The sequence below is a fragment of the Melospiza melodia genome, chromosome 28 (assembly GCF_035770615.1).
Source record: "Melospiza melodia melodia isolate bMelMel2 chromosome 28, bMelMel2.pri, whole genome shotgun sequence".
NCBI classification, from domain to species: Eukaryota; Metazoa; Chordata; class Aves; order Passeriformes; family Passerellidae; genus Melospiza; species Melospiza melodia.
This window is the reverse complement of record NC_086221.1, coordinates 8528693-8654679: the sequence shown is the minus strand read 5'-3', so window position 1 is coordinate 8654679 and position 125987 is coordinate 8528693. Positions and strand designations below refer to the sequence as shown.

Genomic DNA, 125987 nt, shown 5'->3' with positions numbered 1-125987 from the left:
AAGCCAAAGTAGTCCTAAAAGGGCTGTCCCTGTCCCATCTCACCCCTGTCCCCATCCCATCCCTGTCCCCATCTCTGTGCCATGCCATGCCATTATCCCATCCCATCCCATCCCATCCCATCCCATCCCATCCCATCCCATCCCATCCCATCCCATCCCATTATCCCGTTCCCACTCCCGTTATCCCACTATCCCATATTCCCGTTCCCTCTATCCCGTTCCTTTTCCCACTATCCCGTTCCCTCTATCCCGTTCCCGCCGTGTCCCGTCCCGCAGCGCCCCCTGCCGGCCCCGCCGGGAGCAGCGGGAACGCGCCGGGACCGGGACCCCGAACCCGAGAGAATCCCCCAAAAACCGAGAGAAACCCCAAAAACAGCCCCGGGATCCCGAACCCAACAGAACCCCCAAAACAGCCCCGGGACCCCAAACCCGAGGGACCCCCCCAAACTTGAGACACCTTCTAGGGTTCTGAGCTGAGTTTAACTTTGAAGAAATGAAAAAAGAGAAAGGAAAGGAAAGGAAAGGAAAGGAAAGGAAAGGAAAGGAAAGGAAAGGAAAGGAAAGGAAAGGAAAGGAAAGGAAAGGAAAGGAAAGGAAAGGAAAGGAAAGGAAAGGAAAGGAAAGGAAAGGAAAGGAAAGGAAAGGAAAGGAAAGAAAGGAAAGGAAAGGAAAGGAAAGGAAAGGAAAGGAAAGGAAAGGAAAGGAAAGGAAAGGAAAGGAAAGGAAAGGAAAGGAAAGGAAAGGAAAGGAAAGGAAAGGAAAGGAAAGGAAAGGAAAGGAAAGGAAAGGAAAGGAAAGGAAAGGAAAGGAAAGGAAAGGAAAGGAAAGGAAAGGAGGAACGGCAGGCAGGAAGGGAAGAAAGGAAGGAAGGAAAATAAAGGAGGAAAGAGAGGAAAAGAATGAAAGGGAGGAAAAGAAGGAAAGGGAGGAAAGAAAGGAAAGGAATTTTGCCATGGCACAGCTGGGCACAGGTGCTGTAACAAAACAGCTGTAAGGGACCACAGGCAATGCCTGCAGTGACCGGCACGGGGCTCAGGAGGTCACTCTGGCCTCGCTCAGGACATTTCCGAAGGGAACCTGCCCCAGGTGCTCCGGGAATGACCTGGGCACAAACCCGAGCCCGAGAGCCGCCCCTGCCCCAGGCTCTGCCCTGCACCCAGGGCAGGGATCCCCCTCCCCTCAGCCTCTCCCAGGGATGCTGTGCATCTCCCGGGCTGTTTCAGGGTGTGATTGACGCCTCCCTGGCTCCCGTTCCCCTTTCCCTTCCACCTCAGCCTCAGCTGCAGCTTCCCAGCCCGGTCACCGCTCCTCCAGTCCCGCCCGGCCGCAGGGCACGGAGCAGATGGCAGCCCAGAAACGTCAGGTGGCATTTGCCTTTTCCGAGCCCTCCTGCTGCCCCGTTTAGAGCAGAAAGAAATCCGATCGGATCAGCGCAATCCAATTGGGGCCGGCCCTAAGTCTGGCAATGGGATTATGCAAATTCTGACATCCACAGCCGGTTGAGCGCCGATGGGGCTGCGAGAGATCAGGGCCCTGTAGTCAGGGCTCTAAAATAGCGCCTTGCGTTCCTCGGCCAGAGATTACACAATTGATAAGAGGAACGATTTTCCATGGGCTGTGCCAGCCCTGAGAGCAGCGCAGCCCCTGCAGCTCCGTGCCCGGGCTCAGAACCAGCTCCAGGGCTGCAGGGTCACTCACATCCAACTGCAGCGCCCTGCTCTCTTTATTCTGAACACCCCTTCCCAGTTCCATTGAGAAACGTTGCGTTTTTAACCCTACTCTCACGATTTTGGCTGTCACCACACGAAGTTAAGCACAAGAGGCTCCTTCCCAACTCTGCACCAGCATCGTCATCTCTGCCTTATCTCCGTCTGACCCAGCTGCTCCTCCCCTAAATTCAATATATCACACTCACAGGCTGCAGTTTCACTCGGGTACTCACACAGCTCTTCACCTAATCAACAAACAGATACTGCAAAACAAAGGTTTTTAATAAATATTTCTTTATTCAAGTCGTGTTTTACAAAACTTCTACCAACATCTGTACAAGGGCTCACCAGGGAGGGTCCCCAAGCAGCCCCTGCAGAGCCTGGGCTGGCTAGGTGAGCAGAATTGCAGAATTTGAAGCATTTCAGTGAAGCAGCAAAATGCAATTCTATGAACTAAACAGCCTCTCTAAATCCATACAAGGGAGCAGGGGGGTTACCTGGGTTGAGATGCTGAAATGTAAGGAATTCTTAGAGATTTGTACCCTGCAATGAAAACATTTTTTCACAAGCTGGAAAATCAATAAATGTGAATGTTTTCATCCAGGCTCTCAAGCCAGAAGTCAGATTTTCCTCTCAGATCTTGAGCTGATGAACTATTGACCAGAGAGAGCTTTGAGCAGCTGCCTCGAGCAGCAGAAAGCACAAGTGGAATCAGCCCTGATAAGTCAGCACAGCACAAACTGCTCAGTATTTACACAGAACTCATAGAAAGGCTGTTTCAAAGTGGAAATGTGCACAATCTGAACTCCTGCACTGATTGTGTCTGATCCTGAGCACTTCCCCATGGAATTTAAACACTGGCTAAACTGACAAGACCACAAACCAGCACACTAATCAGCTAATGGCAGCTACTGCAGTCCTAATTAAAGGCCACAGAAAAGGGGTTGTAAATCTTTTCATTGGGATGACCCGGCCCACTGATCCCATAGGAAAATTCAGATGGAACAGACAAGCTCATGTTATTTTCCTGGGGGGTTTTCTTCTTTTGAATGAACCAGTAAATCCAATAAAGGTGAACCAAAATATTGATTCAACCCAAATCCTTTTCCCACATACATCTATGTAGAAACATGGGTTAGAGCAGCAGAGCTCAGCCTGCAATTTGGGTAAATTCTATATCTGTACTCTGGGGTTAAATTAAGTCCAGTGTAAAACCACTGTACTGGAATTTTGTCACTTTTCCCACTTTTCAAGGCCAGTTTGGACAGGGCTTGGAGCAATCTGATGTGGCATCCCTGCCCAGGGCAGGGGGCTTGGAAATCAGGGAGTTTTCAGGTTTTCCCCAACCCAAACCATCCCTGATTTCTGATTCTGTGGTCCTGCCAAAGGAGCAGCACAAATCCTCCCATTGCAGAGACACTGCCAAGCACAGCCCTGCTCTTCCCTCACCTCTGCTCCCACTCCGAACTGTTCCCAGAGCAGTGAAAACCCTGGGGCTCCCTGGGCTCATCCACCCTTCCCAGGGCAGGAGAAGCTGCTCCAGTGAGGATCCCCCAGAACCAGGGGCTGGCAGGAGCTGAGTCCCACCCGGGCTGTTCTGAGCTCTGAGTGGGGCTGGGAAATGCCAGAGTTTGGGGCCAGCATCCCTCAGCCCCTCGGCAGGCAGAAGGAGCAGCCTCTGGTCCCCAGGAGGGGCAGGAAGGAGCTGCTGCTGCTCCTGCCCAGCCCTGAGGTTGTTTCCCTCAGCTCTGTGTGCTGCCCTGGCCACTGCTCACACCCAAATCTCATTTCTGGTGGGGTTATGTTGGACATGAGCAGCAGTAAAGGCTGCAAATCACACACAGAGACCCCTGAGCATCCACAGAGCCCCCTGAGCATCCCACAGGGACCCCTGAGCATCCCACAGAGACCCCTGAGCATCCACAGAGCCCCCCGAGCATCCCACAGAGCCCCCTGAGCATCCCACAGAGACCCCTGAGCATCCACAGAGACCCCTGAGCATCCCACAGAGACCCCTGAGCATCCACAGAGCCCCCCGAGCATCCACAGAGACCCCTGAGCATCCACAGAGCCCCCCGAGCATCCCACAGGGATCCCTGAGCATCCCACAGAGACCCCTGAGCATCCACAGAGCCCCCCAAGCATCCCACAGAGACCCCCGAGCATCCCACAGAGACCCCTGAGCATCCACAGAGACCCTGAGCATCCCACAGAGACCCCTGAGCATCCACAGAGCCCCCCAAGCATCCCACAGAGACCCCTGAGCATCCACAGAGACCCCTGAGCATCCCACAGAGACCCCTGAGCATCCCACAGAGACCCCTGAGCATCCCACAGAAACCCCCTGAGCATCCACAGAGCCCCCTGAGCATCCCACAGGGATCCCTGAGCATCCCACAGAGACCCCTGAGCATCCCACAGAGGCCCCTGAGCATCCCACAGGGATCCCTGAGCATCCACAGAGACCCCTGAGCATCCCACAGAGCCCCCTGAGCATCCACAGAGCCCCCTGAGCATCCCACAGAGGCCCCTGAGCATCCACAGAGCCCCCTGAGCATCCACAGAGACCCCTGAGCATCCACAGAGCCCCCTGAGCATCCCACAGGGACCCCCGAGCATCCCACAGGGATCCCTGAGCATCCACAGAGCCCCCCGAGCATCCACAGAGCCCCCTGAGCATCCCACAGGGACGCCCGAGCATCCCATAGAGACCCCTGAGCATCCCACAGAGCCCCCTGAGCATCCCACAGAGACCCCTGAGCATCCACAGAGACCCCTGAGCATCCACAGAGACCCCTGAGCATCCACAGAGACCCCTGAGTATCCACAGAGACCCCTGAGCATCCCACAGAGCCCCCTGAGCATCCCACAGAGACCCCTCAGCATCCCATAGAGCCCCCTGAGCATCCACAGAGACCCCTGAGCATCCACAGAGCCCCCCGAGCATCCCACAGAGACCCCCGAGCATCCCACAGAGACCCCCGAGCATCCCACAGAGACCCCTGAGCATCCACAGAGACCCCTGAGCATCCCATAGAGACCCCTGAGCATCCACAGAGCCCCCCGAGCATCCCACAGAGCCCCCTGAGCATCCACAGAGCCCCCTGAGCATCCCACAGGGACCCCCGAGCATCCCACAGAGCCCCCTGAGCATCCCACAGAGGCCCCTGAGCATCCCACAGAGCCCCCTGAGCATCCCCAGAGCCCCCTGAGCATCCACAGGGATCCCTGAGCATCCCACAGAGCCCCCTGAGCATCCACAGAGACCCCTGAGCATCCACAGAGACCCCTGAGCATCCCACAGGGATCCCTGAGCATCCCCAGAGCCCCCCGAGCATCCCACAGAGACCCCTGAGCATCCCATAGAGCCCCCTGAGCATCCCACAGAGCCCCCTGAGCATCCCACTGAGACCCCTGAGCATCCCACAGAGCCCCCTGAGCATCCACAGATCCCCGAGCATCCCACAGAGACCCCTGAGCATCCCACAGAGCCCCCTGAGCATCCCACAGGGATCCCTGAGCATCCCCAGAGCCCCCCGAGCATCCCACAGAGACCCCTGAGCATCCCACAGAGACCCCTGAGCATCCCACAGAGCCCCCTGAGCATCCCACAGAGCCCCCTGAGCATCCCACAGGGACACCTGAGCATCCCACAGGGATCCCTGAGCATCCCCAGAGCCCCCCGAGCATCCCCAGCCGCCCGTGCTGCCCTGCAGGGCTGAGCCGTGCCCTGGCTGCTCTGGGACAGCACTCAGGCTCCATCCCCACTGCCAGCCCCAAGCCCTGCTCAGGATCTGCCTGCAGCGTTTGTTCCTTGGGGTGTAACCAAAGAGCAGAGCTGGCAAACACGGGACTGTGTACACGGCAAGGGTTATTCACGGGCCAGGAATAGTCCCTGGGTACCAGCAGTGCCCAGCACGTGGGGTTTGCAGCAGAGACGGCTCCTTGAAGCGCTCAGGTTTGCATCTGGATGCTGAGATGGAGTTAAGAGGAAAGTCGTTACCAGGCTAGAGGGAGGAAGGGTCACCGCTGGGACTCAGCATCGCCATCGCAGCCGCGCCAGAGCCAATTCTCTCAGAACAAAGCGCTCTTCCTCCTCTGCTCGGTGATCCAGCCGCCGGGGTTCACGTCCATTTGCAGCATCTTCATCACCCACTTGTCCTTCCTGGCGCCGTCAATGAACTCGTCCAGGGACAGCTGCCCTGTGGGCGGGAGCGGGACAGGCAGATGAGGGAGGAGGAGGAGGAGCAGGGTTCCACCCCGGGTCACATAAAACGCTCATCAGGGACGGTCTCAGGGGATCCCCCAGCTCTGAGGCTGAAGGACAAACCAGGGGCTGTGACCCAGCATTTCCCCCCTGTCCCACCCCAGCGGGACACTCTGGATGCTGCAGGGCTCACCCAGGCCCTGCCAGGACCCAGCCAGGTCCTGCAAGGCCCAGCCTGACTGGAACAGTGTCCTCACCCAGCTCCTGGTGCTGGGACCTGCCCTGGGGCTGCCAGAGCGGGGCATTTGAGTGGCACCAAAGCTGCCCCAGCAGGGACTCCTCCGTGTTTTACACTAAAATAACAATGAAAAGGAGCTTATCCTGCTCCACCAGGACACCTTCGGCTCTGGGGAACAGAGCAGAGCCAAGCCCAGCTGTGCATGGTGAGACCACAGCAGAACCGAGCCCAGCTGTGCATGGTGGGAACAGAGCAGAGCCAAGCCCAGCTGTGCATGGTGAGAACAGAGCAGAGCCCAGGGGTCTCTGGCCAGCCCAGCCCAGGTGAGCTCTCAGGAATGCTCCTGGGCATCACTCACCATCCCCGTTCTCATCCACCAGCTGGAATATCCTGTCCACCACCTCCTCCGGGGTCAGCAGCGGGGTCCTGTCCTCCACGTCCGACCAGCACACCTTCTTCAGCCTGTAGATGGACTGCAAGCAGCTCCCAAATCAGGGCATGAAGCACTGAGCTCTCTGTGCCCCCTGGCTGCGGGGCCTTTCCCAAAGGCTGGGTTTAACCCTTCTGGAAGGTTCTGCCCCTCAGCAGCTCAGACCTGGGATGGAGCCCCTGACCCCACATCAATGACCCTGTTTTTGCTCTGTGAGGCTGCTGCCCTCCTGCTCTGCTTATGTACACATGGGCAGAGCCCAGGGCTCCTTGGCAGAGAACAAAGTGGGACTTCCACAGGTGGGAAACATCACAGGCCTTGAATGGAAGTGTTTGCTGGCATCCCAAGCCAGGCACAGCTGGACAGAGCCAGCCCTGGGGCAGCAGTGCCCAGCCTGCAGATCCAGCCTGTTTCAGCTCACATTCTGACCCTCAGCTTCTGCCCCCCTTTGCCAGGGAAAGGCTCAGACTGCATCCACCCCTGCCATGGCACCACCTGTCTGTGGTTACCTTTGCTGCCCAGGTGGAAGGGTTTTGTGCCAAGTCTGCCCACAGAGAGGATTAGCAGTGGCCTCACAGTTCTGGGCACCTCTTGGCTGACCTCAAAACTGCAGTGGGAGGTGGCCCAGACAGGCTGCCCTGCTTTCCCAGCTGCTCACCCTCCTGGCCAGGGCCCTGCTGCCCACAGGAGGGGCCCTGCACATCCCTGGGATGCTCACACGGGGAGGAGCCGTGCTCAGATACGGGATGTGCTCCCCAGCCTCTCCCCAGCCTCAGGAGCACAGGTACCTGGGCACCTGCTCAGCCCCACAGCACCCTTGGAACCCCGCTACCCCAAACCCCACACAGCTGAGAGCGTTGCCACAGATTGCTGAAAGCAGGGATTGGGCAATGCCCACCTACCTCAACGATTTCCAGCAGCTCAGGTTTGTCTATGCAGCCGTTGCCATCCTTGTCGTACACTTTGAACGTCCACCTCAGCTTGTGCTCCAGCTTCCCCCTCAAAACCAGGTTCAAGGCAGCCACGTACTCCAGGAAATCAATGGTGTTGTCCTGTGCCAGCAGAGAATCAGCAGCTGGGTGACACTTGGCAGGGCAGAGAGCTGGTGGAAAAGCGCTTACAGCCCCCAGGAAGCCTGGTCAGAGCTGCCAGCAGGACAGGGCATGGAGCAGGGCTTGCCTGGCACTCTGAGAAGGTTCGTGGCAGTCCAGGACCTGCAGCCAGCCTGGGCTCCCCTCCCCATCCTGCATCTACCAGCGCCCCCAAAAACAGAGCCTCTGTCCTGCTAGGAAAACTCCTGTAAATTAGGAACGGGACTCCATCCTCTATGCACAGTTTGCTCTGCTGCCTTTCCCCACAGCTTCCACAACGGAATTTGGCATCCTGCAGGAATTTGGTTTTTCACAACTTGGAATTCTGAGACAAGCCTGACCTGCCAACATCTTCCACGGCCTTTTTAAATCCTTTCCCACAAAGTGACTTTTGCTGCCACTTCCGTGAGATTTTGACCCTATTTTCAAAGGGAGCTTAAGGGAGATGAGTTGATCAGGGATGAAGAGCCCGAGCCCCCTTTTCCTGTATTGATACGAGGAACAAACATTCATTGATACAAGGAACAAACATCCCCACAGCTGGAATATCATCAGGAGCTTCAGGAAAATAACAATTTCCCCATTTGGCAAGTGCTGCTCAGCCAGGGCAGCCAAGAACCCAAAGCAGGCCAGGCTGCCCTGCAGCAGGGCAGGGATGCAGGAGCTGTGGCTAAACCACAAATCCCAATTTCCCCAGGTGTTCCATGGCAAATATGGCACAGGGAATCAAACCCAGAATGTCTGAATTGTTCAGCATTCCTCTGCTTTTGGAAAGCAGAGCTAAAATCGATATTTTATTACAAACCACCTGCTGGTACCTGCTGCAGACACTTCCTCCAACACAGAACAAGCCTGGGTAGGATTTTCCTACACTGTGATTTCCCCTCTATCTCAACACAGAAATACTTCTGCCATGTGGGAGCCTTGGCTGTTTGAGGGCCTCAAAGTGTGACTGCCCAAGTCTCAACTTTTTAATCCACCCTTAGTCCCTCAAGGGGACATTCTGACCTTAATTTAGGCGGAGATTTGAGGAGATAAATCCAGGCCAGCCTGTGCTCCTTCTGCTGCCCTCACTGGTCCCCCGTTACATATATAATATACAGAAATAAATGACTGCAGAACCCTCTGAGCACTTACCCCATTCTTGTCAAAAGCCCTGAACATGTTCTCCACATACTCTGCTGCCTCCTGGTTGTCCTGGACCCCAAAGAACCTCTTGAACTCGTGCATGAAGAGGGTCCCACTGGGACATTCCACCACAAACTTCTTGTACCATTCCTGCAGCTCTGCAACATCAATCTCCCCTTGCTCCCCTTCAGCGTTGGTGAACTGCTGCCCCATTTTCCTCCAGCAAGCAGGATTAAAAACAGAAGGAAAAGAAGAAGAATCCTGCCAAAGTCCTTTGTTCTTTGTCTGCTCTCTGTCCCGTGCCTTCCTCTGATGTCAGTGCTGTGTCTTGCTGCGTCACCTTCCCTTTTCTGTGCTTTATTTTCTGTTCCTCCTCCCTGCCCAGGTGCTGGAGCTCCGTGCGCTGCCCAGGAGATCTCAGAGTGGCTCCTGTGCACTGAGCACTGAGCGCTGGGCACAGATAAAAATAACTAAAGATCATTAGGAGATTCCCACCCATGAGCCCCAGAGACCTTCAGATGTTCTGAGCTGTGCCCTATTTAGAAGCAAACTCCAGGGGCTCAGGGCCTTTCTGCACATTGATGCCTCCCTGTCAGAGAATTTGGGAGCAGGGGTTCCCTGTACACACAACACACAGCCCCACTCTCTGTCCTGTAGGGTTTTCTGGGGGAAAAAAGGGATTATAGGGGAAGGAACATTATTATTTGCAGTGCTGGCTTGTGTTACTGCCTGTGGGGGCTGCTCAGTGCTCCTGTGAGATGGGGCACAGGAAGAACAGCAGCTACAGAGAGGGGATCCTGAGAAAACAAACACTTCCACAGAAAAACCCGCCGGTGGATTAAATTAATTGAATGCCTGCAGTAGGCTGTGGGACAATTAGTGATACACACTAGATACACACACATTCCTCTACTGTCACATCTCCATCTTAAAGCTTTAAGCTAAAGAGAGCACGAGTTGTTTATTTCCATATTTTTAGAGCATTTTCTCCTTATTCCCTTCCCCCTTTGTGCCCATGGAAATTCTCCTGCTCACCCCTTCCCCTGAAGCTCATTTATGGCTCTGATGGTGGCAGACACAAAGTGCAGCTCTTCCCTGGGCTGGCTCCTCCTGTTCAGCACGCCCAGAGCCCCTTCCTCTTCCTCACAGCCCCTTCCTCTTCCTCACAGCCCCTTCCCCTTCCTCACAGCCCCACTGTTCTGAACCCCACCAGTATCTGTGTCAGTGGAAAGAATGACCTGAGCTATAAATGTGCCCAAGCCAGCCCAATATCTTCATTAAGAGGATTGGAGCAGCATTAATAGGAAACCATTGATTCTCTTATCCCACATGTCAAGGCCCAGATGGATTTAAGCTGCTCGTTTTTTGGAACTTTTTTTGGTGTCGGTTAGGTAAGAAGAGCCTCTCTCATGGAAGAATACTGGTTAAGAACCTGGCTGAAAATTGAATTTGATATTGCAGAACAGTGGAGCAATTCATGCTGCAGTGTCAGAGTGGGGTTTGGTCTGAAGCCACTCACACCTGCAAGTGACCCAGCAGAGGTACTGTATATATATATATTTATATATTTATATTTATATATTTATATATTTATATATTTATATATTTATATTTATATATTTATATATATTTATATATTTATATATTTATATATTTATATATTTATATATTTATATATTTATATATTTATATATTTATATATTTATATATTTATATATTTATATATTTATATTTATATATACACACAGAGATTTGCAGGAGTATAACACAACCTGACACCTTTACATGTAAGGACACCCAGGCAAGGTTTGGTTTCACTTAAAAGAGGAGCAAAGAGAGGACAGAGACAGCACAGCAGAGGCCTGGAGATGGATGGGAAGGGCCAGAGGAGTTGCCAGAAAATGTAAGACTGTTCTATTTCAGTTAAAGCATTTCTATCTAATGGTATTCTTGTCTATCCTCGTGCCTAGAAGAATGCAACACAACAATGAACTCAGCTGTTCCTTTTGGGAGTGCTTCAGCCCCTGACTCAGGGCTGCCTCATCACAGCAGGGCAGCTGTGGGGCTGCCCACCAGAAAAACAACAATAAATCCATCCCCCCATTTTCCTCCTCACTAGAGCTACTGGAAAGGAGTCTGTGGTAGCCACAGCCATGTTTATAAATGATTTAATGTAGTTTTTGGGATTATCCTGGCTGGTGAGGCCAGGAGCTCTCCCCGGTCCCAAAGAGCCCCAGGGCACAGAGGGGCTGCCAGGACAGGGAGGGAAGGATTTGTTCCTTTTCCTGCAGCACAGCTGGGCAGTCTGGGATGTGCTGGGTGAAGCCTCTCCACCATTTTGTGCTGCTCTCCTGCACGGAGCTGCCTGCTGGAATGTGAGTGCTGGGAGCACACAGCAAGACTCCACATGCCCAGGACATTGTCTTGACTCATTGCATAATTTTGTTTTGCCTTATGGGAACTTGGTGATCTGTTCCCAGGAGAGAAAATGGTTCCTTTTTGTTTTGATGACTGCAATCTTCTCCAGCTGGGAACAAAGGGCTGCAGCAGACCTGGAGTACAAAGCCCAGCTGCTGCTCTTGCAGGTATCATGACATACAATCGTGTTGATAAAATAGTGATATTAATTTGGCGCTGAAATAAAGTAAATCCCATAGCTCCTGGTATGGAGATTCCTCTGCACACCCTCTGTGTGCTCTGCAGACTGCTCTGGAAGAGCTGCTCTCAGGCAGCAGGATGTCACTGCGCAAGGTACAGTTTATCAGCCAACAGACCTCTTCATTTGATTAAAAAAATGATGTGGATAGAGTTAATATAGGCAGAGAGAAGTAAAAATAAAAATAATAATTTCTGGAAAACACCAGCGTGCAGAGGCTGGGGCAGTCTGTGTGCCTGAGGGAGCAGGATCAGTGCTCTGGTGTTGTGTCAGAGTGGTGCTCACTCTGTGGATGATCAGTTACGGACAGGTAACACCTGCCTGCACATCCTGCCTCATGAGCCAGCCTGCATTGTCACCTCTGCCGCTCCAGAGCCGCGCACTCACTTTCCCAGCCAAGAGCATGGAAAAAGATGTGCAGCTGCTTTCCCGTCAGCTGCCTACCCCAACGTGCTGCCACACGCCCCAGCACGGCCTGGGAGAAACTCAGCACGGAAAAACCACCAAACCTGCAGAGGGCTGGGCAGAGTCATTAGTGTGGCATCTGTGCCGGTGCTGGGAGGGCAGAGGGGCTGTGGCAGAGGCAGAGGCAGAGGGGCTGTGGCAGAGGCAGAGGCACGGCTGCCTGCCCCGAGGAGCTGCAGGGACACTGCAGGCAGCACTGGACCCTTCTCCCAAGCTCAGCAATCCTCACCCAGCTGCTTTGCCACACTGCTCCATTTTTAAAATCCCCCAGCCCTGACCTGCCCCAGGACCCTTCCTGCAGGTTGGGCATCTGAGCGTCCTTCCAGTGTGCCCGGGAAGGACAAACTGTGCCCAGGCACTGCCAGGGCAGCAGCAGAGTGAGCAGCATCCCTGGTGTCCCCCTGCGCAGCCAGCCCAGAGCATCCTGCCCTTTCCCTGTGGGACACAGGTGTGCACAGCAGGAATGCAGGAGCTTTTGTGCTGCCCTGGCTGGGGAGAGATCAAAGATGCTGCAGAGCTTGCCCTGGAGCCCAGCCCAATATCTGCCCGTGTCTCTTCCTGGATGCTCCCAAAATTGTCCTGCCACCGCATGATTTACACAGCAGGGATAACAGGGGTGTTTTACTGCAGGAATTCCCTGATTTACACACCAGGAATGGTCAGGTACCACTAAGGGAACCATCTCACTCAGCACAGAGAGCTCTGAGTGTCACATCTGGTACTCTGCTTACTGCCAGGAAGATTTTCTTATGTGCTGACAAACTCCTGCATGTTTCCTCTGAGTGGAATTCCTGAATGAAGCCTGAAATATTTATCTTGCACTTGGTATCCAGCAAGGCAAACTTGCCCAGAAAAACAATAAATTGTTTTGTCTCTGTGAATATCTCCAAGATTTTGTCCAGTTCCAGCCTGTTGGCTCGGGTCTGAGCTGTGGGTGTAAGTCAGCCTTCCCAAAGCCAGGGCTCAGTATTTTCCACAGTGCTCATGGTGAGAAGGAGAAGGGAAATTCCCATTTTTTTTCTGGTTCATTGAAACTGAAAGGTGAAGCACTGTACGATCCTTGAAACCAAGATTCACCGCTGAGTCATGGTTCTCCACCTACGAGGAAAATAAATAAGACGCGAGGCTGGAGGGCAGGAGCCTGCAGAGGGACCAGGGAGAAGCTGCTGAGCCCCTTCCCAGGGGTAGGTGTGACCCAGAGCGGGGACGGAGCCAGGGAAGAGGGATTTTTCAGAGAAAAATCTGTGTGGCTTTAATCAGAGCTGAGTTTATGGTTTGGCTTCATCCTGTTCTATCATTGCCTGGATATGGATTTACATGGATGGATGGATGGGGGACAAGAGCAAATGTACTTAGGTTGTGCTAGGGGATGTTTAGATTGGATATTTGGGAGAATTTCTTCACTGAAAGGGCGGACAAGCATTGGAGCAGGCTGCCTGGGGAAGCAGGGAGCCAGCGGCCCTGGAAGCGCTCAGAACCCTGCGGATGTGGTGCCGAGGGACACAGACTGGGGGTGGACCCGGCAGTGCTGGGTTAATGTTTGGACTTGATGATCTTCAGGTCTCTTCCAGCCTTAATCATGCCGTGATTCTATGACTCAGCTGAGTATGCCTTGAACTGAGAAAAAGCCCAGGAACTTAATGCTTTCTGCCCAAAATATTCCATATAAAAAGCAAAGACGTCCCGCTTAAAAGCCAACTTCCTTTCCTAAACACTCCATTTACCGGGGGGGAAAAAAATATCCCGTTCGGAAGTTTCCTAAAGACTCCGTTTGACAGGAGAAGGGCCGCGGCAGAAGAGCGGGGGTGCGGGGTGCTCCGCTTGCCCGGGATCTGCGGGAGCGGAGCGGGGCGGGGCGGGCGGCGCGGCTGCGCTGAGCGCACCTGGCCAGGTGAGGGGCGGGCCGGGCCAGGTGAGGGGAGGCCGGGCCGGGCCAGGTGAGGGGCGGGCCGGGCCAGGTGGGCCGGGCCAGGTGAGGCGGGGCGGGCGCTGGGCGAGCGCGGCCGCCGCTGCCCGAGCGCCGCTGCCCCACGCGCGGGCCCCGCGGGGCGGCCCCGAGCCCCCGCGGGACGGACCCGCCCCAGCCCCACGGACGGACGGACGGACGGACGCACAGACGGACGGGGTGAGCCGTGCGGGGCGCGGGGATCGGGCGGTGCCGGCCCCGGAGCCGCCCGGCCCGGGAGCTGCGGGGCGCGGCCCCGTCCCGCGTGGGGCTCCGGGCGCAGCGGGGCCGGTGCGGGCTCCGTGCGGGATTCGGGCACCTCGGGGCTCCGTGCGGGGCTCTGCGGGCTGCATTGCCCGGCCCCGGGGCAGGGGCGGCGGTGCGGGGGCGCCGTGCGGTCCGGGAGGGCAGAGCCCGCTGCAAACGCCGATCGAGCGCTCCTTGCCCCCGGCTCCCGGGCATGGGCTAGCCCCGGGCTACGCCTTCCTACCGGTGTAAAGCGAGGCCTAAAGTTAGAGCAAGGCTGCTGTGTTACCCCCACCCTCTGCTGCCTTCGGATCGCGGCTGTTACGCCCCAAATCCCCGCAGTTTGTGTAACAGCTCGTGCCCCTTCCAACTTCAGGGGCTGCCCGGCCGTGGTGGGGGCTGAGCTGACCAGATTGGGGTGTGCAAACTGGGAATTCGGAGTTCTGATCGTGTTCGGGTGTGCTGGGGACAGCAGGGGTGGTGGGAGGCAGGAGATGTACAGAGCTGTGAAATGTGGGAGCCCCAGGTTCCCGGTGCAGGGAGGTGATTCAGCGTCGGCAATTCAGCCTGTTTGGAAGGCTTGCCTTTGAAGAAATGAATACAGGTCCATGAAATCCAGGATAATACAGTCAAACGAAGGTAACAAGAAAGCAGAGGGGTTTGTGGGTTCGCAGCAGTGAACCTTGAGAAGACCCTTCCATCTTCAGAGGCTTCAATGGATGAGGTGGAGCAGGAACACCGAGTATATTTGGATCTGCAGGCGAGAAGCAAAAGCATCCGTGCAGCAAAGCTGAGCTGGGCCTCAGGATGGTTTTCCTGGTGCTCCGTGGGCTGTTGAACTGACTGGGACCTCACCAGGGCCCCGAGTGGCAGCACAGGGACCGGGGCTGTCCCTGACCTTGGTCACTCCTCTGCAGCCCTGCGGGGAGTGCATGCAGCCTGTCTGCTCCTTCCTGGCTCGGAGTGGCTCTTGTTGGGCCCAAGGAGAAATACCAGTAATTAGGGTACAGGCAGTAATTACATCACTGACCAGAGATGCATTAGCATCACAGGGATGTGCTAATTATCCCTACCCAGCACCCAGATTGAGTGGGAATAAAGGGAGATGGACAGTCCCTGGGTTTGTGCACTGAGGAGCCTCTGCCTTGGCAGAGCTGTGAGTGTGCCCAGGCATTCCCCAGGTGTCTGGCATTGGTGGAACCCACTGTGAGTGTGCCCAGCCATGCCCAGGTGTCTGGCATCCCACCGTGGATGTGCCCAGGCATTCATTCCCCACGTGTCTGTCTGGCATTGGTGGAACCCACTGTGGATGTACCAAGCTGTTCCCCAGGTGTCTGGCATCAGTGGAACCCACCGGATCGAAGTTGAAGGTTGTTGAGAGGCTGACTCACCGTCTGAGCCCAGCAATGGGATTCAAGTTGATTTGCTCTCAGTTATTGTGTCAACAAGTCATTGGTGATAAAAGGTCATAAAGCATTGTAGTGCTGAGTGCTGGCAGACGCTGTCTGTGGGCCAGGGACAATCCCTGCCAGCACCCACCTTGTCACCCGACTCCTCTGCTGGGACAGGGACACAAACCTCTGCTGTTCTGGGGGTTTGAATTTACTCTGTGCCTTGCAGAGGTGTGTGCACGGCACACGGTATTAGCAGGGACTGCTTGTAACGTTAAGTGAGATGTAATGTTAAAAGAAATGGTGGAAAGCAGCTGCGCTAAGGATTCTTCAAAACGTCACTTTTTTTTTTCCTTTTCAAGAGGAATCAGTACCTGATTTTGGTCTCAATTCCAAGTCCAGGATTAACCTGGGCTTTGTGTCTTTGTAAGCACACTTCTGAAGGTTAAATTCTGACAGCATTTTCAACATGGAGAACCGACACAGCAAAGTTTCAGGAACACTAAAATAATTTTGGTGATTGCTTCCTGATCCTTTGCAGCTCCTGGGAAACAGTCTGCTAATGTGCCCACACATTTTCAAACTATTATTTGAAAATGGTTTGCAGTTGAAGCCGAACATTTTCTTTGCAGAGAAGATAAACAGATAAACTGAGTTGTGTTTGGATTAATTTTGTGTGAGCGCTTGCCTCTGAATGGGATCTGCAGGTATTTGAACAAATAAAACCTGTTCCCAGACAAGTTCTTGGATAGGATTTTTTTTTAATCTTCTCCATCTCTGCTACCAGACACATTTTGCAATTCCTCCAGCAATATTCAGGGCTTATGGCAAAGGTTTTACTTGTCCTGTAACTGCTTTATTAATGGGAATATTTGTAATTTCTCACCTCTGTTTCAGGATTTACAAAGGAATATGGGAGATGCACCTTCTCAGCACACACGTAGTGCAGAAATCCCCTCCCAAAATCTAACGATTCTGAATGTTGCCTCTTCTTAGAGAGAGACACACGCTAATTCTGTTTGTTTGGCTTTGTTCTACACAAGGAAAATATTGTTGGCTGGCTGCAATTGTATGAGCAGCACAGGGCTGCTTAACAAAAACATTAAGTAAACAGCAGTCGATTTTTAGCAGCAGCGCAGGCAGACCTGCAGTTCATGTCCTTCTGGATAAACATCCTGGTTATTACAGGTCACTGCTGTTTGCCAGTGATCATGCTGCATTCAGGGCATTCATGGAAAAGCCATAAAATTACTTTCAGGGTCTGTGGCTGTGGTAGAGCCGCCCCTGTGCCTCAGTTAAACCCTCCCAGTCGGGGTGAGCCTTTCTCCTCCTTGCTGAGAGTCTGACAGGACTGCAGGAGCAGAGATCAGATCAGCCCCTTCTCAAGGTGTGTGTGGCGGCTTTGGAAACTCTGCTGCCTGTTCTTGCTGTGGCTTGTTTGGTGCCTTTATCTCCTGCTCGGGGTTTGCAGCCCAGCTCTGCCCAGGGCTGGCGCTCCCTGTGCTCGCTGAGCACAAATAACACCCTGGGACACTGAATGTGAGCTGCTGTCCCTGAAACAGCTCTGGGCCCCCTCAGGGAGGTGTGTGTGACTCTCCCTGGCAGAGGAGTCACCCAGCTGAACCTGAATTGGTGCTCTCAGGGTGCAGTACATAAAACCAGCAGCAGTTACACAGCACAGGGCCCTTTCCACTTGCGTGAATTCGGTCTCTTTGAAGCCAGCAAGGCTCGAGTAACCTCCAGCGTGGCTCTGCTGTCCCCCTTGCAGAGCATGGCCCTCCACCCGCGCAGGGTGCGGCTGAAGCCGTGGCTGGTGGCCCAGGTGGACAGTGGCATGTACCCCGGGCTGATCTGGCTGAACCGCGAGGCCAAGCGCTTCCAGATCCCCTGGAAGCACGCGACGCGGCACAGCCCCCAGCACGAGGAGGAGAACACCATCTTCAAGGTGAGCCAGGGGGGCTCGGGCATCCCAGGGCTCTGGAACACACACAAAGGGCTGGATTGTTGGCCCGGAGCTGGACAGGCGTCTCAGGAGCTGCTTGCAGGCACGTTTCATTTTTCTGACCTCAGAAAAGCCACTTTGTGCACCTGGATGCCAAGCTTGGCACTGCCTGGGGTGGTGTTGAGTTCTTTAACCCTTTCCCACCACCAAAGGCCGGGTGCTGTGTGATCCTTGGTTTCTGGGAGATGACTGCTGCTGGCTCCATCTGCCCAGGCTGGGCTGTGGTCACTGGCTTGTTCCTGGCAGCAAACCATGAAATGCTGTTACATAAGCCCTAAGAGGTCCACCACAAGCTCATCACAAGCACTCATCGCTGCTGTCCCTAATATTCTTATCCCAAGGGATTCGCTGTAACTCCCTGCGTTCCTTTGAGGAATTTCTGACCTTTGTCTTGGAGGCATCTTGGACCAATAATCAGATTTTGAGGTGAGAGAGGGAGAGGCCAGCCGGATGTCTGTGGCTGTGCTTCCACTCCATTTTAACCGAGTCCATTCCTCGTGCACAGGCTCCCTTTCAAAAATGTGTTGAATCTGAGACCCACAAAACCTCTAACCCAGAATTGTGAACATTCTTTTGGAATTTGGATTTACTTTTTTTTTTCCCTCCACTTACTTTTAATAGAAAAACTATTGAAGTGGGAATTTCCTTTTTTGTTATCACGAGAGCTCTACCTAGGACTTCTGCAAGAGAAGGATTTTACAGTGCATTTGTGTGGAGGTTGGGTTTCTGATAAAAGCTGCTCTGTGGGGAGGGCTGGACTGAGCTGGCTGTACTTTGTCCCCAGGCATGGGCTGTGGAAACAGGAAAGTACCAGGAAGGAGTGGACGAGCCGGACCCTGCAAAGTGGAAGGCCCAGCTGCGATGTGCGCTCAACAAGAGCCGGGAGTTTAATTTGATGTACGATGGCACCAAGGAGGTGCCCATGAACCCGATTAAAATTTATGAAGTGTGCGACATCCCGCAGTCGCAGGGATCAATCATTAATCCAGGTGAGGGCCTTGCTGGCTCCTGGGCTGGCTCCTGGGCAGGCACTGCTCCAAGGGAGCTCCTTCCCTCGGCATTAACTCTGCAGCTGCCCTTGCGCAGCAGGAGCAGCTCCCAGGTGAAGCCTGTATTTAAACTGCAAGGCCTCTGAACCATCCTTTAGTCCTGAAATTAATAAAGCTGCACACAGCTGTGTGTTTTCCTGCTAAACAGTCTAATATTGGCAATACTGTGTTTTACTTCATCAACACTTTAACCTTTGCTTTCTAGAATTATATATTAAACTGAAATTAGCATGCTGTATGGATCAGATTTATAATTTTTTACTGAAATTTGAAAAATGCACAAATTAATATCCAACATGAAGATGATCTTTTGCCAGTGTTTCATGCTGATCATCCACCCACAAGAATGTGCTTGTTTGCAGGTTCCACTGGCTCAGCTCCGTGGGATGAAAAGGATAATGATCTTGATGATGAAGAGGAGGAAGAATTGAATCAATCTCAGCATGTCCCAATTCAAGAGACGTTTCCATTTCTTAACATCAATGGTTGGTGGCACAGACTGATGTATTAGTGAAGGTATTTGTAAGTTGCTGCATGCTTGAAGTAAAATCTTGATTTATTGAGGAGTTGTTGCCTTTTTGTAGATTCTCCGATGGCTCCAGCCAGTGCAGAAAACTGCAGCTCTGAAACTGTGTGGCCAAAGAATGAACCTCTGGACATGGAAATGCCCCCAACGGCGCTGCAGCACGACTTCTTCAGCAGCCCCGAGCTCTGGATCAGCTCCCTGCCAAGTACGTGTGTGGGCTTGTGACAGTGCTTCTGCTTTTGTGCTTTAAAACCCAACAGAAAAGAGTGTTTGGCCTTTTTTCCTGTGGCCGTTTGTGAGTGAGTGAGGAGAACTTGTGTCATTTAAATAGAATTGTGTGTGGTGTAAATATTCCCGTGAGGGCAGCAGGGCTTGTGTGGTGTCCCTGCTGCTGGTGCTCCAGGAAAAGCCACACTGATGGTTTCTCTCTCAGTGACAGACCTGGAAATCAAGTTTGAGTATCGAGGAAAGGAGACCGGGCCCACAACAACCGTGAGCAACCCGCAGGGCTGCAGACTTTTCTACGGGGAGCTGGGCCCTATGCCAGACCAGGAGGAGCTCTTTGGGCCCATCAGCTTGGAGCAAGTCAAGTTCCCAGGGACGGAGCAGATCACCAACGAGAGGCAGAAGATCTTCACGAGCCGGCTGCTGGATGTTATGGACAGGGGACTGATCCTGGAGGTCAGCGGCCACGCCATCTACGCCGTGCGCCTCTGCCAGTGCAAGGTGTACTGGTCTGGGCCCTGTGCCCCCTCCTCCACCACCCCAAACCTCATCGAGAGGCAAAAGAAGGTCAAGCTCTTCTGTCTGGAAACCTTCCTAAGCGGTAGGTGACTTCTGCTTCTGGAGAACAGCTCTGGACACCGGGCATGGCACTGTTGGAAAGGGTGGTCTGCACTGGGCTCTGCCTGGGTGCACCAGGTGTGGACAGCAGGTCAGGCCACTGCTCCCCTGACTTCAGGGGAGTTTGGAGTGAGTGTGGGGCAGGAGAATGGCACTGTACACTCATTTAATGCTCTGAGAGACACCAGAGGGCCTTGCTTTTAAAGAAAGCACTTCACGTGCAAGGGGTGAGCTGTAACTGTGTGAGAGGTGCCAGAGGACCGTGTGGGTAAGACCAGGGTGATGCAATGAGGTGGGATGTCATGGGTGTTTCCAGCCTAAAGAGGACAACCCTGCAGCTCTCTGCTTTTCCTCCTAGAGCTGATTGCCCATCAGAAGGGACAAATTGAGAAACAGCCACCATACGAGATCTACTTCTGCTTTGGAGAAGAGTGGCCCGATGGAAAACCCAGGGAGAGGAAGCTGATCGTGGTGCAGGTAGGGCACTGGGGCTCTGGGGTGACATGTGCCAGCCTTGTTTGGTTTGGGATCAATTCCCCTGGATACTGAGATCTGTTATTTTCTGCTGTGGCTTCTGACACCAGGGAAACTCCACTAAGACTGGTGGTTTGGGAGAGCAAACACAAATGTGACATGTGCTGAAAGGAATTGGTTTGTGTGTTTTAGGGTATTGTGGAAACCTTCTCTGCATCCAGGACAGGGGCTCCTGCAGAGAAACAGGGCCATTCCACATGCCTTTGGGCTAAAAAAGGGACTTTTTCACTAGGTGATCCCCGTTGTGGCGCGGATGATCTACGAGATGTTCTCCGGGGACTTCACGCGCTCCTTCGACAGCGGCAGCGTGCGGCTGCAGATCTCCACGCCCGACATCAAGGACAACATCGTGGCACACCTGAAGCAGCTCTACCGCCTGCTGCAGAACCACCAGGAGGGCTGGCCCATGCAGGCCCCGGCCATGCACATGGCACAGCCGCTCCCAGCACAGTGATAACCCTGCCTTCTGGCCGTGTACATATACAGGAGAGCTTCTTAACCTGTGCCTTGCCTCAGTCTGAATAAATAACATCTGTAAATCTCGTCATCTTCTACAATTCCAGCAATTCGTGGTGCTTTTGTTTTTGGAGGTGGCTCAAAACAGAGAGGATTACAGGAATGCTTCTAACTCCTTCACCCTTTTCAGCTGTTTGCTTAAACAACTCCTCTGTATACATCAGATTTCAATTCTGTAATATTTTAAAATCTGCTATAATACAATGTATATAAACACATGATCATTGGAAGGAGAGAAAGAAAATAATCTGTGCTCTATTAAATCTGCCTGGACAATATCACCTTGTCTCATTTTTTTCTCTTTAACGGGGCTGTAGCAGCAACGTCAAAGGCTGAACTCCTTTTAGTCAGGAGGGGGGAGGTTATAGGGATGCATATACACAGGCATTGTAAATGCATATATAACAGAAAGGGGTTGGAAACAATCTCTGGAGGATCTCTGGTCTGCTGGGGGCTGATTGTTCAGATCTGTACAACCCTGAGCAATCAGCGATGGTACAGAGCTGTCAGCGGCTTGCAGCACAGTTCAGTGCTGTCCCTGCATTGCCTGCTTTGTATCCAGGCTGCGGTCACAGTCTCTGTGCCCTACTTTGTACCCGGGCTGCAGGGGCTGCTCCTGTGCCCTGCTTTGTGCCCGGGCTGTGGGCACTGTCCCTGCGCTCTGCTTTTGCCCAGGCCTGCCCCAGCCCGGCTCCCAGCCCGGCCCCAGGCCCTTCCCCCGGCCATGGCACCACTCCAGCCCTTCTCCCGGTCCTTCCCCGGGCCGTGTGGAGGCGGTCCCGCCCCGCAGGAGGCGGCTCCGCCGGGGCCGGGCCGATCTCGGGCCCGCCCCGGAACCGCGGCGGGTTCCGCCGATGGCGCCGGGCCCCGCGGCGCTGCCGGTGCCGCTGCTGGTGGCGGCGGCCCGGGAGGCGCAGGGGCCCGGCCGGAGGCGGCGGCTGCCCGCGGCCCGGGCGCTGCAGGCGGCCGGGGAGGTGCTGGCGGTGGCGGCGGGGCTGAAGCCGGCGCTGCTGTGGGACTGCGGCCCCGCGGGCCCGGCCGAGCTGCGGCGCTACCTGGGCCGGCTGCGGGAGGCCGGGCTGGCCGCGGAGCGGCTGCACGTGCTGGCCATGGGCGGCTCGGCGCTGGTGCTGCGGCCGGGGCTGGCCCGGGACCGGCTCCGGGACCGGTCTCCGCCGCTCGTGGATGTGTCGGCGGCGCGGCGGGGCCCGGCGCTCTGCGGCCCTGACGAGGCCCGGGCCGTGCGCCGCCACCTCGCCGCCCTGCTGGGCCACCTGCGGGACGCCGAGGCCGCCGGAGCCGAGCCGGTGACCGCCAGCGAGGTGGAACCCAGCGGCTGGAACCTGTGCACCGTGGCCGGGGCGCTGCTGGGCTACCCCGCCGTGTACACCTTCGCCGAGGGCGCCGAGAACTGCCTGGCGCTGACCCCGCTGAGGGTGTTCACGGCCCGGGCCTGCTGCCCCCGCATCAAGGACGGGCTCCGGGTGCAGATCTGCTCCTTCAGCGTCCCCGAGAGCCTGTGCGCCGAGCTCCGGGACGTGCTGGATGCCTGGTGCCAGCAGCTCAGGGCGGCTTTCGGTGCTCAGAGCGACTTTGTAGATCTCTGCATTTCCAGCGAGGTCGTGTCTCTTCCAGCGGTCGCCTTGTAAAGCACGTGTGTTCTCAGACTTTTTAGCCTTCCTCACTGCATCAGGGACCAAGGCAGAAGATCCAGCTCCGTGTGTGTTGTCCCCTGCGTCTCTCTTGGTCCTTGAGCACTGAAGGCTGAATTGTGACAGTCACTGCAGGCCGGTGGCAAAACCAAATCTATTTTCTTTAAAAAAAAAGTGTGCTCCCAGATGCTCTGCTGCCTCAGTCCTGCCTGCCTGCACATCACACCCTGCAAAGTCAGTGTGTGTTTATTTGCAGTGGGCAGCTGAAGATTAATAAATTATTTGAACACCACAGTGCTTTGAATTAGTGAAGTTTATTGTAGGCTCCATGTGTGTTTACTACGTGTACATTACGTGTATATTTCAGGTATATTTACTTCCATGGGAGGTGATGTCATTGTATCTGAGCCTGCACATGAATGATGGGCACGTTCTGCTGTAAAACCTGCGCAGTGCAGCTGCAAAAGGGACTTTAAACCCCTGTCTCTGATGAATTCTTGTGGCTGTGGGGATGCTTGGCCACAAGGGAGGCTGGAGGAGTGGGATAGAGCAGTGGATGTGAGGGGACTGTGCTGAGGAACCCCCTGAGCTGGGTTCCTTTGTCAGGTGAAAGTAGAGACAGCCCAGGATCGAGTACCTCCCTTTTAGGGAGGCCATAAATACAGGAGGGGAACTCGGGGTATAAACCCCAGGCAGGCTGGATGGCACGGGCACAGGATGCCCTGTCCCTCTCGTCCTGACAGGGGCTTTGTCCCTCAGATCTTCAGGGCTGGGCAGGGCAGCCTTTGGCAGTAACAGAGCAACCACAGCAGCCAAGGGAAGGGGTGATGTCCCTGTGCTCACAGGAGCTGGCTGGAGTGACGCCAGCTCGGGGTACAAACCCAATGTGTGCACACAAAGCAGCAGAAGGTGAGGTCAGGTCAGGTCAGGTTGCTCTTGGTGAAGCAGAGGTCAGTTCCTGCAGTGAAGTCAGTCATCGGGGAGCTCCTTCACAGGCTGTACGTCGCCAGGAAGGCGGCGACGGCCACTGCTGCCACTACCACCAGGAGAGGGATCCAGGGGCCGTGCTGTCTCTGCCAGGAGAAGCTAGTGTTACTGGGAGTGTGCTGGGGGACGCCACTTCCATGGCAGCCCTAGCAAACGTGCTCTCTGCAGGGCTCAGAGGAGGGGACAGGGCACAGGGGAGGTGACGTGTCCCAGGCCGGTGTGCAGCACTGGGGTCAGGGCAGGAGCTCCCACCTGAGCCTGGCTGCCCTGGGAGCGGTTCAGCTCGTCGCGGCACTGCCGCAGCCGGGTCAGGCACCACTGGTACTCCTGGCTCAGCGCCTCCAGCTCCGAGCGCAGCTCCGAGCACTGCAGGCACAGCGAGGGGCCGTCGGCAGGAGGGGTCCCCTGGGCTCTGTGTGCCCCCAGGGCTGCTGGGCTGCTGCAGCGGCTGCAGCGCCTCACCCGCAGCTGGGCATGGCTCTGCTGAGCATCCTCGGGTACCTGCGGGGACAGGGCACAGCTCAGAGTTACTGCAGTGTGCTGCTGGGTACCTGCAGGGACAGGGCACAGCTCAGAGTCACTGCTGCTGGGTACCTGGGGTACCTGCAGGGACAGGGCACAGCTCAGAGTCACTGCTGCTGGGTACCTGGGGTACCTGCAGGGACAGGGCACAGCTCAGAGTTACTGCAATGTGCTGCTGGGTACCTGCAGGGACAGGGCACAGCTCAGTTACTGCAGTGTGCTGCTGGGTACCTGCAGGGACAGGGCACAGCTCAGGGTTACTGCTGGGGCACTGCCAGCTTCCCACACCTGCCTGCTTTGCTGCCAGCAGACACAGCACAAGCTCTTTTCCTATGTGCCTCTCAGCTCTGCGACACTAAATTATATTGGTTTTTTATAAGTCCTTTTTAATAGATCCTTGCTGGCTGAACACTGCTATAAGAATTGAGGGGCTGTTGGTTGGCAGAAGGCTGATTTGATGGCAAAGTGTGTGTAAAAGGCTTTGGCTTTTTGGGTTTTCTTGCAGCCCATTTGTACAGGCATTGCTTCTGTTAGCAGAGCCTTGCTGTTATATTTATTGTTGTTATTATTGCAAGCATTTTCCTTTCCTCCTCTCCTTCCTTTATGCTCAGGGGCTTGGTTCTGAAAGCGTGGCTTTGGCTTTTCCCTGTGGGGCTGCTGAGGCTCTCCTGTCTGTGGGAGCAGAGGGATTTGTACAGGGAGAGCTCTGCTACTGCAGCCCAGGCTGCTGCACCCTGCCCTTGTGTACAGGGCCTTCATTGGGGGTCCAGGATAAAACTTGGGGCAGGTAATCCTTACAGGAGCCAAACCCGGGCACCTGCAGGAGCTTTGGTGATTCTGCTGAGTGCCTTCCTCACCTCGTTCTCCTTTGCTGTGGGCCGGAGTGTCCTTTTCTGCATCTCATCCTTCAGACTTTCTGTTCCCTCCTCCTCCTCCTCGGGCTGCTCTGACAGAGCGTTTTGTTTCTCCTTGGCAGGAGTGAGAGGTGGGGTCTGTGTGGTGGAAACCTGGTCTAGAAAAGAGTCAGGCTTCTGATGAGAAACAGCTCCAGGCTCTGGGCTGGCTCTAGCTCTTGTTTACTCAGCACACTTTAGGGATAATATTGGTGTGCTATGCACCAAGCAGAAGACACAGGAGCTAAATTTGTTATCACTGTCTGCTGTAGCTACAAGTTCATCATCTTAAGAGCAATATTTCTAAGCAGTTGCCAGAAATGGAGGGGAGGGAGAGTTAAAATGCCTTTTTTATTGCTTTCTTTTTGTCAGGTACAGCTGTAATTGCAATTACAAACTGGAATGTGTTTTGTTTGGAAAAAATATGTTGGAGCCAGTGAGGTAGAATTTGCAGTGAAATCCATTTATTTTTTAAAGTGTTTGCCATCATAAATATGTTTATAGTTTTAATGTTAGCTAGCAAAACAATTCATTCTGTGTAGCTTTAAAATAACCTTTTATTCTAGAGCACTGCAGACTTTCCTAGGGTCAGGGCTAGTGTTCCTGTGTCCAGGGAGCGCTACGTGGGGGTTACAAAGTTTGCTGACCTGTCCTTTGCACTGTCACCTCCTGGCTCTTCTGTTGGTTGTTCTGGTTGTGGATCACACCTGGGAACACAAAAAGCACCGTTATTGTCTACAGCACTAAAGGAGACCTCTAACTTTGTGCATTTCTGTGTTACTTACTCTGCAAATGGCTGATTGTTGCCTCCAGTGTCACTTTCTGCTCTTGTTCTTTTTGCAATTTATCTGAAATAAGGATAGAAGATCAAGGTTGGTGTAAATCTGTGTATATTTATGCAAGGATGGTATTTTCTGTTCTCCACATGTGTAGAGTGGAGCAGATGTTTTTGGCTGCCCTGGACTTTCTTCTCTGAAGGGATGTGATTTTTAGCTGTTTATTCCCCTTTCTTTTTTGGCAGCTTTATCTCTTGTGCCTCTTGTTCAAGTCATTTATGGTTTATTTTAAAGCTGTTCATGCAAGACCCGTTATGAGATTAGAACTGCCACCTGCTTTCTCTTCCCTAATTATGTTTTAAAATAGCCGTGTGTGAGTTTAAAATAATGTGTGTGAGTTCAAAATAACGAGTGTGAGTTCAAAATAACGTGTGTGAGTTTAAAATAACGTGTGTGAGTTCCCTGGCTGTGTCTGAAGCGTGCTTTAGGACATTACCAGCTCCTCTGTCTGCCCTCACCAGCCAGCACCGGGGCTGATGCTCTGCCAAGGGTGGCAAGTCCTGCCTCAAGCTGAGGACGTATCTCAGGTTTTTATTTCTTTTCAGGTCTCCCATCACATCCTTTCCTCTGGCAAAACCACTTCTCTGAACTCTTTAGTCTGGCCCGGAACAGTTTTGGGGGGCTGTGGCAATCAGCAGCCTCGGTGGCGCGCTGAGACGCGCGGTGTGCTGGAATGAGCGTGGTGTGCACGCTGCTCCGAGCCCTGGGGAACGCTTCGGGAGCTCTGCCCGGGTCCCTGGCGGTTCCCGGAGGGCACAGGCGGCCCCGGTACCTCGGATGCGGCGGATGAGGCCGGCCTGGAGGTCGTTGTCGCTGCGCAGGGCGCTGGCTGTCTGCAGCAGCTCCGTGCGCTCGTCCCGCAGCGCCCGCAGCTCCCGGCTCTGCCGCTGGCTCTGCGCGTCCGCCCGCTGCGCCGGGACAGACAGACAGACAGACAGACAGGCAGACACACAGACAGACACACAGCGGGCCGGCTTGGCAGGGCTCACAGCTCTCCTCGTGCTGCCCCCGCGCCGCCTTCCACTGCCCCAGCCCCAGGGTCCAGCCCGGCCCGTGTGATTATCCCTCTGCATCTCTAGGTACTGATGTATGTTACTCTTCTAATATATTAATTACAGTCGACTTCCAATCCTTAGAATCTGGTTTGAACCCACAGAAGAGTAATAAGCACAATCCTATTCATACTGGCCCTATCACTGACCCTGCGCATCCTCCTAACTTCACTAAACTTTTGACTCGCCCAAATAACCCCCGACTCAGAAAAACTATCCCCAAATAACCCCCGACTCAGAAAAACTATCCCCAAATAACGCCCGACTCAGAAAAACTATCCCCACATGAATGCGGATTAACCCCCCTGGGATGCAGGGGCAGCCACGGCTGCTCTGGGCACCCAACAGCAGCAAAATCCCAGAGCAGGCTGCTCCTGCAGGGAGCCCACGTACCTGCAGCTCGCTCTGGAGAGCCTGGAAGCTGTTTCTGAGCTCGGTGTGTGCTGTGGTCTCCTTGGTCAGCTCGGCTCTGAGTGTGGCATTGTGCTCCTTCCAGAGGGCGAGGTCCTCTCGCATCTCTGCCAGGCTTCTCTGGGGAGCAGAGAGGGACCCAGGGGTGGCTGTAACCCAGGCCCCAGCGTGCCCCAGGCCCCGGAGGACGCTGCCAGCCTGCCCTGGTGCCACCAGCCGGGCTGTGCTGGGCAGCGCTGGCTCCCCCAGCAGCAGCAGCGCACAAACACCCGTGTGGGGCTGATGCCATCTGATGGACAGAGCCAAGCAGGGCAGCGCTCCCTCTGGAACACTTTCCTGTGCTGCCAGCAGGCTGGAGGAGCCCGGTGGTACTTGGGATAAAGCTCGCTTGTCTTTCTGCAGATATGTTATCCTGTGGGTCAAAGCAATTTGCTGCCTCTTGGGGAAATCCTATTTTCATATAAATAAGCAACTGCAGAAAAAAAACAGCTCTGGAGACCTCTGGCCCGGTGTCTGATGGTGTGAGCAGGACAGGAATGGCCCAGAGGGATGGTGGGAGGGAAGGGATTGCAATTGGAGCTGACAAACCCGAGTACACTTCCCCAGCTGTGAGCTGTCTGTAACCTGGTGTGCAGCTTTTGGAGTGAGTACAGGTTGCACTAAAGCTGCTTTGGGCTTTGCTGAGTAGCTAAAACTTCATATTTTTTATCTTTGCTGCTGATGGCAAGCCTGTCATCACCTTTCCCTGACATGTGGGTTTTCTTTGTCACAGCTGGGCTAAATTAAAGCCAAGCCAGGTGTAAGACATACTGCTCACCTGAGAGTTCTGCAGCTGCTGCTCTGTTAGGAGTTTTTCCTCCAGCATCTTCTGAAGAGCCTCTTTTGCCTTCTGCTCATAGGTCTGCTTCTGGTCCTCCATCTCGATCAGGATCTTCTTCACACACTCCTTTGAGTAACTCTTGAAACAAAGAAAGAGCTTGAGGTGCTTTATGTGTCAGATTCTCACCTTGCTAAATATGAGTGTTAGCAAAGAGTCTGTCAATGCTGCTGCTATTGTGCTGTGAAGCGTTGCTTCAGCAAAGAGTTAAAGTCCTTTTTGGATCGGTATCTCATCAGATTGATGTAGAAACTGAGGCCCGGCCCAGTGACAAGGCTTGGTTTTTGTTTTCCTGCCTTTCCTCAGCCGTGTTTGCCAGTGAATCAGGCATTACCTGGCTGCAGGCCTGCAGCTGATTTTCCAGCACCCGCAGTTTGCACCTCAGTTTGTCCTCGTTCAGCTGGCCCTGGGGAAAAGCAATTGAAGTGAGATGTGAAATCATGAACTGCACAATGTGCCCCCAATGTTTTGCTGGGTTGTGTTTTGGTTCATTTTCTCCCTTTATCTGTAATCAGATCAAAGTCTCTTCAGTGCTGAGAGCTCAAGGAAACCTTCCCAGCCTCAGAATAAATGGGATATGGGGGAAGTGACACTTTTATGGATTGAGAACCTGTCCTGAGGCGTTTCTCTGGTTACTGAGTGCAGGTGCTGGCAGTGACATGACAAGTTAGGAGCAAGGGGATTTTGGGCTGTTGTGGCTGGCTTTGGCAGAAATGCAGCTCTGCCTGTCCCCACTGTTCTCTGTCCCCTCCCTCCCTGCCTCGAGCTCCAGCTGCTGGAACGCTCTTGTCTGCTTGTTTTCCTTAGAAAGTGGGTTGGGTCTGTGTTGCAACATCTGCACTTGGGCAGGGGGATGGAGGGCAGGGGGATGATTCATTTTCCTCACTGTCATCGGCCTGTTTCGGTGTTAGTCAGGCTGCTCAGGCCCCGTGGAAGCAGACTGCATGCAAATTCACATAACATTGCTAGCAAAGAGTTCACGTGGGCTGGTTTCCACCACCAGTACTGAGAACACCAATATCTGTGCCCACTGCCGTCTGAAGTCACGACTCTGACAAGAAACTCCCCGGTGTTACAGGAATAGCTGACAGAGCCGAGCAAACCAGACTGCCGGTGTCTCAGCACTGGTTAAACTTGCACAGAAGCACATTTACAGTCCCAAAGACTCCATCTTCCCAGTTCAGCTGTTGGTGCAAAGAGCTGAAGGCTCCTAGTACGTAGGTGGAATTTTGAAAAGCAATTTTAGATGTGCAATGTTCTGCCTGGTTTTCCTCAGCTCTCCTCCTCCGCTGTCTGCACAGGCTCCAGCTGTGCACAGATGTGGCTGTGCCATCATCCATCCATCCATCCATCCATCCATCCATCCATCCATCCATCCATCCATCCATCATCCATCCATCCATCCATCCATCCATCCATCCATCCATCCATCCATCATCCATCCATCCATCCATCCATCCATCCATCCATCCATCCATCCATCCATCCATCCATCCATCATCCATCTCTCCATCCATCCATCCATCCATCCATCCATCCATCCATCCATCCATCCATCCATCATCCATCCATCCATCATCCATCCATCCATCCATCCATCCATCCATCCATCCATCCATCCATCCATCCATCCATCCCTCCCTCCCTCCCTCCCTCCCTTTGCCAGCCCCACCTGCCTCATGGAATCCCCTCCCAGCAGCAGCATCTCCCTGTTGGCTCCAGCACGAAGGGGATTATCAGGCTGATGAAAAGCTGATTTTTAGGCTGAGGTACATCTGATTTTTAGGCCAATAAAAAGCTGATTTTAGGCCAATGAAAAGCTGAGTTTTAGGCTGAGGAACAGCAGCATGCAAGAGGCAGCAGCAAAGTCTCTCCTGTCCTGCACAGGGCAGCGAGCAGCAAGGAGCACCCACCTGTTGGTATTCTGAGGTTTCATGGCCACTTCCTGCACCTGTGGCTGGCTGTTTTTTCCTGCTCACGTTATATTGGAGGGGCGAGCAAAGGCGGAAGTTTCTCACCACAGGATGTGTCTAACACAAGTTTTTGTCCCTCCTCACCCAATCACTCGCTTCTCTGCCCCAACAGAACTTTCAAACCACTTTTTTTTTTAATGACACAACAGCACGAATTGTTTGATTTAAGGATCCTATCAAAAAGCCTCATATATCACATAAAATGTATCATCTTAATTTTGCATCCTCATAGAAGACAAAAAGGGCCTTTTCTGCTGTTTGTCCCACCCATCCTGAGGAGAGAGGCAGGGGAGGTGATGGGGGGTCCTGCAGCTCTCTGGTACCTGCCAGGATTTCTCTGAAGCCTGCAGCAGGGTGGACAGGAGCTCCTGCAAAATCACCATCTTCTGCTTGAGCATCAGCTCACGGTGCAGGGCCTCCTGTGGGACAGGGACACGGTCAGTGGGGCCAGAGCTGGGGCACAGCCCAGAGCCCCCAGCCCAGAGCCCCCAGCCCAGGGCTGGCCCTGCCTGGGCTCCAGGTCTTTGGGGTCTGTTGGCTTTTTTGGCCACGTTAAAACTGGCCTTTTAACACCCCTTCATTTAGCAATATTAATAATTGTAATAAGTATTATTCTTGGTGAAAACCAGCTGTCCCAGTGGGTGCTGAGCACTGTTTGGTACCTACCTTCAGGTAGTTGGAGAGCTGCACCATTTCCTGAAAGGGAAAGGGCAGGTGTTTAATAATAGGATTGTTTCAGTTTATAAATATGGCATGAACTTGCTACAAAAAACGAAATATTTTTAAATAAAAGTGAATTAACAGCCTATATTTGGGTGGAGACGGAGAGCCTGCTGGGGCCCATTGGGTTAGTTTTTCCAGAGAAGTGGAAATATTCCCACAGCAGTTTACCTTTCAGGAGTTCCATCACCTGTGCTTTGCTTACCTTGTTTAAAACTGCTATTCCCCAGCTGCAACGACAAACAAAGAGCGTTACTGAGGGAGGGTCTCCGGCTGGACGCCCCTCCCCAGCTGTGTCTGTGCAGCCTTCGTGGGGCACGGCCAGGGAGGGCAGAGCTGCTCACTCTGTCTGCTGGCTGGAGTCCGTCACGGCCGAGCCGGGCAGGGTCTGTGTCCCTGCGGAGGCGAGGGGACAGCGTGGGCACGATGCCCCCCGGGAGGGGCTGTGGCCGTCCTCCTTGGGCGAGCGCGTCCGTCCCTGTCCCGGCAGGGCCCCCCCGGCCTCGGGGCCCAGGTTTCTCCTGCGGAGGAACTCGGCCTGCCGGGGGCTGGCGGCCGTGCCCCGGCCCGGGGTGACGGTGGCCCTGCAGCAGGTGGCATTGACCCTGCCCCGCAGCCGCTCCCGCGCCTCCTGCCGCCGCTCGCTCCTCTCCTCGTAGCTCTCTGCCCTCCTGGGCATGCTGGCCCCGTCCCCTGGGGGCTGCGCCCTGTGGAAGAGCCCAGAACACGGGGGATCAGGGAAATCCAGCCGCTTCTGGGGTTTGTGGGTGTGGGGCAGTGCTTCAGGAGTGCCAGTCACATCCAGGGTACTCCCATGATGATTAGTTTGTATAAAATATGCTCTGTAATTCTTCACGCTGTCCTGGTGGTAGCTGTGGGGTGCTCAGAGCTCATTCCTGGTGCTTTCTTTTACTGTAGGGGTCTCCTTTGAATGTGAGCAGCATTTTTGGGGTGGTGCCTGGCTGGGGAAGGTGCCCACAAGCCCCAGCCAGGACACTGCTCCAAAAGTTGAGCATTTTTCAACTTATTTTGCTCTGTTTTGTGTGTTCTGCTCAGCCTCCACTCGTCCATCTCTTCCCACCAGGAAAAGCTCACTCCTCTCCCACCTGTGCTGCCTCTGCCTTGCCCAGCCCGTCCCAGGGCTGTAAAAGCCTCAGCTCACCAAAAATGCACTGAAAAGCAGGATAAAGCTTAGAGAAACCCAGCCCATTACTCACCCGGGGCTGAGCAAACCCTGCAGGCTTTCTTGACAAGCCAATGCTCCATTTCCTCCTTCTGCTACCCCAAATTACCCTCTGTAATTAAACCTGTCCTCTACCTTTGCTTTCCGAGCTGTTACACCTCTTGCTCCAAGGAAAACCAGGAAAAACCCTCTGCTTCTTGCTGGTTCACATTACAGCTCCCCAGTGGAGGTTGTGTAGGCTGAAATTGGGGTGAAAAAGGAGGGAAAAGGTGCCTGGTGCTGCCCTCGGCCTCTGCCAGCCCCAGAACTGGCGCTGCGGGCGCCGCACACTCACCTGTGCCAGGCTCCTGTCCTGCCCCTCGGGTGCCGTGCCCAGGCGGGTGTCTCAGGGCGGGAGCACGCCCCAGCTGCCCTCCTCATGCCCAGCAGCTCCTGCTGTGCTCTCCTGCTCGCTCTGTGCAACAGGAAACGCTGCAGCTGCGGCCGAGCCCCGGTTCCTGTCTGTGCCCGCAGCCTGGCCCAGCGGGGTCGGGCTCATCTCGGGAGCCCCGAGGGTCCAGCCTGGCCCCGAGCAGAACCAGCAGCTCGGTTATCTCCTGGGCATCTCCCCGTGCTGCTCTGTGACACTCGGGGGAGCTGGAGCTGCCCGTGGCACTCGGGGACGGAGTTCCCCTGAGCGGCTTTGGGGAAGCACAGTAATGCTATTATTGGAAGGCTTCTTGCAGGTTGGAAAGGGGAATAAAACCCGTGTTTTGGCAGCTGAGGAGAGGTCAGGAATGGCAGAAATTCATTAAGGTCTTTAGAGAAGTGAAAGCTGCGTTAATGCAAATCGGGAGGAGGTTGGTTCAGCCAGCTGGGCGCTGATAAGGGCGCCCTGCCCTGATAAGGGCTCCCACGTGGAGAAAGAACACCCAGAACAGCAGAGATCTCAAAGCAACGTTGGATTTATTCCTACAAAGACTGGCATGGAAGGGATGTGTGACAGAAATCTCCAGATTCAGAGACTCTCTCGTGGCTTTGGGAGATCTGTGCTGCCTGGCCCAAAGTCTGGTCCTGGGCCAGGGCTCAGCTCAGCTGCCTCGGTGGCTCTCCAGGGGAACAGTGTCTGCAGGGTGAGCAGGAACCTGCTGCTGGGCAGCCCTTCTCTGAAGTGCCTCCTGGCTGCCAAAAGCCCTTTACAAGAGCTTATTGCTAAAAAGGACATTTTTGTGCTGCCTCACAGGCTCCTGGAGTGCCCTGCCCCAGGCTGCCAGGGCGTCAGCAGAGGGATGCCCCAGGGTGTGGAGAGGGCACCGAGCAGCTGGGCTCACAGCCAGACCCGTCCTGAGCAGCCGGGCTCACAGTCAGACCCATCCTGCTTGGCCCCAGGTGTGCCTGTACAGCCCCAGGTGTGCCAGGACAGCCCAAGTGCGCCAGGACAGACCAGGTATGCCAGCCCATCCCCAGGTGTCCTAGCACAGCCCAGGTGTCCCCGGAGTCCCAGCACTGCCCAGGTGTCCCAGCACATCCCCAGGTGTCCCCGGAGTCCCAGCACAACCCCAGGTGTCCCAGCACAGCCCCAGGTGTCCCAGCACATCCCAGGTCTCCCAGCACATCCCCAGGTGTCCCAGCCCATCCCCAGGTGTCCCAGCCCATGCCCAGGTGTCCCGGGTGTCCCCAAGTCCCAGGCTACGTTCTCCGCACGTTCTCCAGGCGGTAGCTGCCGCGGAGCAGCCCCTCCAGCAGCTCGGGGGCGAGGCCGTGCAGGAGCAGCGCGGTGCCGACGGCCGGCCCGGGGTAGCGCAGCTCCCGGCGGCGCAGGGCCCCGGCCCGGATGATCTCCAGGGCACACTCCTCCTTGGGGGCCGGCGTGTCGGGGATGACGTGGGACACGGCCCGTACGGCGCTCTCTGCAACGGGACGGGGAAGGCTCGGGGGGACGCAGCGGCTTTGGGGGGTCCGGGGCACCCCAGAGCCACAGAGCCGAACCCGCAGGCTCTGGGATCAGACTGCTTAACGAGGCTCAGAACAGTGACAGTGACAATTATAAATGTCCTTCCCCTCCCTTTGCTTTCCACCCCTGAGTTCACTGAGCCTGGCAGAGTCCAAGGCCTCAGGGCTCACTTTTGGAAGGGTTGGGGTCCCGTTCCCACAGCTGCAGAGGCAGGGAAGGCTCCAGCAGCTGTGGCAGAGCAGACTGGCACCAGGGACAGGGGCTGGGCTCAGCTGGAATGGGCTGGAACGGGTTCCTGGCGGGGCTGAGCTCACCTGTGTTGATGTAGCCCAGGATGCAGAGCGTGATGGAAACGTTGATCTTGTCTATGATGAGCTCCTGCCTCAAGGAGCTGAAAAATCCGTCTAGGGCAAACTTGGTTGCCGAATAGGGAGCAGTAAAAGGGCCGGCAATTTTACCTGGAGCAGAGACACAGGGCAGGCGTTCAGGTGCTGGGCAGGCACCAGGCTGCACAGCTTCCCTTCCACTTGCCCTGCCGGTAGCTCCAGTGCTTGGATTTAGGGTGTTGGGATAAACTGAGAGATAAAGCACACTCAGGAATGTTCAAATTGTGACGAATGGCACAAAGGGCCTTCCAGAGCAGCTTTTGCATCCCTGCAGAGATGCCCAGGTACTGCCAATGTGTGTTCAGTGTGAAATCACCTGCACTGCAGCATGGGAAGGTGATCAGAGGGCGCCAAGAGCCTGACAGGACAGGAGATAAATTTCCCAGAGGATTTGAGTTGTGCAGAGTTAATCACGTGCTGCCCCTGGGTGCCAGCCCTGCCTGTGGTCCCTCCTGTGCCTTTTGGAGCAGTCTGAGCAGGGACCGTGGCAGGAGAGGAAGGGCTGTGGCAGGAGCTCACCTGCTATGGATGAGACCACCACGATGCTGCCCTCGCTCTCCCTCAGCAGGGGCAGGGCAGCCGTGGCCAGCGCCACGTAGCTCACAAAGTTGGTCTCCATGAGGCTGCGGACGTGCTCCACGTCCCCGCTGAAGAAGGTGAAGCCGCTCTGGCCAATGTGGTTGAGGATGAGCATGTCCAGGCCCCCTGTGGGCAGAGCAGCCGTGCCACCAGCCACGGAGCCGGCACCTCCAGGGGCTGGGCTGCACGGGGCTGAGCAGGGAGCACCTACCCCAGGTGTTCTCAGCCTCCCTGAGCACCTCCTCGGGCAGGCTGGGGCTGGCCATGGAGCCGCTGATGTAGCGGGCGGAGGCAGCGCCGAGCTCCAGGCACCGCTCCACAACCTGGGGAGGGAAGGGGCTCTGAGGGACCCACCTGCATGGAGCCCCAGCCCGGGCTGCTCCTGTGCTGGGCCAGGCAGGGCTGCTGCTGGGGTAGCCCTGGATGAGTCTGCAGGGTACCAGGTGTGCCCTGGGGTGGGTCTGCAGGGTACCAGGTGTGCCCAGGGTGGATGTGCAGGTACCAGGTGTGCCCGTGTGCCCAGGCTGGGGTGAATATCACATCCAGCCCAGCACGCCCCCCTTGCCGTTTACTTTCTGCAGCTTGGCCTCTGTGCGTGCCGTGAGCAGCAGGTGTGCCTCCATCCGTGCCAGGTGATATGCCATCTGCTCCCCGATGCCGCTGCTGGCTCCCGTCACGATCACCCGCTTCCCCCGGAGCATCTCTGCCGAGGAGGGTGCAGAGCTCAGTGCTGGCTCAGCCCTGGCACAGCCCCGGCACAGCCCCGGCACAGTCCCAGCACAGCCCTGGCACAGCCCTGGCACAGCCCCGGCACAGCCCCGGCACAGTCCCAGCACAGCCCTGGCACAGCCCTGGCACAGCCCTGGCACAGCCCTCGCTGCCCCTCTGCTCCTCCCTGTCCCTGCGGCTCCCCCGTGCCCCTGGCAGCCCGGTCAGACCCTGCTGCAGTCTGACCCCAATCCCAGCGGGGTGGGGAGGCCTGAGCTCTGCACCCCTGCCCAGGGAGCAGGGGGAGCTGGCCAATAAAGGATTGAATGTTTAAAGGGAGAAGTGCTTGTTTCCCGGATAAGTCATTGGCAGGGGTCAGGCACTGTCCCATCAGAGCCGGTGTAGCCCTGCGAGTTTCCCCATGCCCTGACCCCTTGCCTGGGGCAGCCTGACCTCCCCTCAGCCCTCCCTGGCTGTGCCAGCCCCGTCCAGGTCCCTCTGGTGGTGCTTGTGGAGCCTGCTTCTCCCTGCTTGTCCCTGCTGGTCCCTGCTGGTCCCTGCTGGTCCCTGCTGGTCCCTGCTGGTCTCTGCTTGTCCCTGCTGGTCCCTGCTTGTCCCTGCTGGTCCCTGCTGGTCCCTGCTTCTCCCGGGACTCACCTTCATTGAAGTTCTCAGGTGCTGAGTAAAAATAAAAGGCCAGTGCTGCTCCCAGCAAAGGGATGAGAATCTTGAGCAGCAAGCCCATCCCTCTGCAGAGGAAAGGCAGGAACCAGACGAGCCCCACGGGGAGGTGAAGGTGGCTGGAGCTCGCGAATGGGGCAGGGCAGTTTTGAGCTGGCTCTTATCTCACACAAGTTTGCTGATGGACCTTTTCTTTGCCCTGCCGGTGATTTAGCAAACATTAACCTAATGAAGCGTGTGGCTTTGGACTTTAGGCTGTCCCTTTGCACCCTGGGCCTGCCGGGAGTGCCAGGTGTGCTTTTGGACAGAAGGGAAGGCACCGAGCAGTGGTCTGGGGGCTGCCCAGGGGCTGGGACAGCAGTGTCCCCTCGGAGCAGACATCCCTGGCACCACGGACATCCCTTTCTCCACCTCTAAACCAGGAGCAGCCCCTTCCTTTCCTTCCCTTCCCTTCCCTCCCTCGCTGGCTGCCTGAGGATTCACTGAGCAGTGCTCCTGTACACGTCCACAGCCAGAGCTGGGGAGAGCAGGGCGCAGGTTCCATTTCCCATCCACTGCCGATGATCCTGGGTTATCCTCTGGGATATCACCATGGGGGCAACACTGTCATTTTGCTGGGTGGCTCTTACCCCTAAAATGTATCCCTGTGGAGGAATCCATGGGCTGCAAAAGGCAGTAAAGGAGCCAAGTGGATGAATAGGAAAGATCTCCAGCTTTGCCAGGGTGGTGATTCTGCTCAGTGCCTGCTGGGCAGGTGGCAAATGGCTTTGACGGTGATTTTCTGGAAATTTAAAGCGCAGAACCCACTCGGTGTGTGCTGGTTTGTGTGGGTAAGGAGAAATTAGGAGCGAATTGTTCCCTGTGAGGGTGGCAGGCCCTGGCACAGGTGCCCAGAGCAGCAGTGCCCGCCCTTGGATCCCTGGCAGTGCCCATGAACAGCTGGGAAAGGCCATAAATCCCCGCCAGCACATGCAGCGCTGTCCGGCTAATACACTTTATTTAATAATTAGCTCAATAATTAGCGTTCCGCGGCCGGGCGGGGCCAGCAGGGCACGGAGGAGCCGCCAATGCGGGTCCCGCTCCGTCCCTGCGGGTGCCGCCAGCGCATCGCGAACCGGCCGGGAACGGAGGAACGGGGCTGGCCGGGACCCTGCCGTGACAGGGCACCCTCCCGGGGGCCGGGACCCTCCCAGGGCCGGGGCTCTGCCGGGGTACGGGACGCTCCCGGGGGCTGGGGACCCTCCCGGTGACCGGGACCCTGCGGTGACAGGGGACCCTCCCGGGGTACGGGACCCTGCCGGTGACAGGGGACCCTCCCGGGGTACGGGACCCTGCCGGTGACAGGGGACCCTCCCGGTGACCGGGACCCTGCGGTGACAGGGGACCCTCCCGGTGACCGGGACCCTGCCGGTGACAGGGGACCCTCCGGGGGTCCCGGGCCGGGGCTCAGCGCGGCGGGCGGGGCGCGGCGGGCAGGCGGTAGCGGCTCCGCACCAGGTAATCGAGCAGCTCCGCGGCGCAGTCCCGCAGCAGCAGCGGCAGCCGCGTGGAGCTGTAGCGGTAGTAGAGCTCCCTCCGGCGCAGCGCCGCGCCCTTGAGGATCTCCAGCGCGCACTCGTCCCGCGGCGCCGGCCGCTCCTGCAGCACCTCCGCGGCAGCGCGCACCGCGCGGTCTGCGCGCCCCCGCGTCAGCGCCGGGGACGGGGGACAGTGGGGATAACCGGGGATGGGGGGGAGAACGGGGACCCCCGGGGATGGGGGACAGTGGGGATGCCCGGGGATGGGGGAGAGTGGGGATGCCCGGGGATGGGGGGGAGAACGGGGACCCCCGGGGACGGGGGACAGTGGGGACCCCCGGGGATGGGGGACAGTGGGGACCCCCGGGGATGGGGGACAGTGGAGATCCCCAGGGGATGGGGGAGAGTGCAATCCCCAGGGGATGCCGAGAGAGTAGGGACCCCCGGGGATGGGGGACAGTGGGGATCTCTGGGGTATTGGGGGAGAGTGGGGATCTCTGGGGAATATGGGGAGAACGAGGACTCCCAGGGGATGCGGGAGAGTGGAAACCCCGGGCATGAGGGAGAGTGGGGACCCCCGGGGATGAAGGCACCCGAAGGGGTGTTGGGCTGTGCCAGCCTGTAAGCAGTGCCCAGATTTATGTGGCACAGGGAAGTAAAAGGCTTTTGAGGCTGTTTTTGGGGGCAGACAGGTGGGATCCCCCTGCAGCTGGGGGGACAGGCTGAGGGGGCAGGAGAAGGAGCCGGGGTGGGGATGCCCAGCCCTGGGCAGGGCTGGCACAGCTCTGCTCTCACCTGTATCGATGAAGCCGAGGATGCAGAGCGTGATGGAGACATTTATGTTCTGAATGGCGAACTCCTGCCTCAGGGAGCTGAAAAATCCATCCAGGGCAAACTTAGTCGCAGAGTAGGGGACGGTAAAGGGGAACCCGACTTTACCTGGGCACAGAGGGAAGTTCTGTGTTAGCACACGAGGCTGCTCTACCTGAGCTGCTCTTCTGCCCTCCCTCAGTGAGGATTTCACCTGGGAAGTGCCATCCTGCCACCTGAACAGCAGCCTTACAAATATTCCTGCTGGCTTCCAGCTCTTAAGGCCAAAGCTGTGGCTCACATCTCTGCTCAGGACATGGGCAGCCCACAGCAACCACAAAACCCTCAGAGAGGAGAGATGGAGCAAAGCTGGAACTTATCCCTGGCCTGAGCTGCTCACCAGAGCCCTGACCAATGCAGCACTGTGGGGTTTAATTGGTCAAAAACCAAAATGGGGAGATTGGGTTGAGCAGAAAACAAATTCCATCAAGAGAACCCCAAACCCATCTGGATTTGGGTGTTGGGGCTGGTTTTGGTGGGGTTTTGTGTTGGAGCTAGTTTTGGTGGGTTTTTGTGCTGGGGCTGGTTCTGTTGGGGTTTTGAGCCTGGTGTCCCTGTGTGCTGCTCTGGCACTCAGCCCAGGTGCATTTTGGGCAGTCCCATGTCCCCAGCCTGGTGGCACTGCCCGCTCACCTGCCATGGATGAAACCACCACGATGCTGCCCTCGCTCTCCTTCAGCATGGGCAGGGCTGACGTGGCCATGGCCACGTAGCTGAGGAAGTTGATTTCCAGCAGCTTCCGGACATGCTCAACGTCCCCATCAAAAAAGCCAAAGTAGGATGCACCAACGTGGTTCAGAATGAGCATGTCAAGGCCTCCTGCCAGCAGAAAAACAGGCATTAGTGCTGGGGGAGAGGGCTGCAAGCAGTAAAACAACGTTTCCTGGGAGCAGAGCAAGTGCAATCCAAGGAAATCAGGTTTTTGGGTCAGAGCTGTGGCCTGTTATCTCCAGAGCAGGGATACAGCCTGGATGGTGGCTGCCAGGAAATATTTTGCTGTGATATATTTTGTTAGTTCGAAACACAAATGCCACAGCCCAAGGGAAATCACCCTGAGCTGTCAGTGGGACAGGAGGGAGAGGAGAGGGGAGCTCCCTATAGGGCTGGAGCATTTCTGAGCTGTGACCCTTGGCTGCAATGGCCAGAGCTATGGATCCCCCAGACCCCGGCACTGGGCTGATGAAATCCAGGGCTGTGGCACTGCAGCAGGGTGCCAGGAGGCCACAGGGCTGCAGTCAGAGCGCAGTTCAGTGTGAGAGGCAGCAGTGCAGAGAGGAGCAGGGTCAGTGTGAGAGGCAGCAGTGCAGAGGAGCAGGGTCAGTGTGAGAGGCAGCAGTGCAGGGTCAGTGTGAGAGGCAGCAGTGCAGAGAGGAGCAGGGTCAGTGTGAGAGGCAGCAGTGCAGGGTCAGTGTGAGAGGCAGCAGCGCAGAGAGGAGCAGGGTCAGTGTGAGAGGCAGCAGTGCAGGGTCAGTGTGAGAGGCAGCAGTGCAGGCAGAGGAGCAGGGTCAGTGTGAGAGGCAGCAGTGCAGAGGAGCCGGGGTGCTGGCAGCGTGCAGAGCGGGCTCAGACGTACCCAGCGCTGTCTGTGCCTCCCTCACCACGCGCTGGGCCAAGGCCGTGTCCTCCATGGAGCCGCTGACGAAGCGCGCCGAGGCTGCGCCCAGCTCCAGGCAGCGCCGCACCACCTGCCAGGCCAGGAGCAGGGCTCAGCACCGGCCTGGCTCATCTGGAGCCCCATCCCTGCTCTGGGGACCTCATCCTGGCCTGGAGACCCCATCCCTGCTCTGGGAGCCCCATCCCTGCATGGGAACCCCATCCCTGCCCTGGGAGCCCCATCCCTGCTCTGGGAGCCCCATCCCTGCCCTGGGAACCCCATCCCTGCTCTGGGAGCCCCATCCCTGCCCTGGGAACCCCATCCCTGCCCTGGGAGCCCCATCCCTGCTCTGGGAGCCCCATCCCTGCCTGGGAACCCCATCCCTGCCCTGGGAACCCCATCCCTGCCTGGGGACCCCTCCCTGCCTGGGAACCCCATCCCTGCCCTGGGAACCCCATCCCTGCTCTGGGAGCCCCATCCCTGCCTGGGAACCCCATCCCTGCCTGGGAACTCCATCCCTGCTCTGGGGACCTCATCCTGGCCTGGAGACCCCATCCCTGCTCTGGGAGCCCCATCCCTGCATGGGAACCCCATCCCTGCCCTGGGAGCCCCATCCCTGCTCTGGGAGCCCCATCCCTGCCCTGGGAACCCCATCCCTGCTCTGGGAGCCCCATCCCTGCCCTGGGAACCCCATCCCTGCCCTGGGAGCCCCATCCCTGCTCTGGGAGCCCCATCCCTGCCTGGGAACCCCATCCCTGCCCTGGGAACCCCATCCCTGCCTGGGGACCCCTCCCTGCCTGGGAACCCCATCCCTGCCCTGGGAACCCCATCCCTGCTCTGGGAGCCCCATCCCTGCCTGGGAACCCCATCCCTGCCTGGGAACTCCATCCCTGCTCTGGGAGCCCCATCCCTGCCTGGGGACCCCTCCCTGCCCCGGAGCCCGCTGGCTCTCAGGTGTGGGTGTTGGAGCTCCCTGTGATGTGTCCCCACCTAAAACCAGTGGTTTGGGCTTTTGGGAGCGTGTTTGGAGCTTTGTGAGCTTCAAAGGGAGCCTGGAAAATGATTCCTTGGGTGAACGCGTTACCCGAGGCAGTCTGGCTGGAAATGCAGGAGCAGCAGCAGGGGCAGGAGCCTGCTGTGGAATGAGGGTGTGTGGGGATGTGTGTGCAGCTCAGACACTGCGGCGTGGGGAGATCTGTGTGCAGGGGGGACTGCCAGGTGTGCAGGAGGGAATGCCAGGAGTGCAGGAGGGAATGCCAGGTGTGTGTGTGTGTGTGTGCAGGAGGGAATGCCAGGTGTGCAGGGGGGACTGCCAGGAGTGCAGGAGGGAATGCCAGGTGTGTGTGTGTGTGTGTGCAGGAGGGAATGCCAGGTGTGCAGGAGCTCCCAGAGCACAGGGCTGTGTCACCATGACCTGTGACTATCACCATTGTCCATGTGTGACCTGTGCCCAGGTGGGACCTGTGACTGTCCCCATACCCAGCTGGGATCTGTCCCCATGCCCATGTGTGACCTGTGCTGTCCCCATGCCCAGGTGTGACCCATGCCTGTCCCCATGCCCATGTGTGACCCTGTGTGCCATGGCTGTTCCCATGGCCATGCTGGGAGCTCCCGTGCCCATGTCTGGGTGAGCCCTGCCGTGGTGCCCAGCCGTGCCCATTTACACTCTGCAGCCTGGGCTCTGTGCGTGCCGTGAGCAGGACGTGGGCGCCCATCCGTGCCAGGTGATATGCCATCTGCTCCCCGATGCCCGTGCTGGCTCCCGTCACGATCACCCGCTTGCCCCGGAGCATCTCTGTGACACAGGCACAGCCCTGCAGTCAGCCTTGTGCTATTAGAGAAACCTCAAAACTGAGAAATAACAACCCTGGGTGCCCTCCAGATCGGCAGGTAGTTGGAAGGTAAATGAGTGCAGAGCATCCAGCACTCCCATCCCATGGAAAAAGCTGTGGAGCTGCTGCAGCCCCCCGAGGAATGCAGGGACACAGGGACAGCTCTGGACTCTTCCAGCAGGTTTTCCCACAAACCAGGACAAAATTTATCAAAGCCCCAACTATTCTGTAACAAAAGCAACCCACTGAGTGTGTGCTCCAAACTTCAGCACTTACAAACCCCGTTTATAAACTCTTTTCCTGCACTCAGGAAAATGGAGCACCCAGTGCCCTCTCCCCCTGCCTCACCTGCTCCCTCAGGAGGTTTTTCTGCACAGTCCCTGCTCAGTTTGGTTTAAATCTTTGTTAAAGCCCCTTTCGGTATCCACCAGCCCACAAAGGCTCGGCCTTGCTCCGAGCTCTGACCGGTTTCCGTGCAAAACACCCAAACGTGGCTTTTTGTCGTTCTTTCCTTAAAGCCAGAGTCCCTTTGGATACTCACCCGGTTTGAAGGTGTCCCTCGCAGAATAGAACCAGAAGGCCAAAACCAGTCCCAGGAAGGGAATGAGAATCTTTTGCAACCGACCCATCCCACCGTGGAGCCAGGAAATGCAGCAGGAGAGAGAAGGAAGGAACAAAAACCCCTGTGCAGAGCTGCTCCTGAGGGAAGCAGCGCCGTGACCCTTTAAAAACCCATCAGCCGAGGAGCTGCGGCTTCCAAAGGCCTGGAAAACCACGGCTGGGGGGATGGAGAAGCCAAGCCAAGCTTTGCTTTGCTCCCTGCAGCTCGGCCTGGCCAGCGGGGCTGTTTGGGTCCTGCCCGGCTCTTTTCATATTTCCTGTCCTACATTAAAATGCAGAATTTTGCACAACACCCTGGAAGAGGTGTGTCTTTGCCGAGCAGCATCAAGTTTCACTTGGAGAGCATCAGAGGGAGCCCGGCGCAGGTGGTTCAGCGTCGTCCCTCGTTCCTGCAGGCCCTGGGCACGGATGGGGGACGGGGACAGCCCCAGACGGTGCTGGGCACCCCGGGCAGGGCTGCTCTGTGCCCCCGGGGCTGGCAGCAGGGACTGGGCAGCTCCTGCTCCCCAGACAGCCCCGGGAAAGGCTGGTGGAGGGGAAGGGGTTTGTGATCCTGGCTGCTGCCAGCCTTGGAGGGGCAGAGCCCAGAGCTGTGCCCGGAGCGGTGCCCAGGGCTGTGCCCAGGGCTGTGCCAGAGCCAAGAGCTGTGCCCGGAGCGGTGCCCAGATCTGTGCCCAGAGCTGTGCCCAGGGCTGTGCCAGAGCCAAGAGCTGTGCCCAGAGTTGTGCCCAGATCTGTGCCCGGAGCTGTGCCCAGAGCTGTGCCCAGGGCTGTGCCAGAGTCAAGAGCTGTGCCCAGAGTTGTGCCCGGAGCTGTGCCCAGAGCTGTGCCCAGACCTGGGGCTGCGCTCCCGGGGGATGCTCCTGCCCTGCTGCCTGCTCCGGGCAGGGATTTGTCCTGGCAGACCCCAGCAGAGGGGAGAGGGAGCTTGGGGAGCCCTGCAGGGAGCTCGTTCCAGGGCCCAGCTCAGGCAGGTTTGCACAGGCAGCTCCAAGGCTGAAAACACTTGGCAGGAATTTGGATTCTGCTTCTTTTTTTTTTTTTTTTTCCTTTTTTTGAGCGATATTTGGGTTTTTTCAAACCATTATCAAATGCAGAGGATTTTCCTTTTTATTTTTTCCTTTCCCTCTTGCTTTCTTTTATCTCATAGACGTTAAAGTATTATTTTTCCTCCCCGGCTGTCCCAGCCCCCTTTGCCATGAGCAGAGCCATGAAAGCTCTGTCTTTCTTTGCAGACAGAGCCCTCACAATATCAGGGTCTGCCCTCATTTTCTTTTCTCCTCGCACATCCTGCCAGCCTGCACCAGTGGAAGAGCACTCCCAGCCCCAAGGGAGATGAGAGGCTTGGAGAATGGCTTTGGTTTGGTTTGACATCACATTTCTGCCCACTGCTGGTTTACAGCAAACACTGTGATGTTCAAGTCGTTTCCAAGCCCTAAATTTGTGTTTTTTCCCCTGTGTGACCAAATTGGGAATTGCTGCCCTGGAGTTCCATTGTTGGACAGCGGCTGCTGGGAGCCCTGGCTGCTATCCACGTCCCCAGTGCCCTTGGGGCTGGTGCCTGGGGTGACATCCTTATCTGCACCCCTAAATTTAGCCTGGCAGCCCTGCAGTGTCCGTGTCCACTGCAAATAGCACTGAGGGCTCTCTGGACACATCCAGCCCTGCATTGGAGAGGCCTCAGCCCCTGGGACGAGGGGCTGGATGTCAGCTCCGGGCTGAAATCAGATCTGGGAGAGATGGCTGCACACAAAGACTCACCACATTCTGTGCCAGCTGCATTTTTCCTGGGAATTTAACGTACCAGGGAAGTGTCACGTTCGCAGGTTGGAATAAACCACATTCAGACAGGTCTCAGAACAACAGAAACCATCCTCATGGGAGCCCAGCAGTGTAACTCAGCCCGGGGGCAACGTGTGGCTGTGCCAGGAGTTTGTCCTGAGGGTCTGGGTTTAACTCAGCCTTAAATGCTCTCCCCAGCTGCTCGCTGGTCCCATCTGGTGTCTCTCTGCTCTGTCCCAGTGTTTGTAATGAAACAGTTTTGCAATTGGCACCTTGCAGGGGCTGTGGCCACGGCCCCGTGTGCTCCGGGGTGCTGTGGGATGCTGTGGGGTGATCCGGGATGCTGTGGGGTGCTGTGGGGTTCTGTGGGATGCTGTGGGGTGCTGTGGGGTTCTGTGGGGTGCTGTGGGGTAAAACCAGGGATCAATACTGGTCTCATTCCCCCTGTGCAGAGGGTCCCAGGTCCCTGCAGTGCCCAGGCTGGCCCCAGGCTGGCCCTGCAGGGTGAGCTGGGTGCAGTGCCCAGCCCAGGGCAGGGACAGGGGCAGGGCTGTGCTTTAGCTGTCTAATCCCTTTAGCTGCCTTAGGAGCGGCTATTTTGACTGCTCCCAACCCTCTTTGCTGTAAGCTCATCACCTCGGGGCGGCAGCCCTGGGCAGAGGAGGAGCAGCAGCAGGGCAGCAAACCTGGGGGCTCTGGGGGGGGCACCTGGCTGGGCTGGGACTGTCACCTGGGTGAGATTGATCCATGTGAGGTGATGGACACAGCTCTGGGCTGTCCAGGACTGTCCCCTGGCTGTGATCTGGCAGGACCTGTGATCTGCCATAGCCACAGCCCCCGTCTCCCTGCAGTGTCCTCACACCAGGTGTGCCCAGGAATTCCAGCCCAGCCTTCCCTGCTGGAAATGTGAAACCCCTCTAAAAGCTGGGATGGGCAGGGCAGTGGAGCTGGTGCATCCCTTCAGGCCTGAATTCTCCAGTTTTCCCATGAAACTTCCATCGGTATCAGTGAGGGGGGATTGTTCAGCCTTGCCAGAGAAGGGCAAGTTCAGCCTTGCCCAAGGGCATTTAGTTACAGACTAAATTCATTTAGTTACAGACTGAATCCATTTAGTTACAGACTAAATGAGGTAATTCTCAAACACTATTTTTTAAAAAGCACTATAATTTTAATGAGGAAAAAGTACTTTAAAAGCTTGAGCAGATTTTTGGGCAGATACTGGGTAGGATTCTTTCTCCGCTCTGTGCTGCTGGGTTTGTTTGGGTAACAGAAATAATCATCAACAAAATGAACTGTGGGTTGTGTATTATGAAAATGAAATAGTGAACTTCAGCCGTACTCTGGTATTTTCAGGTCCTGCTCTTATGTAGGAGCTGTGCCTTGGGCACTGAGGTCTGGCAGGGCTTTCCCATTTTCCATGATCCAGTGTTTGGCTCAATGCTTTGCTGTGAGCTGAGAGCGGCACGCTGCTGGTGCATCTCCAGTTTCCATGAGCTGTGTATCCTGCTGCTCCTCCTTGTCCTGAGGGTGTCTTTGAGCCGATAAGGAGATTTCCTGCCCTGGTCAGGACTGGCCGGGCCTGTGTGCTGCCCTCCCCTCTGTAATGTGGCCAGGATCACTCAGCCCTGGCTGCCTGCAGACTTTATTTGACTGACATGACACAGTCCCAAATGCAACAGATTCTTGCTAAGCCCCAGAACATTTTTTAAATAGGTGAAAGTCCTCTAATGGTCCTGGCAGGGCTCTGAGTGGAGCCTGGAACAGTTTCCACACCCTCCAGGCTGTGCCATCTCTGTGTTTTTCCATCTGTGGCTCTGGAATCCAGCATTACCCTGCACACTCAGGTGTCTGTGGCGGCTCTGTGAAAGATCCCAGAAAGGTGGAAGGGTTTTGGCTTTAGGGTCTGTGAAAGATCCCAGGAAGGTGGAAGGGTTTTGGCTTTAGGGTCTGTGAAAGATCCCAGAAAGGTGGAAGGATTTTGGCTTTAGGGTCTGTGAAAGATCCCAGAAAGGTGGAAGGGTTTTGGCTTTAGGGTTTGTGAAAGATCCCAGAAAGGTGGAAGGGTTTTGGCTTTAGGGTTTTTAGCTGAGCAGCAGCTGGAGCCTGCTGGAGGGCTGCCAGGGCAAGAGTGGGTTTTGGTTTATTTTAAACCAGTTCTGAGCACACGTGGCCATGGCAGGGACAGATCTGTGCCACTGAACCCAGGTAACCCCAGCTCCAGCTCGGGCCATGTGGCGCCCGTGTGACACAAATGTCACCTCCTGCCCAGCTGGGCCCTGGGGAGGGAGCGGAGGGACAGACAGACAGACAGACAGACGGAGCAGCCCCAGAGCCGCCTCTCAGGGTTTATCTCCTCCACTGTCCCCCACGTCCCCCCTGCCCCACAAAGGAGCCAGAGGTGGGAGCAAAACCTCAGCAAAGCAGCACGAGAGGGCTCTGACAATAACAGCAGCAAGAGAGAACACGGGTACCATAGAAAATATTTATTGATCTTGCAAAATGGTGTAAAACGCGTCCGTATGAAAAATAAGAAACCACGCTGTGCATGGCGCACAGGTTTATACCAACAAAAGGTATTTTTCCCCACTGCTGCACAGCAGCAAATAAAGCCCTTCTCTCGTGGCGGGTGTCAGACGTGCAGCCTCCTCGGGCCGAGCCTTCCCTGCGTGCTGGAACCCCCCTGGTGGAGTCTCTGTGCGGATCAGCCTAGGACGCGTGCTGCCGGGTCACCAGGGCCCTCTGCAGCGCCGGCTGTGCCTTGCCCTTGGCCAGCACCAAATCCTCCCTTTTCTGCTGCTCCCGGGCCGCCCCGGGCTTGTTCTTGTCCTCCTCGTCCTCCGGGCTGGGCTGGGAGCTGAAGGGGCTGCACACGGTCTCCACCAGGCCGATGACCACCCCGAAGAAGGCCAGCACGCTGCCCACCATGTACAGCTTGACCATCTTCCTGTTGGGCTTCTGGCTCAGCATCTCCTTGGCGAAGGGGATCAGCTCGTGCACGGTCTCCATCTCAGCTCGGCAGCAGCGGGGTCTGGTGTGGCTTCTGGGGGAGAAGGGACAGGGACGTGAGTTCGATCCAGCTGCTGTGGTGGCAGAGCTCCCTGAGCTCCCTGAGCTCCCTGAGCTCCCCGCAGCCGGCCTTAAATGGGGAGCGGGGATTTTGCCGAAGGTTTGCTTCAGGAAAACGCAGCCACCCTGTCCCTGCGGTGCCCCAGGACAGAGGCAGGGCCACCCTGCTCAGGGCACAGCCACAATCACCCTGCCCAGGACAGAGCCTGAACCACCCTGCCCAGGACAGAGGCACCCAGCCCAGGCTGCGGTGGGGGGCACACGCTGCTGGTCCCGCGCATTTCGTGCAGCGTCCTGACCCGTAGCATCCCATCCCCTCGCATCCCCATCCCCATCCCGTGGCATCCATCCCCTCGCAGCCCTTACCTGGTGTGTTCTGCGGGCTGTGCTGCGCAGCGAGCGGTGCGGTGTTCCTGCGGGCTGTGCTGAGCGGTGCAGTGAGCGGTGCAGTGAGCGATGCAGTGAGCGGTGCAGTCGCCGCGAGGCTCTGCTGCTGCTGTCGCCGCTGTCGCAGCCGCCGCGCTGCCGCCGCTGCCCGGAGCCGCCTCCGCCGCCTTTTATCGCCGCCGGGGCGGGCGGGGCGGGGGCCGGGCCGGGAGCGGGGCCCGGAGCTGGGGCCGGCCCGGCCCCCCCGCGCTGGCAGCTCCTGCCCTAATCCGGCCAGACCTTTTAATTATTTTTTTTTTTTTAAACCCTTTTCTCCCCCACTTTGTAATTATTTTATTCTTTCTTTTCCCCATTCCATTTCTTCCTCCTTCCATTTCTCCTTGCGTTTTCCCATCCCTCCTTCCATTTCTCCTTTTTCTCTTAAAAAAACGTATGTTTTTCCTTCCTCCAAAAAACCCCCCATGATTGTCTCAGTCTAATTCCTGAAACAGAGACGTGATGCCTGACTTGCTGTACCTGCTTCTGCAATAAATATTTCATCTATTCAATTTCATATATTCACAGTGGCTGTGGTGATTGCCTGGGAGGCAGGGAGAGGGTCTGTGTCCACAGCTCCCAAAACAGGGCAGGGTTTGGGTCAGGGCTTGGGGCTGTGCATGGCCAGTTCAGCAAAATGTCCCTGCCTGGCTGCCAGTGGCCAATTCACCAAAACGTCCCTGCCCTGCTGCCAGTGGCCAGTTCACCAAAACGTCCCTGCCCTGGCTGCCACACTGCAGGCAAGGGGGTGAGAAAATACCTCAGCAGGCTGGTGTCACAGGCCGAGGTGTGACAGTGTCACCCCAGCTGAAGTGCGATCATGTCATCAGACTGAGGTGTGACAGTGTCACCCGGGCTGGGCTGTGAGGTGCTTGTGGAAGGTTTGTCCAGGTGCCTCACCAGAGGGAACCATGAGCAGGTGATTCTGCAGGTGTGACAGCCCCTGACTTCCTGGGAGTGAGGGAACTTGGGGAAGCTCCAAAGATGGAGAAGTTACATCCAATCAGATCCACTCCTGACTTGTCCTGCGCTTGGTGCTGAATCTGTGTCACCCCCTTTGTGTCCCCCTTAGTGTCACTCTCTGTGTCACCTGCAGCACGGTGCTGCTCCCATCCTGGGCTGCAGCCAGGCTGTGTTGCACCAATAAACCCCGGCATTGCTGATGATGCAACAACGATTGCATCATCATCATCATCACCCCCATCATTGCTGCTGCTGCAGCTCCAGCAGAGCAGACACTGCAGGAACCCTCTGGGTTCCTGCACATCCCAGCTGAGCCCAGAGGGCTGCCACAGCCACGAGAAGTTGTTGATGATGGACTCTGGGTCAGACTTCTGGGCAGATCCATGTGGCTGAGGATGGGAATTGCTCTGCCAGGCAGTGTGTAGAAATTAAAATATCAGCTGATGTTGTAGCAGCAGTTTTAGGGAGAGGTTGGTGCATGAGGAAGGAGGTGAAGTTCATGTCCTTCCTGCCTTCGTCCCCTCCTCCTCCTCAGCTTTGATGCCCCCACACTGCCTGGTTCCCTGCCCACGAGGCTGGGCACCGCTGCACCACCCCAAAAAGGGGCCCAGCCCTTGAATCTGCGGGATTTCCCTGTCTCTGAGCTGTGCCGGGTGTGGGGCAGTGACTCAGCCCTGGCTCCTCACATCCCGCACGTCCCGAGGCTGCCCCGGCCCTGCAGCGCTCCAAGGAAACGCTCCTGCTGAAAACTTGGGGTTTTTTTGGGTTTTTTTTTTGCAAGTTTTGAGTGTGCTTAGGAAACTGTATTGCAAGACTGGCTGTAAAAGTTGCTAAAGACTCGTCTATCCCTCCTCAGCGTCTGGGGTTTTCTACTTTAAATAAAGGGTCCTTATCTTCCCTGCCAACTTGGCGGCCGAGCTTGCAGCTGATCGCTGACTTCGGGCTCTGTTTTTTCCCCTTCTGCAACACTCAAAAAAAAAAAAAAAAAAAAGGAAAAAAAAGGCTTTTGGAGAAAAGATAGCCGGAGGAGACAGCAGCCAGACAGGGGAGGTGAAGGTCACGGCTGGTCCCAATCCTGTGGCTCTTTGGGGTCACTGTGCTGCCCCTCCGGCCCTGCCCAGCCCCGGCAGCAGCAGCGGCTCAGCTGAGCCGGCCCCTGACACAAAGGGCACTGTCACTGTGACTTTTCACCTACAAAAACGATTTTTGGTTGTTTTCGGTTTTTTTCAGGCAGGGTTTTTATTGCCTGCTGGACCTGATGTTTGCAAGTCTTTCCTTGAGGGCTGGGGAGGGAATTTCTGTTCATAAAATACTGATGGAGATGTGCATGCATTCCCAAAGCTCTGAGAGCTGGAGCTTTTGGGCCAGCACAGAGCTCAGGATAATTTTGAGCATTAACCAATCAGCTGATAATCATCTCTGGCAAACACTTCTCATGGCAGCACTCAGATTGTGTTGATCTAATTTAACAACATTTAATTCGATTTTGGCTTAGATTTCAGTAACAAAGTCTATGCAAGCTCGTTGTGTGGACATTTAAATTGAATTAAGTGTGGCTAAAACGATTAATGATTAACACCAAATTAGACTAATTTTAGCCGTTCTAAATCTTATTTAGGAGCGTCTGCATGAGGATTCTGTCAGGTTTAATCGCAACTTTGATTAACCCGGGCTTTGTGGCCGGGGGAGCCGCGCGGGTTTAACGTCATCGGGGGGAAGAGCTGGGCCTGAACCTCGCCAGCAGCGTCAGCAGCCGGGGATTAACCTGGATGGGCTGGGAGGGGAGCCTGGGGTGGGCAGAGAGGGGATGGGGCTCCAGCAGCTCGGGGGATGCTGCTCTGGCAGTTCAGGGCATGCTGCACCGGGGCTGCTGCTGCCTCTGCCAGAGCTGAGCATCCTCCTGGCACCGCTGCCTGGGCACGGCTGAATTTGGTACCACGGGGTGCCCTCAGTGCTACGGAGTGACCTCGCTACCCCAGGGTGACCTTGGTATCATGAGGTGGCACCAGGGATTCCCTCAGTACCGAGGATGGCCTTGGTACCATGGGCTGACCTTGGTACCAGGGGTGCCCTTGGCCATGCTCTCGGGATGGCAGCGCTGCCCGGGCCGGGCTGGGCTGAGCTGGGCTCTGCTCCCAGCCCCGCGGAGCCTTCCAGGGGCTCAGGTTTCACACCCAGGGCTGGCACACTCCGGGCTGGCAGGGGCAGGGGCACAGCTCAGGTTTCACACCCCGGGCTGGCACACTCTGCGCTGGCAGGGGCAGGGGCTCGGCAGGCGCTGGCCATGCCCCGGGTGCGTGCTGGGGGCTCTGGGAGGAGCAGAGCTGCCCTGAAAGGGGCTGGGAGGGAAGGGGAGCTGCCCCTGCTGCCAGAACAGCCCCATAGCAGGGCACTGCCCCATAGCAGGGCACTCCCCCCACCCAGGACATTTCCAGGGTGCCCGATCTGCTCGGGCACAGCACGAGGCAGTGTCGCCCTGAAACACTCAAGGAATAAGGAGAGAAAAAGGAAAGGACACCCTAAAGCCCAGCAAGGTGTGTTAAGGACCCGTCCTATGGAAAATGAATAAAATAATGCAGGTGTGGTTCCACAGCCCAGCTGTGCCAGAGGAGCCTCCCCCAGGCCGTGATGGACACGGGCTGCAGACAGCTCTGGGCACGTGGCCGGGCCGTGGTGACCTGGTCGGTGTGCTGACCTGCTCTGCTGTGGGGGCTGAGGGGCCATCGCTGTCCTGGACGGGTCACAGGGACACGAGGGACCCTGCTGCTGTTGTGTGCCTCTGTGCCCTGTCCCTGCACCTGGTGCCAGCACTGCCCCGTGCCCCTGGTGCAGCTCCTTGGGCACCAGAACTGCACAGAGCTGTTGCCTCATCCCCCACGTGTCCATGAGTGGGCAAGGGTCGGGCACTGCTGGCTATTTTCTGCTCCGTGGGCTGTGCCCACCCCTCATTCCAGCCAGGGAGGGCAGCACAGGTGGGAGCAGCCTCTGTTCCACCTGGCAGCTCAAAGGAGGCAGGCAGGAGCAGCAAACAGCGTGTCCTTGGTGTCACACAGGGGGACTCTGTGCCTTAAAGGGGGTGCCCAAATGTCCCTAAATGCCAATTTAAACTTCTGCCCTGGATGTTGCAGGGAAGGCTTTTGGGGGGTTTGCTGGCTGGCACCAAATGGGTGCAGAGATCCCCCCATTCCAGTGCCTGGAACAGCCAAAACCCCCCAGAGGGGAGCTGGACGCTTTCCTAATGGAATATTTTCCTGTTTGGAAAATGGGGACGTGACAAAAATAACGCTGCTCCCCTGCAAGGGTAATTTTATCAAGGGCCCGGTGGGAAGGGAGCACAGAGCCAGCCTGTGTCCTGCCAGCCCTGCACCGTGTCCCTTGTGCCTGGGGGGTGTGCAGCCTGGGGACACTGGGGACACTGGGGACACTGGGGACACTGGGGACAAGGATACTGGGGACAGTGGGGACACTGGGGACACTGGGGACACTGGGGACACTGGGGACAGTGGGGACAAGGATACTAGGCACACTGGGGACACTGGGGACACTGGGCCATTCTGTGCCCACCCATCATGGGTCAGGTCACAGGGAACCCCATGGGGTGGGGAAAGGAGCAGGGGGGAAAAGGAAAACCCACTTTAATTTAAGGGTAAATCCTGAGCCTTTGCTTTGCTGCGCAGCTCTGTGGGAGGGATTTGGGAGCACTGCTGAGCTCCTGAGCCCTGTGCTGGCCACGGCTGTGCCCTCCATGCAGCACGACCCTGTGCCAGCTGTGCCCACAGCTGTGCCCACACAGGCTGGGCTCACAGGGCTGCTGCCCTTCGGAGCCAGCTCCCAGAGTTACTGGAATTTAAACCCAAAGTAGGTCAGTGGCGTTTTGGTTCAAAGTGTTATTTGCTTACAGAGCAGGTTTTCAGAACAGGAATTGGAATTTCGTCAGGAATTCCTGAAATGCTTTTAAAGGAGATCATGGTAATTAGCAAAGCCAGTGATTTAAATCATCTCTGCTGGAGTAAGAAGGTGGTTTGATTTGAATTAAAATTGAAAGATTAGGTGGAGGAAAACCTCTTTTATTACTGATATCATTAATCTTCCAACTGAGAGGGTTACCAGAAAGTCACAACGTGAGACACAACCTCTCACCCCTGACAAACCCTCCCGAGTTTTGCTCTTCCCAAGCAGCTTCAGTGCTTCCAGCTCCACGTCCCGTGGCCCTTGCAGGTGTTTCCCACAAAAAGGGAAGCAGCACCTGACAGGACTCAGGCTGTGATGGGAGATTTCATCCAGCTCTGGGCTGTCAGGGGCTGGGAGTCCAGACTCTGCCCTCTCTGTGCCAAGATCCTGCTCAGCAGAGGGAAATCATCCCTGTGCCTGGTATTTTCCATTGTAAAGCAGCTGCTCGTGTGCTTTCAGGAATTGTGCTTCAGACATTGTTAATCCTTCAATGAAAAATGGAACAGCAGCATCAAGTATTGTTCCATTTCTGTGTGCTTGAACTATAAAACCATCCTGGAGCAGCATCCTTTTCCTTAGCGCAGGTTTTGCATTTCAAGGGATTAAATGTTCTTTGTGCAGTGCTGCGCCGCTGATTTCGGTTCCTTTTGTATTTCTGCCGGCACGGGGAGCGGCGGGGATGCTGATCTGCCCCTGGAGGAGAGGTTTTCGGTGCTGATCTGCCCCTGGAGGAGCGGTTTTTGGTGCTGATCTGCCCCTGGAGGAGAGGTTTTCGGTGCTGATCTGCCCCTGGAGGAGGGGTTTTTGGTGCTGATCTGCCCCTGGAGGAGAGGTTTTCGGTTTTCCTGGGCAGTGTCCCGGGCAGGGGATGTCCTGTGACTCAGAACCGATTTCCTGCAGGAGTTCGTAATGCTGTTTGTTTTCCAGGGAATGTCTGGCCCAGCCCCTGTGGGCACAGCCTGGCACAGGTCAGCACAGGCTGGAGAGGAGCTCGGGCCCTGTGAGCGTCCCCCTGTCTGTCCCACCCTCCCCAGACTGCTCCAGCGCTCGCATTTGTTTGCTGTGGTGCATTTTCACCAGCAGTTTCAATCTCCACCTGTCACACATTTCCTCCCTACCACCCAGGACAGCACTGGAGCTGTTCCAGGTCTGGCAGCCACCAGAACCCGGACCTGCCACCGCCCTGTCACGGGGCTTTTGGGATCCCCCGTCCCTGAGCATCCCCCCATCCACAGCTGATTTTCCCTCTCCCATTTTCACTGGTTCGCAGTTGATACTCTATAAACGAGTCTCTCCCATTTTCACTGGTTCGCAGTTGATACTCGATAAACGATCCTTTCCCTCGGTTCGGATCCTGTTTGAGCTTGCGGACCCTGAGCTGCGGGCGATGTTTAGCCCTGCTGTGGCTCTCTGGGCACCCTGTACACCCCGAGGTGCCGCTGAGGGCTCGGCCGTGCCGAGGATGAGCCGGCAGCTCGGGGCACGTCCCATCCCTCCCTCCTCTCCCTCCCGACATTCCAGGGCTTGCTCTGCCTCCCTGCTGCCCCGGGCGGGGCTGGCGAGCAGGAATGCGGCGTTACCGCATTGCCGAGCACGCCCAGGTGTGCCCAGGTGTGCCCAGGTGTGCCCCGCCTCAGCCCAGCTCGCGCACTCCGTAGCCCGAGGGACGATACTTTTGTTTTTTATTAATTTTTTATTCCAGCTCTGTGTGCAGCCCTGCTGGGAGTTGCTGGCCCTCAGCCTGGCGTGCCTGTGTCCCTCGGGGTGCGGATGGGACCGGGTGACACCGACAGCAGCACAACAGGAGGGGCCTGGAGTCACCTGGAGGGTCCTGCTGAGCCCCCACCGGTGTGGGAGAGGAGCTTTGGGCTGTTTCACTGGAGAACATGGGAAGGGCTCCATTTTGCTGGGGATGGAAAGCAGTTTTAGCTGGAATTCAGCGTGCGGGCAGCGCCGGGGGTGGTGGCTGCGCTCTGAGCTGCCCTCACTCCAAACGGGGCTTTAGACGCTCCTGACTTTGCGGCAGCCGTATAACAATAATAAAGTTGTGTTTCCATTGGCACAACGGCCCTGCCCTGCCCTGGCAGCCGAGTGAGTGCAGCGAGCCAGCCCTGCCTGGAGGGAGCCCATTTGGGTTAAACTGAGCTCATTTGGGTTAAATAGAGCTCATTTGGGTTAAACTGAGCCCATTTGGGTTAAATAGAGCCCGTTTGGGTTAAATAGAGCTCATTTGGGTTAAACTGAGCCCATTTGGGTTAAACTGAGCTCATTTGGGTTAAATAGAGCTCATTTGGGTTAAACTGAGCCCATTTGGGTTAAACAGCCCCCATTTGGGTTAAACTGAGCCCCCATTCGTGTCCAACAGCCCCCATTCGTGTCCAACAGCCCCTATTTGGGTTAAACAGCCCCCATTTGGGTTACACAGCCCCCATTTGGGTTAAACAGCCCCCATTCGTGTTAAACAGCCCCCATTTGGGTTAAACAGCCCCCATCCGCCTTTCCCCGCCGTGCCCGTGCCAGTGCCCGCCCGGCGCTGCCGGAGCCGCGCTGCGCTCGCAGGGTGTGGATGTCTGGGGCTCACCCTGAATCACTCCTTTGTCATCGCTGCACCCACAGCACCTCTCTGCAGGTGAGGCAGGGCGCGTTTAAAGCCTGCGGGAGCGGCCGGCGCTCGGAGCTCTGCCGGGGACACGGACACAGCAGGGACACGGACACAGGGGACACCACAGGGGACACCACAGGGGACGGGCCAGGTGAGGTTTCTGCTCGCTGTGGGTGTGTGCTGGCAGCATTCCCTTCCTGGGCTGTCCCACGGGGCTCCTTTCCCTGCGGGAGGGTTTTATGGATTTCTGCTTCTCCTGGAATGTGAGCTGGGATTGGGGTTGGGGCACCCAGAGTGTGCCTGGGGGCTGCAGGGCTCTGTGTGTGCTCACTCCATCCCCTCCAGCCCCTTCCCGCCCGGCACCAGCAGGGCCAGGCCAGGGGCTCATTGCACTGCAGGCAAATTCAGTTTCAGCATCTGGTTTTCCTTTCATTATTCTTGATTTTTACCCCCCACGCTATTCTGTGTAGATTAATTAGAAGTACCTCCCTGTGAAGTAACAAAGGGAGGAGGACCCGGAGTGAGCTTTTGAACTGACATTTCTGCTCGTTTCAGATTCACTTCAAACCCTTCCCCAGCTGTGTCTGTGGCCGGATGGAGCCTCGCCGCCAGCTGTGGCCATGGGCAGTGCTCGTCCTGCTGGGTAAGGCTCACCCTGGGCTGCCAGAGAGCCGGGGAACGGCTCAATAAAGAGAAATGCTGGTGTTGGGAGCTGAGTGAAGAGAAACGCTGGTATTGGGAGCTGAGCGAATAGAAATGCTGCTGATGGGAGCTCAGTAAAGAGCAATGCTGCTGATGGGAGCTCAGTAAAGAGCAGTGCTGCTGATGGAGGCTGTGCAGCAGCTGCAGCAGCGCAGCCTGGGCTGCATAGCAGTGCTGGGGGTGGCAGGAGCCTGCTCTCCGTCCTGAGCGGCAGGACCAGGGGACACCAACCTGGGCTGGTTTTGGGGCCAGGGGACACCTCCAGGGCTGCTCAGCTCGATGGGCAAGGCACAGAGCATCCCTGCAGCCCGAAACCTGGGGCCGGGGCAAGGAGGTGCTTTGGAAGTAGCTCTTAGTACAAAGCACTGTTATTAAAAAAAAAATATTTCACCTCAGATTGAAACACCCTTCTTGTTCACACATGCCCTGGGGAGGCTGTCCCAGGCATGGCTGGTTTGGTGCAGCGAGCAGCTCCTGGTTCTGTGGGGCTGCTCGGTGTCTGTGCCCCCTGTCTGTCTGTCCGTGGGGCTGGTCGCTGTCTGTGCCCGTGTCTGTCTGTGGGGCTGGTTGCCATCTGTGCCCCTGTCTGTCTGTCTGTGCCCCCTGGCACCCCCTGAGCCCCGTTCCCGCTGTTGCAGGTGCCCTGCAGCCCCTGGCAGCACAGCGATCCTGCTCCCAGGGCGGTGCCTGCTACCCGGCCCCCGGGGACCTGCTGCTGGGCCGGGCCCCTCACCTGAGAGCCTCCTCCACCTGCGGCCTCAGCAAGCCCGAGACGTACTGCACCCCCCACGGACAGGTACGGCCCCTTCCCCTCACCCAGAGCTCCCCTGGGGCGGGAGAGCCTTCCTCCCCTCATCCTCCTCACCTCCAGGGGCATGGGAGAGCCTTCCTCCCCTCATCCTCCCTGCTTCCATCCTCCTCATCCTCCCCACCCCGTAGGGATGCTCCAGCCTGGAGGGATGAGCTCTAAGGTCCTTTCCAACCCAAATCTTTCTGTGATGCTGGGATTTGTCCCTGGAGCCCTTCCCTGCCATCCCCCTGGCTGAGCTGGCACCAAGGTTCTGGCACGGAGCACTGGGGACAAAACATCCCCAACCCTCCTGTCCCTGGGCGTTTCAGTTATGAACTGAACTCATATCTGCTTGTCATAAATGGGAGCGTTCCAGCTTGGAAAAGCTGCTGAAGTCGTTTCCAGTCCCTGGTTGTGTGGGGGCAGGAGATCCTGCTGGGGGATGATGCTGCATCCAGCTGCGGATTCCCACCCTGCTGCTGAGCCAGAGGGAGAATTTGGGGATAAATCTGCCCGAGCACAGGTCTGGGAGCTGCAGAGTGATGCGTCCCCGATGTGAGCACTTCCTGCAGCCTTCTGTGGCTGCTGTTAACCCTGAAAATGCCTTGGGAGGAGCCCCGAGGGTTCAGTGCAGGACAGGCAGTTTTGGAAGGGATGCTCCAGAGGAAAGGAGTGGCAGCTCCCCGGTGGGGCAGAGCTTTCTGCACTGGAGCCCAGCTCCTGTGAGTCAGCCTTGTGGTTTCCATCCTCTGCAAACTGCAGGCCAAGCTGTGGCTGTGGATTTGTGGTGGAGCCAGGGCTGTCCTGGCTGGGCTGCACACATTTCCACTCGTCCCTGGGCTCAGGAAGGGGCAGCTCCTGTCCCAGAGGGGTGTGAGCATCCAATCCTCCTGCATGCTGGGCTGGCTGCAGCATCTCCCCTCCCTCAGGTCCTTTTCCTGCTGACAGTCTCAGTCAGGCATTTCCTCCACTCCCTTTTTCTGGAGCTCTGCTGCTGCTCCCAGGGATCAGCGTTTGTGCTCACAAATAAACCCCAATTGCTTCCTGTGCCTTAATTAGCTCTTCCTTCCAAATTTCTGCTTGTAGATGAGGCTGCAGGAGCAGGGCTGTACTCGTCTCTTCCAGGCTACAAATCCCAAAACTCTTTGGTTTTCGTGTCCCTCGTCCCTTGCCTTACAAGCAGCAGGGTTAAAGGGGATGTGAGCTGTTAACATTGTGCTGAGCTGGGTTCTGCAGCTCTGGGAATGGGCTCTTCTCTTCCTGACATTTTGTTCCTTTATTGAAATGAGAGAGTCAGAGTTACTGAGAGCAAATCCCCTGATTTCTGTTCTGCAGCTGTAATTGCTGATGGAGGTATTTGATTATACCAGCTCTCAACTTGGGAGAAATCCCCACGGGTTCAGCATTTCCTAATCCTTCCCTCCCTTTCTCTACTTCCCTAATTTAAGCAAAAGTGAGCTCGATTTCCCTATTCCCACCCTATAAATTAAACGGGCTTGCTTTTTATAGACTCTAGGGCTCTTTTTGGTGACAAGCCCTGCTGCGGCTCAGTTGCCAAACGGGCACAGATCCGGGGGTGGTTTTGCAAGCTCAGCAGAGGGCAGGGGACCAGGGGTAGCTCCTGCCGGCCCCAGGGCCCAATTTTGCAACTCTGGTGGTCACTGATCAGCCGCAGCCTCTGCTCCATTGTCTGCCCGGCCCCGATCCCTGTAACCTTTATTCTTTGCTCTCCCGATTGCTCCATCCCTGGCCGGGGCTCGGCATTGCCCATTATAGCCCGGGCAGGGCAATGGCCCGGCTGGGAGCACTCGGGCTGGGGCTGCTGATGGAGCCTGCAGGGCAGGGAAACGGGAATGGACCGGGAAATGCAGCGAGGATGGGCTCGGGGATGCTCGGTGGGACGGGCTGGCGTGGACTGGGGGTGGGTCAGCCTCAGTTAGCACTTCATTTAACTATCGAACAGAATATATGTAAATGTATCTGGTATATATATATCAGAATATATGAAAAATATCCGAATATATGTAAATATATCTGAAATAAATCTCAGAATATATGAAAAATATCCGAATATATGTAAATATATCTGAAATAAATCTCAGAATATATGAAAAATATCCGAATATATGTAAATGTATCTGATATAAATCTCAGAATATATGAAAAAGATCAGAATATACGTAAATGTATCTGATATATATATATATATCAGAATATATGAAAAAGATCAGAATATATGTAAATGTATCTGATATATATATACCAGAATATATGAAAAATATCAGAATATATGTTAATGTATCTGATATATATATATATATATATATCAGAATATATGTATATGTTCTGCCTGTCTCACCTGAGCTTTGCGGGTGCCTGGATGAGGAGGGTGGGCAGCCCCTTTACCAGCTCTGGTGCCATGGAGCTGGTAAAGGGGGATGAGAGGAGAGTTCCAGAGGGAGATGTGAGCCCACCCCTGGCACAGCCCAGGCTCCCTGTGCTGATGGACGGGGGCAGCTGCCTGGCAGGGCTGCTCTGGAGCCTCAGCACCGGCTCCTCTTTGGCTTCTTCCAAAAATACCGGCCAATATCTGCTGGGAGGGACGTGCCAGACAGCTCTGGGGCTGTGCTGGGGCCGGGCCACCTGCCCAAATCCCTCAGGGAGCTGGGAGCCCACCCCGGGCTGGGGCAGGGAGAGCTGTGCCTCCCACTCAGCCTCCCTCACACCCAGCCAGCTCTGCACAGAGCCAGGGAATGGATCTGTGCACTCCAGCCAGGCTGGATGGACCACAGCGTGGCTCTGGTTTGGGTTTTCCTCTGTGCTGTCAGGGGTTTGCCCAGGCTGCTGCTCAGGGCTGATCTCACCAGGCATTCAGGCACTCCAGGGCTGTGCCCCCACCTGCCCAGCACAGCCCATTTCCCGTGGATGCTCCCTCCTCCCTCTCTGCAGCTCATTTTCCTGGCCTGGGGGCTGCAGATTGGCACATGCTGGGAGACGCCTCCTCCCTGCCTGGCACCGGCTGGGCTGTGGGATAAGCTGCTGCAGGCTGGGCTTTGCAGCCTGTCAGATCAGCCTGGCGCGTTTCAGATGAGGTTTTGCTGATGTGAGAACAGATGGGGTGAGGAAAGCGGCACCCATGAGCTTGCTTTTGAGTGAGGGAGAGGAACTGCATTTCCTAAACATCATCCCTGGGAGGTTTGTCCAACTCCTGCCTTCACCCACCTCAGCTTTTGAGGGAGAGGAACTGCATTTCCTTAAAGCTCATCCCTGGGAGGTTTGTCCAACTCCTGCCTTTGCCCACCTCAGCTTTTGAGTGAGGGAGAGGAACTGCATTTCCTTAAAGCTCATCCCTGGGAGGTTTGTCCAACTCCTGCCTTCACCCCACCTCTGCTGCCCCCCTGAAGCTGGGATAAATCCAAGCTGGGGGCAGAGACCTCTCTGTGTTTGAGCAAAACTCAGAGCTCATTTCCAGCATCATTTCCAAAGTGACACTGATGTCATGGCACAGAGAACCTCAGGCCCAGGCTGGGATTTTGGGGTGTCCTGTGTGGGGCTGGGAACTGCACTGTGATCCCTTTGAACTCCCTGGTTCTGTGCTGGATCTGTCCTCCCAGACTGAATCCCAGTCCAGTTTAGGGAATGCCAGTTGCTCACTGGGCAGTTTAACCATGATGGCAGAGCCTTGGCAGCTTTTGCTGCCTTTGCCATGGCCAAGGGATGGATTTGTGCCCTGCTCCAGGAGCCTGGCACAGCCATTGCTGCAGGTACCAGTGCTGGAATAGAGAGGTGTCCTGGGGCTGGAATGGGGAATGACATAACCTGGCTTTGCAGGGGCCTTGGCCCACCCCATTGTTAATAACCCCAAATCTGTGTGTGTGTGTGCAAATCCCCACTGCTTTCCAGAGTGCTCCCAGATAGAATCAGAATGGTGATTGGTGTCCCTGTGGAATATTGGTGTCCCTGTGGAATATTGGTGTGCAAGGGCTGAGTGCCAGGGGCTGCCTGGCACAGTGCTCTGTGCCCTGGGGCACAGCTGGGACCCCCAAAGCTTGGAGGGGTCTCTGCTCCACGCCTGCACAGCTCAGCCTCCCTCCCTGCTGATGAAAAGCGCAGTTTATTTTGCTGCTGTGCCAGGAGGGTTTCATTTCAAGGGCTCTCTGCTCACGTTAAAATGGCAGCAGGAGCTCCTGAAATACCCTTGGGCAGGGGCCATCAGTTGAACCGTGTGAGCTTTGCTGCCCTGCACGAGCAGGGAGCTGCTCAGGAGCTGGGTCACAAGGCCAGGGCAGGAGGAGAGCACACAGAGCTGCCGTGCTCAGCCACTTTCAGGTTGTTCTTTGTGGACTTTTCCCCCTTTCCATTCATTTCTGAGACATGACTCTATTTATTCCGAGCACAGGAGTTTTCCCTCTCACACAACTGTGCTGTGAATTATCTTTCAGAGGTCTGGGATGAATTTCCCTTCACCCCAGAGCCTCCACAACCCGGATTTGGGGTGACTGGAGCAGCCTGGAGGCACAGAGGGCGTGAAGAGATTCCCTTGCAGACCCAGAGCCCCTTTTAGGGCTGCCCTGCCTCTGCTCAGGCAGAGCTGCAGCCCCTGGAGCTCCCCGGCATCCCCCGAGCCCGGCCAGAAATGGAAATGGCAAAGGGCTGAAGCAGGGACGTGCTGCTGGAGCTCTCCTCACTCATTTTTGGTAATTCCCTCTGTCCCAAGGAACTTTGAGCCACATAGTCACAGCTGCTCGGGGCAAATCCTGCTGTTGTGCAATGCGGGGGTTTCACAACTCACTGCGAGGATGTGACATGGATTTGGTTTCCAGTGTTAATTTTAGTCTTAATTAAAAAAACTGAGGGGGGAAAAAATTAAAGGAGATTTTTGCAGCCAGCACAGCCCTGGGCTGCCTGGGAAGGGTTTGTCTCACGCCCTGAAGCTTCATTTTGATTTAGCACTGGGTCTGAGTGGGGCTGCAGCCACGCTGTCCCTGGCTGTGTGAATGAGCTCATAAGTATGCACGAGTCACTCCTAATGAATAATTTAGCCGAGATTAACCTTTCCCCTTGCAGGAAACCTTCCTTTCCCATTTGCTGAGCACAGTCAGGACTGGTGGGAAGTTTAATCACCGCTGGCAATTGTTCACTAGATTATTTCTGTGGATAATTCCTGCAGCTCCCTGACAATTTGCTGCTCGTGGCCATTCTCTGAAATGAGCTCTGCCTAGTCCTGATTAAATTATTTGTGATTCTCACTGGTAGAGCCAGGGAAATGGCATGATTATATATTTTCAGTGCTATGTTTGCGTACTTTGTGATATTGTTATAAATACTGCAGTTTGCCAACTCCTGTGTGGGGTATTTATAGGCAGAGAACATAAAGATTGTGGAAAATACGGAAACAGATGGGTTCCAAGTGAGGATCCCACTGTGCACCCAGCTGGGCGAGGTTCCCAGGCCTGGGACAGAGCAGACCCAGGTCTGGGCTGTGTGAGGAATGAGACCACAGATTGATTTTTGTGAACCACAAATTCATTCTTGAAGGGGAAGCCATTAATGGTGGTGTCACTGTGTCCCAGCGGCTGCCACCCTGCTGTCCCCTCCCCAGCCTATGAAGGGCCCTCTTTAGGGTTTGGGCAGGATTTGGCTCCTCTCTTTAAGCACCCTGAGGAAGGTTTCAGCACAGGGCGCCTGTGCAGTGCTGTTTGTCCCTTGTCACCCCCTGGCCCTGCCCAGACCCTGAAAGCTGATTCCCCTCTGGGCTCCCAGCACTCCCATGCCTCCAGAGTCACCCAGAGCCACTGCAGCCCCTGCCAGCCCTGCAGAGGGTGTCTCATTGCCCTCCCTGTGCCAGCTGTGCCCCTGCCAGGCCCAGACCCCCTCTGCAGCCAGGGTGGCATTTCTGAGCCTTCAGGGCTGGCTCTGCCACCCCTGGCATGCTCTGCTCCATCCTCCCTAATCCCTGTGGGATGTGACAGTGACAGACGTGTCCCACTGCTCCATTTGGGAGCCTCCTCTGCTGCCACTGACACCTCAGACTGCCAGGGGCTTTGGGCTGGAGGAGATGATGCAGCTCCAGTGCCGTGGCATGGACACCTCCAGTGGCCCAGGCTGCTCCAAGCCCATCCAGCCTGGCCTTGGGCACTGCCAGGGCTGGGGCCGCCTCAGTTTCTCTGGATAACCTGTTCCACCAGGCTGGAGGCGCTGAGCCCTTCATTCCACGGTCTGAGCAGCATCTTTCCCCTCCCAGTGGTCTCTGCAGTCCCTGGCTCCTCTCCAAGAGCTTCAGCTGGGACTTCCCTGTCCCCAGGGGTGCTGCTGTGGGCTCTGGCACCATCTCCCAAATTCCCCATCCCTCTAATTCACCATCTCCCTAATTCTTCATCTCCTAATTTCTGATTTCCCATCTCCCAATTCCCCATCTCCCCAGTTCCTGATCTCCTAATTCCCCATTTCCTAAAATTCCCCAATTCCCCACCTCCCTGTTCCCGATCTCCTAATTCCCGATCTTCTAATTCCCTAATTCCCCTTTTCCTAAAATTCCCCATCTGCCCCATTCCCCATCTCCTGAATTCCTGATCTCCTAATTCCCAATTCCCCATCTCCCAGTCCCCATCGCCCTGGCCCTGCCCTTCCCACCTGGGCCCCCCCTGGCTGTCTCCATCCCTGGTGGTTTCCTGGTGGTCCTCGCCCACCCCATCCTTGGCTGCTCTCCATCCCTTCCCTGTCCTGTCCCTTGCTCAATCTCTGCCGCTCCTGATCCAGCCCCTTGGTGGCCGCTGGTGCCTGCAGGGAGCGTTGCCTGGTTAGTGACAATTTGGGTATTGTTTGCTCCCGGGGGACGCCTTTCTCCCGCTGCCATGCTGGATCTCTGTTTACTCCCCGGGTCACTTGCTCAAGTGAAGGGCTGAACTTTGAGCCACTCGACTTCCACCCGCTGGCTTGTGACCCACTGCGAGCTCCCGCTCTGCTCCCGGGGGACAGCCCTGGGGGCTGAGCACAGCCTGAGCCCGGGATAGCAGAGACAGCCCTGGGCCGGGTGGAAAGGGCAAAGCAGCGCTGAAAGGCTGCAAAGGGCTTTCTAGCCAGTGTCGGTATTGCGGAAACCAGGGGGGTTGCTTAAAAAAACCACAGTTCTGATGGTTTGCCAAAAATCTGTGTTAGTCAAAGGCGTTTTGGGTTTAGTTTTTAGTCCATAAAGCCTTGAGCTGTGGCTTTCAAAAAGGTGTGCAGGCTGAGTGGCCTGAGTGTCATCAGTCTCACTGATCACGGTCCTTCAGCTCTCAGTGACCTGTGCTGATGCTCCTGGGTCCTCAATGCACCCAGCCTGCCTCTCCTCCTCAGCCCCGAAGCCTCTGCAGGGGCTGCAGGGGTGGTCACTGTCCTTTCTTTGCAGTGGAGCATGAAGTGCTGCAGGTGTGACTCGAGGCTGCCCCACAGCCACAGCGGGCACCGCGTGCAGAACGTGCTGTCCTCGGCCGGCCGCGCGCGCTGGTGGCAGTCCCAGAACGGTGAGGGCACGCACGGCTGCCAACAGCCCGCCCGAGGGGAGGGGGGCACGGTGCTGAGCTCTGGGGACGGGGAGCAAAGGAGGAAATGGCCGGTGCTGTCCCCATGTCCCCCTGTGACGGTGCCCTCTGTGCCCGCAGGTGTGGAGCGCGTGTCCCTGCAGCTGGACCTGGAGCAGATGTTCCAGCTGCACAGCGTGGTGCTGCACTTCAGGGTGGGTGTGTGGGGCAGCTCCTGTGCTCGTGAGCTGTCGCTGCACGGTGCCAGCCTGGTGCCAGCCTGGTGCCAGCCCGTGTGCCTGTCGCTGCCCGCAGGCGCCGCCCGCAGCGATGCTGATCGAGCGCTCCCTGGACGGTGGCAGGACGTGGCAGGTGCTGCAGTACCTGGCATCTGACTGTGCCACTGCCTTCCCCCACGTGCGCCCTGGCTCCCCCGAGGGCTGGCACGACCCCCGGTGCCAGGAGCTGCGGGGGCACCCCGGGCACGGGGGCACGGTGGGTACCGGAGACTTGGGGTAGTGCTGGGGTTGGGGTGGGCAGGGCTGCAGGGACAGGGGGTGGCCTGGGAGCCTGGCACACCTGCTGAGGGGCATGGAAGGCTGGTACACCTGGTGAGGGGTGGGAGCGGTGGAAGGCTGGTACACCTGGTGAGGGATGGGGTAGATGGAAACCTGGCACACCTGGTGAGGGATGGGGGAGATGGAAGGCTGGTACACCTGGTGAGGGATGGAAACCTGGCACACCTGGTGATGGGTGTGGCATGGAAGGCTGGCACACCTGGTGAGGGGTGGGGCCCGTGGCACCCAGCAGTGCTGAGGGCAGCCCTTGGGGAGATCCCTGCTCCTCTGCAGGACCACCTTTGCTGCTCTGTGCCAGCCAGGTGTTGTGTCCCCTGCAGCTCTAACTGTGTTTAGTGAATTTGAGCAGAGGCAAGTCCAGCACACACAGTGCCCAGAGCAGAGAGCAGCTCGAGTTTCCTGCTTTTTAACCTGTTTTCTCTCCCTCGAAGGTGAAATTCAGTGTCCAAGACCTGGGGTCTACAATCAGCTCCTCCTACAGCCAGGTCATCGGGAGTAAGTGGTGGGCTCCTGCAGGGCTGGGAAGGGAGAGGGCAATGAGGCTCCTCGTGGTTCTCCCTGCAGTGCTGGGAAGTGCTGAGCTGGGGTAACCCCTGGGGAACCCTGAGCTGCTCCTCTGGGCTGTCCCAGAGCAGCATTTGGTCTTTGCTGATGGCTCAGCTGCTGCTCCTTGTGCCACGTCCTCCTTCCCTTGCTCACCCGTCCCCTGTCCCCACCAGGGCTGGGGCCCTTCACCAACCTGCGCATCAACTTCACCGAGCTGCCCCACGTGCCCCGCCAGGGCTACCACTCGCCCAGCACCTTCTACGCTGTGACGGAGCTGCAGGTGCTGGGGAGCTGCTTCTGCCACGGCCACGCCGAGCACTGCAGCCCTGCGGGGGAGCAGCAGGGCACGGTGAGCTGGCCATGGGCTGCCGTGGGCATGGGCATCGCTGGGATGGCTCTGGCAGGGACCTGGGCACCGCTGGGATGGCTCTGCCATGGGCTGCCATGGGCATGGGCATCACTGGGATGGCTCTGGCAGGGACCTGGGCACCCTAGGATAGCTCTGTCATGGGCTGCCAGGGGCATGGGCACCCTAGGATAGCTCTGTCATGGACTGCCAGGGGCATGGGCACCACTGGGATGGCTGCACTGCCAGCCTGGGGTGCTCCTTGGCCACAGTGACCAGGAATGGGCTGTGGGAGGCTCATTGCTGGGCACAAATGGTGAGGCTCCGCGCTGAGCCGCTGCCCCAGGGTGGGTGTGTGACCCCTTGTCTGTGCAGCAGGTGCCCGGGCACTGCGTGTGCCAGCACAACACGGCGGGGCCGCACTGCGAGCGCTGCGCTGCCCTGTTCAACGCCCGGCCCTGGGCACCTGCCGAGGACAGCGACCCCCATGCCTGCCAGAGTACGGCCCCCGCCCCAAATCCCACCTGGCCCAAATCCCCCTGCCCCAAACCCCACCTGGCTGAAATCCCCTTGCCCTAAATCCCACGTGGCCCAAATGCCCCCGCCCCAAAGCCCACCTGACTGCAGCTCCCAGCCCCAAATCCCACCTGGCCCGAATCCCACCTGGGCCAATTCCCCCCACCCCAAATCCCACCTGGCTCAAATCCCCCAGCCCCAAATCTCCCCCAGCCGCAGCCCCCAGCCCTTCCTGGGGCTCTGCGGGACTGTGCTCACACGGTGTCACGGCACCTTTGCCTCTCACGGCTGCAGCAGCGCCCTGGTGCCACCACAGGGCTGTCACGGGTGTCACACGGGAGCCTTGGGCACCCTCTAGTGCCGCCGCCGCTGCAGCCGGGGGGATTTGCACGGTGCTGGCCCCATCAGAGCCGTTTGCTGGGGTTTTTCAGGATGTGACTGCAATGGCCACTCGTCCTCGTGCCACTTTGACCCCGAGCTGTACCGGGCCAGCGGCGGGGCCAGCGGGGGCGTGTGTGACAGCTGCCAGCACAACACCGAGGGCATCAACTGCGAGCGCTGCCAGAGCGGCTTCTTCCGCAACCCGCGGCGGGAGCTGAGCCACCCCGAGGCCTGTCTGCGTGAGTGCCCCCCAAATACCCCCCAACACCTGCCCCTAGAGCTGCCCCCTCAGCTGGGCCCTTTCCTGCCCCTTTGCAGCCTGTGAGTGTGACCCCGAGGGCACCGTGCCCGGCTCTGTGTGTGACCCGGGCACAGGGCGCTGTGTCTGCAAGGACAACGTGCAGGGCGACCGCTGCCACCTCTGCAAGCCAGGCTTTGCCCAACTGGCTGGTGCCAACCCTGCTGGGTGCCGCAGTGAGTACCCCTGGGACACCCCCTGCCCCTGGGGTGCCCCTTACAAAAGGGAGCTGTGTCCTGCCCAGCTGTGGTTTGGGATTCTCGAGCCAAGGGCCCATTTTGTAAAGGTTTATTAAAGCTGTGGGGGTGGTTTCAGGTGTCAGTTTAACAAAAAGCACAGGGCAGGTGGGGTTTGGGGGTGCAGCTGTGTCCTGAGTGCTCCTGGGGTGGTTTCAGGCGTCAGTTTAACAAAAAGCACAGGGCAGGTGGGGTTTGGGGGGTGCAGCTGTGTCCTGAGTGCTCCCAGGGTTCAGGGGGTGATGCAGGTGCAGCTCTCCTGTCTGGGGGATGCTGTCAGAGCCTGGTGTAGATCAGATCTCCTGAGCTCAGGCGGGCAGGGAGGGAGGCGAGCCCCCCTCGGGTGTCTGGGGGCTCCCCCCAAGGCTGCTCCTCACCCATGCCCTCCCTGTTTCAGGGTGCACCTGCAACGCCCTGGGCACACGGCAGGACACCGCGCCCTGCGATGGTGACACCGGCAGCTGCTCCTGCCTGCCCAACGTGGTGGGCACTGACTGCGGGCAGTGCGCGGCCGGGCACTGGGGCCTGGGCAGTGGGCAGGGCTGCCAGCCCTGTGCCTGCCACCCCCGCGGCTCCCGCAGCCCCCAGTGCAACCAGGTACCCCCAGCCCGCTGCAGCCTCCTCCTGGGGGCTCCCCTTCCCCTTCCCCTTCCCCTTCCCCTTCCCCTTCCCCTTCCCCTTCCTGCTGGGAGGGGCTCTCAGGGTTGAGCTGCCCAGACCAGGGTGGCACTGCCACGACTCTGTGTCCCCTCACTGTCACCTGTCAGAACACCAAACTCACCTGCTGGGTGGCTCCTTTGTCCTGCCCCATCCATAGGAACCTTCACAAAAAGTGCCGTGTGTTCCCCAGTGCATCCCACTCCTATTTTGCTTCTCCTGATTCTTAGAAAACACCACGACAGACTATTCAGGAAAATGAAAGGAAGTGGTAATTATTGAGGCAAGATTAAGTCACTTAACAAGCCTGATATTTATCAAGGAAGTCCTAATAAGACATCTTCATCCAGGCGAGGGAAGTTAATTACGCTCATTTGTCAATGAAAAGCATGTGTGCCACTTCAGGCTTAAGAGGCAACTGGGAAAATTAAAGTTAAATGCAAAAAACCCCAAACCATGACAAATTCTAAGAGCCTAAGATAGGTTCCAAATGAGCTCAGCGTGGGGAGGAGACCCGAGATGGCAAAGCAGCTGCTCGTGGGCGATTGCTTTGTTTTTGAAACAAGGCTGAGCCCCCTCCTGGTGGTGCTGGGGCTGTTTGGATCCTGTTTGCATCCTGTGCCAGAGCTGCAGCCTGGCAGGGGCACCTCGGGCACGGCCTGGGCACACACTGAGAGGGGAAATGGTCCATGGGTGGTTTTGGTGGTCAGAAGCAGCTGGGGCAGAGCTGTGCCAGGCGTCCCTGACGTGCTGCCCTCTCAGTTCACAGGGCAGTGCCCGTGCAGGGACGGCTTCACAGGACAGACGTGCTCGGCCGTGGGGCAGCGGCAGTGCCCAGCCCGGCACTACAGGGATGCTCGGGGAGGGTGCACAGGTACTGCTTGGCCTTGGTACTCCCTGGTGGGAGCGCAGATTTACCCACCAGTGCCCTCCCTTGGGCAGCCTTGGGCGAGTCCTGGGCCCCCTGGGCTGGCCCTGTAGGGTCAGGGGCTGTGCCAGCTCCAGGGCTGGGGGATCTGCCCATTCCTCTGCCTGCGCCAGCAGGAGAGGATGGACATCAGCTTGGGGTGGGACTCATTAACCCTAATTAAGGGGCTGATTTTACACAGCTATATGAAGTTATTCACGACCACCTTGTCTCTCCCTCCCCTCCCCTGCCCCAGAGTGTGACTGTGATTTCCAGGGCACGGAGGAGCGGGGCTGTGATCAGGCCACGGGCCGGTGCCTGTGCCGCGCCGGGGTCACCGGGCAGCGCTGCGACCGCTGCCAGCGCGGGCACTGCAGCTCCCAGCCCGGCTGCCAGCCCTGCCACCCCTGCTTCCACACCCTGGACGGGGACATCCAGCTCCTGCAGCGGCGCCAGGCCGGCCTGGCCAACGCCACGGCGCGGCTGCCCGCGGGCACGGGGGGCTCCCAGCTGGACCCCCGCCTCGCGCGGGCACAGGACAACCTGCAGCAGGCGCTGGGCATCCTGGGGCACCCCCCTGGCATGCAGCAGGGCCTGGCCCAGGCAGGCAGTGTGCTGACTGTCATCAGGTGAGGGATGGGAACTGCCTGTGGGGTGCAGCCCTGATCCACGGGGAAATGCTGGGGTTTCTCTGGGGGATGCTTGCACGGTTCTGCTTCATTTCTGTCCCTGCCGTGCCTGGCTTTGCTCACCAGGGAAGCAGCAGAGCAGCACTCCCACGTGTGCCTGTCCTGCTTTCACATCTGCCTGTCCCATGCACAATGTCCCCGATGCAGGAGGAGTGTGGGGAGCCTGCATGGTGGCACTCTCAGGGCTGCGTGGTGGCACTCAGGGCTGTGCGGTGGCACTCAGAACGGTGTGGTGGCACTCAGGGCTGCGCGGTGGCACTCCCAGGGCACATCCATCACTCCTGGTCCCTGCATGAGCATGGCCCTGCTGTGGAGGGGCTGCAGCCCAGCTCCTCTCTGCAAACCTGGCGTGTCCTCGGCTGTCTCTGGGCTCAGGAGTGACCCTTTGCCAGGTGCTGGCAGTGCCCCAGCACAGGTGGCCCCCTCAGCCCTGTTCTCTGTCTGTTTTGCTCTCTCTAATTCTCATTTTGTTCCTGTTCTCTGCCAGGGAGCAGCTCCGAGGCATAAATCCCGACCTTCATTTCCTGGATGACACTGCCTCTCTGTCGAGGGAGCTGGAAGCCCTCAACAGCAGCTTGTTTGTCACCAGCTCCCAGTACCAGAGCAAGAAGACCCAGTTTGAAAGCAGCCTCAGCACGGACCTGTCAGGTACGGCTCTGCAGCGGCAACATCTCTTCATTTGCACTCATTAATTTACCTCAGTGTCACTGCCTGGGGTTTCTGCCTGGCTGGTGGATGAGAGGGGGGTTTTACCCTGCTGTCAGTCTCAGAACAGCAAACACATCTATCTCCTCCCCAGGTGCTGCCCATGCAGCCTGGCCCATGGCTGGGGAAGGGAGCCAGGACTGCTCACTCTGCACCTCTCTGTCTGCCCAGAGCTCTGTGTCCTGGCCACCCTCCTTCCAGCCTGTGCTGGAGGGCAGTGATGGGGCTGGGCTGCTCAGGAGCTGGGCAAAGGCTCTGAAATGTGTCCTGCCCTGCCAAAGGCCAGCATCAGCAGGTGTGCCTGGGCTGGCTGCAGTTTAGTTTCAGCCCTGAGCTCAGTTTAGTTTCAGCCCTGAGCTCAGTTTACACTCCAGCCCTGAGTCCAGTCCTTCAGGAGCTCTCTGAGGGAATGGCTGGAAGGTGTTTATAACCAAAAGGAGTTTGGTGATGTCTCAGTGACTAACCCTGCACCCTCTCCTGTGCAGGAATGCGGTGCAGGGCAGGGGCCGTGCCTCCCCGAGGGGCTGTGCTGCATTTGTGACTCATCTGTGCCTTTTATCCCCTCGGTTCCCCAGGAGCCCTGCAGACCATCCGCTCTGCCCACCGCAGCTCCAGCAGCGCGGCCAGCCTGGCCGGGGGAGCCCCGGGGCTGCTGGCCCAGGCCAGGCAGAGCCGCCTCAGTGCCCAGGGGCTGCAGGGGGACCTGGCCGGGGACACGGCCCGGCTGCTGGCCCTGAAGGGAGAGCTGGCCTCGGGGCCCGACCTCACCCCTGTCATCAACCAGGTGAGGATGGAAAGCGGGTTTGTGACTTGTCCAGGGTGTGGCTGGTTCTCAAGGGGCCCTGCAGAGCTCAGGACCCCATCCTGCAGCCCTGCTCCTCTCCTCAGGCACGGCAGGACACAAAGCACTGTCCAGACAGACTCAGCTGGAGAGCTGGCTGAGCATCCCCTGCTTAGGGATCACAGATGCCGCAGCTCTGCCCTCCACCCCCTCCCAGCCTGCCCTCTTCGCTGCAGGGACTCTCTCACGTCACTTCTGTATCTCTGAGACCCCCTTAATTTCTGGCTGAGGTTTCTCTTATTTCTCCCTCGCCGCTCTGTTATTGCCATGGAGACCCATTTCGGTGTTGGTTGCTGTGGAGACCACCAGCCTCCCTCCCCTCTCTGCTGCTGGGGGCACCGGCACGTTCTGAGCCACCAGCCTGGCCTGGCTGGGCACGTGGAGGTGCCCTGCTGCACCGAGAGCCTGGGGCAGCTCTGACGGATGCCAGAGATAGAGCTGCTGCTCCCAGGGGCTGCTCTCAGGTGCAGCTCTCCCCCAAAGCAAGCTGGGCACAGGGGTGGTTCTGCATGGAGGCTTGCTCCACACAGATGTGCTGTTACTCATTGGGAGCCACTGGGGCTTGGCTCCTGTTTCTGCTGCAGCTCAGGCTGGTGATGCCATGCTGGCCACGTGCCGCTGGCTCAGGTGGGGGCATCCAGCTCTGCCTGCCCTTCTCTGACTGGCACGTCTCCAGTGTTTTGCGCTGTGCCACCTATGTCAGTGCCAGCCTGTTGGGCTCCCTCCCGTGCCCACACAGCTCCTGCAGCACGGGCTCAGCAGTCCCAGCTCCCCTGGCAGGGTGTGCCATCCCTGTGGGGCTGCGTTTGCCTCCCCGTGGGCACCGAGGCGCATCCAGCTGCGCACTGCCCAACCCCAGCTCTTCTCTCCCTGCCCAGGTGTGCGGAGGGGCCCGAGCGGAGCCCTGCACCCCTGCCCGCTGCCAGGGGCTGCTGTGCCCTCGGGACAACAGCTCTGCCTGTGGGGCTGGCCAGCCCTGCCACGGCCTCTTCCCGCTGGCCAGCGGCGCCCTGGCTGCGGCCGGCCGGGCGGCCAAGGAGTTCAGCAGCCTGAGCGGCCGGCTGCGGGACGCGGCACAGCTGGTGAGTGTGGGCACTGCCCGTGCACAGGTGGTGAGTGTGGGCACTGCCCATGCATGGCTATGAGTGTGGGCACTGCCCGTCCATAGCTGGTGAGTGTGGGCACTGCCCGTCCACAGGTGGTGAGTGTGGGCACTGCCCATGCATAGCTATGAGTGTGGGCACTGCCCGTCCATAGCTGGTGAGTGTGGGCACTGCCCGTCCACAGGTGGTGAGTGTGGGCACTGCCCATGCATAGCTATGAGTGTGGGCACTGCCCATCCATGCTTGGAGCTCTGCTTACCACAGCAGAGAGTGAGGAATACCCACCTCAGGGCTTAACCCCTTGGGCAGTTTCAGAAGCCCAGGGATTTTGGAGTGGATTTCTGTGTGTTTCCTGCCTCCCCAGCTGAAGGCACTGGGCACAGCACAAGGACACCTCTCTCCCTCCTGGGTTGGGATCAGTGTGGCAGGAGGGCTGGGAATATGGAAAACTCTCAGATTCTGCACGTTTGATGGAACCGGAAAGAGTTCATGGGTTAGGGCTCTTGCAGCTTCTTTCTGTGCCTTGCAAAGAGAAAGTGAGGTTCCAAAGTGATTCAAAATGCATTTCAAAGGTGTTTGTAAAAGCTGAATGGTGCTGTCCCTCTTTGAGAGCTTCCTTTGCAGACCCAACCCTCAGTCATAAACCTTTACAGCCCTTTGAAGCTCTGGCACAGTGAGAGCAGGGTATTGCTGCATCTTTATGGCATTATAGCATCCTGCCCGACCCAGGCCAGGGCTGTGAGCTCTGGAGGGAGCAGCGGCCCCAGCAGTGACTGATTTCTGTGTGCAGATCCAGAGGACAGAGCTGTCGGCCAGTGAGATCCAGAGCAGCACGCGGCGCCTGGCGGAGCAGCTGGGGCTCAGCAGGGCACAGCTCCAGGGGGACGTGAGGCGGGCACGGCAGCTCCTGCAGCGCCTGCGCGCCTTCCTGGCAGGTACCAGGGCTGGGCTGGGCAGGGCTGCAGCCTGCCTCCTGCATGGCACAGCTGCTGTTTCGAGTGGTCAGAGAATCACTGGTCTTGGGACAGACCTCCAAGGTCACAATCCCAGTTGTGCCCAATCCCCACCTTGTCACCAGCCCAGAGCATCTAGGTGTCCCTTGGATGCTCCAGGAATGAGGGTTTGCAGCCAGCAGTGACCTGATGCACTGAGGTTTTCTGGCCACGCTCACTGATGCAGACAGACAGACAGATGACCCTTCTCTGGAACAGGCTGTTAATCAGATGAGGATTCCTTATTGTCCTGTAAACTGATGGGATGACTTATTGTTCACAGACAGATTGTAATAACATAATGAGCCTCCTGAGCATTAGCTGAATAAGAAAATCAGGTCATTTGGTGCTGCCTGGTGTTAATGATGAGTGAAGATATTTCTGAGCTAATCGCGGGGCTAATGTCCCTTGGGCTCTGCCTGCTTCTGATTTATTAACTTGTATTTTGTGAAAAGAAAAAAGGCTTGTCTTGAAACACACCCTCATCTGCTCAGTGAGGGCTGCCTGGCTGCTGTGGGCTCAGCCATGCTGTTAGCATTGCCAAACTCCAGGCATCACTTCAGCTGTTTCCTGAAGGCTTTGCTGGTGTGAATGAGAAGTGCGTGGAACTCTAAGAGGTGGGTCCAGAAGGGATGCTGGAGGCTGCCTGGAATGAGGAGATGTGTGTGAGATGTGCATGGGTGTCTGTCCTCCTCCTCCCTTCCCTGACGCTGTCTGTCTGTCTGTCTGCAGACAAGGACACGGACCCTGCCTCCATCCAGGAGATCAGTGAGTCAGTCCTGTCCCTGCGCCTCCCCACGGATGCTGCCGCAGTCCGGAGGAGGATGAGCGAGATCCAGAAGCTGGCGGCAGAGCTGCAGTGCCCCGAGGACATCCTTGCCCAGACGGCCGAGGACGTGGCCAGGGCCAAGAGGCTGCAGCAGGAGGCAGAGCAGGCCAGGTGGGTGGGGGTTCAAGCCACGGCCAGCCGAGGGTCCCTTGGCTGGGCTGCAGCTGCTGGTTCTCAGCTGGGCTCCAATCTTGCTCTGCCCGAGCTCTCCTGACTTGCACAATCCCAAGTTTTAGGCCAGGATCTTCTGTGTCCATCCAGTGCCTAAAGGAACGAGTCTGCAATCTGCAGACACCTCCGGGGGCCCCAGTGCAGATAAATCTCCCCAGAATAGATCCTGTTATAGATTCCAGGACAAGAAGGGCTTTATGGAAAGCAGGGGAGGCTTTGCTCTTATCTTGAGTGCCTGTGCTGGGGGATGACAGCATTGCCCTGGTATTAGCTGATATTGGTGACCTACATCCTAATTGCACAAGAGAGCATGGCGAGAGTTAATGGGCTATTTGTTTTCTGGGTGAAAGTTGGGACAATTATTCCATGGTCCCTTAAAAAGTAATTACAGGGTGTCCTTGCCAATTTGGAGCATCTGCTTTGTCACAAGTTGACTTGCAGCAATACCCCAGCGAGGTCAGCAGGATAAATCTGTAAACTCCTTGGCAGTGTCTGACACCTGCTTAACCTGCTGGAAGTGATGAGGCAGGGGCACCTGGCTTTCTCCAGGGCTCTGTCACCCAGCCCGAGCAGTCCCACTGTGAGCAGCAAACTGTTCACTGGGGCTGCTTCCATGGTTATTGCTTTGCCTTTGCCACCTTGTCGTGCACCATGAAATAAATGTTTTGGACTAGTTTGGAGGAAGGCATTTATCTCCCCTTTTTAGTTTGTCTCCTCTGCTTGAGGCTGTGAAGTGGAACTGATGTTCCTCTCACAAGGAGACCTGCTGGAGTCCAGATGTGTGGGTTTTGGGGGTGGGACATTGTGACCTTGCCAGCAGCAATCCTCTCCTGTTTCCCAAGATTTTAAACCAAACCTCTGTGCCCTGGACTCCCATTCTTTGCCTTTTCCACCCTCACTCCTGGCTGCTTCCCACCTCTCCGCAGGAACCGGGCGAACGCGGTGGAGGGCAGCGTGGAGGAGGTGCTGGGGAACCTGCAGCGAGCCAACACCGTGCTGCTGGAGGCGCAGAGGGTCCTCAGGGGCTCGGGCCTCTCGCTGCGCTTCATCCAGGAGCGCGTGGAGGAGGTGAGGGACCCTGGCGGCCTCCCTATGCCCCGTGTGTGTCCTTCAGCCAGCAGGGCTGGCGCGGGGAGAGTCTGGCTGTGACTCTGATCCCTGTGCCCGCAGATCGAGGCCGTGCTCGGGCCAGCTGAGAAGAACGTGGTGGCCATGGGGGCCGGGCTGGCCGGGCTGGCCGAGCGGCTGTCACAGCTGCAGCGCAGCACGGAGCAGAACCGCCTGAGGGCCGGGGACACGCGGGACACGGCGGGCATGGCGGCACAGCAGGCCACCAGGGCCCAGCAGGTACCAAACCACAGCAGGGCCCAGCTCAGAGCAGGGCTGGGCATACGCAGGACACAGCAAGGACGGCTGCACAGCAGGCCACCAGGGCACAGCAGGTACCAAACCACAGCAGGTACCAACTCGGCATGTGCCCACTGCCAGCTGTGCCCTCGGTGATGCCATGGCACGTTCCTGTGCAGTCATGGCTGCTGAGCTGTCCCACCACAGCATCGTCCTGCTGCTGAGCCTTTCCAGAGCCATTCCCAATCCTAAGGCCCTTTGCTGGGGCCATTCCCAGCCCTAAGGCCCCTTGCTGGCCCCTCATTTCTGGTCTGTCCTGCCTGAGGCCTCCTGCCTCGTGGAGCTGTCTGTTGGTTGGTCTTTGGGTGCATCACAAACTGGCACACATTTGGTAACAGACAATGCTCTGTTTAACATTTATCATCCATTTAACATGCAAGCAGGATCCAGCACTGGCAATGCCCCGTGCCCAGGCTGCTGGGTGTTACCTGCAGTGTTTGTGCCCTTCCAGGCCCTGGCCCAGGTGAAGGAGCTGTACTCGGAGCTGCAGAGCCGGCTGGGGCAGGGCCCGGCGCTGGGCGAGCGGGGCGCGAGGGTGCAGAGCATCGGCCAGCAGGCACAGGCACTCTTCCAGGAGACCGTGGCCATCATGCTCAGGATGCAAAGTAAGGCTCTCAAAACTCCGTGCCATGATTGTGCCATGGGGAGGGGCTTGGATTGCTGTGGTGTGATGAGGGAGACTGACCGTGTTCACAGGGGTCTGAGGATGAGGGAAGAGACGAGGATCTGACTCCATGTTTCAGAAGGCTGATTTATTATTTTATTATATATATTATATTAAAGCTATACTAAAAGCATAGAAGAAAGGATTTCTTCAGAAGGCTGGCTAAGAATAGAATAAGAAAGAATCATAACAAAAGCTTCTGTCTTGGACAGAGAATCTGAGCCAGCTGATTGTGATTGGCTGTTAATTACAAACAACCACATGAGCCCAATCCCAGATGCACCTGTTGCATTCTACAGCAGCAGATAACCATTGTTTGCATTTTGTTCCTGAGGTCTCTCAGCTTCTCAGGAGGAAAACTCCTAAGGAAAGGATTTTCCATAAAAGATGTCTGTGACAGGAGACAGTGCACTTTGGGCAGTGAGAGGGTGGGATGTGGGCTGGAGCTGCTGCTGCTGTGCCAGGAAATGGAGAGTTTTCAAGGGTGCCACCATGAAGGGAAGCCCTGCCTGCAGTGCCACTGTGCTCCCATGTTCCTCCACACACTCATTTCCATTTTCTGGCATTCAGAACTAAAGAGAATGGTGTCTGGGTGCTGTTTAGAGGGAGTGCAGCATGTTGGTTTTCTTGCCCTGTCCGAGCTGTGCAGCAGCGAGGCGGAGGCTCAGCCCAGCCCCACCACGTAACCCTTCCCTTCCCTGCCCTCTCTCCTCAGCTCTGGAGTCAGAAATTCAGGAAGGCAACAAGGCTCTGGTGTCCAGGGTGTCGCGGCTGTCAGGGCTGGAGGAGAAGGTGGGCAGGATCCGGGACAGCATCAAGAGGAAAGTCGCCTACTACGAGAGGTGCTCCTGAGCAGCCCGGGGCATGGCTGCCTCCCCTGCACACCCCGGCTGCTGCGCTCATCCCACTTTCCAGCTGGAGCTCTCCTGCGCCCAGTTCCCTATTTTTAGCAAGTTAATTTTCCATACCTCTGGAAAATAGCTGCACTGAAGCGAAGGAGCACCCCCATGGAGGGGGCTGGACTGGCCAGAGCTGCCCAGTGGTTGGAGGAAAAAGGGGGAGAGACCTCAGGCTCCCATGGCAAATAAACACATCCCCAGGTTGTTATTTCCAGAGGGTTTTATAAACCAGGAAATTAATTTTTCTTCTTTTAGCCAATTCAAGCTCTGTAAGCTGAATTTCACTGTTCAAATTAAAGCCCTCCTGTGGGGTCTTCTAAAGCTTTTTATCTGTGCTGCAGTTAATTCTTCAAACATGCCACGGCTTCAGTACTTCCCTCTGAGATCTTCCTTCAAATAAGCAGATCAGAGAAGTGGAGAATTTTATCTCCCTCTGTACAACGTCCCTACATTTATGCAAATCAGACAAACACAGGCTCTCAGTCAAAGGTGAAGGCAGATGTCTTGTTTGATTTTCTGCCACAATCTGCTTATTTTCCACAGAACATTTTGCCAGAAAAACACCAGTGGGGGCAGGTCGGGGATGCACAGGGAAAGCTTTAGGAGGGACTTGACAGACCATTTCCATGTCAGATCTGTATGAATAACCAAGAGGCCCTTTACAAAACAAATCTCAGCTTTATTAAGCAAGTGTTCATTGTGCAATGACAGCCTCGGAGGGGGAGCTCAGACCTTGCTGTGGCATTGCCACACACAGGGAGGTTTCTAGCAGGTTCTGTCTCCTGTTGGGGCTGCACTGGGGGCTGGGCAGCTGAACTCCAGCGTGCCAGAGCCTGGGCCAACCAAGGCCAGGAGAGGAGAGGGTGAGGGCTGTAGAAACAAGGGAGCTGCCCCGGGAGTGAAGCTCTGCATGGCTTTGGTTTGTGGGGCTGATGCTGTGCGGGGCCTCGGTGCATTGACAGCTACACAGGGTGCAGGGAACACAAGCTGAGGATGCCCTATGAGAATGGACACTGGGGGTGGGAGCAGGAGCCTCAGACCTTCCCTCGCCTCCTCCGGACTGCAATGATCCAGAAGCAGCCCCAGCTGCCTGCAGGGATGGATCCTGGCACTGCTGTGCCCCTGGCCCAGCTGGTCACTGCCCTCCAGGGCTGCTGGCAGGGCACAGCCTCCTTTCTGCTCACACTGCCGGCTCCCAAGTGCAGAAAAGAGTCAAAGAGCCCTTCTGGTCCTGCAAGAGAGACAATTCCAGGTGAGGACGGGGCTTTGTTCCCCTGCTAATGAGCTGTGGTGGGGCAGGCACAGCTCGGGTCCCTTTGTGGCTCTCACAAAGGGCTGTCACAGCTCTGATTGCGGAATTGGCCTCTCTGGAGTCTGCAGTGGCTCTAACTGCGTTTGTCTGTGCTGTTAATCCACTGTGCTGATCAAACAGCCCCATCAGCAGAGACTGGCACAGGACATGAGAGCAGGGAGCTCCCTTGCTGTGGCTTTGGAGGAGAGCAGTGGCAGCAGGAGCTCACCTTTGGGACATTGCTCAGAGCAGGGCTGACAGCAGAGCTGCTCACTGCTCACACACAGAGCGTGCAGATGATGGCAGGGCTGAGCCAGGCTGTGCTCAAATGGGATCTAACTGCATTGTTTTACTCTGCTTTACAGAATGAGCCTCTCTTTTCAAAATGGGCTCTGCTCACAAAGACTTTCAAACCTGCCTGGGCCAAAGAGAGGAGCTGCCTGTGCTGAGCCCTTTGCTCATGGCCCCAGCTGAGACCTGGTGAACAGCCCAATCCCAGCTGAGGGACAGGTTTGCATCGGTGTTTTTCCCATTAATTAATAACATTAAAAGTTATTAAAAGCTTAGTAACATTTTCCTATTAGTCAGTGCAGAGTTTGGTGTGACAAACCCAAGCTTGGCTTCCTCTCTCAGGTTCCTGGGCAGCCTCGTTGGGATGTAAAAGCTGGATTGGCCTGGCCCTGGTGGAAGCTGAGAGCTGAGTCATGGCTGGAGAGGTGTTGGTGAAAGGATTTTTCTCTTGCAAAAACCCTGCATTTGTTTATTTCTGTACAGTCACTGTGCTATTTCTGCCTTTCCCTTTTGCCTGCCCTAATTGGATTAATTAGGAGCAGCTGAAGATTGGATTGCAGGGCACTCACCTCTGAGCATGTGGCTGCCTCCATCACATGATCAAACAAACTCCAGTTTGCCCAGTGCCACAGTGAGACGAGTGTTTACTGGTTTTCACTGGAACGAGAACCTCTGACTTGAAATGGCTGCTTGGGAATGGGTGAAAGAAAGAAGAGAAATTGCAATTATTGAGGATTGCTCTGTAGGGGAATTGTCTCCCGTTCCATCTGCTGGGAGTTCATGGAAGGACCTGGATACCTACTGGGATCTTGACGACTTTTTGAGCAGCACTGTCTCGGAGCAGGAGGACGCCTTGCTCTTCTCATGGCCCACACAGGAGGGGCTGCAGCCACAGGAGCTCCTGCCCGGGGGGCTGTGGCTGTCTGGCAGGGCCAGGCTGCTGTCCCTGGGCAGGGGTCCCTCCTCTGGGGGGCTGGGGGTGTCCCTGGGCAGGGGTCCCTCCTCCTCTGGGGGGCTGTGGCTGTCTGGCAGGACCAGTCTGGGGGTGTTTGGTAGGGCCAGGCTGCTGTCCCTGGGCAGGGGTCCCTCCTCTGAGGGGCTAGGGGTATCCAACAGGGCCAGGCTGCTGTCCCTGGGCAGGGGTCCCTCCTCTGGGGGGCTTGGCAGCTTTTCCTCCCCCAGTTCTGTCTCCTGAGGGGGTCTGGGTGGGTTTGAGCGCCCCTGAGAGGAGCCCTGAGCTGTGTCCTTGTCATCTCCTGGCGCTGCTGTTGGGGGGGTCCCCGAGGGGCTGCTGGGCCTGGGGGGCTCGGGGGTCTCTGGGGCAGGGACAGAGCCCTCGGCCGCCCCGTGGCCGCTCATGTGCAGCTTCTTCATGTGGTGCACGACGGCCGCGGCGTTGAAGGCTTGCTGGGGAGGGAGACAAAAGCCCAGTGAGCAGCTGGTGATGGCAGCACACGCTGTCCCCCCCCAGTGACACCAGTGCTGCCAGCACTGGCTGTCTGGGATGGGCACATTCTGCCACAAACACCACCTGCCATGGTTGCAGGCCGCTGCTGTGTTTGGAGCTCACAGCTGCTTCCAGCCCAGGGAGACAGGGAACAGCTGGGAACAGCTGGAAATGACCCCTCTGCTCCATGGCTGGGGTGAATCTCACTTTGGGAATATTGCTGCCATCACCCTGCAGACATGGACTGCAGGCAATCCCAGCTTTGGAGGATCCCAGGGTTTGGGTGCTCACCCCCCCCAGCTCAGTGCTGGCTGACAGCAACTGGTGTTTGCTGGTGAAATGGCTCTGGGCTCCAGCAGCAGCCACTTACCCTCCATTTGCTCTTTGCAAAGTTTTTCTGGATCTGAGCGCTGACAGATGGGTAGATGTCACGGTGAAGGGCTGTATTTCCATTAATCCTGCAGATGGAAGAGAAGAAAATGGGCTCGTAGGCAGATGGCATTTGTAAGGCATTCCACATTCTGCAGGCACCGAACTGCTTTGTACGTTCAATCAGCAATAATTAAACCCAAAGGAAAAACAGCAACAAAATGTAACACAAACACACACTTCAAAGCCTGGGAAAGCTCAGGGTGGGATTTCTCCTCTGCCTCTGTTTGTGGAGGCAAATATGCACAAATTGCATCCTTAATTATTCATGGTTTGCTTTCTGTGCACACAAGAAGGAGCCAGCCTGGAGATGCGGGGGAGGCGGTGACGGTAATGACGTTAATGATGTTAATGACGTTAATGACGGGGTGGGGGACACTCCTGTGCTGGGGACACTCCTGTTCCCTGCTCCCACAGAGCACAATGAGCACACTCAGTGACCCCTGGGACCCCCGGGCACCCCCAGCTCACCACGGGTGCCTCAGGGCCTCCTCGCAGGTGAACCTCGCGCTCGGGTTCTTCTCCAGGAGGTGCCGGATGAAGTCCTTGGCTGTTGGGAAAGGGGAAAAGAGAGAGGGATTATTGTCCCGTTACTGCCCCCTTATTCCAGAGCTGATCCCAGCAGAACATGGGCAATGCTGCTGGAGGAACAGCACAGAGGTCAGCCCCGAGGAGAGGGGTTTGTGTGGCTGCTCCAGGGGAGGTTCAGGGGCATTTGGGGAAAAATTCCTTCACTGAAGGAGTGGTCAGGCACTGGAAGGGGCTGGGCAGGGCAGTGGTGGAGTCACCGTCCCTGGAAACACTCAAAAAATGAGAGATGGCGCTTGGTGATGTGGTGTGGTGGGATTCACTCAAAGACTGGACTTGGAGATTTTTCCACCTTTAATAAGTCCATGATTACTCCAGTAAAGGAAGATTCTTATAGTGACAGGCTCCAGATGAAAAAACATCAACTCTGCATGCACCAAACTTCACTCTTAGAGTGTGTGAATTGGAATTGAATTATTCACCCAAAAAATAACTCTAGAAACCATGAAGTGAAAACTGAGCAGATTTAGAAGCTGCCCTGAAGAGCTCTTACATCTCTCCCCTTTTTTTCCCCCTCTGTTTTTCTTGCAGGAAGGATTGTGATGTTTGTTATTAAACCCCAGCACACCCCCTGCTAGGTTTGTTTGTTTGTATAAAAGATTGATGTTGAAATAAGCCGTGAGGATGCTGCCTGCAGTGAGCTCCAGGAGCAGCTCGGGCTGGTGAGATGGTGGCTGACAGGACAAAGGGAAAAAATGGGGGAGAAATGCAGAGTTTCCCTTCTTACAGAACCCCAGAATGGTCTGGGTTGGAAGGAGCCTCAAAGCTGATGCAGTGCCACCCCTTCATTACCTGACTCGGAGATATCGTCCCAAAACGGAGACTCGAACTCGTAGTAGCCTTCCTTGATCTTCTCAAAGAGTTTGGATTCGGTTTCCTCGTAGAAAGGAGGGTACCCACAGAGCCTGGGGCAGAGCAGAGACACAGGGGCCCTTCAGTGGCAGCCCAGAGTGGGCACAGAGGTGACAAGGTGTGACAAGGGTGCTCTGTCCCCTCCCTGTCCCTCCCTGCTCAGGGGATCAGCAAAGCTGCACAAAAGAGTTAAAAACTCCCCTGCAGCAGCAGCAGCAGTGAGAGGACAAAGCCACAGCTGGTACCGAGCTGAGAGTGTGGGAGGAAACGAAACAAAAAGTCCCCGGGAAGATGGAATGGTTTTTGTAGGGAGCTGGAGAAAAACAAAGCCGAGGATGAGGCACAGGCAGAGCAAATGGGATTCCTGTCATCTCCTCTGCTGTGCTCGATTCCCCTCATCCCTTTAATTTCTGGGTTTGGGAGGAATTCAGTGCTGTGCTCCACAGAGAAAGGGGAGGTCTGGGGGAGCTCCCAAACCCAGGGAAAAGGAAAAGGAGCCATTCCCAAACCCAGGACAAAGGAAAAGGAGCCATTCCCAAACCCAGGACAAAGGAAAAGGAGCAATTCCCAAACCCAGGACAAAGGAAAAGGAGGGAGTTCCCAAACCCAGAGCAAAGGAAAAGGAGCAATTCCCAAACCCAGAGCAAAGGAAAAGGAGTGAGTTCCCAAACCCAGGACAAAGGAAAAGGAGCAATTCCCAAACCCAGAGCAAAGGAAAAGGAGCAATTCCCAAACCCAGGACAAAGGAAAAGGAGCAATTCCCAAACCCAGGGAAAAGGAAAAGGAGCAATTCCCAAACCCAGGACAAAGGAAAAGGAGCAATTCCCAAACCCAGGACAAGGGAAAAGGAGCAGCTGCTGCTGCCCTGTGGCACTCACAGGATGTAGGTGATGACCCCGATGGACCAGCAATCCACGGCTTTGCTGTAGGGCTTCTGGGCCAGCACCTCGGGGGCTGCAGGACAGCAAAGCAAAGGCAGCCCTGAGCAATAATTCGTTATCCAGCACTGGGGGCAGCAGGAGTCACAGCCAGGCACAGCCCCATCTCCCAGCTGAGTTGTCTGCGGTTTTTGGCTCTTTTTAATGCCATTTTACAGAAAGAACCACAGACAGTCTCTGCCTGCATGCTGAGGTTTAACCACAGAGCTGATCCAGCCAGTGCAGTCTGGTGGGAATTAAATAAAATCCCATTGCATTAAAATAATTTTTATAATTTTTTCAATAGATACACTGCCCTTAAAAATTACCATCTTCTTTGCATTTTTAAAACATAGAGGTTTTTCAGTCCCTGCACTCATTTACAGGGTCTGTGCAGTGCCTCTGTGAGTCCCATGTTGTTACCCACACGCTGATGTATTTCTTTCCCCCTTCCAGGCATGTCCTGGATGTGCACAGCCCTTTCTCCAGGAACTCCACCAGCACAAACCCACTCCTGCCCCTGCTCACCCACGTATCCCGGGGTCCCACAGGCCGTGGACATGATCCCGTTCTGCTCCATTTTCGACAGGCCAAAATCCGTGATCATGATTTTGGAGTTCTCCTCGGGGGTGAGGTACAGCAGGTTCTCAGGCTGGGGACACATTTGGGGCAGGAAAATGGAAAAGAGGAGTGTGGTTACCAATTGTTGTGGTGCTGTTGTGAGGTCCCCAGGATGAGGTGAGAGATGAGAATTGACTCTGAGTTCTCAGCAGGCTGATTTATCATTTTATAATATTATATTAAAAGAAAATTATATACTAAAAAAAGAAGAAAAAAATCAGAAAGCTAAAAAAATTGTAATAAAAAACTTGCGACTGACCAGAGTCCCGACACAACTAAACAAGAATTAATCATTAATTAAAAACAATTCACATTGAACCAATCAAAAATACACCTGTTGGTAAGCAACCTCCAAACTACCATCAAATAATTATTGTTTACATTTCTTTTCTGAGGCTTCTCGGGAGAACAATCTTGGGAAAGGGAATTTTTATAAAATGTGGCAGTGACAGGGGGTGGAGCAGGGCAGGTGAGGGGCGGGGCAGAGCACAGGTGGGACAGGCAGGGCTCACCTTGAGGTCCCGGTGCACGATGCCATTCTCATGCAGGTATTTCACAGCTGTCAGCACCTGGTGGATCACCAGACTCGCGTCCTTCTCCGTGTACACTCCCCGCTCCAGGATCCTGTCAAACAGCTCTCCCCCAGACACCCTGTGCAGAGAAAAGGACTGGAATAAACACAAACAGGGCTTTTGTGTGAGCTCAGCTGAGTTCTGCTCCTCCCTCACCAGGTTTTGGGAGGCTGAGGCTGATGGGAGCTCCTGGGTGCAACGCCAGGCTGCCAGTGGGCATTGCTGGCACACCTGGGCACTCTGGGGAGCTTTGAGGCAAGTCCTGCTGGGGCTGCTGTCACAGACATCTTTTATGGAAAATCCTTTCCTTAGGATTTTTCCTCCTGAGAAGCTGGGAGGCCTCAGGAACAAAATGTAAGCAATTATTATCTGCTGCTGTGGAATGCAACAGGTGCATCTGTGATTGGGCCATGTTGGTCGTTTGTAATTAATGGCAAATCACAGTCAGCTGGCTTGGACACAGAGCCTGAGCCACAAGCCTTTGTTATCATTCCTTCTTATTCTATTCTTAGCCAGCCTTCTGAAGAAATCCTTTCTTCTGTTCTTTTAGTATAGTTTTAATGTAATATATTAGTTTTAATGTAATATATGTAATATAACTCCTTCTGCAACATGGAGTCAGATCCTGTCTCTCCCCTCACCCTCAGGCCCCTGTGAACACGGGCACAGTGCTGGTACCCAGCCCTGCCTCAGGCTTCCCCCACCAGTGGCCAAGGGTTTGCTCTGCACTGAACCTGCAGTCAGGCAGCAGCAGCAGCAGCAGGAGGGTGCTCAGAGCCGTTCCCTGCTGCTGACACGGTGCCCATTCCATTTCTAGAAACCCTGCGTGGCACAGCTTTAATTAGAAATACTTCTGGCTCTGCCCTGCTAAAGTGTCAGGAATTGATTTGCATAAATAGATCCAAATCGGGGTTCAGAAAGTCACTGTTGGCATGGGGATGGGCCAAGGGGGCACAAGGAATGCCCAGGTGGGTGCTGACATCCCACACATCCCCTGCCCCTCTGTGTGGCCCCAAAATGGCTCTGCTGGTACTCACAGCTGCATGACCAGGTAGAAGTGGGTTGTGCTCTCATAAATATCCTCCAGAGTCACAATGTTTTCATGCTTTATCCTGCAAAGGGAAATGTGTGTCAGAAACAAATCCTGGCAAGGGCAGAGGGGGGAAAAGCCAGCAGCCACCTTGCTTTAATCCCCAGGGAGAGTGCACTGGGGGCTCTGGGGCTGCTGTCCCTGCCCTGAATGGCACAGGGCCACTGCTGTCCATCCAATTCCTTTTGGGGCCCCATCAGTGGGGCCAGACCCTTTAAATACAGCCCCCAGCACATCAGGAACGCTCCTTGGGCTGTCACACTCACTTTTTCAGCACTGCTATTTCATTCTCCAGGCTGCTGTCCCTGTTGAGAGGAGACTTCTTGATGCATTTCAGAGCAAAGAGCTGGCCAGTGCTCTTCTGCTTCACCAGGAAAACTTCTGAGAAGGCACCTCTGCAGAGAGGGGAGAAACTGTATTTCAGGGGCATGGGATGGACTGACAGAGAGGGGAAACAGCACACAAAACAATGTGCTGGAACTTCACGTGGGTGCTGATTCTAAAGCTGGGGCTGTACTGGAGCAGCCCCAAACTCAGGGTGTTCAAGGCAAGGTTATGCAATGAGAATCAAACCCCACAATTTTTTCTGTACAGAAAATGTTCATTCTGCACAGCCCAGGAGGGAGCTGCAGTTTGGGCTGTGCCACCCAACGTTCTGCAGGTCCAGCATGCAAAGAAGCAGGAGAATTCCAGTTAATCTTTAATTCAGCCTTGTTCTGCTGCTGCTGTCCCCGTGTCCCCTTGGGGACAAAGTGACAGGGAGTGTCTGCCCCCCCCAGCAGCATCAGGTATTTATAACCTGCCTAAAACCCCAATCCAGCTTTGTCCTGGGGCTGAGCACGAGGCTGGGGCAGTGACAGTGACACTGGGCCAGTCCCCACTAATCCTCATCAAACCTTAATGATGCAGCTCCTTAATTGAGGCCTTAAATGAGGCTTGCTGGGAGGCTCAGGGCAAGGAAGGGCAGTGCTGCGGAGCCTGGGGGAAAGTGAAAACAACTTTGAGGTGGTTTTAAGTCCCAGATCTTCATTTTAATTCTTCAGAGAGCTGGAGCGATGCACGTGGGAAAAATCCCAATTTCTAATGTTAAATTCTCCTATTAAAGCAATAGTAGGAAATGAACAACCTACAAATCAGCTGCTGGGGCATCTGTTCTATATCTCTGTCCCAAACAGTTTATAATAATTATGCTCCTTATTAAAAATGATGAATCAACAAGTGGGCAAGGAGAGAACAAAGCTTTTTCTAACCTCATTCCCTCAGTGAAAGCTGCTGGGTAATTCAATTAATCTCTGAGGCTGACAAGGCTCAGAATTTGGAGGAGCTGCTTCTTTGGGAGCCTTTTCGTGGGCTCAGAAGTCACAGAGAATTTGTCCATGACAGAAGTTGCTGGTGGAGGTAATTCAATTCCTCCCCCACAACCTTGGGAATGTTTTGTTGTCTCATGCCCATGAATAGGCAAATGAAGCTGTTAACGCACAGGGAGGGATTGTACAACTCCAGCATCCTTGTTTTTGTTTCATTCCCCAACTGAGTCAGGGCTCCTGAGCTAAATATACAACTTGTTATTGTCGTGCTCTGCCGTGCCAGCCCTGACCTTGCAGCAGGAGTGGGCAAAAACCTGCCCTGCGAGAGAGGGTCCCTGGGGGCAGGGGGCTCTACAGGGAGGGCAGGGGGCTGCAGGGAGGGCAGGGGGATGCAGGGAGGGCAGGGGGATGCAGGGAGGGCAGGGGGATGCAGGGAGGGCAGGGGGCTCTACAGGGAGGGCAGGGGGCTCTACAGGGAGGGCAGGGGGATGCAGGGAGGGCAGGGGGATGCAGGGAGGGCAAGGGGCTCTGCGGGGAGGGCAGGGGGCTGCAGGGAGGGCAGAGGGCTCTACAGGGAGGACAGGGAGATACAGGGAGGGCAGGGGGCTCTACAGGGAGGGCAGGGAGATACAGGGAGGGCAGGGGGCTGCAGGGAGGGCAGGGGGCTCTACAGGGAGGGCAGGGGGATGCAGGGAGGGCAGGGAGATACAGGGAGGGCAGGGGGATGCAGGGAGGGCAGGGGGCTCTACAGGGAGGGCAGGGGGCTCTACAGGGAGGGCAGGGGGCTCTACAGGGAGGGCAGGGGGCTGCAGGGAGGGCAGGGGGCTGCAGGGAGGGCAGGGGGATGCAGGGAGGGCAGGGGGATGCGGGGAGGGCAGGGGGCTCTACAGGGAGGGCAGGGGGCTGCAGGGAGGGCAGGGAGATACAGGGAGGGCAGGGGGCTCTACAGGGAGGGCAGGGGGATGCAGGGAGGGCAGGGGGCTCTGCGGGGAGGGCAGGGGGCTGCAGGGAGGGCAGGGGGCTCTACAGGGAGGGCAGGGGGCTCTACAGGGAGGGCAGGGGGCTCTACAGGGAGGGCAGGGGGATGCAGGGAGGGCAGGGGGCTCTACAGGGAGGGCAGGGGGCTCTACAGGGAGGGCAGGGGGCTCTGCGGGGAGGGCAGGGAGATACAGGGAGGGCAGGGGGATGCAGGGAGGGCAGGGGGCTCTACAGGGAGGGCAGGGGGATGCAGGGAGGGCAGGGGGCTCTACAGGGAGGGCAGGGGGATACAGGGAGGGCAGGGAGATACAGGGAGGGCAGGGGGATGCAGGGAGGGCAGGGGGCTCTGCAGGGAGGGCAGGGGCACCTGGAGCTGTGCCTGGGGCTGGGGGCTCTGCTCCTCTTTGGGGAGGGTGAATCAGGAGCGGGAGCAGCAGCAGCAGCACCTTGGGCATCCCTCACCTGCTCCTGGCCTGGGACACTGAGGAGGGCTAGGAGGGACCCAGGGACACTGAGGAGGGACCCAGGACAGACCCAGGGACACTGAGCAGGACCAGGAGGGACCCAGGGACACTGAGCAGGGCCAGTTGGGCCTGGGGAACCAGGGCTGGGGCTGCTCGTGCCCAGGGACACAGGGACAGCAGCTCCTGTGGGTACTCACGAGCCCAGGGCCTCCATGAAGATGAAGGTTTTGCGGATGTTGCTCGTCTGCTTCTTCCAGGAGCCGCTGCCTTCCTCCTCCTTGCGCCCCATCTCCTCCAGAGTGGAAGCAGGAACGCTGTGAGGAAGAGGAGGAGGAGGAGGATGAGGAGGAGGGGTCACTGCCACAGTCTGTGTTTGCAGGGAGCCCAGGACCCCCCAGTCACAGCTGGGGTCAGAGCTTGGCCTGGGAGCTGTGAAATGTTCCCCAGACCCCAAATCCCATCACAGGATCTGGTCTGGGGACTGGAGTGACACTGGAACCTGAGACAGGGACCTGGAGATGGGGGAAAATCGATGTAAAAGTGACCCTGGGAATGGGGAGCATCCCTGGGAATGGGGAGCATCCCTGGGTGTGTGGAGCAGGAGGGGAGCCAAGGGCAGTGGGACACAGCTGAACCTTCAGAAGACAAAGCAAAATCTCTCCTGGATGTTTTTTACCCCATTTGGAAAATGCAGGAGTATTCAAGCAGAGAAGAAGCTCAAAGGTCATTTTCCATGAGAGGCTGCTTGGATATTGGATTCCTCCTGAACCTACTTTATCTCCCTAATTAGCACGTTTGCAGGGTGTTCGGCTCCTTGACACAATTTTTAAAGGTTAATTTAACATTATTGAAACCGAAATTGACTCAATTGTAAACAGCTGACGCTTTCAGTCCATGAAATCACCGAAGGCCTCGTGAACTTGACCTTTATTTACCTCTGGGTTTCCAATGCCTGTGGAACTCACAGAAACCAGCTCCTTCCAGAGCCCAGCCTGATCCTGCTGTCTGAAACCAGGGAAGGTCAAAAGTCCTTCACAAAAACGCTGATCAATCAGTAGAAATCTTTCTGCCAATTATTTTAAGTCCCTAATTAATGTTTTCTTTGCAGTCATCTGCCCATCCCAAACCTACAGATCTGGAATATCACAGAAAGAGAATTTGCAGGCAGAGACATTCACCTGGTGACGGCAGGTGAGTTTTATCCACTCTAAACAAATACCAGAGCTGGCAGGGTGGTGCTGAGTGACAGGGAAACTGAGAGGAGCTCCCCTTGCTCTCCCTGGCTGCTGCCAAACACAGAATGTGAGGTGAAAAAGGAGAATAAAATCCCCAAGTAGGTCAGGCTGGCCCTGGGGACCAGTGGCATTTTGGGCTCTGTGCTGGAGCCTGTCCTGGTTGGGAGCAGCTGATGGGACAGAGGGAACAGGGCAGGGAGACCCTGCTGGCCTGGCAGAGGTGACAGTGCCAGCCCTGGGACTGTGGACACTCACTGCTGAGATTTGGCCCATCAAACCCCGGGGTTCAATCCTGGCTCATTTCAGTTCCATTCCCGGAGTATTTTGATGTTTAATTCATTGTGAATTCAACAAGTTCCCTGTTTTAAAGGGACTTTGGGCCTGGGGACAGATCCCAGCCCTGGGATGCGCACAGAGGGCACCCAGGGGCACCCAGAATTCACATTATTTTAAAGGACTATTTAAATAATTCACATGATTTTAGCCCCTGATCCCACGAGGGGCTGGGGTGCCCTTGTGCCCGTTCACCTCCTGGCACTGCGAGCACTCCGGTGTGCCAGGGTTGCATAATGAGATTGAAAAGCTCATTAACCCATGCAGGTGAGACCTTGTGGGGCTGAGAGGGCAAAGCTCATTAACCCATGCAGGTGAGACCCTCTGGGGCTGAGGGTGAAGGGCAGAACTCAGCTTGGCTTTGTGGAGCCTCCCCTTGCCCGCCATAACAACCACAGCAACAGGCAGGGCTGCACCTGGGCTTGCAACCTGGACAGAGGATACAGACAAGTGTGATATCAGAAGATAATAACCAAGTGTGACATCAGAAGATAACAAACAAGTGTGACATCAGAAGATAATAACCAAGTGTGACATCAGAAGATAACAAACAAGTGTGACATCAGAAGATAACAAACAAGTGTGATATCAGAAGATAATAACCAAGTGTGATATCAGAAGATAATAAACAATTGTGATATCAGAGGATAATAACCAAGTGTGATATCAGAAGATAACAAACAAGTGTGATATCAGAAGGTAATAACCAAGTGTGATATCAGTGTCTGACCTCTGGGCTCCCCTCAGCCTGAGCCAAGCCCTGCTCTGCTCTGCCTGATCCAGCTCGACCCTGCTCAGGGTGCAAGGGCTGTTCCGATGACCTTGGTCAAATCATTCCCGAGGAAATCTGCTCTGCTCCCCCGTCCCACAAACGCATCTGCAGGCAGCCGCTGCCCCTGGATGATGCTCTGCATTAGCAGAACGATTGTAAGTCGTGATTAATGCTCTCGTGACAAACTTCCATGGGCAGGGGGAGCAGACATGCAGCTTGCGGGGCTTTGCCTTTGCAATTAGAAGTTTATGGGGAAAAAAAGGGGAATGCAAATTCAAAGGGCTTTGATTTTTAAAAGAAATACAGCAAAGCAAGCAAATCTGCATGTGAATGAACAAATGAATGAATGAGTGAATGAATGAAGTGCCAGGACAGCCGCCGTGTTCAGGGACAAAAGAACAAGAAATCGAAGCCACGAGCTCGCCATTAAAAACAAACCCACATCAGGGCTCTGGAAGCCCCTCCACAGCATCCATTCCAACTTGGGGAACACTGGAAAATGTCCATTTTCACGGGAAATATCCCAGATTCCCTACAGTACTCTGGATGGAAAATGTCAGAGACAGCTTTCTACGAAATCACCGAACACAACACGAGTGCTGGAAGATCCTACAGAGGAGCAGCCCTCTGGTGTTCTCCCTGCTACAAGATAAACCCAATTTCAATCAAAGCAGGCGAGCGGGGACCCCACCTGCTTCACCGAGAGAGCAGGGACGGCAAAGGGCTCGTAAGGAAAGGGAATTGCGCTTACCCAGGTCAGCACAGACAGAGCTGCTCCTGCCGGCGGCTCCGCTCGGCGCCGTCTGCGGGGATTAGAGCCGGGGAGGAGGAGGAGGAGGAGATGGAGCCGAGATGGTAACCAGGGAGCCACCAGGGAGCCACCAGGGGCACGGGGACAGCGCTGCAGGGCTGGGCTCCAGCGCCACCAGGCTCAGGGCTGGACCGGGATCTGTCCCCACCCAGTGCCACCAGGCTCAGGGCTGGGGCTGGGCATGCAGCAGCTGGCACTGCTGACATCCCCAATAGAAATCCAGGCTCCCTTCCTCACCCAAACAACTCCTCAGGGCTTGGAAACCACTCCCATTGCCCTGGCACGGGCTGGCACTCCTGTGGCACTGCCCTGGCACGGGCTGGCACTCCTATGGCACCGCCCTGGCACTCCTGTGGCACTGCCCTGGCTGTCCCAGCAGCAGCTCCAGCCTGAGCAGGGGATGCTCCTCACCGTCCCTGAATGGCACAAACCCCAGAGAGCAATCACTGGGCAGAGGTTAATCGCCATGCCCCCAGTTTGGGGCTGTTTTACCCCAAACAACGCCTCTATTCTGAATTTCAGATCCTCCCTGTGAGTGCCTGCCCAAGCACAGCGCGTATGAACAGAGGAAATATTAATAATTCTTTGGATCTTTTCAGTGCTGTGGGATTTTTAGAGCTGGCAATAACAACTTTACTGACTGCATCCTCAGTTGATTCACACTGCCATCTAGAATAATGCATGGGAAAAGTCCATATCATTGTGGAGTTTAGTTTTATGGCAGGGATAAATCAGCTCTGGGGCAATACTTGAAAATCCCATTCTTTTTCTGGGAATATTTTCCCTCAGGAGCTCGGTCCCAAGGCAGAGGCTCTGGGGTGTTGTTCCTTTGCTGCTCGGGCTCCATCCCAGGGATTTTGGTCAGGATTCCTGCAGGTGGCTCTGAACGTGCAGCTTCCCTTTAGGGCAAGGTTTGGGGGGAATTTCCATGGAATTTACCTGGAAAGGCACTTAAGGCCTCACCTGTGGAGTGAGGGGGAGACACCAGAGCCAGAGGCGTGGGAGAGGCTTTATTAGGGGGTTAATTTGGTTTATTAGGGGCGTTAATTTTGTTTATTAGGGGGGCTTATTTAAGGGATATTTTAAGGGAATTTATTTGGGTTTATTTAGGGGGATTTTTTAGGGGTGTCTATTTAAAGGGGTTTGTTTGCGGGGTTTATTAGAAGGGTTTATTAGGGTTTTTTCAGGGGGGTTACTAGGGGTGGTTTTGGGGGGTTTATTAGGGGATTTATTGGGGGGGTTTTGTCAGAGGAGTTTATTTAGGGGGGCTTATTAGGGGGGTTATTTGTTTGTTTTTTTTTTTTTCTGGGGGAGGTTTATTAGGGTTTTTTGGGGGGGTTATTAGGGCGTTCCCAGCCATCCTGGGATGGTTTGGAGGAGCTCGAGGCAGAGCTGAGGAGCACAAAGAGAAGCCCTGATGTGCCAGCCTCAGATGAAGCTGAGAGGCCTCAGGAACAAAATGCAAACAATGGTTATCTGCTGCTGTGGGATGCAACAGGTGCATCTGGGGTTGGTCTGGTGTGGTGTTTCTAATTAATGGCCAATCACAGCCAGCTGGCTTGGACAGAGAGCCTGAGCCACAAACCTTTGTTATCATTCTTTGCTATTCTAGTCTTAGCCAGCCTTCTGATGAAATCCTTTCTTTTAGTAGAGCTTTAATATAATATATATCGCAAAATAATAAATCAAGCCTTCCTAAACACGGAGCCAACGTTGTCCGTGTCTGTTCCCTCACCCTGGGAGCCCTGTAAGCATCCCCACACCGTCACAGCCCTGGAGCTGCGGGCCGGGCCAGCAGAGAGCACTGCAGCACAGCCCATGCAGCACAGCCCATGCAGCACAGCCCATGCAGCCGAGGAGAGGCGCAGGAACAGCCCTGGTTACAGCAAAGCTGTGAGAACACGAGCGGCGCCCCTGGGAGCCTGAGCAGGGCAGGTGACTGTGGCAGAGCTCCTTGAAATAAAGTGCATTTCAATAACGCGTTCCTCTCAGCCTGGGAGCACTGTTTGCTTTTCTCTTTGCCCTAAACCTGCTCTGTAAAGCAGGGAGGCTCCTTCACCCAGGGCGTGGTGGGGATGAGCTGAGCTGGGTCTGGATCCTTTGAGCCTCAATGGGAAGGAGCTGCTCTGTTCTCCAGCTTCGTTTTTAAACTTCAGTGGATACACTGGTGAATGAGTTACCCAAGGAGCTCAGCCTCAGGTTCTGCACGCCCTCCTTAACCTGGGAATTCTGGTCCTGGAGATTACATGGTACCCATTCCTTTAAAAATGGCAAAGAATTATGTAATTAGCCGCTGATTAGCATTACTGTTAATTACCCTGTTCAGTGGCACATTTACTGCCCAGCTCCATCATCTGTCCCTAAATAATTCTATCCATCTCTTGCATCTCCATCTTTTCCATACAAACCTGCTTTTTCTGGGACACATCCCACCCCCTGCTCAAATCCCCATCCCAAAACTGACCCCCGGCCAGGATTTGGGTTTTGGGGCTGCACATCTCCCCTGCCCAAATCCCCATCCCAAACTGACCCCCAGCCAGGCTTTGGGGCTGTGTTCATCCCCTGCCCAAAGCTCCATCCCCAAACTGACCCCCAGCCAGGCTTTGGGGCTGCATTTCTCCAACCTGAGTGATGTTTTCTCTGAGAGCCTCCCCGAGGAGAGGCTTTGGGGCACCCTCGGCCATCCTGGCTGGAATTGCAGCCTCGCAGCCCCTGCCAACAGAGCCCTCCCTGTGCTGCCAGCCCACACCCAGAGCTCACCAAGGGGAAGCCAATTAGGGCCCTAAAAGGGCCTCTCATTAGCCCATTGAAAAACCCAGTGCTAATTATGCAGTTTGAACGGATGTTTACTCCAGGGGTTAATGATGCGTCCCTGATGAGCAAAACTTCATTTGGTGCATCTTGGGATGCTCAGGGCGTGGAGAGGGCTCTGTGCTGCTCCCTCTGCTCAAACCCTTCAGGTTTTGGGGCTGCTCTGCCTCTCCCTGGGGGAATTGGGGTTCCCAGGGCTGAGTCCTGCTGCAGCCAGAGTGACCAGGAGAGCCCACAGACCTCAGAGTGGCTGCAAAATATTTCCTTCTTGAGCAGAGGATTGGGCACAGGATGGCTTTGGCAGTGGGAAGGCTTTCCTGGGACCTGTGGGGACACAGCAGGGTCTGGTCTGGCTCTGTGCTCACTCCCAGCCCCCTGTAGCCCATGAAATCCCATTTATCAGGGCTTTCCTGGGATCTGTGGGGACCCTGCTGGCTCTGTGCTCACCCCCAGCCCCCTGCAGCCCACCCTGCCCATGAAATCCTGTTTGCCAGCACAAGTTCATTGGAACATGAACAATCTCAGTGTTTGTTTGCTCCTCTGCTCGTGCGGCGCAAACCCACCCTCGCTGTTCCCCTCAGGAAAAACCAATTAAAAGAGGAGGAAGAGAAATCCAGACCGTTTTCCCGAGGCCACAGAATTTCTCAGATACCATTTCAAGGTGTTTATTGCAGCCTTTCATCCCCCTCCGGGCTGTTGGGGCTGCATTCCCTGCCTGGCAACAGATGGGATTCCAATTTATTTTTAGCAGTGTGTTTGCTTTGGTTGAACCCTCCAACACCACCCTGGTTTAAGGCCATGGTGGGAGTTGAGCAGAGCAGCTCCTGCGGTGGGACCAGCCCAGTTTTGGGTGTTTGTTCCCATCCTGGGCTGCTCAGAACCTGCACTGCCACTGAAATGTTAATTTAATTTCACTGCAGGGCCCTCAGTGAGGCTGCAGGAGGGTTCTCAGCCTGACTTCTCCATCAGTGCCACAGAAGTCACAGAAATGCCCCAGACAGCCCCAAAACAGGCACAATCACCCCTGAGTGCACAGTCCCTGCACAGGATCCAGCTCTTTGCTAAAATCACCCTCTCAGGCACAGGGAGCTGCTTTAGATCCCTCCTTCTGTGCCTCCCCACAAATGGATTTCAATAATTAAGTGTAATGGAGGAGCTCTGATTGGATTCCTCACTCAGAGGGTTAATTGAGTATTCCTAAATAAGTTACAAAATGTGTTCCTTTGGACCCAGCTCCTTTTGCTTTATCCAAACTAAAATACACTGCTCTCCAGAGAGTTCTTTTTTGAGAATTGACTGGAGATAATTATTTCAGATAATTAAGATCACTGAGCAAAGTAATTTAATTTTCTTCCCTGCCTGTCCCTCCCTCCAAGAAATGTAAATGTCTGTGGAGCAGCAGATCAATAAAAGAACCTTTCCAAAGGTTAACTTGGCCAAGGGTGTTCTTGAGCTGGGAGAGACCAGCGTGGAGTGAACCCCAGCAGAGATGTTTGGAAAAGCACTGAGATTTCCAATCAAATGATTCCCCCACCAAGAACTGGTTTCTGAGTTTGTTTTTGGATTTGTGTGTTTCAAGTTTTTGGGGTTTTTTTGTTTGTTTGTTTTTGGGGGGTTTTTGTTTGTTTTTTTTTATTTCAATTATTATTCATGTTGGCCAAGGGCAGAGCGGGGACAAGGAGCTGAAGCTCTGTGGCCCCAGGATTTTATCGAAATCTGCTCTGGGCAGACCCAGCAGGGGAGGGAGATGCAGGTGATGAGGAAAGGTGAATTGTGCTCAGATCAGGAATTCCCTGCAGCAAACCTCTGGCAAAGCTGTGCTGGGACAGCAGCACAGAAATGGAACTGGGGGCTTGTGGAGGACTGGACAAGCTGCGTGAGAAAATGGATTTCAGGCTTTACTTTCCTTTTCTGTCTGGTTTTCTGCCTTTTTACCTTCTCTGAAGCCTGGCACAGAGAGCAGGTGTGCTTAGGGGACCTGGCCCCCCAGTGCCCCAGGCGTTTGTGCAGGGAGCTGGTGACATTTGCACAAAAACATCTTTTCTGTGCCCTTGTCCTGTAACCGCGGCTCTCACTGCAAGGGGAGAAAGTGCCCAGCCTCTCACCCCAGAGGAACAAAACCAGCCCTGCTGAGCCTTAATCAGTCTGGGGATTTCAGCTTGAGCCAGGGCTGAGCCCTGGGCTGTGCCCTGAGCCCGGAGCTGCTCCCAGCTGGGCCAGGCCTGAGCTGGGGCTGCAGGGCAGGAACCGCAGGGCTGCAGGGACCCTGCTGGGGAGTGGGGCTGAGGGCTGGGTACAACGTCCTGGGTACTGGGTACTAAATGCTGGGTACTGGGTACTGGATAATAGAGACTAAATATTAAATACTAGATACTAAATGCTAAATACTGCATACTAAATACTGGATACTGGATACCAAATACTGGGTACTAGATACTGGGTACTGAATAATAGAGACTAAATATTAAATATTAGATACTAAATGCTAAATACTGCATACTAAATACTGGATACCAAATACTGGGTACTAGATACTAAATATCAAATACTGGATACTAAATACTGAATTCTAGATACTAAATATCAAATACTAGATACTAAATATTAAGTACTAGCTACAAAATGCTAAATACTGGATTCTAAAAACTACTAGATACTAAATATTAAATATGAGATACTAAATGCTAAATACTGGATACCAAATACTGAATACTAGATACCAAATGCTAGATAACAGATACTAAATATTAAATACTGGATATACTAGATACTAAACACTAGATACCAAATCCTGGATGGTAGATGCTAAATACTAGATACTAAATACTACATGCCAATTACTATATATAACAGATACTAAATACTAAATAGTGAATACCAAACCATGGGGCCAGTGTCCATGGGAAAGCCCCCCAAACCAATCCTCCTTTCAGCTCCAGGAGGGCAGCATCCCTGGGCAGCATCCCTGTCCCTGTGCTTTCCTGGCCCTCTCTGTGTGCCCACGCTCCCCTGGCAGTGCCCCCCAGGCCCCTGGCAGTGTCCCCAGGTTCCCCTGGCACCCTGAGGTTCTGGGGAGCAGCACTCAGGGTGAGTGGGGGGCTCTGGGGGAGGGCAGGGCTCCCTGAGTGCCTGCAGGGTGTGGGAGCCCTGCCTGCTCCCACAGCACACCTGGGAGCTGCCCTGAGCTGAACCTGGGGCTCTTCAGCCCAAACCCACTGGCTAATGGCTGCACACGCGTATGAAAGCTTCCCGTGGCGTGTTCATTATGGTTTGTGTTCTACAAGGGCCACTCACCCACAGCACAAACACTTCAGAGCCTGCCAGAGCTGCTTTGAAGCTGCTGGGGAGGTGAGCACCAGAGTTCTGCGGGCTTAATTAGAACAAGAGGCTACAGGGATGCTAATGCCTGATCTTGCAGGGCTGACAGGAGGGATTAAAGGTGCTGCAATCAGGTGCCTGTGAAGCGGAGGGTTCTGGATGCTGGGGGGTTTTTCTGAGCTCACATTCATGGATTGTGGCTCCCCTTTCTGGCTGAGGGAGCTCCTGGTGCTGGGCTGTGCCTGGGACAGGGCTGGGAACAGCCAGCAGGGTCTGGATCCCCAGGAGGGTCTGAATCCCCAGGAATTCAGATGCTCTGGATCCCCAGGAGGGTCTGGATCCCCAGGAATTCAGATGCTCTGGATCCCCAGGAATTCAGGTGCTCTGGATCCCCCAGGAATTCAGGTGCTCTGGATCCCCAGGAGGGTCTGGATCCCCGGGAATTCAGGTGCTCTGGATCTCCCAGGAATTCAGGTGCTTGCTCTGGATCCCCAGGAATTCAGGTGCTCTGGATCCCCCAGGAATTCAGGTGCTTGCTCTGGATCCCCAGGAATTTAGATGCTCTGGATCCCCGGGAATTCAGGTGCTCTGGATCCCCAGGAGGGTCTGGATCCCCCAGGAATTCAGGTGCTCTGGATCCCCGGGAATTCAGGTGCTCTGGATCCCCAGGAATTCAGGTGCTCTGGATCCCCCAGGAATTCAGATGCTCTGGATCCCCAGGAATTCAGGTGCTCTGGATCCCCCAGGAATTAGTGCTGGGCCTTCCAGGGTGTGACAAGTTACACTCCACCTGTCTCAAGGTGGTGAAAATCTTGCAGCAATTAATTAACTTATTGTATTCCTGATGTTGGCTGTGCCTCCCTGGCACCCAGAGGATCTCAGCTCTTTGATCTGGGGGTGATTTATTGCACGATTACACATCCCCACACCATCACTCATGCTGGGAAGAGGTGCTGTGATCTCATCAGGCTGGGCAAACGTGACATGGGAGGACTTTTATCAAGTGGAGGGGGGCTGATGGATGGAGGAGCCAGGGAAGTATTGATTGGAGCCAATATTTTATTTTCTACATTGATATTGTGCAGACAGTGGCAGACAGAGACCCTGCACGGCCCTGGTGCTCCCTCCATGATGAGGAATTACCCTCCTGAGCAGTTCTGTGCAGTGAGGGATGGTGCTCTGGGACCTTCAGTGACTTCCCAGGGAAATGTTTGTTCTTTAATTATGGAAAGAAAGAGGCAGAACGCGCCATTGTATTTCTTGTGCCATCAGAAACAGCGTGAGGGGAATGCTCTGGGGATGTGGGGCTCCCTGTGAATGCTGCTGGGCTTTGGGATGCCCAGGAGCTGCTCAGGTGTTCTTGGGGTGGCTGTGGGACTGTTGGGGTCCCTGGGGCTGGGGTGTCTCTCCAGGAACACCAAATCCCAGGAGCTGCTCTGGGCTCCTCCAGGGGCTCCAAAGGCAGCAGTGGCTGGGGCCAGCCTCGTGTGGATGAACGTCCCTGCAGCCCTGGGGCTGTGGAAGGTGGCATCAGGAGAGATTTTGGTCTTGGTTTAGTCCTGGTGTCCCTCCTGACTGGGATCCAGAGCACCATTCCAGGATTTGGGTTCTCCTCCCATGTCAGGGTGGTTCCTGTGAGTTCCCCTTGCTGGGTGTGCCTGATGTGCTCCCCTGCTCTCTGTTCTGCGGAGTTTAAATAAATCCTGCATTTATTACCCAGAGTTCTGCCCATATCCATCAGGGCCAGATGGTGATCGTGGTTTCCAAATTGCCATCCTCCTTTTCTCCCCACCAAAACCAGGAAGGGGGGGATTGAACTTGGACTAAAACTCTTTGGTTCTTGGTGGCTCAGAAAGCATCAGGAGACACCCAGGAATGAGACAGAGCCCCTGGCTGGTGCTGGTTCATGATAAGGTGAAGAACCTGCAAGATTTGGGGTTGGTTGGGCTTTGTGCAAGGTCCAAACAGGGAAGATTTTCACCGGAGTTTCTGCACCAGACGATGGGGGTGAGTTTGAACTGTTAAATAAAAATCGAGGGCGGTTTTCTCGCAGCCCTGGTCCGTCTGTCCGTCCTGCAGAAGCATCCTGTCCAGCCCAGGGGCGCTGTATTCTCGCCGCTCCCCACTGGAGGTCACTGGAACATTGGTTACCATTGTCCCCCGGAACAAAGGAGCTGCCAAAGTGACGTTGGGCGAAATTAATGTTTGAAATTTGCGGAGATTTTTATCAGTTTCACGTATGAGAATAAATCTCCAAATTGCTCATAATCCCTGTGCGTAATGGGTATTTTATAAACACTTCTTATGCCCCGAGGAGACATCAACAGAGGCTTTATTTTACACAAGTATGACTCAACTGCCAGGAATTTTGAGCAAAGCTCCTCTAATGGGTTCTCTGTGCCCCAGCTCTCTTTGTCATACCCTGATGGATGTGTCAGAAGTTCTAAAACACACCTGAAGCCACTCTGTGGTTACCAGCAGGAAACCTGAAAGCTGCCATCACCATCAGGGCATTCATCCTGTTTGTGGTGTTAGAAATGCTGGGGAGAGGAGGAGCAGCTCGAGCTTTGCAAAGCTTATTTATTATTATTTATATTATATATTATATAATATATATTATATATTATATAATATATATTATATATTATATATTATATATTATATATTATATATTATATAGTATATATTATATATTATATATTATATATTATATATTATATATTATATATTATATATTATATATTATATATTATATATTATATATTATTTTTCTTTCTCCCTCCTGCCCTGGTGCAGGCAGTGTCCCTGCCCACCCAGAATTTTGGGAATCCTGCTCAGATCCATCCCTGCTGTCTCAGAACCCTGGCAGGAGCAGCCTCGCTGCTGGAGCAGGAGCAGCTGATGAAGGAACAGGAGCTAATTATCAGCAATGAGAAAAGTTTGGCAACTCGTCACAGCCTCATCAGTGCAAACCAAAGCTGCTTCCCAACCCGTCTATCAAAGTGCAGTTGCTGTTAATGATAGACTGAATAATAATTAGTATTAACTGAAAGGATCCCTTTCTATTTCCCAGCGATATTTCAAGCCAAGCAGCAGACTCCTGGCTTTGGGTGGGATCCAGCTCCAATATAGCTCCGGGATTTACATCGCGGGCTGTGGATGGAAAGCGAATCTGTGGAATTTGTGTCAGCCTGTGGCAAACGCGGTGCCATGTGCTGGGAGTGATTCCTGGGGCTGCACCCGCAGCTCAGCCAGAGCCTGGGCCCGTGGGAGGAGCTGGGGAATCCCATGGCAGCTGTGGGTGATGCTGGGAATGGGCTCCCACAGCCTGGGTCCCCATGGAGCAGGGCTGAGATCATGTCCAGGGAGCAGGAGCGGGGCACAGACACATCCAGGGAGCAGGAACAGGGCTGAGACACATCCAGGGAGCAGGAGCAGGGCTCAGACACATCCATGGAGCAGGAGCAGGGCTCAGACACATCCATGGAGCAGGAACAGGGCTCAGACACATCCATGGAGCAGGAGCAGGGCTGAGATCATGTCCAGGGAGCAGGAGCAGGGCACAGACACATCCATGGAGCAGGATCCTGCAGGAGCAGGGCTCAGACACATCCATGGAGCAGAAACAGGGCTCAGACACATCCATGGAGCAGGAGCAGGGCTGAGATCATGTCCAGGGAGCAGGAGCAGGGCACAGACACATCCATGGAGCAGGAGCAGGGCTGAGACACATCCATGGAGCAGGATCCTGCAGGAGCAGGGCTCAGACACATCCATGGAGCAGAAACAGGGCTCAGACACATCCATGGAGCAGGAGCAGGGCTGAGATCATGTCCAGGGAGCAGGAGCAGGGCACAGACACATCCATGGAGCAGGAGCAGGGCTGAGACACATCCATGGAGCAGGATCCTGCAGGAGCAGGGCTCAGACACATCCATGGAGCAGGAGCAGGGCTCAGACACATCCATGGAGCAGGATCCTGCAGGAGCAGGGCTCAGACACATCCAGGGAGCAGGAGCAGGGCTCAGACACATCCATGGAGCAGGAACAGGGCTCAGACACATCCCCATGGAGCAGGATCCTGCAGGAACAGGGCTCAGACACATCCAGGGAGAAGGATCCTGCAGGAGCAGGGCTCAGACACATCCAGGGAGCAGGATCCTGCAGGAACAGGGCTCAGACACATCCAGGGAGCAGGATCCTGCAGCAGCAGGGCACTAAAGGGATGAGAACCTCCTTGGCTGGGAACTCTCCATGCTGGCGACATGCAGGATCTGTGTCAGCACTGAGGTTTGAGGGTTCCCACAGGGCAGGAGATGCTCTCTCTGTGCCCAACAGCTGCTCTCTCTGTGCTGTTCAGCCCTGCAGGTGACAGTGCTGCCCTCCCTGGAAGCTCTGGGGACAAGGGAGCTGGTTTGCTGTGAGCTGCCAATGTCAGGTTACCCCAAAACGTGCCCCAAACCAGCCCTGGGTTTGCAGGAGGTTTGAAACCCCTGGTGGGGTGTGCGGGTGTCTGGGGCAGCCTGCAGAGCAGCCTGGCCTGGCTCACAGCACAGCTCCTGCTCCGTTTCACAGCTCATCCTTAAATGTTTGCTCCAAAGCCCTGGAGCCCCAAGAAAAGAAGATGCAAATAACTTGACTCTTTTCCCATGGAAGCAATTAAGGAACTGTGTTAATAAGAAATGAAGTTGTTTGTAAATTTTAATGGTTTAAAAGATGCCCCAGGGAAATCACAGACAAATAGGAGCTGTTTGGTGCAGACCCTTTCCAGCCGAGCTCCACCTCCGTGGTGGATGTGATCAATTAAAAATTAGCAGGAGAAAATGACACATTCTTTTTCATTTCATGCCTCTGGCCAGGAGCATTTTCTAACACAATGATTTGGGCTAGGAGGGGAGTGTGGCTTTGTTTCCTCCCCAAAATAGCCCCAAAGGGGAAAAAAAAACAAACAAAAACCAACCAAAGAAGCAACAACTACCAAACCCCAAAGGCAGCCCCATGAAAATGTCTGAATATATGGGGGTTTTTAAATTCTGTGACTCAAAGCCCATCCCATCAGTCTGAGGCCCAAGCACAGCTCTCTGGGCTGGTGTTTGGGGCAGGAATTGCTGCCAGGGCTGGTTTGGGGCAATAAGAGCTGGCCAGGGCTGTTTTGGGGTTGTTTTGGGGCAATAACAGCTGACTGGGGCTGGTTTGGGGCAATAACAGCTGACTGGGGCTGGTTTGGGGCTGGTTTGGGGCAGGAATTGCTGCCCAGGGCTGGTTTGGGGCAGGGATTGGAGCAGGGATTGCTGCTTTGGGGCTGCTTTAGGGCAGGTATTTCTGCCCAAGGCTGTTTTGGGGCTGTTTAGGGGCTGTTTGGGGGCAATAAGAGCTGCCCAGGGCTGCTTTAGGCTGTTTTGGGGCTGCTTTAGAGCAGGAATTGCTGCCCAGGGCTGCTTTGGGGCAGTGACCCGGCGGCCCCCGGCACACCAGGGTGGCACTGAGGGGTGCCCAGGGGTGCCCAGGATCCCCTGGCTGCCCCAGGAGCCCGGGCTGAGCCGAGCCGAGCCGAGCCAAGCCGAGCATCCCCACTCTGCTGCGCAGCCCCTCCTGTGATCAGCAGGATTTGTTTCCCTGGAATCCCTGTCGGGGTGCCTGACCAGACACCGGAGTTGTGGGGAGCCCCACCAAGGCCTCCTTTGCACATTAAATACCCCGAGCTGTCGCTGGAGTGAATCTGGGGGTCACATCGGCGCTGGGAGTGTCATCAGGGCCGAGAGGGATCCCGGGCTCATCAGGGCTCTGTGAGTGAGCAGAGCGAGCACTGGAGGGGAGCTGAGCTCTCCCCGGCCCCGTCGAGGCTCATTCCCCTCTCTCCATCCCCAGCGCTCGCAATCCCTCGATAATAAATGCAGCTCACATAGGAACAACCCCCCGGACGGATTTCTCTCCACTGCAAGGAGTGATTTAAAAGAAGACGAAAAAAGACATTGAATGTGTTCATTATTGATAATCTTAAAGATTTACTGCAGGCTTTCAGAAAAGCTGCTGCCTTAAAGCAAACTGCTTTTATCTCCTTTTTGTTTGCTTAGTTGGCTTTTGTGGGTTTTGTGTCTTTTCCTTGGGTAGCTCGTGTAGGTAGGAGCTTGAATTATTCTCCCTTTTGCCGAGGGGGAGTTTGGCAGCCCCTGGAGCAGGGGAAGCTCTGTGGGAGCTGCAGGAGGGGTTCCAGATTTGGGGGCAGCCCCGTGCCCAGAGCCCTGCACAGAGCTGGGACCCCGCCCGTGGGCACTGCGGCTCTTTGGAGCAGTATGAAATAGAAATTAATGGGAAATATTTAGCAAACACGCAAAGAGGCCCCACTCGGAGCAGGTTTCTCCAGGATTTGCCAGCAATTGCAGCTGTTTCCAGCCTCTGCCTCCTGAGCCCGGGCTCTGCTCTGCTCTGCTCCCCTGGTTGGGGGCAAAGCGTTCTGCATCCCTGCTGGAGGAGCCAGGGAGCTGCACTGGGGAGGGACCAGGTCACAGGGCCCAGGTGGGGGCAAGGAGCTCATGGAGCATTTCAGAGCCATCAGGCCTGGCCTGGAGTCCCAGAGCCGCCTGGGCTGGGTGTGACAGATCCTTTCACCCCAGCCCTGCCATGGCAGGGACACCTTCCCTGCCCAAGGATACCATCACTGACCCATATATTATTATATTATATTATATTATATTATATTATATTATATTATATTATATTATATTATATTATATTATATTATATTATATTATATTATATTATATTATATTATATTATATTATATTATATTATATTATATTATATTATATTATATTATATTATATTATATTATATTATATTATATTATATTATATTATATTATATTATATTATATTATATTATATTATATTATATTATATTATATTACATTATATTCCCAGGTTCCCTGGACAGAAAGCACCAGGCCCCAGGGTGTTCTCTGATCACAGGTATCACAAACCCCTCCCCTGCCCACACAGCAAAGCCACGTGCCCCAGCCCCGATGGTTTAACAGCATCATCCTTCACCAATCAGAATAATTAAAATAACTAAAATTATTTTAAATATTCATCGAGTCCAGATTCCGTGTTTGGCTTTCTTGGTCAATTTGGTTCTTGCTAATCTGGGGGAAGGAAAGAATGTTCTCTAGTGCTTAATTTGCATTAAAAACACTATAATTTGTAAGTAAATTGGAAAGCTTTTAAGTGAAGAGGGAACATCAGTGACTTGACAGTCAAAGCTCCCCTTTGTTTTTCAAGCACAATGTTCCAGAAAGATGCTCTTCCTTTCTTGGAATTACATGGCAGCAGAATGAAGCCTTGTAATTGTTCATTAATCCACGGTCATTAGCAGACCCGGGCAAGGAGGCACCGGGACTGGAAACCAAAGCAGGCACTGCTGCACCAGGAATTCTGAATTTCTCCGGTTGCTGAGGGGGGGAATGGCCAGCAGAGCTGGGGCTGGGAGGGGCAGGGGGGCTGCTGCCTCTGCCCGAGGGGTTCCAAGCTCTCCCTGTGCTGAGCTGAGCCTTTCCCTGGGGGCTCTCCCTCCCCAGACTGAGCCTTCCCCTCCCCGGGGAGCTGAGGAGGGCCAGGGGGGCACTGAGAGCCCAGGGTGGGTGCAAAGGATGGAAAGGGGGCACTGAGAGCCCAGGGTGGGTGCAAAGGATGGAAAGGGGGCACTGAGAGCCCAGGGTGGGTGCAAAGGATGGAAAGGGGGCACTGAGAGCCCAGGGTGGCTGCAAAGGATGGAAAGGGGGCACTGAGAGCCCAGGGTGGCTGCAAAGGATGGAAAGGGGGCACTGAGAGCCCAGGCTGGCTCTAAAGGATGTAGAGAGGGCACTGAGAGTCCAGGGTGGCTATAAAGGATGGAAAGGGGGCACTGAGAGCCCAGGGTGGGTGCAAAGGATGGAAAGGGGGCACTGAGAGCCCAGGGTGGGTGCAAAGGATGGAAAGGGGGCACTGAGAGCCCAGGGTGGCTGCAAAGGATGGAAAGGGGGCACTGAGAGCCCAGGGTGGCTCTATAGGATGGAAAGGGGGCACTGAGAGCCCAGGGTGGGTGCAAAGGATGGAAAGGGGGCACTGAGAGCCCAGGCTGGCTCTAAAGGATGTAGAGAGGGCACTGAGAGTCCAGGGTGGCTATAAAGGATGGAAAGGGGGCACTGAGAGCCCAGGGTGGGTGCAAAGGATGGAAAGGGGGCACTGAGAGCCCAGGGTGGGTGCAAAGGATGGAAAGGGGGCACTGAGAGCCCAGGGTGGCTGCAAAGGATGGAAAGGGGGCACTGAGAGCCCAGGGTGGCTCTATAGGATGGAAAGGGGGCACTGAGAGCCCAGGGTGGGTGCAAAGGATGGAAAGGGGGCACTGAGAGCCCAGGGTGGGTGTAAAGGATGGAAAGGGGGCACTGAGAGCCCAGGGTGGCTCTATAGGATGGAAAGGGGGCACTGAGAGCCCAGGGTGGGTGTAAAGGATGGAAAGGGGGCACTGAGAGCCCAGGGTGGCTCTATAGGATGGAAAGGGGGCACTGAGAGCCCAGGGTGGCTCTATAGGATGGAAAGGGGGCACTGAGAGCCCAGGGTGGGTGCAAAGGATGGAAAGGGGGCACTGAGAGCCCAGGGTGGATGCACAGGATGGAAAGGGGGCACTGAGAGCCCAGGGTGGGTGCACAGGATGGAAAGGGGGCACTGAGAGCCCAGGGTGGGTGCACAGGATGGAAAGGGGGCACTGAGAGCCCAGGGTGGCTATAAAGGATGGAAAGGGGGCACTGAGAGCCCACGGTGGGTGTAAAGGATGGAAAGGGGGCACTGAGAGCCCAGGGTGGCTCTATAGGATGGAAAGGGGGCACTGAGAGCCCAGGGTGGCTCTATAGGATGGAAAGGGGGCACTGAGAGCCCAGGGTGGGTGCACAGGATGGAAAGGGGGCACTGAGAGCCCAGGGTGGCTCTAAAGGATGGAAAGGGGGCACTGAGAGCCCAGGGTGGGTGCAAAGGATGGAAAGGGGGCACTGAGAGCCCAGGGTGGGTGCAAAGGATGGAAAGGGGGCACTGAGAGCCCAGGCTGGCTATAAAGGATGGAAAGGGGGCACTGAGAGCCCAGGGTGGGTGTAAAGGATGGAAAGGGGGCACTGAGAGCCCAGGGTGGCTCTATAGGATGGAAAGGGGGCACTGAGAGCCCAGGGTGGCTCTATAGGATGGAAAGGGGGCACTGAGAGCCCAGGGTGGGTGCAAAGGATGGAAAGGGGGCACTGAGAGCCCAGGGTGGGTGTAAAGGATGGAAAGGGGGCACTGAGAGCCCAGGGTGGGTGTAAAGGATGGAAAGGGGGCACTGAGAGCCCAGGGTGGCTCTAAAGGATGGAAAGGGGGCACTGAGAGCCCAGGCTGGCTATAAAGGATGGAAAGGGGGCACTGAGAGCCCAGGGTGGGTGTAAAGGATGGAAAGGGGGCACTGAGAGCCCAGGGTGGGTGTAAAGGATGGAAAGGGGGCACTGAGAGCCCAGGGTGGCTCTAAAGGATGGAAAGGGGGCACTGAGAGCCCAGGCTGGCTATAAAGGATGGAAAGGGGGCACTGAGAGCCCAGGGTGGGTGCCAAGGATGGAAAGGGGGCACTGAGAGCCCAGGCTGGCTATAAAGGATGGAAAGGGGGCACTGAGAGCCCAGGGTGGGTGCAAAGGATGGAAAGGGGGCACTGAGAGCCCAGGGTGGCTCTATAGGATGGAAAGGGGGCACTGAGAGCCCAGGGTGGGTGCAAAGGATGGAAAGGGGGCACTGAGAGCCCAGGGTGGGTGCACAGGATGGAAAGGGGGCACTGAGAGCCCAGGGTGGGTGCAAAGGATGGAAAGGGGGCACTGAGAGCCCAGGGTGGGTGTAAAGGATGGAAAGGGGGCACTGAGAGCCCAGGGTGGGTGTAAAGGATGGAAAGGGGGCACTGAGAGCCCAGGGTGGCTCTATAGGATGGAAAGGGGGCACTGAGAGCCCAGGGTGGGTGCCAAGGATGGAAAGGGGGCACTGAGAGCCCAGGGTGGGTGCAAAGGATGGAAAGGGGGCACTGAGAGCCCAGGCTGGCTCTAAAGGATGCACAGAGGGCACTGAGAGCCCAGGGTGGCTCTGTAGGATGTAGAGAGGGCACTGAGAGCCCAGGGTGGGTGCCAAGGATGGAAAGGGGGCACTGAGAGCCCAGGGTGTCTCTATAGGATGTAGAGAGGGCACTGAGAGCCCAGGCTGGCTCTATAGGATGCACAGAGGGCACTGAGGCTCTAAAGGATGCAAAGATCTGTCCCCAACAGGGCCCTTTCCTCATCTGGCACAAGGAACCCAGCTGAACTGCTTTGGTTTTTCAAGAGATGCCCAAGGAGCTATGCTCCACTTCTCTCCCTTTTTTGGAGCATCTGATTGTGTGGATATTCCTTTAAACCCCCTTCTCCCTCTTGTATTTAAGATGTTGCTTTCTTTGTTGCTTCCACCTCTTTATTTAGGAGGAGGAGGAGGGGAGAGGAGGGAAAAAGGCAGCAGAGGAGCTGATTTCAATGCAAATCTATTGTTCATAATTGCAGTTTTAAAATCTTCTCAACCTTCAGCTGAACAATGATAAAAGAATAATGGCTGTGAATTATTAGCTGTTCCACTTACCTTCAAAATAGTTCTTACACTGTTGTGATACTTGGCTATATTTATTACTGTACTTCTTTTCCTTTTGTAATGAGCTTGTGCTTCCTGTGGCCTTAATTTTCTTTTTGGACCTCTGCTCATTCTGCATCTGTATTTTTGTTAGGGATGTACAGGGCTAAAATCAATTAAAATATCCCTTCCATGCTTCCAGAGTAATTAGATCATTTCCCCAGTACTCTGTTTCCAGGCCTGCCTGGTTGAGGTAACAAATACTGAGATAAAAATGGAGCAAGGCAGTGAAATTGGAGAGTTTTTATTGCTCTGCTGGAGGTGTCTGCACACACGTGGGCTCAGTCCTGAGCTGAGAAGTTCCTCGTGTCTGAAATCCAAATTCCTGCCAGCTGTGGCTGAACAGCGAGCACTGAGAGCAGCTGGGCTGGGGGCAAGGTTTTGTTTTATCCCCTTTGTGCAGCATTTCGCCCTCTTTGTGCAGCATTTCACCCCCTTCATTCCGCGTTTCCTGCACAGAAATGGCCTCAGGTATGGGATGAAGGGAATCCATCCCCAGATCCTCACCTTATGTATGCAAATGCCTGAGTCTGGAAAAACTCTCAATGCAGAGGGAATTCTTCATCTTTATTTGATTTCTTTCTTCTTTTTTTTTTTTTTTTTTTTTTTTTTTGGAAGCGTTTTGAGATTTAAAGGCAGCTATGAAAAGCTCTCAGGAGGAAAAGGAGAGATTTGAATTGCAGTAAATAATAAGAGAGGGAGCTGAGGCTCCTAAATCTGCTCAAAGCCCCCAGTTGCCAGGCTTGGCTGCCCCAGGCTGGGTGTTGGGGGTGCTGAACACCTTTCCCTGCAGCGATGGAAGGGATGGCTGTGTTGCTGTGCTGTGGGGATGGATCTGCCTGCCCCTGTCCAAAGGGACAATTGATCTCCCTGGTTCCTGGGGGTCCTGCAGAGGGTTTGGATGGGCAGGGGACAGGGCTGAGTGCTGGGGGATGGATGGTGCCAGCCAGGCCCCACATCCCATCCTGCTGATTCCCTGAGCTTGAGGGGCTGCTGGCTCTGAGCAGGGTCACTGGGATGGTTTATAAAATCCCTTGGCCAGGAGTTTTCTCCTGAGAAGCCGAGAAGCCTCAGAAAAGAAATATAAACAATAATGATCTGATTGCTTGGAATGTGCTCACCAACAGGTGCATCTTTGATTGGTTCCATGTGAATTGTTGTTAATTAATGACCAATCCCAGTCCAGCTGTGTCAGACTTTGGTCAGTCATGGGTTTTTACTATTCATTCCTTTCCAGCCTTCTGATGTCTCCTTTCTCTGTCTTTAGTATAGTTTTAATATAGAATAGAATAGAATAGAATAGAATAGAATAGAATAGAATAGAATAGAATAGAATAGAATAGAATAGAATAGAATAGAATAGAATATCTCAGCCTTCTGAGAACTTGGAGTCAATTCTCATCTCTCACCTCGTCCTGGGGACCCAACAACAGCACAACAAGCAGGGAGTGCCAGCCCTGGGTCCTGGTACAGAGACACCTGAGAGCAGAACAGGCACACTGAGAGAATTCAGTAACGTGGGGTGATTCTGGGAGAATTCAGTCACACAAGGTGATTCCCTCTGGGTGTGCTAAAGAAACCTGGAGCTGCTCCATGTAAACCGTGGAATTATGGCTCAGGATTTTCAGAAATGATCCCTTTCCTCCCCTAAAAAAGCCATTGTGGGTTTCCTTCTGGAAGTACAGCAGCAGGGGAGAGCAGAGGCTTCCCAACGTTCTTGAGAATGCCACTGAGGACAGAGCTATGTCATTAATGATCATTAGCGGCACTAATAACTCGAGAGGGGCATTAATTAAGGACAGAGTTAATGGCAGGCAGGTGGAAGAAGCTCTCTGAGCACTCCCAGCACTCCCAAAGGAGCAGGAGCAGTCTCATCCCCATCCCCAGGGCAGCACAGACTGCCCAGGGATGACCAGGGCTGCATTCACCCCTGGCTGCAGCAGGATCCTCTCCTGAGCCCCGTGCTCGGCTTTTCTCCTGACTGAACCCTAAATAAACCAGCCTGGGATGGGCTTGGCCTGGGCAGAGGAGGAAAATCCCAGCTCACCCCCCAGGAACCCCTGCTCCTCTGCTGGCACTGCTACCCACGAGCATCCCTGCGTCCTGAGGACAAACACGGACCTGTCGTGCTGTGATTGCTGTTCCTCGGCTCCTGAGCAGTGTTAGAACCTATTGCTTGTGACAATGCACCTCAATTAGCTCTGAAAATCAGCACTACACGCTCTGTGCAGCCCGAGGAGCGGGGTGGGTTCCTCGGAGGACTGAGCTGCTCGATTTCAGCTTAAGGATGATGTTTCTCCACCAGGGAGTCACCAGTCACAATAATTACATTGCTGTCTTCTCATAATATGATTTATTTAGATGTTGCCGTATGAATTAATTCTCTCTAATTGCTGCTCTTCTCACTGTAAATCAAGGTTTCTTGCTTTCTGGAGAGTAGTGAACATGATCCTACACTGAAGTAATTAGTCCAATTAGAAAGGAAAGCAGATGTGGAAAACCAATTACTTTCAGGAATATGTCTGCTCCTCTGTAGCCCAAACGCTGTTCAATCAAAATGGAACAGCAGTTTAATAAAACATTGTTTTATTCATAAACTCCATCCAGCGGTGAGACTCCACCTGCTCCTCTGGAGGAGCCACTTTGGAGCAGCTTTGAGGCTGGGGAGCTTCCTCAGAGCTGCTCCTGCTGCACGAGCTCCAGGGAGAGAGCAAAGTGGGCAGCACGGGATTGCACCCTGATCCAGGTAATGGGGAGCTGCTGTTACAGAGGGAAGGCAGAGGAGGAATTGTTGTGAGCACAGCAGGGACTGCTCCGATTACAGCAGCAGCAAGGTTCCCCCAGTCCCTGCTGCCCAGAGGAGCTGTTAAATCAGAGTTTGTGCCCAGCCTGCAGAGCTGTGAGCAGCTCCCTGTGTCCCACTGAGCAGGGGCAGCCTGCAGGGACGGGGCCAGGCAGCTCTGCAGAGCTTTGTTCTGGCAGATTTCACAGACCAGGAGAGGTTCTGTGCTCCCCTGTGCCTGTCCTGGTCTGGGGACACGGTTTGGTACCAGAGGATGCTCTGTGTCAGCAGAGAGACGGAATCAAACCCCGAGTGTGCTCTCTGTAATCAACTCTGCACTGATGATGATGATGGTGAGGGGTTTGGTACCTGAGGATGCTCTGTGTTAGCAGAGAGAGGGAATCCAGCCCCGAGTGTGCTCCCTGTAATTAACTCTGCACTGATGATGATGATGGTGAGGGGTTTGGTACCTGAGGATGCTCTCTGTCAGCAGAGAGAGGGAATCCAGCCCCGAGTGTGCTCTCTGTAATTACCTCTGCAGTGATGATGATGATGGTGAGGAGGCTGTGCCAGCCCCTGGGCACACACAGCTCCTGTGTCACCAAACCACGGCCCAGAGGCCTCCTGGGGTTTGTTTTCTGACTACTTCATTAAAATACCTGCAGAGGAGCTTTGCACTGGAGATTCACCCATCTATTTTCCTCTATCTGCTGCATGGAAGACAAGTGTTCTCATAATCGGGCCATTAAAGGAGGTGTTGAAATGTTACTAATTGTCAAAGGCAATTAAGTATGGCAACATGTCACAGGTAAATTAACGAGGCTCCAGGTGTTTCCAGCAAATTGCAGTTCTGTGGGTGCGAAACACTTCCAGTCTTCTCTGCTGCTTGTCTTGGAGTTTTGGTGGGCTCTGCTTCGGGGTTTGGCATTCACCAAAAGGCTCCTTTTGGCGTTGAAAAGTGAGGGAGAACACTCAGAGCTCCTGCAGCCACTTCTGACGGCGGGCAGGGATCCCCAGGGACACCTGCAGTGACCCCACAGTGCCACTGAGGATCTGAGGGCTTGAACCCCAAACTGAGCCCCGCGGGTTTGCTCCTTGTTCTGCTGCCATCCCCACCCACAGCTCCACATTTGGGGGGCCCCATCCCCACCCAGAGCTCCCACACTTGTTCTGCTCCCCATTGCCACCCACAGCTCCCCCGTTTGGGGTGCCCTGCAGCTGTGGCAGCGCCGCCACCCCGCTGGCACCGTGCCCTCCCTGCGTCCCTGCGGGATGCTCGCAGAGGGTGGCACTGTCACCAGGCTGTCATTACCCAGCCTTTGTTCCTGTTCTGCTCCCAGGCACGGCCTGGGATTGTGTGCATGTGCACAGCCTGGTGCAGGGAGGGTGGAGCCCTAATTGTATATTATTAAAATATTATGATTTCCCCCCCCCCCTTTCCAAGCTGTGGCACCTCCCCACGCCTGGTGCAGCTGGCTCCGACTGGCACTTGCAAGGTTGTCCTCCAGGTGCTGCATCAGAAATCTTTTGACACAGTGTCAGTAATTAAGTGTACAATTAGGAGAATGTCTGCAATTAAGTTCAATCAGTCAGTCAATCAAATCTACATTTGTAAAGGGTTTCTAAAGGGCCTCTCATCCAAACCTCCCCTCTGCTTCTGAGCTGGGCTAAGTTAACACCAGGCAAGGCAGCGTTTATGTGGAGCAGCTCGAGGGGCTGGGAGCTCTATAGTGAAATGCTGTTCGAGGCCTGGCTGGCTCCTCAATCAAAACTGCTTTAAGTGAGGCACTGAGGCACAACACGGAGATGTAACCATTAAAAAAGCTGAACACTCGTGCCTTTTCCAGCAGCGTGTCTCCCTGGGCTTAGCAGTGCCATTCCTCACCTTGTTTCCTCTGGGGAATACTCAGGAAGGACAGATTTTCTGCTGGAACCAGCCAGCCTGGTTCCGTGCTGTTTCAGGCATCCCTCAGCTCCTGACAGTTCAGGTTTTCCCAGGAGGCTGCAGAGGGTGAGCACTCGCTGATGTTGTGCTGCTGCTCCCAGCCAGTGAACCTGGAGTGGGAACTGCCCTGCTCGGGGTTATTTGGGTCATTGTTTGGGTTATTATTTGTGTTGTTCTTTGTGTTATTATCTATGTTATTATTTGTGTCATATGTGATTATTTGTGTGATTATTTGTGTGATTCTTTTCCTCCAACAGATCAGGGGTACCCGTGCCTGAGGGCTTTCATGCACCTCAGCACACACACACCCCAAGGAAAGGTGCCCCAAATCCAGCCCTGTCTGGGATTCTCCCTCACCGAGCTGCAGCGGCAGAAGCTGTTCAGGGTTTGGTGTCACCAAGTGCAGCAGGAGAGGGCCCTGGGGGTGAGGGTGATCCGTCCTGTGCTCAGCCTGAAACAGCTGAGTTCTCCCTCAACTTCCATCTTATTTACATTCCTTTTATTACTAAATAAACGGGTCTAAAATATTAATGGAGTTTTTACAGGTTCTGAGGGTGGTGTGGATTTGGAGAGAAGCAGGCACAGCTGGGGATTCCGTAGGGAGAGATTTTTGAGGGAATGCACTGGTGCAAGTGCACTGAGGCAGGAGAGGGCACTGGAGTGAGGTGCCCCAGGAGCAGCAGGAGATGGCGCTGGGGTGAGGTGCCCCAGGACAGGGCACTGAGGATGAGCTGCCCCAGGAGAGGGCACTGGGGTGAGGTGCCCCAGGAGCAGCAGGAGAGGGCACTGAGGATGAGGTGCCCAGGACAGGGCACTGGGGATGGACGAGGTGCCCCAGGAGCAGCAGGAGAGGGCACTGGGGTGAGGTGCCCCAGGAGCAGCAGGAGAGGGCACTGGGGATGAGATGCCCCAGGAGAGGGCACTGGGGATGGATGAGCTGCCCCAGGAGCAGCAGGAGATGGCACTGGGGTGAGGTGCCCCAGGAGCAGCAGGAGAGGGCACTGGGGATGGATGAGGTGCCCCAGGACAGGGCACTGGGGGTGGATGAGCTGCCCCAGGAGCTCCCCAGTGCTGGAGCAGACCCTGCTGCTGGCACTTGCTGGCTGCTGGGCCCTGCTGTCACTGCTGTCCCCTGAGAGGAGCCTTCCCCTGTCTCAAGTGCCAGATCTGTATCACCAGCTGCTCTCCAAGGCCTGGCAACGCTCAGTCTCAGACTGCAGACATTGCTCCAAAGAGTGACTGCAGGGTTTTTCCTGTCTCTGGTGCTACATCAGTGTGAGCAGCAAGCCGTGGCTGCTTTGATAACGAGCTTGCATTTACACAGCACCTGTCAGCTTGAAGGGAGCTCTGCTAAGTCAGCCCGAGCTGACAGAGCCCTGTCCAGGCTCTGCACGGCTCTGCCAGCCTGGCTGCTGCCTCATTACGTGCCTTGCCTCACTGGATGCAAACTGTTACCCAAAGTGTCCTTCACACAGGGAAAAAGAACAAATGGATGAGTAATATGTGCCTTGTGGTGCTGTGAATGTCCCCAGCACGTCTTTAATACCCAGATTTATTTGTGTCCTCGTGCCCTGGCCTCTCCTGCCCTGCAGAGGGAGGCTGGGGAGCTCAGGGGAGGAAGGAAGGCAAAAGTGCTCCAATGGATCTTCAGCAGAAGCACAGAACTCTGCCCTCCACACCTGGGGCAAGGCGGGACCCCTTGTTTTATTGATTTTAGTTGGTAAATACACAAAGCTGTGTGTTTGTCATCCACTTGTGCTTGACATGCGAGACTTACCCTGGTGCACTTGGACTCCTTGTTTTGCTGGAAAAACAAAGGAAAAAAACCTTCAAATTGTTCCCAGTGTCCTTGTCACCCACCACCAGAGCTGCAAAGAGTGGCCTGCTGAGCTCCCAGAGGTTCTGAGGGAAAGCCCTTCAGGAAAAGGAGGCGTTAAGGGCTGGGTTGGATTCTCTGAGCAGCCTGGGATGGTGGAACCTTGAAGATCCCTTCCAAACCAAACCATTCTATGGAAAGCTCCCAGGACTGGTTCTGGTGGTGATGAATTTCAAGAGAGGAAGGACGAGATGGACAAGAAAGCACAGAAAGCTGCACCAGGGCAGGGCTGGCCAGAGCCCCATCTGCAAACCTCCTGTGCTCTAGGCTGCAGCTGGAACGGTTTGGTTTGAGCTCGAGGGTGAGCTCAGCACTGAGCAGGACAACCTGGTTTGTGAGATGTTCAACCAGGAGTGGCTCTGGGAATAAACACCAGAGATTGGCACTGCTGAGAGGAGAGCTCAGCACCAGGGCAGGGGGAGATGGTGGCTGTGGCTTTGCTCTCTCCTGTGCTCTGTTCCTGTAGGAAAAACCATCAGCAAGAGGCTCCTGAATGCTTTTCCAAACAGAGAGAAGGGGCAGGCAGCTGAGAAATAATACAGGACAATAAATTCCTGAAATCTGCTACTAAATCTATCAAGGCGAATAATACATCCTGATGGGAGTGAGACGTTATTTGTTTTTTTGTTTTAAATTTGCCAGATCTCATTTCTTTTTGCATTTGTCTCAGGGAGGTGAGGACTTTGAAAAGGCAATTACAAGTGGTGAATGATTAGCGTTAGATGTGACACATTTATGCATCAAATATGTTTAACTGCATTAACCTTCAAGGAATTTACACTGACACCTTGAAAGATCTATCCTGTGCTCAGCCTGAAAAATCTGAGTTCTCCCTCAACTTCCATCTTATTTACATTCATTTTATTACTAAGTAAATGGGTCTAAAATATTAATGGAGTTTTTTACAGGTTCTGAGGGTGGTGTGGCAGGGGATTTGGAGGGAAGGAGGCGCGGCTGGGATTCTGTAGGGAGGGATTTTTGAGGGAATGCACTGGTGCAAGTGCACTGAAGCAAGGTTCGTTTCTGGTTTCTTCCCTGGCTGTCCCATCCTGACGGGAAGATGACTGAAGGGATGAGGTTACACAGCTCATTTATCCACTTTAGGGTTTAATTTCCTGCTAATAAGGTATTTAAACCTTCCAGAAAGCAGCTTGTGGTCTTTGTAGACTTTTAATCTTTACACATGATGAAGAAAGGAAGTACATGCTGGCAGAGGGTGCTTACTGCGGATTTTCAGGAGGTACTCGGGTCACTGCAGAGCTCCTCGTGCTGCTCCTCTCTGTTTGCAGTGTGGTCTCTGCTGGTGTACCCCATTTCCAGTGGTGCCCCCCTCTGCAGGGCAGCAGCTCCTCGGTGCTGGCTCAGCTCCATGCCTCTTGTGCTTCACTCCACTGAAATCTGGTTAGCTACGAGACAGACTCCGGTGGAATGAAGGACAACAGAACCCATGGATGTCCTTCCTCACTGCCCTGGAGACAGACTCCGGTGGGATGAAGGACAACAGAACCCATGGATGTCCTTCCTCACTGCCCTCCAGACAGACTCCAGTGGGATGAAGGCCAACAGAACCCATGGATGTCCTTCCTCACTGCCCTCCAGACAGATTCTGGTAGAATGAAGGACAACAGAACCCATGGGTGTCCTTCCTCACTGCCCTGGAGACAGACTCCGGTGGGATGAAGGCCAACAGAACCCATGGGTGTCCTTCCTCACTGCCCTCGGAGCACGGGCAGGGTTTGGGGTGCTTGGGGGTGTTAGGGAGGCCTGGCTGGTCAGGTGTGTGTGGAGGTGTGCACTCGGAGCTTGGAGGGGTTCTGTGGGCTGAAATCCTCCTTTTCCTTCCCCCCACACATCCCTGGTGCTCACCTCTGTAATTTAGCCTGGAGCACAGCAGCCACTTTGGCCACTTTGTCCTGTTCCTTGTGGGAGCAGCTGGCCCCGGGATGTGGCACATATTACTCACGTTCTGCATCTACTGAGGGCCCTCCAGCCACCAGGAGCTGGCAAATTAAAAACCAAAACCAGGAGCTCCTGCAAATTAACTGCTCAAGGCGGTGCTGTTGTCTTTCATGGTTTTACAAGGGAGGTGCGACCAGATGATGGCCAGGGTCCCTTCGCCTTAAACCCTGAATTTACAAACCCAAGGAATGCCTGGAGGCGATCTGCCTCAAGTGCTGGAGCTTTTTAAAGACCTCTGGCCATCCTGGGAGTGAGTTAAGGTACTGCTTCCCTTTAGCCCAGATAGGGGAGAGATAATCCCATTAATTTGGGAAGCCCGGACAGAGCAGGGAACTCAACCCTCTCCCAGCCAGGCTGCCCCTGTCTCTTCTGGGAGATGGGTCCTGGATTTCATGGGACTGCCCTGGGGCACCCTCAAGTTTTGAATAGTTAAAAACGCTCTAAAAGGTGTGCAGCCTCTTCCTGAGAGCTTCCCATCTGTGAAAGAGACAAAAATAATGAACATTAAGGCTATTAGGAATATTCCCTCATCAAAGTCCAACCCATCCCTTCATCTGTGCAGTGAAGATATTTCTGAGATTCCTGCAAAGGAATCTGATTATAGATTAAATATTTTACCTTATATAGACATAAAATTAATAAATAAGAATATAATGCATATCCTTAGCATTGCATTTTGCTTCTCCTCTAAAGAACCACAATCACCAAAACAAATCTACATCAAAACACACAAATTCCATGAATGAAATGGAAATTCTCCACATCCCAACAAGGAATTGCAAATGGTGTTTCCAGTTTGGGTGGCTTTGCCAAATGAAGCTCCCAGCTCCTCCCTCCTGGGAACCCCGGGGCTCTCAGGAGGGTCCAGCTCTCACTTTTGGCAAGTCTCCCACGCTCTTGGAGAACTTCAGATTTCCAATTTTAATTGGCTTACACTTCCCAGCTTGGGAAAAGAGAGGTTAGGGCGCAAAACTTGCCTTGAGGGCGAACTGCAACGTTTGCCTGCACTTGAATTTTAAAAAAACCAAAACCACCCAAAAGCCCAGCCCACAAACCCCAGCGCGGAGGTGCTGATGGACGATTTAGCAGAACAAATAGTTCGGGGTGTTTCTCTCTCGCTGTTAAAGGCAGAGCTCGGAGCCTCTCCCCGGCTGTGTCAGGACTTGTCGGGAGCTTTGGGTAAGCCCTGAGAAAGGGTGGCCTCGGCAGGAACCCATCAACCGAAATTCCTCCGTGCAATCCTGCCTGCTTTGAAACGCCTTTTATCGGGCAAGTTGGGACGGGCTCGCCCCTCAATGCCTCTGCCGAGCTGCGGGGCATTAACCCCTCGCAGCCCAGCTGCAGCCTCCTTCGGGAGCAGCTCACATCATTAAATCAAAGTGCTCATCAGCGGAATGGCACATCAAATCGATGCTAATAAAAACCCGAAATACCAGCCCCACCTCCAACGGCTCCCCTCACTCCTGAGCAGCCAATTTAAAGTGTGGGGAGTTGGGCTTTTTAAATTTTAATGAGATACCCCTTGATTTTTGCTTTTTGCTGGGGAGAAGTGTTGGGGGTCAGGCTGCAGCTTCACCTGAACAGCAGCAAAGGTCTGGTGCATCCTCACAAGGGCAAACCTTCAGCTAAAGGTCAGCTAAAATTGTGCTGGACTTGCCTGAACTTTAACGTGAGCAAGTGAGCAAACATTTCTGTGTTCCTTTGTCTGTGGGGGAGCCAAGGCAGATGCTCTGAGCATTGAAAGGGCTCTGCCTTCTCCCCAGGGATGGCAAACTCTGCAAACTCAGTGCCATGCCCTGCGTGCTCTGAGAAGTGCCAGGAGCTCCCCATCCTGAGAGAAAATACAAAATAAATTCTGTCCCTGGGTAGGGGCTCAGCTCTGACCCCCTGAATTCCAGAGTCAGCACTTCCACAGCCCCATCCAGGTGTGGTGCCCAGCAAGAGCCTTTGGGCTGCTCCTGCTCATTCAGAGGTTCCATTGTTATTTCCCTGCCTTTCTCGGACATTATCCTCTCACTTCTCCAAATGTTTTCCTTGCAATTGGCTACTATTTCTTTCAAAAGGGAAATTTCTCTTGGTTTTTGAGGAAGTTTTACCCCATAAGAATCAGTTACATTTGAAATTGGCTTTACCCCTTGCATTGCCCGTGGAGAGGAACCTGATTGCTCAGCAGCACTGAGGTCCAAGCTTCTGATTCTCTCTTGGAAAGTGAGAGAAGCCTTTGGACACTTTTGCTGGAACTCAGCAGCCAACACAAACAAGAGATCCACAGCAAGGGGCAGGGGCAGCCTGAGCCCCCGGTCCCTCTGATCCCAGAGACCAGGAGGGAGCTCACCCAAAGTAAGCGTCAGCATCCCATAGCACCACATCGCAATGACTTTGGACCTCAAAGACCTTGGCAAACTCAAACTAAAGCAGAATAAAATCATCTCCATAAGGCAAACTACCAAGTGTGACCATTTTCCAAATGTTTCACTTCTTAGGATACCACTGGATAAGGAACAATTTTAAGTGATTCACATAGAAAATCAAGAGAAGAGTCAACCGATTGAAAAGAAGTTAAATCCTTACAAATGGTGGCCTGGACAGCGGCTCAGGTCTGGTATTTGTCACACCAGTGCAAGTCCAGAGCAACTGCACAGTTGTGATTGAACCTGAGTGTTCTCAAACAGCAGCAGCCTCCACATTCCTGCTGCTTTGGGAACGTCTCCCCATGTACCATCAACTGCAGCTTTCAATACCTGTACCAGGACTTAAAACATCCCAGGAACTGCTTAGGAAGGTCTCACTTTTCCTTTCAGAAGCCACATCCTGGCCTCTGCTGCCCCGCAGCCAAGGGCAGCTCCTCGGTGTTTGTAGGGAACGAGCTGCACCCTGCCGCAGGAGCGGGTTAATTAGGGCAGCTCGTTAGCGCATCCTGCGCCCGTGTCCCCCAGGTGTCCCCATCCCTGCCCAGGTGTCCCCGGGCACGCCCTGCCCCAGGTGTCCCCGAGCCCTGCGGACACCGGAGGGTCGCTCACTCACCTGGCTCTGCTGGGCACGTCCCAGTCCCGTCCCGCGGCGCTGAACTCCAGCCAGAACAACAAAGCCAGGTTGGGGACACGAGGGACAGAGCTGGGGCTGGGGGCTGAGCTGGGGGCTCGGGCTGTGCTTGGAGCAGCCCCCGGGGGCGGGAGCCCGGCACAGCACGGTCCCGTCCCGGCCCCTCCCGGGCCCGCAGGTGCGGCTTTATCCCCGCGCTCACCTGCGGCCGCAGCCAATGGAGCTGCGGGCTCCTCCCTGCCCGGCCCGGCCCGCCCCGCGCTCCAAAAGCTCCCGAACGGCCCCAGAACTCGCCAGCCTGCCCTGCTGCTCCTCGTCCTGCGCTCCCGGGGCTTGGTATAAACCCAAAGTGTTAATCCAAAGTGTAGGAGAGCGTTTTCAATATGCCCACTTTCATTCTTGCCCCATCAGTTGCCTTTTTTAAACGCACCTCTCCATACAAGAAATATTTCATCTTACTTTTCCAAAGCTGTTAAAGAAATGGGAGATGTGTTGGCTCTTGAGTGCCCCGTGAGTGGTGAGATAGGGACTGTGATGTAACCCCTGTAAACTCATCATTCATGTGGCAGAACTGGCCTTTGGGGTATAAACCTGTACAGAATTCTGAGAGGAGAACTCTGGGAAATGCAGGGATGCTCTGTCCAAGGGCCTCCATGCTCTGGTTTTCATTTCCATTCTAAAGGAATCCCATTCATAGTGGGACTCTGTGTGTTCTGTGCCTCTCTGGAGCCTTCCTTTCCTTGCCCCTTTATCTCTGCCCTGCTTTGGCAGGGGGTGCCCACCCCTGGCTGGCACTGGGGCTGCCCTGCAGGGTGGGCACAGCAGGGTTTCCTGCCAGGCTCGAGGTGCCCATGCCTTGCATTTAGCCAAAACATCCTGGGAGGCAGAGCTCTGGGTCCTCTAGGTCTGCTCATCTGCACAAAGGGAAATATTCCAGCTGGTTTGCCCTTCCAGGGGAGGAGGGTGTAAATAACTAAATAACAAAAAAATAAACCTCACTGCTCTTTTGTTTTCTTTGTGTGCTAACAATGTACTCCTGTTCTTTCACACTGCTTTCAACTGCACACAAATTGTGATTTTCCTTTTGTTTATTGGGTAAATTGGAGTTTCCAAAGCCAGGCTGCTTTAGCAGTGACACAGGTCACAAGGTTTGCTGCTCTAAGTTGGGCTGTACTGACTTGCCCTGAGCAGCAGTTTCCAGCACAAGTGCCCACAGTCAGGAATGAAAATCTCTGATTTTTGCCCACATGTTTCAAGCACAGAGGTGAGCACATCACTCTATAAATGTGGCTCCTGCAGTACCTTCAGAGAAAAGGAAGTCAGTGTCTTTCATGTGACAAATAAGAACTGAAGGTTATCAGTGTTCATTGCCTGCTTTTATTTTCTCAGGGCTCTGTGAAACCAAGAGCCAAACCTGCCACAATTTTCACTCTGCACAGTTTGAAGCCGGCACTGTTGTTCTTTCAGATACAAATCGGTCCTTTTATTTGTTTTATCTCCTACTGGAAAATAACAAATACCTTTAAAGTTTACAGCTGCTGCTGTCAAGGACAGACAGGGAGGGACTGGCTGGGGCACAGGGAGCTGCAGGAATGTCCTGTTGTTCCATAATACCCAATTATGTCAACTACCCCTTCCTTTAAACTTTCAACACGTCCCCGTTAGGTGGGAAGAGCTGCCAGCACATCACGAAAGCGCTGCTGCACAGCCCAGCCCTGCTGATGGAAACGTGTCAGGGGATGGAGGCTCTGCCCCGCAGGCTCTGCAGGCACATTCCACCCCTCGGCTCCCGAGGAGCAAACCTGTGTGGTCTTGAAGCTTTGTCAGCTCTGACCTCTAAATTTGTCCCATAAATGGGATCAATTTACAGGGTCTGGAGGTCTGAGACATCAAACACGGCCCAGGGAAGCTCAGGGCCGCGTCTCCTGCAACTGCCCACTGTAAATCCACTCCACAAGCAGCTGGAGAAGAATCTCTCGGGGTTTTTCACTTTTGCCTCAGAAGTTTATGGCTGTGAAAATGTATTTATAAAGCAGCTGCTGCATGGGAGTGAGGGCTGGACAGAGTCCCAGAGTGTGCATTGCTGCTGTGCCCATGCCGGAGAGGGGCACCACGGAGCCCTGCTTTGATTGCCCTGCTCTCCCTGGCCGTGCTCAGCCCTTGCTGCCCCCTCCCTGGGCACTGCTCCCTCTCCCACGGGCACGACAGGCAGAGCAGCCCCTGGGGCCGCTCTGAATGGAGCCAGAGCTGCTGTTTGATCCTGGAGCAGCCCCTGCCTCCTGCCCTGCTCCTGGCCAGGGGGCTGTGGGAGCAGAGCAATTCCCAGCCAGTCCCTCCCCTCTGCTGCTCCTCTCTCTGCTCTCACCCAGCTTTTCTGGGAACAGCGAGAAACGCGTGCTCCAAAATTAACATTTCGAGCTTTGGAATCTTTTTGTCCAAGTGGTGGAGTCCCCATCTCTGGAATTGTTCTAAAGGTGTGGATGTGGCTCTCAAGGACATGGACTAGTGCTGGTGCTGGGCTGATGTTGGACTTGCTCTTAATGGTCTTTTTCAGCCTTAACAGTGCCATGATTCACTGTGTGATTCACCAGCCAAATCCCGAGGTGATAAACCAGGGAGGAGAAGGCAGCACAGCCTTTGAGTGTAGCTGAAATGGGCTCTTCTCATTCAGTGACTGGAAAAACAACAGCCCCCAAGCAGTGCTGGTGTGAGGCAGGTTTGTGGTGGAGATAAAATGATTATTTTTTCTTGGAACAACAGAAAAAGTGAATAAATTGGAGCGTTCAGGCCGTGCCAAGCCCGGGGCTGGTGCAGGTGGCGGGATGCAGTTGTGCTGCTCAAGTGAGCAAATCTGGAGCTGGAGCTCCTTGGGAAGACAATGAGGAGCCCCGGTGCCAACTCCTCCTCCCTGGGAGGATGGAGAATTCCTGTCCCAGCAGCGGGGCTGGGCAGGGCCCCCGCCCGGGCTCTGCAGGGCTCCCCAGGAGGAGGAGATTCAGCAGCTGCTGCCCCATCTCTGCTCAGCCCTTCCAGAGGGGCTGGCACGGGGGAAGGCCTTAAACAACCTTCAAAGGAAATAATTAGAGATTGATTTATACCTTAATTGTACAGCAGCATCCCAAGGCTCTGGAGGGAGCCAGGCCTGCTCTGCCTTTGAAGATCAGACAGAGTGGCTGTGTTTTAATTACTGGAGGGTTACCTGTGCTTTCTGTGTCTGCGAGAGGTCAAGAACTGAGATTTACAGTAAGTCCTGGATTTCTGCAGTGGAACAGAACTTTAGGAGACGATTTCCCCCACCACAGGGTCACTGATCAGACCAACAACCCTAACAGAGTGTTTGGCTGGGCAGCTCGTTGCTGTCAGGGAGTTTTACCTGTAAACTCTGTCTAAACCTGATTAACAAAGATATTTGTGCAGAGATGCATCCTCCAGACCCACCTGCTGCAGACATCGGGCACAATCAGCTCTGCAGCCCCAGTCAGGGCAGGATTAACCCCTCGCTGTGCCCACCCTCTGCTCTGGAGCTGCCTGTGGTGGTGAGGAGGCAGAATGAATCACCCTGCTGACAAAACTAATGCAGCAGTCATTTAAAAATAAACCTTTTAAGCTGATGTATGTGGTCTAAAGCCACCAGAGCATTGCTAAGGAGTGTATTTTTCAGTTTAATGTTTGCAAAAGGAAAAAAAAAAAAAGCAAGAAAAAAGTCTCAGCATCTGCTCTCACAGAGAATGAACTTTTAAGCAAAGGAGATGAAATTTCTGATTCCTCAGTGAATTTTAATGCCCTGAAAGAAACATTTTGCATTGCTTTAGCGTGCAGATCACTGGATGTCTCTGCCTCTGTGCACAGATGGGTTTTAGGAGCCCTGTTTGCCTTGTCCTGGGCTGGAATTTTGCCTCCCGTGCTCCCAAGCAAAGGAAAAACCTGATGGCAGAAGTTCAGGGCTGAGGAGGGAACACATAAGGCAGCTGATACAAGTGAGTCACAGGCACAGACAAACGTCTGCAGAGATCTCTGTTACTTATACTGCAGAAATGCACGGGGAAATTAAATTACACAGCAACTCTTTCCTGAAAATGTGGTGGTAACGTTCCTCCCTCTGCTCTGGAGTTCAAAACAATGCTAAAAAATTACATTCTGCAATTGCAGGCATTTTAAAGAGCCTGAAAACTCTGCAGGTGGTGGGATGACTTGTTTTCCAAGGAATTTGTGGGCCCCAGCCTTGGATCTTCTTCCTTGGTGAAACACAGACGTGGCGGAGGGCAAGCTTTGCTCTGCCCCCTGCACTGGGGGGTTTGCCAGCCTCTAGTGACAGATTCCCTGACTGGAGGGAAATGTTCCTCCCTCAGCCTTCAGGAAAGCAGCCCCGGACAGAGCAGGGTGGTTCTGTACTCACGCCAGCCTGGGCATTTTGGGAGAACTTGGGGTTCCTTGTGAAATGTTGAGTGTGGCTGCCCTGGGGTTGTGCAATCGCTGCTCCTGAGCTTGTGAGTGTGTGATCCCAAAAACACCAGAGAGCTCCTGGCTCCCTCTTCATAACTCTGCAAGTGCTGACAAAGCTGAGTTTCAAAATGTAGCAGTGCAAAACTTGGGCTTAATTTGTATCCTTGGTTTCTGGAGGCTTTTTCATCCCTTTCTGGCCTTTCTTGAATCCACTTCCTGATAAGCAGTGGGGATTTGTTTTTTCATGACATGATTTATCTTGTGATGAGTGAAGCTGAAAATACTGAGAGGTTCGTTTTCTGTTTGGGGGCTCTTTTTGTGTTTTTGCTGCCCAGAGACCTGGGACAGTGAAAGGTAAGGGGCTGGGATGAGATGCGATTTAAGGTGCTCCCACCCCAAACCACTCTGTGATTCCATAACCCAGGTTCTGGTCCAGCCCAGCCCCTCCCTGCCCCGTGCCCGTGGTGCCCATCCCGGGATGCCTGCCCTCCCTGCCCGTGCCCGTGCCCGCGGTGCCCATCCCGGGATGCCAGCCCTCCCTGCCCAGCCTGCGGGGATGCTCGGAGCCGTGCCGGGGCTCAGCGCCTTTCCCGCGGGCTGCGGAGCTGTTCCAGCACGCCCCGGGCTCCGCGGGGCTCTGTCGCCTCATTCCTGGCCTTTGTGCCGGGCTCGGAGCGCCGGGAGCAGCCCCAGCCCTTCCCTGCCCGGCAAGCAGCAACACGCCGGCTTATCTGAGCAGCAATTGCAGCCGGGGCCGGGCCCGCCTTTGGGAACGCTCCCTACCCCAGCTCCTGCCGCTCGGGGCTGCCTCGACTTGTCGGGGATGCTCTCGACGCTGGCAGAGCCTCCGTGAGCTCTCCTGCCCGCAGTGCCCGCTCACAGCCACAGAAAACAGCTTCGGCTGCGAGGGGAGCCTGCCTGGGCTCGGCCGGTGCCACCTTCCTGCAAAGCTGGGGCCGTCCAGGCTCTGCCCTGCGTGTCAAATATTTGTGTGCGTGCACCTTGGTTGTGGTGGGATGTGTTAAAGTAACACCCACGGCCTTTTAAATGGGGTTTAGAGAAACAATTTGTAATTTGAGGCTCCATTCCTCTGGCCAAGTGAGCACTGGCTGAGTTCAGGGATGTGCATGGGGCAGGGATGTGCATGTGTGACACAGTCTGGAATCTGAAGCTTTGAAGGGAACAACCCATAATTTCTGGTTCTGTGTCTGTAAGTGACACCTCCAAAGGCAAAATCCCCTTCTCTGGGGGGCCTTTGAAGCTGCAAAGTCAAAGAGAGGCCCCATGTGCTGCACCCCACCTGGAGAGGAGGAGGAGGTGAAGCCCAGCCTCTCCTCTCCTCTCCTCTCCTCTCCTCTCCTCTCCTCTCCTCTCCTCTCCTCTCCTCTCCTCTCCTCTCCTCTCCTCTCCTCTCCTCTCCTCTCCTCTCCTCTCCTCTCCTCTCCTCTCCTCTCCTCTCCTCTCCTCTCCTCTCCTCTCCTCTCCTCTCCTCTCCTCTCCTCTCCTCTCCAGGGCAGTGCCAACCTCAGGAGCTCAGGCCGCACCTTGGGGGTATGAAAATGCAGGGCTGTGAGTGCTGTGCAGATGCTGGGCTGCTCCCACCTGCCAGCAGCACCAGAGGCAGCTGCTGTGCTGGATGTTCTCCTGCATTATTCACTGTGCAGCATCACTCCCAGCCTCTCCTGGCTGAGGTGCCACCTCGGCTCGGATTTTTGATGATGACAACTGTAATGAGATGGAGGAGGAGGAGAGGCAGCTCAATTTTGATTTGGATCC

General features: G+C 55.3%; 9 protein-coding genes and 1 long non-coding RNA gene across 11 annotated transcripts; 3 read left to right on the top strand and 7 right to left on the bottom strand.

Annotated features, from left to right (window-relative positions):
• Positions 1-5415: 5415 nt before the first annotated feature.
• Positions 5416-9129, bottom strand: GUCA1B (guanylate cyclase activator 1B). Its single transcript, XM_063177868.1, has 4 exons — positions 8813-9129; positions 7487-7636; positions 6513-6627; positions 5416-5911 (listed from the first exon to the last, which is right to left on the bottom strand). Exons 1-4 carry the CDS (start codon positions 9014-9016, stop codon positions 5784-5786), a joined length of 597 nt encoding a protein of 198 aa, XP_063033938.1. The 5' UTR covers positions 9017-9129; the 3' UTR covers positions 5416-5783.
• A 4889-nt stretch (positions 9130-14018) lies between these two features.
• On the top strand, positions 14019-21254 carry IRF6 (interferon regulatory factor 6). The gene is made up of 8 exons (XM_063177985.1): positions 14019-14049; positions 17275-17451; positions 18293-18497; positions 18920-19042; positions 19142-19288; positions 19517-19909; positions 20285-20403; positions 20693-21254. The coding sequence occupies exons 2-8, from the start codon at positions 17278-17280 to the stop codon at positions 20912-20914; spliced, it is 1383 nt and encodes a 460-aa protein (XP_063034055.1). The 5' UTR covers positions 14019-14049; positions 17275-17277; the 3' UTR covers positions 20915-21254.
• A 576-nt stretch (positions 21255-21830) lies between these two features.
• C28H1orf74 (chromosome 28 C1orf74 homolog) lies at positions 21831-22922 on the top strand. Its single transcript, XM_063177986.1, has one exon. The coding sequence runs from the start codon at positions 21831-21833 to the stop codon at positions 22623-22625; it is 795 nt and encodes a 264-aa protein (XP_063034056.1). The 3' UTR covers positions 22626-22922.
• Positions 22923-23132: 210 nt separating this feature from the next.
• Positions 23133-32502, bottom strand: TRAF3IP3 (TRAF3 interacting protein 3). The gene is made up of 14 exons (XM_063177743.1): positions 32417-32502; positions 31244-31606; positions 31105-31129; positions 30846-30875; positions 30503-30598; positions 28541-28612; positions 28147-28287; positions 27312-27449; positions 26639-26774; positions 25816-25878; positions 25678-25737; positions 24995-25149; positions 23868-24116; positions 23133-23701 (listed from the first exon to the last, which is right to left on the bottom strand). Exons 1-14 carry the CDS (start codon positions 32500-32502, stop codon positions 23618-23620), a joined length of 1698 nt encoding a protein of 565 aa, XP_063033813.1. The 3' UTR covers positions 23133-23617.
• Positions 32503-33010: 508 nt separating this feature from the next.
• Positions 33011-37294, bottom strand: LOC134430252 (11-beta-hydroxysteroid dehydrogenase 1-like). The gene is made up of 7 exons (XM_063177826.1): positions 36999-37294; positions 36346-36568; positions 35553-35683; positions 35192-35303; positions 34921-35106; positions 34330-34473; positions 33011-33971 (listed from the first exon to the last, which is right to left on the bottom strand). Exons 2-7 carry the CDS (start codon positions 36431-36433, stop codon positions 33751-33753), a joined length of 882 nt encoding a protein of 293 aa, XP_063033896.1. The 5' UTR covers positions 36434-36568; positions 36999-37294; the 3' UTR covers positions 33011-33750.
• A 521-nt stretch (positions 37295-37815) lies between these two features.
• On the bottom strand, positions 37816-43055 carry LOC134430189 (11-beta-hydroxysteroid dehydrogenase 1-like). The gene is given in 7 exon segments (XM_063177742.1): positions 37816-38042; positions 38682-38825; positions 39390-39575; positions 40330-40441; positions 42015-42145; positions 42724-42983; positions 42985-43055. Coding segments are annotated over 7 exon segments (1131 nt in total).
• Positions 43056-47053: 3998 nt separating this feature from the next.
• On the bottom strand, positions 47054-48132 carry G0S2 (G0/G1 switch 2). Its single transcript, XM_063177804.1, has 2 exons — positions 48018-48132; positions 47054-47625 (listed from the first exon to the last, which is right to left on the bottom strand). The coding sequence occupies exon 2, from the start codon at positions 47589-47591 to the stop codon at positions 47292-47294; it is 300 nt and encodes a 99-aa protein (XP_063033874.1). The 5' UTR covers positions 47592-47625; positions 48018-48132; the 3' UTR covers positions 47054-47291.
• Positions 48133-54556: 6424 nt separating this feature from the next.
• Positions 54557-77670, top strand: LAMB3 (laminin subunit beta 3). The gene is made up of 24 exons (XM_063177741.1): positions 54557-54609; positions 55627-55741; positions 56146-56233; positions 56931-57088; positions 64473-64587; positions 64726-64799; positions 64900-65079; positions 65594-65657; positions 65882-66057; positions 66430-66553; positions 67002-67190; positions 67270-67425; positions 67883-68082; positions 68905-69016; positions 69306-69678; positions 70226-70386; positions 71019-71227; positions 72163-72366; positions 73178-73322; positions 74112-74319; positions 75306-75447; positions 75550-75726; positions 76238-76391; positions 77166-77670. The coding sequence occupies exons 1-24, from the start codon at positions 54557-54559 to the stop codon at positions 77300-77302; spliced, it is 3714 nt and encodes a 1237-aa protein (XP_063033811.1). The 3' UTR covers positions 77303-77670.
• A 337-nt stretch (positions 77671-78007) lies between these two features.
• On the bottom strand, positions 78008-91539 carry CAMK1G (calcium/calmodulin dependent protein kinase IG). Of its 2 annotated transcripts, none has more exons than XM_063177939.1 (13): positions 91288-91539; positions 88394-88510; positions 85714-85842; positions 85395-85469; positions 84298-84436; positions 83693-83816; positions 83126-83201; positions 82188-82300; positions 81279-81357; positions 80749-80836; positions 79734-80338; positions 79501-79620; positions 78008-78580 (listed from the first exon to the last, which is right to left on the bottom strand). In XM_063177939.1, the coding sequence occupies exons 2-12, from the start codon at positions 88483-88485 to the stop codon at positions 79524-79526; spliced, it is 1617 nt and encodes a 538-aa protein (XP_063034009.1). In that variant the 5' UTR covers positions 88486-88510; positions 91288-91539; the 3' UTR covers positions 78008-78580; positions 79501-79523. The 2 variants fall into 2 exon arrangements, with proteins under 2 accessions (XP_063034009.1, XP_063034010.1); XM_063177940.1 differs by having other exon boundaries at positions 79501-79617; positions 91288-91531.
• Positions 91540-115606: 24067 nt separating this feature from the next.
• LOC134430271 (uncharacterized) lies at positions 115607-119899 on the bottom strand. Its single transcript, XR_010030786.1, has 2 exons — positions 119751-119899; positions 115607-117203 (listed from the first exon to the last, which is right to left on the bottom strand). It is a non-coding gene; the product is annotated as an uncharacterized LOC134430271 (long non-coding RNA).
• Positions 119900-125987: the final 6088 nt, after the last annotated feature.

Excerpts from the sequence above, each read along its gene's own strand:
- GUCA1B (XM_063177868.1), bottom strand. The coding sequence starts at position 9,016 with ATGGGGCAGCAGTTCACCAACGCTGAAGGGGAGCAAGGGGAGATTGAT. Across the intron at positions 7,637-8,812 it reads GGGCTTTTGACAAGAATGGG|GACAACACCATTGATTTCCT; the intron begins GTAAGTGCTCAG and ends CTGCTGGCACAG. Across the intron at positions 5,912-6,512 it reads GGTGGATGAGAACGGGGATG|GGCAGCTGTCCCTGGACGAG; the intron begins GTGAGTGATGCC and ends TCCCGCCCACAG.
- IRF6 (XM_063177985.1), top strand. The coding sequence starts at position 17,278 with ATGGCCCTCCACCCGCGCAGGGTGCGGCTGAAGCCGTGGCTGGTGGCC. Across the intron at positions 19,043-19,141 it reads TCCATTTCTTAACATCAATG|ATTCTCCGATGGCTCCAGCC; the intron begins GTTGGTGGCACA and ends GCCTTTTTGTAG. Across the intron at positions 19,289-19,516 it reads CTGGATCAGCTCCCTGCCAA|TGACAGACCTGGAAATCAAG; the intron begins GTACGTGTGTGG and ends TTTCTCTCTCAG.
- C28H1orf74 (XM_063177986.1), top strand. The coding sequence starts at position 21,831 with ATGGCGCCGGGCCCCGCGGCGCTGCCGGTGCCGCTGCTGGTGGCGGCG.
- TRAF3IP3 (XM_063177743.1), bottom strand. The coding sequence starts at position 32,502 with ATGAGGAGGGCAGCTGGGGCGTGCTCCCGCCCTGAGACACCCGCCTGG. Across the intron at positions 25,150-25,677 it reads GGTGACAGTGCAAAGGACAG|ACCAGGTTTCCACCACACAG; the intron begins GTCAGCAAACTT and ends ACTCTTTTCTAG. Across the intron at positions 23,702-23,867 it reads CCCAGGGCAGCCAGGCTCAG|AGACAGCACGGCCCCTGGAT; the intron begins GTGGGAGCTCCT and ends TTCTCCTGGCAG.
- LOC134430252 (XM_063177826.1), bottom strand. The coding sequence starts at position 36,433 with ATGGGCTTGCTGCTCAAGATTCTCATCCCTTTGCTGGGAGCAGCACTG. Across the intron at positions 35,684-36,345 it reads ACCTGAGAACTTCAATGAAG|AGATGCTCCGGGGGAAGCGG; the intron begins GTGAGTCCCGGG and ends CCTCCTCGGCAG. Across the intron at positions 33,972-34,329 it reads CCTGGGCTACATCAACACAG|AGAGCGCCGTACGGGCCGTG; the intron begins GTGAGCTCAGCC and ends GTCCCGTTGCAG.
- G0S2 (XM_063177804.1), bottom strand. The coding sequence starts at position 47,591 with ATGGAGACCGTGCACGAGCTGATCCCCTTCGCCAAGGAGATGCTGAGC.
- LAMB3 (XM_063177741.1), top strand. The coding sequence starts at position 54,557 with ATGCGGCGTTACCGCATTGCCGAGCACGCCCAGGTGTGCCCAGGTGTG. Across the intron at positions 67,191-67,269 it reads CCACCCCGAGGCCTGTCTGC|CCTGTGAGTGTGACCCCGAG; the intron begins GTGAGTGCCCCC and ends GCCCCTTTGCAG. Across the intron at positions 74,320-75,305 it reads CAGGAGGCAGAGCAGGCCAG|GAACCGGGCGAACGCGGTGG; the intron begins GTGGGTGGGGGT and ends ACCTCTCCGCAG.
- CAMK1G (XM_063177939.1), bottom strand. The coding sequence starts at position 88,485 with ATGGGGCGCAAGGAGGAGGAAGGCAGCGGCTCCTGGAAGAAGCAGACG. Across the intron at positions 84,437-85,394 it reads TTCTACCTGGTCATGCAGCT|GGTGTCTGGGGGAGAGCTGT; the intron begins GTGAGTACCAGC and ends TTCTCTGCACAG. Across the intron at positions 83,817-84,297 it reads TCGTGCACCGGGACCTCAAG|CCTGAGAACCTGCTGTACCT; the intron begins GTGAGCCCTGCC and ends ATGTGTCCCCAG.